The sequence below is a fragment of the Antechinus flavipes genome, chromosome 1 (assembly GCF_016432865.1).
Source record: "Antechinus flavipes isolate AdamAnt ecotype Samford, QLD, Australia chromosome 1, AdamAnt_v2, whole genome shotgun sequence".
In the NCBI taxonomy this organism is placed as follows: domain Eukaryota; kingdom Metazoa; phylum Chordata; class Mammalia; order Dasyuromorphia; family Dasyuridae; genus Antechinus; species Antechinus flavipes.
The window spans coordinates 234,881,153-235,025,331 of record NC_067398.1 but is presented as its reverse complement, the minus strand read 5'-3'; the positions used below and the strand labels follow the sequence as shown (position 1 = coordinate 235,025,331).

General features: G+C 32.7%; 1 protein-coding gene across 1 annotated transcript; it reads left to right on the top strand.

Annotated features, from left to right (window-relative positions):
- The first annotated feature begins 40,122 nt into the window (after window positions 1-40,122).
- CEP120 (centrosomal protein 120) lies at window positions 40,123-141,279 on the top strand. The gene is made up of 20 exons (XM_051998037.1): window positions 40,123-41,508; window positions 46,376-46,532; window positions 54,404-54,518; window positions 60,731-60,872; window positions 65,824-65,972; window positions 68,677-68,874; window positions 76,298-76,525; window positions 78,211-78,427; window positions 79,741-79,915; window positions 94,905-95,054; window positions 95,689-95,871; window positions 98,739-98,835; window positions 99,024-99,173; window positions 105,124-105,213; window positions 107,004-107,096; window positions 118,875-119,036; window positions 122,079-122,201; window positions 128,167-128,265; window positions 136,921-137,066; window positions 139,374-141,279. Exons 1-20 carry the CDS (start codon window positions 41,460-41,462, stop codon window positions 139,606-139,608), a joined length of 2,958 nt encoding a protein of 985 aa, XP_051853997.1. The 5' UTR covers window positions 40,123-41,459; the 3' UTR covers window positions 139,609-141,279.
- Window positions 141,280-144,179: the final 2,900 nt, after the last annotated feature.

Here is a 144,179-nt window from a genome sequence, read left to right as displayed (position 1 = left end):
TTGTCTTTTTACTTCTAATGGGTTAGACAACTAAAATTTTCCATATCATTGAGAAGTTCCTTATGTTCAGGCAAAAAAAAATACTTAAAATGAAAATTTCACTCTTTTTCTCTCAAAAATATTTTATTTGCATTTTCTGAAACAATTTCTTTTTTTTTCAAATTGAAGAGAAAAATAAGTGGAAAATAACTACAAATAAATAGATCTTTTGTAAACTAACGATAAAATGACTTTTTTCTTCTCTGCTTTTGGAAACACTGATAAGAAATTTTTATTATTGACTTCAGTTCTCTTATAGATGAAGCACTTTTTTTTTTTTTTGCTAAAGAAACATCAATCCAGACTCACATAAAAGACAAAGCAATATTTCTGTAGCTAGCAATCAAAACTCCATTGAGTGCTCAAGACTTCATAACTCTAAGCACAAAACAGATTCATAGATATTAAGCAAGCCACCAACAAATAGTGAGGAAAATACCACACATTACTTTTAGGTAGTTGGGAGAACCTGTGTAGTTTGTGGTTCTCAGAGTGACTGAAATTAAACTCCTACTCAAAGAATGGGTCACTAGTCTCAGGTAATATGCTAACCAGATATAATGTCCAAAGACTATACATATAGTAAGGAAGATTTAGCATATACATTGCATTACAAATAAAGGTGATTCTCAACACATAAAAAGTCATAAAAAGATAAATGAACAAATACCTCTGTCTTTGGTGCCTGGCCCATCGTAGATGCTTTTAAAATGCTTATTTATTGATTGCTCTTTGTGTGACAAACTTCATCTTTCTCTGAAATGGTTAGATTTTACCATCTACATAGGAGTAAACAAGCCTGGGCAGCTCTGCTCCAAAACACTTCCTATAAGTGTTCTAAAGGGCCCTCATTTCAATTTACTTGGCCATGGAAGTCTTTTATTATTATTTTTTTGCTGAGACAATTGGGGTTAAGTGACTTGCCCAGGATCACACAGCTAGGAAGTGTTAAGTGTCCGAGGCCAGAATTGAACCCAGGTCCTCTGACTTAAGGGCTGGTGCTCTAGCCACTGCACTACCTAGTTGCCTCCATGGAAGTCTTTTAAAGAAAATAGATCCTGGCCCTGGTTAAGTTGACCACTTATTTGTCAAAGAAAAACTATTAATACTGCCAGAAACAATTTTTTACAAGTTAAGATTAATCTAATATATAATTCTATATCTAGCTTAGAGTGAAATGTTTGAGGGCACAGGGGAAGCATGCCAATTTGGGCTTCTTTCTCTCTAAGCAAAATTGCTTGGATATTAGATTAATGTTAAATTAAATACAATTGTTTCTGGCAAAATTGTACCTAAACTAAACTCAAGAAAACAAATGGAAATTTGTTTCCTGATATATGCTTAAAATAATTAAAACAAATATATTTATGTATATATTTGTTTTAATGATTTTAGTTTTCATTTTTTATTATTTAATTTTGGAGAGGCAAAAATAAATGCTTATAAAAACAAACAAATATGTAAACAAGCTTTTAAAAATGGGGATAGCTAGATTGCTTAGTGGATAGAGCACTGGACATGAGTTAGGAAGACCTGAGTTCAATTTTGGTCTCAGACATTTACTAGCTATGTAACTTTGTACAAATCATTTAACTTCTGTTACCTTAATTTACTAGAAAGAATTGGCAAAACCATTCTAGTATCTTTGCCAAGAAAACCCCCATGGACGGTAAGGTCCATGGGATCACAAAGAATCAGACATGAATGAATAGCAACAACAAAAACAAAATTACTTTTACATATTTCACAGGATTGTGAGAAAAGAACTTTGCAAACCATATAACTATAGAAATTTGAATTGCTGAAAGTAATTCTACATGTGGTAGTGATAAAGGTGGTAATGCTCTTCATCTTACTATTAACTGTGTCCAGAGTTGGGTTTGGAAGTGAAGACAAGTTGCCATTATAAATTTTTCTTCTCCACTCTAGGAATTATCATTAAGGCATGTAATTCTTTTTATCTTTTTCTAAGTTTTGAACTCCCAGTCAAAGATAGATTACCTGGCAAAATACCTCAATGTTATATCTATCTAGCTTTTCTCTGGGAATATTTCTTTCCTTAATTGCTTCTTTCCAATTGCTTTCCAAATGAATACGTCTCCAAATAATAAATGCCAGCTGGTGACTACTGTTTATAAAGCCAAAGCAAACATTTAAAACAAAGTAAGGTAAACTCCCTCCCCATACTTATGACACATACAGAGGAAAAGATTTCAATCTCCCATGAAAGAGTTCAGTGGGATGAAGAAAACATAATTACTGGTTGGAATCTGTAGGCCAATAGGTTTTCTGCTTCTGTCTTAATCTATCTCATAGCCTCTCAATCTGTTCCTTTTTTTGGCAGATGCTTTTGATCTCTCAGCTCTGTGTGACTTCTCACTTTTTCCCCTTTTCCAGATCCATATTCCTGTTTGTCCAATCAAGAGCTGGGTTTCTCTCTCAGTATGTTCTGGATCTAATAAACTGATTTTAAAGGTCATCATAATTTGCGACTAATCATTTTCATCCTGTTACTTATTCATAAAGGGAGCACATAATTCCATTTTGTTGCTGTTCTTTCAGTTTTTCAGTCACATCTAACTCTTCATTTGGGGTTTTCTAGGCAGAGATACTGAAGAGATATTCTTCAGGTCATTTTACAAATGGCAAACAGGATTAAGTGACTTGCCAAGAGTCACACAACTAGTAAATGTGTGAGGCCAAATTTGAATGCAGGAAATATTTTACTATTAGTATAACAGTTCATTTTCCACTCATTATATAACAGTGCTTTGAATAATAGCAACATCATTTAAAACAGTGCTGATTTAAGATTGTGCTTTTGGGAAGGTCAAACATATTTCAATAAGTAGTTAACTCTGGGTCCAAGTATTTACTCTTGTATTCAGACACCAGGGTGTTAATGGAGTTTTTCTCCTTTGCAGATGAAAAAAATGTTCAATTATTTGTTATCTATAACTAAAAGGATATGACTAATTTAATATCTGAGCTATGGGGTGGGGAGAGCAAAACTCCAGATCAGTTGACAACAGGAGTTCTTAATATTTTCTGTATAATAGACCCCTTTAATAGTCTTGTAAAGCCCTTCTCAGAATATTTTTAAGGCATAAAATAAGAACAAAGGATTATAACGATACCACATAAATTGAATTACAGTTATCAAAATATTAGGAAACAAGTTCATGGACCCCCAAGTTAAGAACTTCTGCTCTAGAAAGATCACCTATTTGAGTGAGAGGATCTAATTTTGACACTTGGATTTTCTATTGACTATCTGTATGACTTTAGACAAATAATTTAACCTATCTGGAACCAAGCTTCCTCATGTATAAAATGAAGAGCTCAGAATAAATGATATCTAAAGTTCCTTCCAGCACTGAATCTATTATCCTACTATCCTATGAACTTTTCATATAAGCTCACCAGAGATGAAAGCACAATTCAGGTTTTAAAGTCAATTCATTCTTTTATATCTGGGAAACTGCCAGAAATACTGCCAATCCAATCCCTCCCCCAAATAATTTTAAACTCTCAGATTTAATATTTAAATTATATGATGTTCACTGTCAAATTATTTTTATTATTGTAGCTTTTCTTGACTTCTCCTATATTCCATTTTTGCAATAAAAGAACCAGCCAAAAACCTATTAAATTATGATTAACATTTAAAAATTATATCATCATTTGTAAATTATATGACTGTGTATAATATTCAGCTGAGAGCTTCAAAAATGTATCTGATTTAGACTGACTAGTATATTATTATCTAAGGAATACCAACAGATTGCTAAGACATATTTATGGAGGACCAATAACGATACAACATCTACATCTAGTTCTTTATTGTTTAACATAATTAAATTACCAACCAAAATCAATAGAAAGTTATTTATAAAAGAATACATTTCACTCTTTTAATTGTATGCTCATTGAGTATAAAGAGAACTGATTTAAGAATGTATTCTCAAAAATAAAATTTATTATTTATCTATATTCATCAATGAGTCTAAATTCCTGATTATTGTTTGTTTGAATTTTTAAGCCTAGTTGGTGACTAGAAGAACTTTCTATGTCTTTCTTTCTCTGTACCTCTTGATTGATAACTACTTTGGCCTTGACTTCCTGCTTTGAATGTATCCATTACACCCATGTTTGTTCATTCTCTGGAGTTCTCCCTTGCTCTCCCTTGAACGTTTGATATGAATAATGATCTAAACCCATTTCTTTGTCTGCCTCCCTTCTGGGGATCCTGGCTTTTTGTTTTGTCCTAGAGATCTTTTGCCTTCTAGGATTACAAGACAAAATGACATAATGGAGAGTGGATACCAGATATGGGTAGATCAGAGAACTTGGAAGAAGAGGGAATCATACATAAACCTAATAGGAATAACAGGAATGTGCAGGACTCAGGGTTGCTATAGACAGCAATAGCAACAGTCAAAAGATAGATGGCAACTAGGTGGCACAATGGATAGAATGCTGTGGCTTAGAGTCAAGGATCCTGATCTTCTTCTTGAGTCCAAATCTGACCTCAAATAATTACTATCTGTGTGAACCTGGGCAAGTCACATAACCTTGTTTGCCTTGGTTGGCTCATTTGTAAAATGATTTGAAGAAGAAAATAGCATCTACTCTAGTAACTCTGCCAAGAAAACTCCAAATGGGATCATAAAGAACCAGATTCAATTGAACAACAATAAATCACCAACCAGTACATTGCCTATAAAGTCAATAGTTAAGAGTACTTGGGATCCAACCATTCTGGAAAATGATATGGAACTTTGCCCAAAGGGTTAGCAAACTGTGTATACCCTTTGATCCAGCAGTGTCTTTAATGGGCCTGTATCCCAAAGAGATCTTAAAGGAGGGAAAAGGGACCCGCATGTGTAAAAATGTTTGTGGCAGCCCTCTTTGTAGTGGCAAGAAACTGGAAACTGAATGGATGCCCATCAATTGGATAATGGCTGAATAAGTTATGGTATATGAATACTAGGGAATATTGTTTTTCTATAAGAAAGGACCATAGGATGATTTCAGAAAGGCCTGGAGAGACTGACATGAACAGATGTTAAGTGAAATGAGCAGAACCAGGAGATCATTATACATGGCAACAACAAGACTCTATGATGATCAATTCTGATGAACTTAGCTCTCTTCAACAATGAGATGATTCAGGCAAGTTCCATTGGTTTCATGTTAAAGAGAGCTATTTACATCCAGAGAGAGGATTGTGGGAACTGAGTGTGGATCACAACAAAGTATTTTCACTCTTTTTGTTGTTGTTTGTTTGCATTTTGTTTACTTTCTCATTCTTTCCTTTTTGATCTGATTTTTCTTGTGCAGCAGATTTGTGGAAATATGTATAGAAGAATTGCACATGTTTAACATATATTGGATTATTTGCTGTCTAGGGAAGGGGGGAGGGGAGAAGTGAGGGAAAAAATTTAGAACACAAGCTTTTGTAATGGTGAATATTGAAAATTATCTGTGTGTGTGTGTGTATATATATATGTAAAGCTTTAATTTAAAAAAAAAGAATTGCACATGTTTAACATATATTGGATTACTTTCTGTCTAGGAGAGGGGATGAGGGAAAAAGAGGGAGAAAAAAAATTTGAAACACAAGGTTTTGACAACATTTTGACTGAATGTTGAAAATTATTTATGCCTATGTTCCAAAAATAAAAAAAAGCTTTAATAATAAAATAAAATAAAGAGTACTTGGGGGGAGGGGGGAGGGGAGGATTCTAAGAAGAGGGTAGAAAATTCTAAGCTCTCTAGATTTCTCCAAGAAAGCAAAATAAAATTGCATCTCAGGGTGAATATAGATCAGTAAAAAAAAAAAAAAAAAAAAAAAATCAAGAGTTGGGGCAGAACAATGGTCCCTCCTGGCTGAAAGAAAATCCCAAGAAAAACCCCAGGGCAGAAATGTGGCTGCTGTGAATTGTAAACACCTCCAGCGTAACTGCATTGAAACAGCAAGTGGGAAGCCCTGGAGCTAGTTGAGTTGGAATGTAGACTCAATCCCAGCTACAGGAACTTTTATCTCCTGGATGGTGTGCAGAAAGTCAAGAGTTTGAGTCCAGGAAGACTGAAGGAACCTCTGCTGACAAGAAACACTAGGTTCAGCTATGCTGTCAAGACTTGGCTCTGGGCAAGAAGGAACCATCACACACACACACACACACACACACACACACACACAGTGAATGCAGAACCAGTGGAGCAAGGAAACTTCTGGCTGTGGGCACTTATATGAAAGTAAAGTTCTTGGTTTGGGGTTATAGGCCAGCTAGGAAAACTGAAAGAAGACCTGAAGCCTCAGGTACCATTCTCCTACCCCAATACTAAAGATGATTACACAAATAAGCTTTCACTAATGAATGAATAAATCAACCAATAAATAAATGATCAGGCAAAGGAGAAAGAACTCAACTATAGAAAATTACTTTGAGAATAGAGAAAACTAGGGTTCATCTTCAGAGAAGGAAACTGAAGCAAAAAAAAAAAAAAAAGCCTCTCCTTTCCCAATGAGTAGTGTTAAATGGTTACCTGACCAAAAAAGAAATCATAGAAGAACCCAAATTGATTTAAAAATCAAATGAAAGTGATTGAGAACAAACTTTTTTAAAAAGAACAATTCAAGAAAAGCAAAACAGTGAAAAGAAAGTCAACTAATTAGAAAAGGAGATCCAGAATCTTAAGAAAATGATTCTTTAAAAATTAGAAATGGGCAAGGAGAATCAATGAAGTTATAAGAGACCAAGAAGTAATTTTAAAAATATAATGAATGAAAAAATAGATGAGAATATGAGATATAAGAATAACAAATCAAGAAGAGAAATCATAAGAATAATTGAACTACTTGAAAGCTATGGCCAAAAAAAAAGACCCTCGAGACAATAATGTCAGAAAGAATTCAAGAAAATTGTCTTGAAGTGATATAACTAGAGGGGAAAATAGAAGTAGAAAAAAAATCCACATATCATCCCCTGAAAAAATACAAGGAAAACATAGAGGAGGATCATTACGGACTTTAGAAACTCCTAGATCAAAGAGGAAATTTTACAAGCCATAACAACAACAACAACAACAACAACAAAACAATTCAAATATGTCAGAGCTACAAGTAGAATCACACAAAACTTATCACTATTTAAAATAAATAAATAAATAAACCCTGCAGGTCCAGGAATACCATACATTGGCAATCAAATAAACTAGACTTGTAGCCAAAAATATTATATCCAGCAAAATTAAGTATCATACTGATAAGGTTAGTGGCAGTCAGAGAGTTGTTAAAATCGCCTTATAGTTAGTGCAGCTTCTTCATGAAAGAATTCATGAAACCCAAAATATTAATTGGCAAAAATGAAAGTTTATTGTTGGGTAGGAAGCCAGTTTTGCTAAGAAACTGACTTCTTTAGTAGCAAGGTGCTATTAGGGAAATGAAGGCTGACACTGAGAAAAAGAATGCCTTCTCAGTGGGCAGAATCCTAGAAGCAGAGCAAGCTGCTCTGGACCTTTTGCAAGGTCCTGTTAGGGAAATGTGTGCTGACACGGAGAAAAGAATGCCAGGGTCCTAGCATGCTGTTCTGGACCTTCTGAAAAGTCCTATTAGGGAAATTGCCCTTAAAAAGGAGTCTTGAGATTTCAGATTTCAGAAAGCCAAAGTTCCCAGGCCTAGATGCTTATCAGTATCTGGCCCAAATCTCCTATTGTAATTAACCACACTTCAAAGGGGTGCTTTTGGACCAAGATTTTTAATTGAATCATAGGGTCTGGCATCCCTGAAAGATAACTTATCTGGGGGGGCGGGAGGGGGGGAGACTCCAAAAGGGATCACAGATCAAAAGGGAACACAATTTCAGACTGATAATCTTAAAGGGAACACAGTTTTAGTAAATAGAACAGTTTCACTCCCCCTTCAATACTGAATGAAAAAAAAATGACATTCAATGAACTGTCAGATATTTAAAATTTTGTTGCAAACAAACCCAAACTCAGAAAATTTGACATATAAGAGCCAACATTAAAGATTAATTTCAGTCTCAACAAGGACAGGCTGTTTATGTTTTATATAAGGAAATATAAACTATATAACTAAAATTGTCATTAGTAATTGGATAGTCCAAAAGAAAGATTGGGGTAGAGTTGAATATGACGTGCTTCTAAAAGTAAAATTGTGTAAGAAAAGGTAAAAAAACACAGTAATTATGCTATACAAATGAGGTATGTGAGCAAGAACAATCAACCCAGAGCAATTAGATGGGGAGAAGGGCTGATAGTTCTGAAATCCTATTCATGTCAGGAGTGGGTTAAAGAGAGAATAATACACACACACACACACACACACACACACACACACACACACACACATACACCTATAGAGTATATATCTTCACAATCTATAAAGAAATAACTAACAAGGGGAAGAAATAGGATAAGACTGAGTATAGAAAGGCATATAGAATAATGGAGGTGGGATAAGGTGTGCATATTTTTTTTTTTTTTTTTACCAATCTGTCAAAGAGTTTATTTATTTATTTTTTAATTTTTATTTAATAATTACTTTATATTGACACTCGTTTCTGTTCCAATTTTTTCCCCTCCCTCCCTGCACCCCCTCCCCTAGATGGCAAGCAGTCCTTTATATGTTGGATATGTTGCAGTATATCCTAGATACAATATATGTTTGCAGAACCGAACAGTTCTCTTGTTGCATAGGGAGAATTGGATTCAGAAGGTATAAATAACCCGGTGTGCATATTAATGGAAAAGGGATAAAAAGGGAGAAAAAAGGGGAGAAGATGGGAGGATACTTGAGAGGAGGCAAGACAAGTTAGTAGGTAGAAGTAATGTAGAATAGGTTAGCAGGGATAGGAAATGAGATAATATGTACATGTATGCATATATATGTGTATATGTGTGTATAAATATATAATATAAAATATGTAAATATAAAAATATCTGGGCTTGATTGTAGCTCATTTGGCAGAGGTGAGGGAGAGAGGAGGTGAAGAAAGGGGGAAAAAACAAAGTAAAAAGTACAGAGTAGAAAATTAAAGAAAACCTACAAGGAAACAAAGAAAAGATGAACAACTCTGCATACGTGTTCTATTATTATATATACTTTTTTGAAATGGAAATTGTGTCACATATTTTGAATCCTCTCATGTTTTGCTGTGCACATGATAATTTTTTCTATTTTTTTCTCTTCTATTTTGTTTTTTTTTCTATTTAAAATTTAAATTAAAAATTTTTAAGAGTACCTGAATACATCAGCAAGTAGAAGTGATGAAAAACAAAAGATATAAACTCCAGTTTATATTAATCTATCTCCTGTACTCCTAGATTCATAAAAGCTGAAAGGGAAAATTTTAAAATCAAAGAGATAAACAAAAAAAAAATAATCCATTGAATCAATAAATAGCATGAAAAACTTAAATGTAAAATGAAAAAATATTTACAACAAAAGAAGAAATAAAAAAAAATTATAAAGCATTTTGCCCAATTATATGCTACAAAACTGTTATATTAAATAAGATCAATTTATAATAAATATGTAAATTAAAAATAATATTAATACTTGAAAATTGTAAATACTCAGATTAAGAGACAGATAAAGATAATTTAAAATAATCTCAATAAATTAATTTCTAAGGGGAGTTGGAAGGAGGGAAGGAGACAGTACTTTTTGTTCCTGCAAAAAATTAATTCTGCCAAATATTTAAGGAACAATTAGTATTACATAAATATTTCACCAAAGTAGAATAATAAAATATTTTTACTAATTTTTTATTATATAAATATGGCCTTGATATCCCTAATGAATATTGATGCAAAAATGGTGAAAAAAATATTAATTCTTGGAAATGATACAGTTGGACCACATTGGGTTAAACATTAGAAAAACCATAAACAAAAGACCATAATGTTGGAAATGATACAGTTGGACCACATTGGGTTAAACATTAGAAAAACCATAAACAAAAGACCATAATGGACCATTTTAATAACACAATAAAAACTGCATAGTTATATCCATAAATACAGGAAACGCTTTGAACAATATACAATACCAATTTTATTTTTAAAATGCTAATAACCTACAAATAAATGTACATGTTTCCTTAACATGATGAAAAGTATTTGTAAAAGAAGAGCTACTATTATCTATCAAAAGGATTAAAACAAACTTCATTTTGTGAATGGCATACATTTTATGATTTAAAGTTCTGTAACTGTTCCAATGGTCTTGTGATGAAGAGAGCCATTTGCATCCAGAGAGAGGACTATGTGTACTGAGTATGGATCACAATATAGTATTTTCACTTTTTGTTGTTATTTGCTTGCATTTTATTTTATTTCTCATTTTTTCCTTTTTGATCTGATTTTCCTTGTGTAGCATGATGATTGTGGAAATATGTATAGAAGAATTGTACATGTTTATAATATACTGGATTATTTGCCATCTAAGGGAGAGGGTGGGAGAAAAGGAAAGAGAAATAATTTGGAACACAAGATTTTGCAACAGCAAATATTGAAAGTTATCCATGCATATGTTTTGAAAATAAGAAGCTTTAACCAAAAAATAATAATAATAATAATAAAGTTCTGTAACCATTCAGGGAAATATCACAAAATGTTCATACAAGTTGTAGCTGTATTCTTTGGTTTTTATCAAGCTCAGGCTGATTAAAAAGAAATGCTATTATTGCTCAAGATTATGTAACTTGATTTGTTCCTCATTATTGATTATAAGAAAGCTTTGATGACTACTTTCTAGAGTCCCTTGTGCCTACTAAGAGGCCTTGGATCCAATTTGTTATTCAACTGCATGTCTTGCTAATAAATCAATATGCTTGGAATATAATTCTCCAGTCTTTATCAATTTCAGTCCTGACAGTTTAATGAAGAAAAATACTAGAGGCCTTTCTAAAATGGAGTTAGGTAAAGCACTGTTATCACTGTTATCTGAAAAGATACTAGAAGTACTAGGTATAATAATAATAATAAAACAAGAAAAAGAAATGAAGGGAATAAACCTACGCAGATAAAAAAGATTATTTCTTTTTGCAGGTCATATGATAGCTTACTTAGGGAAGCTTAAAAATTCAATTAAAAATAATAACTTTAAGTAGCAGAATTATAAAATAAATCTACAGTATCTTCTGCCTTGCTATATTTGAGCAGTTCCTGCTTTCTCTAAGTTCAAATTTGACTTCCCTTTGGTCAGGCAGTAGTCTTCCTTATCTACCTTATTCTACCTCACCTGCATCCCCAGTCTCACTTCTAGTCATCCCACTCCTGTACGTAATGGCTGCAGCAGCAGCAATAGCAGTGGTAGTACAGTCCTTTTGCTCCTGGTATTGAAGCATCTGGGTCTATGTCTGGGAAGAGGGACAGAGATTAAAACCTTTGAATTTGGGGGAGTTAGGACCACTGAGGGAGTGAGACCACATCAAGTTCCTGAGAGTAAGGGGGGATTTGCACAACTCTGTAAATAAGAACTGTCTATCTGTGTTATCTACAAAAACTCAGAAGAAAGAAAAAAAAAGAAATTCAAAACTGCAGAATGTATAAAATAATTGGAGAGTCTACCTTGTAGGGCACATAGAGGAATTATTTTTTAAATGATTTTTTAAAATAATATTTTAATGTCATTCCCTCTCCTCTCTGAGCTGTGCTTATACATGCACAATCATGTAAAACATTTCCATATTAGTCATTTTGTACAAAAAGAGAGGAAGGGAAGGAAGGAAGGACAGAGAGAAAAAGAGGGAGGGATGGAGGGAGAGGGAAAGGCACAGGAAGAGGGAAAAGGAAAGGGGGAGGAAGAAGGGGAGAAGAGAGGGAGGGAAGATTAGTAGACATCAGTCTGTATTCAGACAATATCAATTTTTTCCCTGGAGGTGATAGTATGTTTCATCCTGAGTCCTTTGGATTGTTGACATAGCTAAGTCATTCACAATTCTTCATCATACAACATACAAATTGTTCTTCTAGTTCTGTTCACTTAATTTTGCATCAGTTCATGTATGTCTTTTCTAATTTTTCTAAAATCATAGTGCTTGTCATATCTAATAGCACAATAATATTCCATCATAATCATATATTACATTTTATTCAATAATTTCCCGATAGGTATTTTCTCAATTTCCAGTTTTTCACTGTTACAAAAAAAGAGCTGCTATAAATATTTTTGTACAAACAAGTCCTTTTCCCTTTTTTCATTTCTGTGGATTATAGACCTAGCAGCTCTTTTTTCTGGATCAAAGGGTATGCTCAGTTTTATAGTCCTTTGGGCATAATTCCAAATTGCTCTCCAGAATGACTGGATCAATTGTAAATTATAAATAAATCCACTAACAATGCATACACACATATATAGAAGTAATATGAATAAAACTTAAAACATGCTTAAGAGAGAAATAAATACTGACAAATAAATGGAGAGTAATTATATGTCTTTGGGCTATGCCAACATAATAAATCTAAATTAATTTACTTCTTTGATGCCATAATAATCAAATTACCGGCATGTTACTTTATGCAACTAGGAAAAAAAAAATCTTCAGGAACAATAAATAAAAAAGAAGCTCAAGGAAAAAAATTAAATGAGAAGGGGGCTTAGCAGTGTCAGACTTCAAACCATATTGTGAAGTAGTAATTGTCCAAATTATTTGGGTCTTGTTTAAAAAAATTTTTAAAGTTGATTTAAAAAAATAATCGTAACTCATTCTTTTGTAAAGTTTCATTTTGATACATAATTATGGTGAATGGGAACTCATTCAACTCAGCTAATGGATCCCTTTTCTTCTTGGTGAATTCTTGTTCACTATGATTATAAAAAGACAATTTTACAATAAAGACAGTAAATGTTTAATTCATCATTAAAAAGCAAAGTGCCTTTCAATAATTCCACTCTTTGGTTTCCTAAATCATTTCTAGGAATTATCTCCAGAGAAAGTAAAGCCTGCTAATTAAAAGGGACTTGAACTGCTTCCCCAGGTTCTATAGAAACCCTTGACAAAACAAAGACTTCAAGGCCTGGAAAATTCCACAAAGAGAATAGAATAAATTGGGGTTAACTAGGACTATTTCTAAAATTAGTTCATCTTTATCAAATGAGACTTCTTGAAGGTTAAATCCAAGATACAGCTGAACTACAAAGCTCTCCCTTTCTTGGGTAATGCTGATCTATCAAAGGCACAGCCTCTAGGAAGAAGAATATCCAACCTTGATTATCAGAGTAACAAAAACAAAACTACTGTTTTAAAAATCTATTTCAGCACTCAACAAGACCACATGCTTGAAAATGATGGTACACAAGATGGAAAAACCCAGGAAATGTGATGGTGATGATCCTAATCTCAGATCTTCTTAGCGATTAAAAATAGATACACTATAGGTGTTAAAATAGATACATTATAGGAGCCAATGTTACAGGGGAAACCATATGGAAATCAAATATGTTCTCTAAGAACTTTGATGGTGGCTGCTGGAATTGCAGACTCACCAGGCACAATTCCATATCCAGAATATGTCACCTGCAGTGAGGGCAAAACTCTTGCCCATCAGTAGATCATAAAATCATAGATTTTTAAAACTAAAAGGGACTTAGAGGCTATCAAGACTATTACAGATGAGAAAATTGAGACTAAGAAAGGTAAAAGGACTTTCCTATAGGCATACTGCTAAAGTGAGTCTCTTCTAGGAGGAGACCCCCTAGCTTATATATTTAGTTTCCCTCCTCCCACAAAATAAAGAAAGCTTTTTTTGCTTAGAACCACTGTCAGCTTTTTGGTTTTATTTCATTTCATTTTTTTTCAGAGTTCACAATTAGGGTATTATTTCTGGGAGCTAGCTTACTTTGGCTTTTTGTGGGTTTTTTTTTCTTCCCCAGAATTAACAGCAATTGCATAACCTCTATGATTCTTTGGTCATTTATTTTCAAAGTTAACAGTTGCCTAATAAAGATTGTTGAATTTAATTGAACAAGCTAGATTATTTGATAGCATAAATATAGAAATAACATTATTTAGTCAACTGTTGATTAAAAATATGAAGACAGGAATAAAATGTAAAGGTAAACTGTAATGTAGGATGTCCAAAGCAGAATCCAAATGTAAAAGGTATTCCCTAGAGATAAAGAGATTTTTTTGTTTTCCAATAATATCAAGATAATTTCATCAAAGTCCAAAATACAAGGCCTCTTTGTTGATTTATGATTATTCAAAAAAGATTGCCCCAATTATTCATAGGAAAACCAAGTAGATGAAGATAGTTTATTATTCAAATTGTGAAATGGCATGAAATGGACAGCTTACATAATTGCTAAATCAGTAGTATATTCTTAATAGACATGGAAGATTTACCTGTGATTGAATAGGTCCATGATTGAATAGGACTAGATTCCATTTTTAAAATTGAACATTTTTTCATTGATCTCAAGGTCCTCCCTAAGATATTGGTTCTTTTTAGAACCAATAGTTTCCCAATCACATGTAATGCCTGCAAATCATGGACCATCATATTCTCTAAAGAATTAAAAAGGCAGTTCACAATGGACATGCATGGGTAGGATATATATATATATATATGTGTGTGTGTGTGTGTGTGTGTGTGTGTGTGTGTGTGTATACATATATATATATATAGACTATTTTATATTTATCATTGATAACCAATGTACATAAAGTGACTTAAAAATTTTCATCCAAGAAATATTTTATTGAAAAAGGAGATCTGCTAGTCATGTAGTTATGTAGAAATTACATCACAAATGCTTTATTGGTATGCATGGAATATTAAAATATCTAGAAACACTCCCCCCACCTTTAATTCAAGTGGGGTGAATATGCTATTTCCTTAGGAAAAAATGAGGAAATTTATAATTGGTGAAGGGAACTTTCAGAGATTTTTAGATAAACAATTGCATTTCAAGAGTGAACTTAAATCTTTTTAGAACTTTAAATGAAAGAATATTGACCTAAGGTTCAAAATAATCATCAGAATTATAAATTTTAATGGCCTATGTTAAGAATAGTAATGCTGCTTTACTGATTACTCATATTTATTTGCAGAGGAAATTTAAACTAGAGACATCTAGTGGTAAATGTGAATACAATAAAGCAAAATGATAATGAAATTTGAGAATACAAGAGAATTCTAGGCAGTGAGATCTGAGTTGTAGACATTTAAAGTGCTGCTGACTTATTTTTCTATTTATCAAGTCACTGGATTTAAATGAAATGTTTTAAAAATGTTTTAATAAAAAATAAAATAATGAAAAATAAAAAATAGCATCAGATAATAAGAGATTAAAGACATAAATAGGGCTAGAGCAAGGGTTTTTAATATATTTTATATCTTTTGATAACTAAATATAACTGGTTTCCTTTATAATCCTAATATTCATATTTTTTGCATTTAAAAGTTTTATTCTGAGAAGAGGCTCACAGGCTTCACACCAGATTGCTAAATTGGTCTATGACCAAAAAAAAAAAAAATTAAGACCTTCTACTCTAGAGATTCTACTGCAATTGATTTCTCTCTCTCCCTTTCTGTAACTGTCTCTCTGTCTCCCTCCCTCTCTCTGTCTCCCTCCCTCTCTCTCTCCCACTTTCCCTCCCTCCCTCCCTCCTTCCCTTTCTTTTTTCCTTCCTTCCTTCCTTCCTTCCTTCCTTCCTTCCTTCCTTCCTTCCTTCCATTCTTCCTTTCTTCCTTCCTTTCCTTCAAATTGGGATTTCAGTTCCCTTTCCCTGACTAATCTTCAATCTTTGAAGGCAAAAGATGTTGTGAAGTAAAGCCTCCTATCAAGTTGAAGCAGGTTAGGGTCCCTTTAGGAAACTATATTTCCTATTGATCTGTGATTCGTTTTAGATTCCCAGCCCCTCTTGGCTGAGGCATATCCTCCCCAGACAAAGTTGTTTTTCCTGGATGCCAGAGCCTTTGATTCACAAATCCTGGTCAAAAAGCATCCCTTTGAATTCCAATAGGAGATCCGGGCTTATCCCAGCCTCCACTGGATCTGAGCCAACTTAGAATCTCCCAGCCCCCACTGGTTCTGATCTGCTTCAGTTGTCCCAGCTTCCATTCTAACTTGCTTGGGCTGTCCAGCTCAGGTTTCCCAATCCCCACTAAGATACCCAATATAATAAGCATCCATCAACTAAAGTCTTTGCAGATGGGCTTCAGAGGCTCACTCAGCTGCCAGGACTTTCTGTCCACTGAGAACTGCATTCTCAGTGCAAAACTCTATTTTCCATAGATCTGCCACTATAGAAGTCAGTCTCTGGGTTCTTAGAGGCCTTCTGTAGTCTTGATTCTGAGAGCTTGAGCTCTGGCTTCTGAATCTCCCCAACTGAATCCTGTTTGAGGCTCCTAGCTTATATATGCTCTCTTAAAGGTGTGAATCTTGTAGAACTGTATTTAGTACTAAGTACATGCACTGAACTGTTAAGTTCCATGCTAAATTGGATAACCATTGTCTCTATCAATTTCATTGACTTAGCACCTTGTTTCAAGTTCTGGCCCATAACATCTTCCACTTTCTTTTGTTTTTAGAATATAGGTGGTCATGACCTCCCTGACTTCTCAAGGTGGTGAGAATCCCAAAAAAGGAAGTGATCATGCCTTCCCTGAGTGCTCAAAAAAGGGGTGAAAACACCATAAAAAGGAGGTGGTCACAACCCTCCCTGACATCTCAGGGAGGGAGATGAAAACACCAAAGGAAATGGAAAATCAAATTAGATTAGCAGGTTTCTGAAGGGGCTCACTCTTAAAACAGGTATACATAAATCCATCAATATGGGAGGTATTACACATAATTACATAAATTACATAAGCATATAGTAACATAACACAGGCTAGTAGTGATATAACAAATAACATGAATCAAAATGAAGATTTATACATGTCCATAAGTCCTAGAAATAGTCCAAAAGGAATCTATTGTCCATTATTTCATGTGCCAGGAATCTAATAATTCCTGCAAGTTTTGAAGTCCTACAATAGTCTCCCAACAATTTTTCATCTCAAGGAATCCAATGATTCCTGCTGGTTTTCAAGAACTGCAACACTCTCATTATCAGCCATGCCCTTTCAGTGTCAGATTTTTTTTTTTTTTTTAGGTCTTCTCCTTTGTTTGAGGTTTCTCTCTCTCTCTCTCTCTCTCTCTCTCTCTCTCTCTCTCTTTTTTGGTCTCTCTCCAGGTGCTCATTATCACCCATCTGATTCCTTCTCAATCTGTAGAGATACAAGCAAACCCTCTTCCCCAAGCAGTAAACCTATCTAGTCCCTTCTATTTACCACTTTCTAATTCTCTTCTCAGCACCTGGCAATTATATTGGAGTTGCTAAATATATTAGAGCTACTCACACTGGACACTGCCTTTCTGTTGGGTTAAAAAAGCCTGTATTTTCTTCAATTGTAATTCCTTTCTGCTATCTGATTGCTTTTCTGCTGATTGATCATGTAATGCCTTCCTCCCATTTCATTGCTTTTTGACTGATAGATCACATCAGAGTCCTGACTTTCTAAAAGACTCTCTGGGTATAAATTCAGCTGCCATCATGCCCCACCTGTCTTTTGTATGATATCTTGGAGCTGGGCCCTGCCTCTCATTTCCCTGGATCAATATACATTCTGACGCCCAGTGGAAGCCCTTATGGCATTTTGGACATAGGGTTTTAGGTCTTCTCTCACCCTGCCTTCTCATTCTATCTCTATACTTACATTGGGCTCTCAGATGTCCTATTTTTCCACATTGAAAGCATTGATGACGCTCTCTAGAAGTCCCTTGCTGAGAGGGACCCTGTCTTCCCATGTTTACCATACTCTGGATATAATAAGCACTTGTGCCCACTGTGGCACAGCATCTTATGATCTTCTGTAAAGGAGCATCTTTGTGCATTCCTCATATAATTCTTCTGCAAACCTCATTAGCATTTTCCTTAGCCAGTTGTCTGATCATTATTTCTGTAGCTGCATTTTCTCCAATAGTTCTTGTGACGCTGTTTGCAAACATCCCACAAAATACGCAAAGAGTTCATTGGGACCTTGCTCTATTTTTGTGAAGGCTTTACCTCTATCTTTCCCTGGGAGAGAACCCCAAGCTTTTATTGCAGCAGTAGCAATTTGCTCATACACTGTTATGGGATAATTAGTCTGTGCTGAATTCTCTGCGTACTGACCTTCACCTGCTAGTTGGTCAAAGGTGATTTGTACTCCAGTTTGCTTATTGCATTGGGCTTGAATCCTACATAATTCATGATACTCTGAAAGCCACAACAAGTTTTGTCCAAGTTCTAAACATGTCCTTGCTATGGATTTCCAATCACTGGAGGTTAAAATTTCATAAGCCAAACTCTGTAGTAACATCTTAGCCCCACAAAGAGTGCAACCCTTTTTCAAATCCTTAATTTTTTCCAGATCAAAAGGAGTGCATCTCTTCCTTTTTTGACCTAAAGAATCAAGCTCTTCAATCAAAGGGTATTCATTTATTAAATCAGATATATCCCAGCCTCCATTTTTTGCTTTAACCAGTGCTTTTTGTAATCTTGTCATAAGCTGCTTCATAGGAGGTACTGATTGTGTTACTACCTCTCCTCCTCCTCCTTCTCTCCACTCATGAAGGGTTAATTGAAGTGGGAGGGTCATGAGATGGGGAATGCCCATCAGAATTATGCATAACTCCTTTCTTGTCTAATTCTTTATCCTTTTTACCTAGTTTATTTGGCTCTTCTCCCTCCTGCTCTTTCTTCTTTTTCCTTTTTCTATAACTTATATAATTTCCTAAAGCTAGTTGTATTAAATTGTATGTATAAAATGTATCTTTGGAAATTGAGTCAGGTCTATTTTCATTGTAGAATTGACATAGTTGCTTTCCTACTAATTACCACTCCTCTAGATCCAATTCTTTTCCCATAGATAACCAAGGAGATGTGTATTGTACAGTCTGTAAAAGTTCAGTAATCTGCTCCCAAATTATAATCAAAATTTTAAAAATTAAAAAGTTTATATCTCTATATGGGAAGATAATATGTTTAACTCTTGAGATATGTATCTCTGTTATGGGTATGCTTAGAGAATGCAGGTATAATTTGATTTTACTGTGATAATATAAAAAAAGAAACTAGAGGAGGAAAGTAATTCTGGAAGAAAAGGAAAATGGAATTAAAATGGGGTAAATTAAATCTCATAAAGAAGCAAAAAAGACCTATTACAATTAAGGGCAAGAAGGAAATAGATGAGCATTGTATGAATCTTACTCTCATCAGATTTGATTCAAAGAGAGAATATCAAACACATTTAGCTTTGTTGTGGCCATCTTTAAGAGCTCAAAGCATATGAGCCCTTTGATCTCAGAGGCGAGATGAATAAGGTAAGATACTCATAGAGTGTGAAAAGATCTCCATTTTATTATGCCATACAGCTTTGTTGATATACATTGTTGCAAGCATGATCAACATGTGAACAGTAGACAATCCCCAATCACCATTCAGAGAAGCAGCTCATAAGCTTTGTGTATGCATGGTGTCTGCCAATGGGAAGAGAGGCAATCCAACATTTCAGCAACTCGCTCACAGGTGAGAAGCATCAGTTCAGGCATCCCTGTTTATGTAGGCATTCGCTGGGATCTTCCGGCTTACCATTCACATGATCACAAATCATTGTTCCTTGCTCAACAAGAGCATTTCTGCAATGTGGTAGAAAACTTATTGTGCACCAGAGGTCAAGGTGGCCATAGCTTCATACAGAAGTTTATCTCACCCTATGGGGAAGTAGGATGGGAAAAGGGAAAAGAAAGGGGAAAGGCTGTAAAAGGGGAGGGCTGTTTGAGGGAGGAAGTGGTCAAAAGCAAAATACTGGGGAAAAAGAAAAGGGGGAAAGAAAAAACAAAAGTATAACAGGAAGAAAACAAGATGGAAGAAAGTACAGAGTTAGTAATTTTTACTATGAATGTGAATGGGATGAACTCTCCCATAAAATGAAAGCAGATAGCAGATTGGATTAAAAGCCAGAATTCTATAACTTGTTGTTTACAAGTATCACGCTTAAAACAGAATAATACCTTTAGAGAAAAGGTAAAAGGCTGGAGCAGAATATGTTTTCTTCAGCTGAAATAGAAAAAGCAGGAGTAGCAATCCTGATCTCAGATCAAACAAAAGCAAAAATATATCTAATTAAAAGTGATAAAGAAGGAAACTACATCCTACTAAAAGGTACTATAGATAATGAAGTAATATCAATACTAAACATATATACACCAAGTGGCATAGCATCCAAAGTGAAATTAAGAGAGATGCAAGAAGAATTAGACAGCAAAACTATACTAATGGGAGATCGCAACCTTGCTCTCTCAGAACTAGATAAATCAAACCACAAAATAATAAGAAAGAAGTTAAAGAGGTAAACAAAATGTTAGAAAAGTTAGGCATGATAAATTTTTGGAGAAAATTGAATGGAGACAGAAAGGAATATACTTTTTTCTCAACAATACATGGAACTTATACAAAAACTGACCTTGTATCGTGGCATTAAAAACCTTAAAATCAATGGTAAAAAGGCAGAAATAGTAAATGTATTTTTTTCAGATCATGATGCAATAAAAATTACATGCAATAAAAGGACAGGGAAAAATAGACAAAAAATTAATTGGAAACTAAATAATCTAATCTTAAAGACTGAGTGAAGGAAACAACAAATCATAGACACAATTGATAATTTCATCTAAGAGAATGACAATAATGACAACATACCAAAATTTCTGGGATGCAAAGATGCTTACTTGCATAAAATAGATAAAGAGAAGATCAATGAATTGGACTTGTAATTTTAAAAATTGGACTTGTAATTGAAAAGAACAAATTTAAAAACCTCAATTAAATACCAAATTTGAAATTCTAAAAATAAAAGAGAAGAATAATAAAATTGAAAGTAAGAAAACTATTGAATTTATTAACAAAATTAAGAGTTGATTTTATGAAAAAATCATAACTAATTTTCATCATTTCTGTTCTTAACTAAATAACTAAAGGTTAATTTGTTTTAGTTAATTTGATTAGAAAATGGAAAGAAGAAAATCAAATTGTTAATCTCAAAAATGAAAAGGGAGAATTTTCCACCAATGAAAAGGAAACTAGAGCAATAATTAGGAGTTAAAGAGATTAAAGGAATTAGAGTAGGTAACGAGAAAATTAAATTATCACTCTTTGCCGATGATATGATGGTATATTTAGAGAATCAACTAAAAAACTACTAAATATAATTCACAACTTTAGCAAAGTTTCAGAATACAAAATAAACCCACAGAAAGCATCAGCATTCTTATATATGATCAACAAAGTGCAGCAACAAGACTGGCTCAAACTGATTTGATTAACCTTTAATGATCACCTATAGGCAAAGCCAATCATGATTGTCCACATATTTTCTCCTTTCTGACTCAATAAAAAAAGATGTTCATATTTCCTAAAGGGATAACAGTATATCAACACATCTTGTGACTATCTCAGTTGAGCTGAGAAACACACAAAATCTCAACCCCTTAAATAAAATCAGAGATGTAAAAGAGACTTTAGAGGACATCTAATGAAGCCTCTTCATGTCACAGATGAAGAAACTAAAGTTAAAAGAAATTACATGCCCAAGGTCACATATCTAATAAGTAGATGAGCCAAAATTCAAACTAAGGTGCTCTAACTATACTTCAATACTAGTTCTAATGTATAATGCTATTTCTTACTGTCATTGAATATCGTTTCCTTCTTCATGGTACACCATAAATGCATCTGGAAAATAAAAAAAATATTTGTGTGTATGTATATGTGAATACGTAAATGTCTTTGAAATTATGAATTTAAGCATGTTGTTACTGTACAGTTTATCATAGTAAAAAACTGTCCATAGGTTATACCATATATATGGTATAATATTACCTTTAAAAAAGATAATTAATGGAATATTTTAAATAAGCAAGTGTTGGCAAGCAAAGACTACATAGCTAAAATGCCAGATTTAATGGTCCATGTTATTATTGTTTAGTCATTTTAGTTATGTCCAAAACTTCATGATCCCATTTGGGGTTTCCTGGGCTAAGATATTGGAGCAATTTGTAATTTTCTTCTCCAACTTATTTTACAGATGACAAAACTGAGACAAACAGGGTCAAGTAACTTCTACAGGGTCACACAGTAAGTATTTGAGGCCAGATTTGAATTAGAATCTTTTTTTTTTTTACTTTAGGTCCAGAGCTGAATCACCTGTTTGCTCTAATTATATATTTAAAAAAAAAAAAAAAAAACCAAAAACTATGTGGTTATATTCACAAGCAAGAATGACTTCAACATAATTTTGTGTTTCTGTTTTATCTTTGTTATACAACATAAAAGGAAAAAAAAATTAGACACATTGTTCATAAGTTGAGAGTTCCACCTTCTCAGACGATTAGGTCCAGTTGTCCTTAGTGAGCAATAAATGAATAATGAAATATATGATTGGCTGAGTGTCATACCTGATAAGGGAAGAACAGAAATGATGAAACATAGGATAGAGAATTCTGGGTATTCTTCTAATCAGATTTTTAGCAAGAAAATATTTCTTAAGGTATATATGTAAGCCTTCTAAATGATAATGGCTAAACTTCTGAAGTTAAAAATGATTTAAAATGCATAGGTACCTTTTATTATAATGTTTCATGAGAAAAATAAATGCTATATTTCCAGTATCCAGAATCAAGTTGTATTTTAACTTATAAAGCACTTTGCCTTTTGTATGAGACTTATTTAACCCACACTGAAATGTTAGTGCTTATGACTTAGAAACTAATAGCTGTTTTAGCAAATCATACTTCCTGGGAAGGCATTGTCAAAGACAACTTTAAGACTTTTATCCAGTTATGAACCAGCAGGATTCTCCCTGAATTGCTCTGCTTCTTATCTATTCAGTGAATAAAACCAGATCTGTTTTGTTCAAATATCTCAGATTTAAACTCTGTTTATATTTCCTACTATGGCAGAATATCTTTCTTATAATCCTAATGTGTTCTTGAAACCCTGCCTTCTCCACAGCTTTTCCCAAGCTAAGTAGAAGCAAAATAACAGAGCCATTTCTGCCTTTTCTGATAAGCAATTAAAACATGTTATCTCTATTACAGAAGGGAAAAAAAACATATTGTTCCATATATGCAATCTCTGTATTAGATAATAAAGACACTCTATTTTTTTCTTTTCTTTTTTCTTTTTTCTTTTTTTTTTTTTTTTTTTTTTTTTTAGTTTTTATTAGTATCTGACAAGTGAGTTCTTAATACATACTTTTGGGAATGATGGTGACTCATTCAATATTCATTCAGGAAAAAAATTCTAGAACATCTATTATGTACAATCATATAACTCTATTCATTAGAGGTTACAAAGGTGAAGAAAATACCATCCCTGCTCTTAAGTTTGAAAGAGGGAACAAAATATAATATTAGTTTACATGTGTATATAGCTCTTACAAAATTTAAAAGTTTTTTTCCTACCTAACCCCTGAGCAAGGTATTTAATAGAAGTGTTATCATATGAGATACTTGGAACAGTGAAAGTATTAGCATTATAGTTGAAAATCTAAATTTGAATTTTGGCAATGTCCCTTATTATCTTTATGTCTTTGGACAAGTCATATTGGAGACCTCATTGTTTCATTTGCAAAATAAACTTTACTCAATTACCTCTAGAGTTCCTTCCAGTTCAAAGCCTAGGGCCCCCATTTTTATAAATAGGGAAGTTAACATTAAATAACTTATTTGCCTTATGGTGGCAAATATCTGAATTAGAATTTAAAATCAGGTCACAGACTAGAATTTAAAGCCAGGTCATTTGATTAGACTTGATAAACTATGCTATATCACATTGCTTTTCAGATCAGCAAATAACTCTGATGTGCAATATGTATGTGATGAGTATAAGTGAATTTCTAGTTTCATAAATTGATCCAATTATTCTGAAAACTAGTTGGGAACTCTGCACAATAAGTCATTAAAATGCCAATATTCTCTTGACCCAAAAATACCATTGTAATTCAAAGACATCAAAATAAGGAAGAAATGACCCATATATACAAAAATTTAGCAGCTCTTTATATTGTGGCTACTAACTGAAAACGAAGAGGGTACCTATCAATTGGAGAATGGCTAAAAACATCTATAATATGCAAATGTAATGGAATAATATTTTTCGATAAGAGTGAATATATTTAATAAACATGTTTTCAATAGATATATTTTGCAGATATCTGAGGTTGGAAGAAGAGCAACAACAAAGATTTGAAGTCAAAAACAATAACAAAGATACAGAGGCAGAAAAGTGAAGAATTAGTCATCTGCCTGGATAGGGTATGCATTATGAAAATAGCAAAAGGTAATGTGGGAAAGAGTTTATGTCCAGATTATGAATGATCTTAAATATTGGACTCAGAAATTTAACTCGATAGAACAGGGGAAGACTGTAATTCCTCTGGCAAATTTTTAAAAAATCATAACATGATGTCATGAAAGAAGCATTAGATTAGGATATAGTACACAAAGAAACTTGTCTCACTTTAAAGGCAAATAGGAGAGAAAGGGGGAAAAGAAAGGGAAAGACTAATAAAAGGGAAAACAGAAGAATTAGGGGAAAGGTGTAAAAAAGGGGGAGGGGCTCTAAAGTGGGAGTATTATTTGAGGGAGGTGGTCATCAAAAGCAAAATACTGAGGAGGAGGGAAGGGGGATAGGAAAAAGAAAAGCATAATCTAGGGTAAATAAGATGGCAGGAAATACAGAATTATTTTAACTGTGAATGGGAATAGGATGAATTCCCCCATAAAATGGAAGTGGATAGCAGACTCGATTAAAAGCCAGAATCCTACAATATATTATTTACAAGAAACACATTTAAAATGTAATGATACATACAGAGTGAAGGTAAAGGGCTGGAGCAGAATATATAATGCTTCAGGTGAAGAAAAAAAAGCAGGGGTAGCAATCCTGATCTCAGATAAAGTAAAAGCAAAGATAGATTTAATTAAAAGAGATAAGATGGAAACTATATCTTACTAAAGGGTACCATAGATAATGAAGTAATATCAATACTAAACATATATATGCACCAAGTGACATAGCATGGAAATTCCTAGAGGAGAAGTTAACAGAGGCAAAAAGAAATAGACAGCAAAACTATACTAGTAGGGGATCTCAACCTTGCTCTCTCAGAAATAGATAAATCAAACTACAAAATAAATAAGAAAGAAGTTAAGAAGATAAACAAAACGTTAGAAAAGTTAGGTATGATAGATAGACTTTTGGAGAAAATTGAATGGGAACAGAAAGGAATATTCTTTTTTTCTCAGCAATACATGGAACCTATACAAAAACTGATCCTGTATTAGGGCATTAAAACATCAAAATCAGTTGCAGAAAAGACAGAAATTGTAAATGCATTTTTTTTCAGATCATTATGCAATAAAAACCAAATGCAATATAAAGCCAGAAAAAAAATAGACCAAAAAGTAATTGGAAAATAAATAATCTCATCCTAAAGAATGAATGGGTGAAACAGCAAATCATAGACATAATTAATAATTTCATCCAAGAGATTGACAATAATGAGACAACATACCAAAATTTGTGGGATACAGCCAAAGCGGTAATAAGGGGAAATTTTATATCTCTAGAGGCCTATTTGTATAAAATAGAGAAAGAGAAAATCAATGAATTAGGCTTGCAACTAAAAAAGCTAGAAAAAGAGCAAATTAAAAACCCCAAGTCAAGCACTAAATTTTAAATTCTAAAAATAAAAGGACAGATTAATAAAATTGAAAATAAAAAAATTATTGAATAAATCAATAAAACTAAGAGTTGGTTCTATGAAAAAAAACAACAAAATAGATAAACCCTTGGTAAATTTGATTAGAAAAAGGAAAGAGGAAAATCAAATTGTTAGTCTTAAAAATGAAAAGGGAGAACTTGCCACTAATGAAGAAGAAATTAGAGCAATAATTAGGAGTTACTTTGCCCAACTTTATGCCAATAAATTTGATAACAAATGAAATGGATGAATATCTTCAAAAATATAGCTTGCCCAGATTAACAGAGGAAGAAGTAAATTGGTTAAATAGTCCAATTTTAGAAAATGAAATAGAACAAGCTATTAATCAACTCCCTAAGAAAAAATCCCCAAGACTAGATGGATTTACATATGAATTCTACCAAACATTTAAAGAACAATTAACTCCAATACTATATATATTATATAAACTATTTGAAAAAATAGGGAATGAGGAGTCCTACCAAATTCCTTTTGTGACACAGACATGGTACTGATACGTAAGATACATGTGCAGTCATGATATTTCTGAATTGTCTCACCTCTAAAGTTAAAGTCGGACTAGAGCAGGGCTTCTTAAACTTTTTCTACTCACGATCTCTTTTCACCTGAGAAATTTCTATGCTACCCTGGGCATATATAATTATATAAAATAGGTTTATTTATTTATTTATTTTATTGATTTATTTATTTAACATTTATTGATAATAAGTCATAATTTCATGATCCCCACATTCAGTTACACAACTCTATATAGTTTTAAGAAGTTTAAGTTTAAGAAGCTTTGAACTAGATAATCTCAGGGTCCTTTCTAAATCTTAAAAGCCGTGATTAATTTTTTTAAGGGAAAATTTTTTTAATTCATGTTCTGCTTGGTTTGCAGTATAACTATGATAACCAAATGAAATATAACGTATAAAAGAAATCTTATACAAAATAATATTGTAACATTATTTGAACAGCTTTCATGAATATTTTGAGCTAGTATGAAGTATATCCCCAGCAATAAGACAAATTTGGTAGACTGTTTTTATTCCGAGCATTATTCACCAATACAATGATGTCCTTTCATACTTCTATTCACATATGAATGCAAGAAACTGCATAGTTTATTTTTCTTTTTGTCAAAGTATTCTGCATTGTGACATAATGGTGAAACATGACATACATTGGGTGTGGTACATAAAGGATGTGGTACACATTGGGTGCTGGCCACATTAGCTTGATATCGCAAAAGAAACTTCTATCCCCAAACCAGGTAAATAAAGCATAAAAGTGGTGTCAATCTTGAGATTACATGACCAGATCTCATAATATCATCAAGTGATGATTAATAATATTTGACAGTTGGACTCCCTGGAAAAGAAAAAAAAAATTGTTCTTTCTAAATCAAGTTGAGGGAAAACTTGCTACGTCTCTTTTCTTGGTCATATTTCTCTTCTTCCCTTCTAGACTCCAAATAAACAGATGAATAATAAGGCATATAAGTCCTGAAATCCTATGCAATGGGAGCTCTAGAAATACCTTATGGAATTGAAGAGGAAATATGCATAAAGTCCATACTTTGCATTAAGTCTGGCTCTCCACGATTTGATACCACTTGACCTTTCCAGACTTATCTCCTATCACCACACTCAGTGTTCTTGCCAAGCTAAACTACACTACACTTTGCCACCCAGACATAATTATGTACTTTATTTCAATGCATTTGCTCACATCATTACATATGCTTGGAATGTCCTTCCTCTCCCTCTTCATTTGTTTAATTTTTGCTCATTATTTAAAATCCAACTCAAAGGCCACTTAATCCACAAAGCTTTCCCTGAGTCCTGTGTTAGTAAGTCTTCTTATTTGAACTTTACATAGCTTCTTGCTATATCATAACTATGTAATTTTGCACACCATATTTACCTATTTGTTTTAGAAGTGTATTAAGGGTTGGATTGGGGTGTGTCCCATGGAGATGAATGAGAATGGGTCTTCAGAGACCAATTAATGGTTCTTTTAAAGGAAACTTAAATTGGCCTTGGGGCTTGTAGGACTTGTACTTTGAGAAGCAAAACCTGGGTTTGGAGTTCCTTCTTCCTACCTCCTCTCCCTTTTTCATAATAGTAACTAGGGAATAGGGTGCTAATTCAGTTTCTCTTTTTTACCTCAATTTCCCTTCTCCTCTACTTTCATTCTCCACTCTCTTTTCTTCTCTTTTCCTCTCCTTTCTCTTCAGAAGGTTGAAATATCTAAGATTCCTTACCTATGGAGTTTCCTTCCCTACGCAATGGCCCAGGACATGAATCCTAAGCTTGGGTTATATGCTACCTCCTCTATTTTTTCCTTTCCTGATTATAAGTGCTCCTAAAATAAACATTTTCAGAATAGGAGTCAATCATCTGAGTTGATGAAGTTGAGATGTCCAATGCTGGTATTTAGGGAAGAAAAGCACTACAGTGCTTTTAAGAGAAGATAATCATCAGAAAGATGAGAGAAATTCCTGACCGATCTCGGGAAAAGATATGAATCTGGAGAGAATTGGGCAGAACTGAGGCAACAATAAAAAATCAATTCAGTAGTCCTTTGTAATAGGCATGTTAGAGTGCTTCATTCAGGGAATATTCAGTCTTTATCATTAGCTCTAGATCTCACCACCTGTGTTCCCAAAATTTAAGAGTTCCCCTTTATAAAGGAATAAACCTTAACCTGTTCACAGGTCAGGCTAATCAGTGCAACCCATCTAACCCATCTCACATATGAGCACTCTCGTTCCAGTATTGTAAATTTTCTATACCACTCTTCTAACTGCTGAGAAAGGATTGTAAGACAAGTTTTCAGGTATTACATCTCATCTAGATTTTTGGCAAAAATAAGGTCACAAATCAATGACTGAATAGCAACAACAGCAACCTCACAGAGTGATGAGGATTAAATGAGATAATATTTATAAAGCACTTAGCTCAATTTCTGGCATAGCAAGTATTATATAAATACTTATTCCTTTCCTTTTTCTCCAATAACAGCAAGAGCAAAAATCAGCAGGTACATATACAGCTAAATAAGTATATCAATAATGATATTGCATTTATACATCAACAGCTAATTACATAACTATTCATTTTGGCATCATCAAATAAGCATTATTGTACAGATGCAATGTGTGGTAATAGATCAAGCTCAATGAAAACTCTTCTATGGAGAAAAGAAAGCAATATAATCCAAACAGATGTAAAAATAAAATAGCATTGAAAACAACATCATAACTTCAGAGAGAGAAGAATATAAAACAGAATAACAGAAAAAATGAATTATCCTTCAAAAAGAAATTTTATATATTTTAAATTCAAAATTTTAAAAATGCAATTTAGTACCCAATAATTTTTCTTAAAACTAGCTAATTTGGGGTTAAATTAAACTTTAAATTCAAGGTATAAAGAAAAAAATAATGAATTAAGATAAAATATTCAGAATTCACAAAAATATGAATCATAATTTAAGTAGGGATAGTAAATGAATTCATAAAAATATGAACAATAATACAACTAGGGATAGTAAATGAATGCACCATTTAAAAATGCTAAGAGATTATGATTAATAAGAAATAGGTTGAAGAAACTTAGTTTTTAAATCCTCAGAGAAAAAAATAAAAAACAATTATAAAATTTCCACTTTCAGCCACTAGATGGTGCCATCCATCAATGTTTGAAGGTTTAGATGTATGAGAGAAACCCAAATTCCCAGCTTTCAAACTTCAGAATTTAAGCAATCTGGAACCTGTTTACTCATAAAACTTGATAGTTTAATGATTAATGGTCCCGTGTCTCATTATTCATCTATTCTTGCCATTTAGAAGCTTATGAGCATTAATAAAAATGAATGAAGCCGTAATAAAATAAAAACCGTAAGGTTCTTTTTCATTGGATCAGCCCCCAATAAAAATTGGGGATTGAAGATGGGTAGGAGGATATGTAAAGAACGCCTGGCCCTACAGTCAGAGAGAAAAGGTCTACAGTTTCTGACTATTTCTATATCATAAACCTCTTACTGGTTATTCCTTTGCAATCCCTCTAGATGCAATTAATAATGTAAGATCTGGCCAATAGAGCTCCATCTTAAGGATACTAAAAATGTGCTTCCTATTGTCAGTCCTTAAGAAGGAGGATATGTCATGGAAAGACCCTACTTGGAAACATATGCAGAGATTCTATAATTGGTTCTGTTCTACTAACCATGTAGTAAAAAGACAGAACTGAGCTTGTTCAAAAGGAATTAAAGAGCCACAGAGAATCTCCTTCCTTTTGCAGGAGGTACTTTTCAGGGAAGACAGACATACTGTAAGCCTCTGAATAGAGAAGAATTTGCTTAAGTAATTGGGAAAAAACATTGTAATGTCTCTGTTGACTATAGTCAAAGGCAGGGAAGAATGGAAAGAGTTAAACCTTAATTATTCTTTTTGTTGGTCCCAAAGAGCAGCAATATCCCTCAGTCTCAGTCCAATCCAATTTCCAGATTCTGAATTTAAACTAAGAAATGAAATATTAATATTGCTTTGAAATTGAAAAATATTATAGAATATATGACTCACCCTCTATGTTGATATAACACAGGCAATCAACCTTCTGTGGCTACATAATTTATCAGCACTGAAAAAGTAAAGAATATTACTTAAGTGCTCCCTTCATAGAATGCTCAGCCTAAACTATCTCCAATAGCCCCATTTTATATGTAATCTCACCCTGGCTTTACCTCTCAGAGTATCAGAGAGATACGCCTGAATTATTCATTATAATCTTCCACAGATCATGAAAAAATCAAGGGGATGGAATTGCATGTGGGCCTGGGATAGTAATTATTTTGGAGGCATAAAGAAATAAGGGGAAGGGCAGCTAGGTGGTGCAGTGGATAGAGAACCAGGAGGACCTGAGTTGAAATCTGGCCTCAGACACTTAACACTTCCTAGCTGTGTGACTCTGGGCTTAACCCCACTTAACCCCAATTGCCTCAGTGAAAAAAAAAATAAAAAATAAGGGGAATAGAGGGATGTGGATGGTCTCTCATCTTTCTCCCTATCTGGTGACATTTTCAGAAGCTGCTTTTTCTCCCTTCTTGATTTAGACTTTCCTCTTCTGACTTTCCATTAGCTTCTCTGACTCCTAGTCACAATCTCACTCTTTTGGTCCTTTTCTAGATTATATTGGTTAGGGATGCAGGTCACAGCAATTGCTTGGTGGGCCAGGAGTTCCCAGATCTATTGCTACAGTTTTCCATTCCCATATGCCCAACTGACCAATAAGACTGTGACTATAGCAGAGGCTGTAGTCCAATAACCCCAGTTCTTAAAGTTGATGGCTACTAATCCTTCTGATAGTCACTTGTCTTGAATTCACCTGGCAGCAGTCCATTTCCAGCAAGCATGAGTGAAGAATTTAATCCTCAAAGGACTTGCCTGCTGTAAATACTTTTCTGGCAATCTAAAGGCAAAGGAGGGACAGACAGTCTGGAGCTTTCTGGTGTTAGAGGTCATTAGAAATGCTCCTTTGTCGCTTTCTGTGTTCCCAACAGCATAGTTTAGCTCTGGTCCTTGGGCAGATAACAACCCAGAACTGATAAAAGAGTTTGGTATGGCTAGTCCCACTTGGGCACTCCTTTACAGAGGGATTGAAAGTTAGATGAATAGCTTTAGAGTCCTCTCTTGAGTGTGTATGTGGGCATATCTTTGACAAACACTGAAAATGCAAAATGGACCTACAAATAAACACGAGAGCAGGGTAGCTTGCCTTCCAAAAATTGCAAAACCCTAGCGTTATTGCAATGGAAATATTAGAATGGAATATGTAGAATGGCAATCATAGAATACAATAGTACAATCTCTTAAGAATTAAAAACTAGTATAAGGTGTTTGTTAGACTAACATAAAAGGAACAAGAATGTGTGTGTGTGTGTGTGTGTGTGTGTGTGTGTGTGTGTGTATGTGTGTGTAAGTATTAAGGGATTGGGGATGAGTGGCAGACAAGAAGGAGAATGATTCTAAAGAGACTTCAGGGATGGGTGAGGTAGAACCTTCTGAGAAATTTTTAATAATTAGGGGAAGAGTTTTTAAAAGAACAAGGAGAGGGAAAGGTATAACAGTAAAGGGACAACCACATGGATGAGAGAAGGAAACAGGAGTTTGCTAGTAATATGACTTTATAGATAATTGCTGTTAAACTAATCTATTTATAATAAATAAATATTTTAGGAAATTATTTTAGTCATCTGAGAGATTTTTTTAGTTGTTGTTGGTTTTTTTTTTTTTTTACTGTGAGTATTCCCTTATCTGATACAAATACATCTTTACAACTTAGTAAATAGTGTTCAAAAGTTGCTCTGTCCCAAAAATTAATCATACTGTAGTCAAATTGGTGATGAACCTTTCTGAAGCACTCAGAAAATAGACATAGCTCATAATTGGGCCATATTAAGAGCCTTTCCAGCTTTGTATTTGCTGGCATATCATGATGAGGCATTCTGCAAAATATAAGGGAATTAGAAACTCAAAAAATTATTGGTAAAACAGAAATGTTTGACAACATTCCTAAGATATTGTCCCTTGTGGGAAAGGGCTATCTATTATAACCAGTGTTAAAGAAATATTTTTGAGAGAAACACAGAAACTTTTGATCACATAAATTGAAAATAAGAACCATTCCTCAATAAAGGTATGATCAAAAGATATGAATTATGAGTTCTTGAAGGAAAATAATCCAAGCTATCAACAACCACACAAAAAAGTTCCAAATCACAAATTAGAGAAATGCACATTAAAACATTTCTGCCATTTCATTTCACACACATTAGCATAGATGTAGAAAAAAAAGAAAACGACAATTTTAGAGGAGTCAATTGGAAAACATCACATTAATACACTATTAGAGGAGATAGAAATGTGTCCAGTCACTCTGGAAAGTAATTTGGAATTATATCCCCAAAGTCATTAACCATGCATATCTTTTCACTGTGTTACTATATTACTACATCTATCTCTGTACCAGAGATCAGAGAAAGAAGAAAAGTATCTGGGCAAACAAAACTATTCATAGCAGCAGTTTGTATTATAGCATGGAATTGTTATTTAATGTATCATTAAGTGAACATTTTTGGCTATAGAGAAAAAATGTAATCCTTATTTCTAAGGTCTAGATTATAGAGATTATGGAGACTGTTCCTATCTCTTTCAAGCTCTAGGTAAAGGCTCAAGTATTATTACTGTAGCCTTAAGAACTAAGATGGAATATTAGGAAAAAAAGACTAGAAAAGGAGCAAATTTCTATTAGCTAATTTGTGTGTCCTATTTGATTTGGCAGTTTTAAAAATGACAGTTGAACAACAGGTTAATATAAAATACTTTTTCCTATGGAGTTATGGAGAAGGATTGTCTGTGATCCATAGATATTTCAGAAGATTTTATGAAAGGGACAGGGAAAAGGTAAGGGGAAACCTCTTTTATTGTGGACTGTTTCTTAGTTTTGTTGAAGGGAAAAACTAATTCTGAAGAGAAATATGAAAAGAGAGTTTAAAAGATCTTAATTGTAATTTAAGAAGTTGAATGATTTGGAATTAATTTTTCACGAATATGTGTATATGTATAAATATGTATATATTAGATAATAACAGAATATATTATTTCTTTGTTATTGCTCTAATTTGTTAATAAATTATATATTTAGCAATTTCATTGAATAATTTATTTAATAGATTATATTGAAGGCTCACATAGATGAAAAGATCACAAATTTATTAATGAGAAATAAATCATCCAAAATACCTCTTGATAGCTATAGATATATAGAATTAATAAAATATTACAATGAATGAAGTAAAAGTCTAAGTTGGGTAAATATGGTCAGACTCAGATCCTTTTTATATTTGTTACATAGATATTATCCTATAACATTGCTACTAAAATTATTTATTCTCTAGACAACAAAATTCATGATCAATAGTTTTAATCTTGCTTAAGATCAACCAACCAACAGGTATAAGAGGCAATGTAGACTTTATTCCATAATAATTCACTGCCTCTTTGGAGTTTCTTGGTGGCTTTCCCCTTTGATAAGTCCTGAGATTTAGCTAAAGGAATTAAAAATAATAACAATATATTTTCCTTCATGCATAGTAAGGCACTTGATTAGTTCTCTAAAACACAAAGGGGATGCTTAATAATCGATAGAAAATTCTAAAAAGATGTCAATTGCCAAAGTTGTGCCAGTATTTTTAAGTCTGTGTATTCTTTCTTTCATTTACATTCCCCACTCCTATAATTCTTGAGACCTAATCACTAATAGTACTTCACCAGTATCACTAAGCTATGTCAATACTCAGGCTTTGCCATGCCTTCACATAGATCTATTCATATTTCTAAGATATTCACCATTGATGGTTATACCTTCTAATGGGTAGAGTGAAAGAGAGTTTTAATTTTCTTGGCATTGCTTTTAATTAGGGTGGAAAGTGGTTACCATTCTCAGAACACCTGCCTAACTTGTAGGCTTTATCATCAGATAGAAAAGATTCATACGAATTTACTTAAAATATATAATTGTGATGCTTAAATAAATCTCTTCAAAATTTTAAGGTAGTTAAGATTGCTATAATTTATAAAGGAAAGAAATGCTTTCTTTTAAAAGGAGTAATAAATCTCTAAATCTGTTCTAAAATAGCTGCTTGGTTTTATTTATCCTATTTGTAGAAAATTTAATTGATCTTTAAAAATTTATTACAAAAATTTAAAGTGACACTTTCAAGCTTTTCAAAAGTGCTTATAAACAATTTTCTGCTGCTGCTAAGAATAATAGTTATTAACCTTAAAAATACAGTTATTTACCTCAAAAAACCTAAAAAATACTTCTTTTAGGAAGTTTCAAATATTCTAAACACAATATTTATAATCTATTAATAACTGTTTCTTCTTCAGGGGTGAGCTGGTCAATGTTTAAAAACTCTATCAGAAAAAAAATTACCACTTGACATACCTTTAAATTTAATCTACATTAATAATTTTTAAAGTTTTAATCAATAAAACAATAAATCAAGCTTGAGTGTAGTTTCAGAAGAATTATCTTTTCCCACCTCATTGGAGTTAGCTCTAGAACATCCTTGGTCTTCTTCCATGTCTTTTTCATTATACTAATACCAATTATCATATTCCTCATTGCTTCTGTTCTTCCTAGAAATGGTATAATTAATCATCATTTGAATTTAAATGACATTTGAATCAAAATTTTTTTTTTCCTTGGGAATACATTTTTCAGGTTATGCATCTTCACTTTCTCTTCAACATTTTAGCTGACTCTTTTTAGTTTGACTTCCTGGAAATAATCCAAAAATCCAAAATTTTGACATGTAGAACATTTTCCACCTGGCTATATTCCTTTGAACTTTTCCATCATGCCCTCAGGAATCTCCTCATTGGGGCTCTCTTCATACTGCAAGATGAACCAGCCTTCCTACTCATCAGTACTTTCTGCACCTCTGAGTAGTAATCAGAACAAAGAACTCTTTCCATATTTATATCCCCAGCCCTTAGTATATTTTCTTCCTCAAGAAAATATTTGATAAATATTTATTGACTAACTCATATATGGTAGTATTGCTTATTTCTTATAGGATTTTTCAAACTACTCAGAGAGATAAGACACTTGATATGAAAAAAAATGATCTACCTCACTCAATTCCTCAAAACTATTCTTGGTATATTAAAAACAAAGCATATTGGGAATAGGCAGGGTACAATTACTACCTCACTTCTGTGATATATGCATACTATTGTTATTGATCAAGAAGGCTGTCTAGTCTTTTCAACAGTGAAAAAGCATATGACTTCAAATTTTCATTGTTAAGAAAATCAATACTTAGTGTAATTTAGGCAGTCCAACTCCATGTTCTTTTCAAATCTCAGTCTCATTGGGCATTGTAAGTTATATCCTGCATGAGATTATGACTCCAGTCAGTTTGCAGTTGAATAATATGTTTCTGTAATTAACCCACAACACTCAATTTATTAGTTGTTTCTATTTTTAAAATATTAACATTACCAGTTCCTGTGCTTTCACCTGAGGCAAGTATCTAACAAACCTCACTTTATCTGCTTGCAAACCCACTTGAGGCCGTTCATAAAAGCTTTCCACAAGGGCGTTGACTAGGGAGCACATGAAGTTTTGAACCTATTAATAATATTGACTTTTGAATATTCAATGATATTCAATGAAAATGTCCATTTCATTAGTCTAGAGGCTAATAAAATTGGTGCTGGGGTCTGTCAACATCTGAAAATAGAAGGAACATAATTTCTGGGGGTAACATTCTGAGTTACCTGATGAAATCAATGACACTATTTGAGCGCAGTACTATTATTGTTATCTTTATATCCATTAAAAGTATGATCAAACAGAGTCCCAACTGTTAGTGAGCAGTTACTCAAGATCCTAATTTCAGAAGAGTTGATGATAGTGGTATAATTTAGGTCCTTCTGATATGTATATAATTTTATGATTTCTTGAACATATATTTGATAGACATTCAATGACCACAAGAAACAGTTTAAGATGGTGATGCTGCTTTTTAAAAATAAGTCTGCTTAGTGACTTGTACCCTGCCAACAACTTGAACAGTATTACATATCATATGTAGATATACATATATGTCTCTATATGTGTATATTTGCCATAACATTAGTACTTTCATCCTTTTCATTTTCAAAGTTATCTTATGCTAACTTAATTCTGAAAAAGCTTGAAAGAATTTTTAGCTATTACCAAAGGATTTTAATGGGTGAGTATTCACTTTTCTATCAAAACTGCTTTTGTTGGCTTTGCTGCAAAATTATTTCCTTTAGAAATATGAGCATTTTGCCTAGTGTGAGCTTTACAATGCATCACTGATATTTTCAGGGGCAACTATGATGCTTTTAACAAAGAGATACTTAATAATCTAAGGAATACCTTAGTTTCCATATAGTTAAGAAAGCCTCCACTTTACTAAATTTGCCCAATATCAAGGCAAATCCCCCAAACATATTTGTTATCTGTATATATGTTTACTCTCCTTTTAAAATTTGTATTTATTTTATCCTGAATTTGGAAAATAAAATAAGCATTTCCATAACAAGAGCAGAACAGAAAAAAAAATGATTGTACATGAAATTGCAAATCTATTAGGTACAATTTGCTATTCCTTTTAAATATATAAAAGTTATCATTTAACTTTCTATTTTTTCTTTTTCCTCCCTCCCCTCTCCAGCCCTAGAGATAGCTACCATTAAAACATAAATAGGCTTATATATATAAAATCATTCTATACATGCTTCTATTCATTAGTTCTTTTTCTGGATGCAAATAGCATCTTCCTTCAGAGGTTCTTTGTAGTTAATTTGAATATTCATAATAATCAACATTGCTCTTGCTTTTATACAATGTTTTCATGGTTCTGGCTCACTTCATTCTTCATTATTTTGTGCAAATATATCTAGATCTATCTCTGATTAATATTAAATTATGGTACCATAAATGGACATCTGATAGATTGTCTAGGCTTTTCTTCCTCAATTATCATTATGCAATCATGGTGCGCCAAGTCCTTATTTTCTAAAAACAGAGTAGTGGATTTATTAGATTACATCACCCTAGAATGTTATTTACGTTGGACAACAGAGCTTGTACATAAGTAGTTTGATTTTTGCAGATATATTGTGGCTAATGGATGTGCAATATAGCCACCACTTAATGAGGAATATGCAGATAGGTCAAATGTTCCAGGGTTAAAACCTGTGCTTTCTCCATTATAATAATAGCTGTCATCACCATTCACAGACATCCTGGCACCCTCAGGACCCCAAGATAGAAATGAACTGAAAAGTATGCTAAGATTCATCATCTAGTCCTAATTTTTGAATGATGGCTATATTTGCCACCCCTTCTCTCTCATAGTAATATAAATGGAAAGATTATTAAAATTGAAGCTATCAATAACTAGAGAGGATGTAATAGCTTCTTTCAAGGTTAAAAAGTTCTGTTCAGATTATTCTTCCCATTCTAAGGGATTAAAGGAATTGTTGTGTAGCATCAAAGTTAAAGCCCTGGCAATTTTAACAAAGGCAAGAACCCAATCTTTGCAATAGCTTATCAAACTGAGAAATTAGTGTAACTATTTCTTAGTATGGGGAAGCCTCATTTTTAGAATTGGTTTGAGAGGGCACTTTGAGAGGGCAGTGTCTTCCTGTTGCAGAAAAGAGATCTATTTTACCTTTGACAGGCAATACTGCAGCTTGTCCAAAGATGTGTAGCTAAGAACTTAAACAAAGCAAGAGTATTGATTTGATTTTGGTCTTCGTTTTCAGAAGCTATGAACAAATGGCCTACATAGTGAATCAAGGAGAACTCTTTTGGAGAAACAAATAACTTTGAATTCTCCTACAAGTGTCTAGAAAAGATAGTAGATGAATCATGGAACCCTTAGGGAATTCTTTGACATATATTGAGATCCTCTATAATGAAAGGCAAATACAAATTTAGATTCTTCAGCTAATGGAATAGAAAAGAAAGTAGAACACAGGTTGATGACTGAAAAAAAAATCACATGGTCAGAAGTATAAAAGTTATAATAATATCATCCTAATAGGATGACATGGGAATTACAAACTTATTTGCAACTCTTAAATCTTGCTGGTAAGACAGGGATATTACATGGGAATTGACCCTTTTTGATACTATTTTATTTTTCTAAATCTTATGTTATTGTTCATATTCCCTCAATTTGAACTTTAGAGACAGAGTATTACTTAATGAATGGCCATAACTTATCTTTATAATAGCTAATGCACCTTACTAAATTTTTTTTTAAGTCAGTAACATTACAGGAATGAATCCCCAAGACAGAACCTATATCTTTCATTTTGGGTGTTTTTTCCACTTTAGGTGAAGTTACTACTTTCAGCACATAGCAAATCAGGGGACTTTTCTCTGGGGAGGTCCAAAAATAACCCATAATTACAAAGATCTCTTCCCAAAGACTGATAGGCAAATAAGATGAAAGTAAAAAAAAAATATATCATAATTTTCAAATGAAGCTTCTATTTGACTGGGCTTCAAGTTGAACTTGACCCATGAGGAACTGAAGAATACAGAGCTGGGGTAGAAGCAATATGTAAAAGGGCAGAAAATGGTTTGGAGAGAGTGCTTTTAATTTTGTTGTTCAGTCATTTTCAGTTGCATTTTTTTTAAAGTTTTTTTCTATTTATACAAATCATTCTTAAATTTGACTAAATTTACCACATATACCAGGTGCTTGGGGAGATCTCACTCAAGGCCCTGCTTAGCTCTTCGGCCTTGTTTGTTTACCTGAGCATAGGTGACTAAGCAGGGATAAGATGGTCATTATCAGCCATGGAGAAAAATTTATGAATTTGAGACAGTAGGGGCTCCTGAATCTCCCAGTTGGTAACCATTGCTCTATGGGAGATGTCTCCACAACTACTACAGTTTTACTTGAAGGAGATTATCCTTGACCAAAGGATGAGCACAATGCTTGGCTTACTAGAAGAAATGAACTTTGTAAGAGGTTTCACATCCGCTAAAATCTATGAAGGTGAAATGTCTACTCAACAATCCATGCTGAAGTGTCCATTTCCCAGGAGTGTAAGAGTTATAAATTTCTGCTTCAATTTAACGTTTAGTCAAAGGATGTTTGAGTCTTGCTGTGCTCTAAGCGCTTCTTTTGTGATGGAAATAGCCGTCCTAAAGATCTATATTGTAAATTAAGTACTTTCCAATTCTCCCTTTTTGAAGAGATCCTAGGGCGCTGCCTAACCTAACTTTTAAGTAATTATCTTTGGGGCACTGGGAAAGAGATTAAAACAACAAGAACAATAAACTGTAATTAAAGATGAGGGGGAAGAGGCTGACTTCCCCTTTGAAGACTATTGAGGGCTGAACCTGATACACGCCAGGGAGCAGAGCTAAGAGACCCTTTAGAGGGAAAGGGAGAGTGAACCGATCCTGCTGGGTCCAAGGGCAGTCTGTGTTGATAAAACTTATTTTTATTTGTTTTCTAAGGAGTTTAAAAGTTGTTAGTCATATGTAGTGAAGGATGAAGGAATTGCTGTCTTTTCAGTTTTTCCCTCAGTAGAGGCAACATGATATGTTATATAGAATAATGGACTTGAGTCAGGAAGCTTAATCAATCCATATTTATTAAGAACTTTCAGTGTGTCTAGCAATGTGCTAATTATTGGGGATATTACAAAAAAAAGGGGGAAGGCAGTCTCTTGCTCTCGATGATGTTACAATTTAAAGAAGGAGTCACACAAACATACAAAACAAACTATATACAGACAGGATATATAGGAAATAATCAACATAGGGAAGACACTAAAATTAAGAGCGGTTGGAGAAGGCTTCCAGTAAAAAATGGGATTTTAATTGGGATTTAAAGGAAACCCGGGAGGTTAGGAACCGGAGTGAGGGGGGAGTGACCCGAGCCCAGAGAGTACCCAGTTTGTGGTCAGAAGGCCAGTGTCTCTGGATCTAAGAGATCCGCTTAGCAGTGAAACCCTGGGCACGTCATTTTGCTTTTCGGTGCTTCCAATTTCCTATTTGTAAACCGAGGATTGTTGAACTCCACCGGCCCCGAAAGTCCTTCCGACCTTTACATTTAGGAACCTATTATCCTTATTAATAAAACAGTCTTAAGGATTGTGTGCAACGTTGGTTTGAGATTTCCGTTTTATTTCGTAGAACTTTTAAGTTAAATTAATAATTTCTTTTAAAGGGAGTTTTTTTCTCTCGTCCTGAAACGGATTGAGACTTATCAGTATTGAAGAAAACAAACTCCCAGGTCAGGAACTGAAACAGATCTTTAGGCTTAGATTTCCTCAGTACGCCTGCGCAAATAGGCAGCGGTCAAATCAGCCGCCTTTCCTCAGGCTCACGGCAAGGGGGAGCTGCGAAATAATTCACAACCCATTTTCTTCCTCGTTCCTCCTCCCCTCATTGTCCTAGACTACCGTCAAATGAAAAAAGCGGTCCGTAAGGCGGGATAGTGGCGCTCTAGCCCTCGCTGATCTCATCTCTATTGCCTTTTGTCCTCCAGCTTCTCCCTTGGGACGCTAGGCCTAGCGGCCCGGTTGCTAGGCGGAAGCAAGGCGGTTACTGCGGCTGCGACGGCGGGATAGACGGCGGGACTCCAGCCGGGAGGTTTGAAAAGCTGGTACTCCAGCGGCCGAAGGCCCCTGCCCGGCCCGGCCGGCACCGCTTCGTTTCCTTAACTGGCCTGGCTGGCGGAGGCCGCCGTCAATCCAGCATTCTTACAGGAGCAGAGGAGATGTGCGAAAGCGCCCGGGAGTAGGCGCCCCGGAGGGGGCTGAGGAGCCCGGGCTGAGGCAACTGCGGAGCCGGCGAGAGCTGTCGGCTGAGGGCCGGTGACTCTGGGAGCTGAGGAAGGGGTGGGGTTGTCCTCTGGGCTGGGGTCTTGGGTGTATCCGGGATCCTCCTGATAAGGGCCTATTCTCATTCAAGATCCTTTTCTCCTTCTTGGAACAAGCAGCAAAAATGGTCTCCAAGTCCGACCAGTTGTTGATCGTGGTCTCCATCCTGGAAGGTAAGCGAGCCTCCCCTACTCCCCTCCCCCCTGTCCTTTTGTTATTACGACAGCTGGCAGGGGGGTGGGGAGAGAGTGGCAGGGGTCCTTCCCGCACCCTCCCCTCTCCTCGGAGAGAGCCCCTTTGCCCCTAATGCTCTTTAAATTTTAAAGGAATAGTGTGGGACTCTGTGGATGCAGATGTGTTTTAAAGGTGAAGGTTATGTCTTCTTCAAAATTTAGGAACTTTGAAACCAGCAATTAGAACCTTGGCCCCAGGGGTCTAATAAACCCCACAAACCATAATTAATGAATGGTTCCATGTGAGAGGTAATCCCTAGGACATCTGGTGCTAATAATAAGAGCTAGACATTTATATAGTTTTTTAAAGTGTGCAGAGCTCTTTACAAATGTGCTCTCATTTGATTCTGACAAACAACGCTGGGAGGCAGGTGCTATTAAACTCATTAACTGATGAGGGAAACTGGCAAAAAGAGATAGTGTCTTGCATATAGCAAGTAAGTGTTCGTGGCTGGATTTGAACTCGGTAAACCTTTTTTGAGTACTTACAATGTGCCTGACAATTATATTAAAAGCTGGGAATACTAAGAAAGAAAAAAACGACAATCCCTGCTCTCAAAGTGACAACTGGTAAACATCTGTGCACAGACAGGATATATAGAAGATACATTCGAAAAATAATCAAGGAAGGCACTGGAATTAAGAGGGATGAGGCAAAGCTTTCTCAGGTGGTCCTGACTTCAGTGTCCCATCTAAAGAGCTTTTAATTAGTAGTATCCCATGTTTTATTATACAGGGACAGCATATTAGTGCCCTTTGGTTTATGATATCAATGGTCCCTCAAAAGTCCGTTTTCTTCAAGTTTTCTCCTGCACTATATGTGTTAGGTATTGCAAAATGAAGATTTTGCTGGGCAGTTTTAACAGTTAATGATGGGACTGCCCCTCTTTTCAAGACTGAATTGGTAGATTTAAAAATTCTATTCTTATGTATTTGATTTGGGGGGATATTTTGAAAATAAGTGCAAATATTGAAGCATCCATGTTTCTGGAGAAAAAACGGAAACAAGCATTTCAAATAAAAAATTTGAAGGAAAAAAAAACAATATTCAATTACAGAGGATTAAAAACATGGATAATCTTAACTATAAAAAAGAGTATATTGATTATTTAAAGTTATGAAATATATCTGCAATTTTTTGCAAATTATTTTTATCACTTGGACCAGCCAGCTAGTAAATATTTTCATTGCACATTGCTTTGTTAGGCACTGTAGGAGGTAGAGAGCTATAGATATGACTTCTAAACTTAAGAATATTAGTTGACAGAGATAGAATGTCATGTATAGTAAACAGCTAACAAACTAGTTTGGAGTAGAGTACATAATGGAGAGTTGCATATAAAATATGCAACAAGACTGAAAAAGTAGGTAGACTTTAAATGCCTGTTCGAAGATTTTGTGTTTTACAGTAATGATTATAGGAATCTGTTAAAGAATTTTGAATGTGTTGGGATGTGTATGACATGATGCAAATTACTTGAAAAATAGTTTGGTAACTCTGAAAGATGATTAGGGAAGGGAAGAACTGGTAAATAGGGAAACCAGTAATATTAATACAGTAGTGGAGGTGAGAGATGATGAGAGCCTAAATTGTGGTCAGTCTTATGTACATTAAAGGCTATTCAGATATATCAACAGTGATTGGATAAGGGGGTTGAAGAAATAAGAGTCCCAGATATCCGAGATATGGAAACCAACGAGACTGACAAGAAATGTTGTGATGCTGTCAACAGAAATGGGGAAGTTTTATTGATAAATTGTTTGGGGATATGAGGAATAATTTTTATTTTTGGCTTTTTTGAATTGATGATGATGATGATGATGTGCATATATCCAGTAGACTAGATATTGGGAATATGTATTGGAGTTCAAGAGAAAAATAGGGACTGGGTTGTCTGCATTTTTATCAGTAGAGAGATCCAACCATGAAATAGAAATCAAAGAGAAAATGGCCCAAGACAGAGTCTTAAGAGGACATAATATTTAGTGGATGGGACCAGGAGAATGTTTCAATTAAGGAGTAGTCAGAAGGAGAATGAAGAGTTGTGTAAGAAAGCTCAGTGCAAGAAAGAGTGTCCTTTTTGGACAGTGTTGAAAGCAGCAGAGAATTCATTAAAGATAAGAGGATTGAGAAAAAGGCATTGGATTTAGCAGTTTAAAGTTGATACATCAGAAGAGTATCAGACAAGTCAGAAAGCCTGATTGAATGAATGAATGAGAACAGGATTTATTGAGCTCTTAACCATATTTAAAATACTGTGCTAAGTATCAGAGATGCAAACTGAAAAATAAGACAATCCCTGATCTCAAGGATTTCATATTTTAATGGGAAGATGACACATGTGGAAGGTTTCAGCTGATGGTCAAATGAAGAGCTCTCATGATCCTTAGGATGCAGAGGCAAAAGAAGTCATAATTTAGACTAGAAACCTTAGGAGTTATCCTAGACTCTTCATGTAGGAATCATCCTAAACTCCTCACCTTTGTGTCTTTGTGAAAACCTTTTCATCTCTGATACTGCCACCACTTTATGATAGGCCCTCATCACCTTATGCTGGGATTAGGCAGTAATTTACTGTGGGTCATTCTGCTTCAAATCTTTTCCACCATTCCAATTCATCTTCTATTCATCCATTAAAGTTGTTTTCTTGATTATGTCTCTCTCTCTCTCTCTCTCTGTCTCGTTCTCTCTCTCTCTCTCTCTCACTTTCTCACACACGCGCGCGCGCACACACACACACACACACACACACACACACACACCCTTATACAAAAAACTCCTATTGACTCTAGGATCAAATAAAAAAATATTGTATTTGCATTCAGAGCCCTTGATAACATAGTCCCTCTTCTCTTTCTAGTCTTCTTACATCTTTGGCCCACTGTGACATGACCTCCCGACTGTTCCACGAGTAAAACACTGGACTTTGGTCATTTTCTTCGGCTTTTTCCCCATTCCTGAACTCCTTCACTTTCTATTACTGACTTCTGTGCCTTCCTTTAAGTCCAGTTAAAATTCACTTTCTGTAGGAAGATTCCCCAATTCTTCTTAATTTTAGTGCCTTCTCCCTGCTGATTATTTCCTATTTATCTTGCATATATCTTGCTTTGTCTCTTTTTATTAGAGCTTTTTATTTTAAAAACATACACATAAATAATTTTCAGCATTCATCCTTGCAAAATCTTGTGTTCCAAATTTTTCCCCCTCTTCTCCCCATCTCCTCCCCTACGTGATAAGTAATCCAATATGTTAAACATGTGTTTTATATATATATATATATATATATATATATATATATATATATATATATATATATACACACACACACACATATATATATATACACATACATACATACTTCTATACATGTTTCTATACTTACTATGCTGCACAAGAAAAATCAAATCAAAGAGGAAACAAGGTGAAAATGCATGCAAACAACAAAAAAAGTATAACTACTCTGTTGTGATCCACAGTTCCTCAGTTCCCACAGTCCTCTCTGAATACAGATGGCTCTCATCATCATACAACTATTGGAACTGGCCTGAATCATCTTACTATTTAAAAGTTGTCTTCCTTTATTTGCTTTCCCTATTAAACAACTCTTTTCAGAGAGATACTATCTTTTGCCTCAGTTTGTATCTCCATGCTTAGCATAGTCCCTGTCATATAATAAGTGCTTAATAAATATTGATTGATAATGGCTTTTTGAAAGGAACATGAAGAAATGGAGGCTTTTTTTTTTTTTTTCCTGTGAATTTGTTTTCAAAGAGTCCGAAGGGACTAAGCAGGTAGCAATATTTAGATGAGGGATCATTTTGATGATGTCTGGATTATTATACAAAGTTAGATTTGAGTTTGACTGTAAATAAGGTAGTATATGGCTAAGTAGATAGATGAGGGGGGAGGATCAGACAGCAAAGCTACATTATCAAAAGTTGCAATGACCATGGTATCCTCATGGAACAGTGAGGGGGGTCTACCTTGATTAGAGCAGAAGGTGTACATTTTTGAATAATAGGAAATATGTTGGAACCAGATTATGTAGGATACTGAAAAAGTTTTTGGAAAAATTAAATTTGTTACAGTGGGGAAATAGACCATTCTAAGTCCTCGAGCAAGGAAATGCTCAAATGAAAGTGATGTTTTAGAAAAAATTAACTAGGCTACAACTAGAAGGCTGGTGCAGTAATGCAGTAAGTATTGAGGTAATAAAAACTTATAATTTGAGTGCTAGCAATGAGAATGGAAAAAGAGGTGGTTTGAGAAAGGGATTGATGGCATTTAACTGATTTTTGATATTTTTTGTGTAATGGTCAGCTTTTTGTCCCTCATGAAATAAGAGATTATATATTGTCATTTCTCTTCTAATTTAGGGAAGGAAATGACTCTACCTGAATTATGAGGGAAAATTGAAGTAAAAGTAATTCTTATTGCCAGTTACTGTGGTAATTATCCAACCCTTTACTTAGCTTTTTGCTATATTACATATTGTTAGAAAAGAGTTATCTAATTTTTATGTAAAGTAGCCCTGTTTTTATTTTAAATTTTAACTAGAAAAGATTTTCCAAATTGTTTGCAAATTTAAATGAGAGCTTCCAGTTTATAGCATATACAGAAATCTGTTCATCCTTTTAGATGAAGAGCTATTTAAATGTAAACAAAATGCACATCTTTATGAAAATTTAATGCTGTCATCATTTTTCATGTATCTATATTTTTTGAGTTAAATTTTCAAATATAACATTAACTAGTATGTGGTTTTTAATACATATATAATTCATATGCAGGTCTATATTTTTGCAGGGCGTCATTTTCCTAAGCGTGCTAAACATATGCTTATAGTAGAAGCAAAGTTTGATGGAGAACAATTGGCTACTGATCCTGTGGACCACACCGACCAACCAGAATTCGCCACTGAATTAGCTTGGGAAATAGATAGAAAAGCACTTCATCAGCACAGGTGACTATTGATGCTCAGTGGCAATTAAAATTGCTTTCACATTTTAATAATTTTTCTCTTCAGCCCTGAAGCCCTTAATCATATTTGTAGTTAACTATGAGATATAAGATAACATTTTGATTTTGTTATGAAGATGTACCTCAGACAAAATTAGATTGTGGAAGCATAAATTTTAAGAACAAGGAGAAATTAGTGATATTATAATCCAAGCTTTTTTTTTTTTTTTAAATAAGAAAGTAAAGCTAAGGAAAGTTGTGACTTGTTTAATATTACCCAGATAGTGATTGAATAAGAGGTACCCAGATCTTCCAATTCTCTGTCACTATTTGATAACCATTTATTTTCTATTAATCAGCAAACCTTTAAGTATTTAAGTATTTAAACACTATGCTAAGATAAAACAATCTCTTATTAGAGGAGTTTATATTTCTAATTGAGCAGATGGCAAGTATATATATAGCTATATAGTATAGACTAATTTGGGAAGGAGAACACTAGCAAAAAGAAGTGGTGATCAAGAAAATTGTGCTTGATCTGTGACTTGAAAAGATGAGTTCTATGAGGAGGAGGTAAGGAAGGGAATCATTACAATATGGGTAAAGCCAATGCAAAAGCACAGAGACAGGAGGTGAAACTTCATTTATAAAGAATAAAGACAAGACTAGTTTTTCTGAATTGACAGTCCAGAAGATGGAATCTCATTCTGTGAAGTTGGGTTGAGGCCAGCTTATGAAGAGCTTTAAATCCAAATAGAGTTTATATTTTATACTAGAGCCATTGGAATTAATATAAGTAGGGAAGGGACTTTGTCAGATTATAATATATCCATCTTAGTCTAGATATATTATGTATAAGGGAATAGAATATTAAATAGATATGAATATTTTTTTATAAGCTTCCTTTTTTATAAGATGGGATTATAACAAAGTAAGACAAATTTTCTGTAGTGGAAGTGGGGGGTATGCAGCATTCCATCTATGAGAACAGGATATGAGATTGGACTGTTAAAAACAAAACCATCCTTATTTATCCTAATGAAAAAGAAAATCCAAAAAAGCAGGAATTTACAGTTTGTTTTTAGCTAAAAAGATATGAATTTGAAAAGAAAGCAGGAAAACTATAATTAAAGGCAACATAAATAAATATTTTATGGTATTAAATGGAGATGCTCTGAATGGCTCAACTACCATGTTTTTAAGGGAAAATGTTTTGAAATGGGAAAAAAACCCCAATTAATATTCTAAGTGACTAACAATATACATTGTTAAATCCCATCAAAAATTCATTTCATCAAGCATTGAGCATTTACTGTATACAAAGCACTTGTTAAATTTGAATTCTCTTGGGAGAAGGAAGGAACACTATATGCAAAAATAAACATTTAGAAATAAGGAAAAATGAGAAAGGAGAGATCCTTAATATTGAGGGGAATATCAGAGAACATTTATTGAGGATAAAACACTTTAAATTAAGCCTTGAAAGAAGACAAGAATTCTTAACAGGAAGAGAAGAGGAGAGGATACATTACAGGCATTAGGAACTGCTTATGCTAATACATGAAGATGGGAGACAGAGAATATAATTTCAGAAACAGCTACTAGTCTAGTTGGCAGGAAGAGAGAGTTTGTGAAGGAAAGTAATATGAAATCTGGCTGAAAAGTAGGAGGTTGCCGTAATATGGCTAATGAGTTTAAATGTTATCGTATAAGCATTGAAGAGCTACAGAGAGGAGAATGTGGGTAAATCTTTAAGAACCTCTTCTCCAGTCCAAAAAAAAAATTGAGTTTTATAGCTCATGATCAATTATAAATTATACTAAATTCACCATTGTGCAAGTTATAATCTTCTCTTTGAACTCAATGTGATATGTGTATAAGATACCATGTTAAATCAAATCAAATTGCTATAATTGTCTAGCTGCATGTCACAGAAAACCAATCCCCTTCTTAGTAGCTTGCTTGAGTTTATTTAACATGCATTGAAATACATGGATTTCTTTCTAATTCTTATTTATTGACTGTTCCACTGATCTCTTTTTTTAATATAATTTTTAATATACTACCCAAGAGATGCTCTTTTTTAAAAAATAAAAATCACTTGTGGGGCAGCTAGATGGCACAGTGTATAGAGTATCACCTCTGAAGTCAGGAGGACCTGAGTTCAAATCTGATCTCAAACACTTAACACTTTCTAGCTGAGTGACTCTGGGCAAAGTCACTTAACCCCAACTGTCTGAGCAAAACAAACAAACAAACAAACAAAAACAAAAAAACAAACAAAAAAAACCCCATATATATATGTATATATATATATATCACTTGCCTAGATAGTCTTGTAATGCCATATAAATATGGTTCTTATTTTGGTTTATTTTATAAAGTATTTTCTTGGAAATTTGACTAATAAAGCTTTTAACCAGTGCATTAATTTCAGTCATGAGATACTGGTCATGGGGAAGCATCAAACATTATGAATCGTGAAATTTTGTTATATTTTAACAGATAAAACAGCTAATTATCGATGTGAGGACTTTCCAAAACTGTATGCCTGGTGATACCAAACAGAATCATGCCAGTATGAAAAAAGGAACTTTCAAAATAAGACTATATAGGCATTAGTTGAGGCAAATCCAACCTAACTTCCTAAATAAGAAGAGGGAAAAAAATTTGAAGAAAGTAAAAACAGTAAAAGAATAAACATGGAAAAAAAGGTACCATTTAAGCAAGCAAGTCCTAATGGAACTTAGAACTCACTTCCATTTGTAAATTTGAGGTGTTTGAGAAGTAGTAAGGTATGGCAATAAAGGGCAAAATAAATTTAGAGCATAAATTCATTTATAAATCTTATGGAAAGTTGGTGAAAGTATAACCTCATGAAAAATCACAAAGCAGTGGAGGAAGCACAAATGTAGAGAAAACTTAGCAAGACACCCAACTGAACAAAATTCTCCCAAAGACATAAAAATGAGACTAGAAAAAGGAGGAATGTATATATAAACATTTCTAATAATTCCTTTTTGGAAATTCTAATAATTTCCTTCCTATATATGAATTCTGAAATCAGAACACCTGATATGCTGCATCAGGAAAGAAATTATGCTAAGGATAACAAACATAGGAAGTATACATAGCTAAACAACACAAAATATAGATGTTGACATAACAGAATTTTGTGTATGCTAAGGGACTCAAGATAGTTTCAAAATTAGGAAGGATATCGGATATCAAAGAATTAGAAGAATATTAGGTCCTATTATTAACAAAGAATGGTAACTAAGAAAGTAGTCATAACTACTAAACCAGGTGATTGCTTCCATTCTCTACTTTCTCCAGTTGATCAACGTGACAATATCTACAAGATGATCTTATGGGTCAAGTCATTCAAGCATTCAAAAACTATCCATAGCCCTTGATGTGTAGGAGTTAACTAGTTCCTAACAAAGCTGACTTAAATTTTCATTCAGAGAATTTATACCTCAGAAAACAGGGCTTAATTTATTGATAGTTGTCTAGATTTAAGAAAGTAATGGGGTAAAATGTTAATAATGCAGATTATTTAAAAGTGTAACATAAATTTTTTCCCCCAGGGCATCTGGTTGTTAAAGATTTACCTGCATACCCCTGTCTGTGGCTCTTGACTGTTTATAGGATAAAATACAAATTCATTAGCCTGGTATTTAATTTATTCTGCCTCTCATTTTCATCTATTAGGATAAGAAGTTAAAATATTTTTAACTAAGTAAAACTTCTTTTCCACAGTACTTTGGATTCTCAAAGATTAGACTGCTATGTACATTTTCTTTTGATTATTTATTATACTGCATTGATCAGCTTTTCTATTTTGTATTGTTTTGGATAATTTTGATAATTAAAGATTTATAATGTACCTCTAGAGCTAGTGATGCCAAATCACCTTTGTTTTTACTTTTTAAATTATTTTCCTACATATTCTTATTTGTTCTATTATTATATAAAACATTCTCCTTCCTGATTTAACATAACATAAGCTTTGTAGATTAATTTGGGCATTGTTGTTTTTGTTGTGTTGCCACGAACAAGAATATTTCTTTACATGTGCCTTCCTGGATTTCCCTGCAAGTAATTATATTTAAATGAACAAAAAATTATATTTAAACAAGCATTTGTTTGTATAAGTTAAATCTCAAGTATACAGTTAATTTTGTTGTTATTTTAGATGGAATTTTTCTTTCAATTCTTGGGTTTTGTTAGTAATATATTGATTTCTGTGAATTTGTTGTGTATCTTGCTACCTTGTTGCAGCAATTATCTTGTAATTTTTATTGTTAATTATCTAAGTTTATTTAAGCAAACTATTATATTGCCTGGAAACTCAAGACAATTATGCCTTCTTTTTCTAATACTGATTTTCTAACTTTTTTCCTTGACTTATTGCTATAACTAGTATTTCTAATATTAATATTATGTTAATTGATAATGGTTGTATGCTTACCTTTGCTTCACTTTCATTATCAACTTCCAGGATTTTCCATTCTAACAAAAGCTTGCTCACAATTTTAATCATTTAACCAACAATTAACACATGTTTATCATTTAAATTAGGGAAACATCTTTTTTATTCTTGTGCTTTTTAGAATGTGACAAACTTAATCTTAGCAAAAGCTTTTTTAATATCCATGTATATAATCACATGTTTTTAGTTGTTTTTGTTACTAACATGACTACATTAAGAATTTTATTGTTTAATCATCCTTGCTTTCTTTATATTAAAATTCAATAAATTGGTCAGTAATGAATAATTTTTTGGATATATTTCTTTAGTATGTGTAGTATTTTGTTGATTTTTTAAATTGGGATGCATTAATAATACCATTTTGGGATTATAAGATTTAAAGTTGGGAAAAGCCTTACAAGCCATCTGGGCAACTCCTCATTTTTACAAATAAGGAGACTGATTTCTAGAATGGTTATAAAAGATCTTCCTGAAGTCACATCGGCAGAAGTAACCCAGTACCTTCTCTGCTTTATACTTCCTTAGTTTAACTCTTAGAGCATACAAGGTTTTCTTTCTGCCTTTGAAAACAGTTTATGAAAAATAAGAGTTCTTAAACATTTGTGTAGTGTCTACTGTGTGACAAATTGAATAAAATTTGTCAACAGGAAAGTAAGTTGGTAGAAAATAGATGTTGATTATTATCTTGTACCCTTTCCCACAATAAATTCTAAATTAAAACTAGTAAAAATATAGAGATGTACAAGCAATTGGCATGTCCTTTGTTTTCTACATTATCTCTTGGATATATACCCCATTCTTTCCACTCACATCCCCTGATCTAATTACACTTTCCCTGTATCTTTTTTGGACTATTACAGTAATAGTCCCTACCCTCTACCTCAGTTCTCTATTCTTAGTCTCCAAAGAAGTTGTGAAAGTATTTTCCCAAAGCATGTCTGCTCATGTCTTCACTTCCTACTTCTTTCCTGATCAATGATTCCTTATTACTTCTAAGATCAAAAATAAGTTCCTCTGATTTGCAACCTGATTCTTTTCTATTTATAGACTTTTAAAAACAAAATCCATGGTCCAAACAACTGGATGTTTCTCTCACAAACAATGCGCCATCTCTCAACTTTGTGCTAGAATGGTCATCTCCACTTCTTAAAAACCCTGGATTGTTCCAGACTCAGCTCAAGGATTACCTTGTTTAGTGGCCATTCTCAGTCCTCTCCCTCCCCAACTGCTTGTGCTTTCCTTTTGGAGGCTATTTACTCTTTAAGTATCTTGGAGATACTTATTTATTTACAAATTGACTTGCTCATGAATTCCTTGAGGATAAAAACTGTTTTAGCTTTTTATTTGTTTCTACTTAGTACATAGTGCTTAATAAGTTTGTTTTGGTTAACTGATGTATGGTTGTTATTTCCTTCATGCTATTTCCAACAACAAAAAAAATATTGCTCTAATTGTCATATGTGACCATTTGTATGGTTTCAGGAATAAGGAGGTGATAGTTCTATTTTATTTTGCCCTTCTTCACATATGTGCAATTCTGGCTACCACATTTTGGGAAGGAAAAAATATCCAGATGAGGGCAGTCATAATAAGTAAAGGACCTTGAGTTGATACCATGTGAGGCTCATTTGAAGGAAGATGGTGTGTTTAACCTGGAAAAGAGCTTCAGTGATAATTAAATTTCTTTGAAGTATTTGAAATACTGTGTGTGGAAGAGAATTGTACTTCTTTTGTCCCAGAGGGCAGTACTAGGAGTATAAAATGATTGGACTAGTAGGCTACAGAGGTCCTTTCCTACTTAAAAGTTCTGGGAAGATATAATTAACATTAGATGGCAGAATAAGATTACCAGTAGTGTGATTTTAGAACATAGCTAATCTAAAAACATTGTAGTAATAATTCATTGCAAACTTAGTTCAACTGGACATGTTTGAAGAATGAATAGACAGCTGTTACCTGAAATAGAAAAATTATGATTGGCAAGAGTAGAAAATATCACTTAAGTAAATACTGAACCGCTGCTCCAAACTATATACCATATTAATGGAATGCTGAGATTTAGATACAGATCTAAATCAGATCCTTTAAGGACAGGACAGATCCTATAAGTAAAAAAGTGATAGATTATCCATGGAAATCTTGAGTTATCCATGGAGACTATGAGTTCTAATAGTAAGGGCTTCATACATAAGATCCATAAATTCATAGCAAAAATAACTTTATTAAAAGTCTTAAAAATTAAATGGAGAAGTTTATTGTTGTAGTTGCTATGAAAGTCTCAGATAGCTCCCTGAAATGGGATAGCCTTTACAGGAAACTTTTAGCATTGTTGGTTTAATTTGAATATAGGTTTTACTAGGCCAATTAGAGTATTCTCTACTCCCTTTTATTTAATCACCCACTAAAGAGTCATTTATGTAGGTCAGTTGCTCAAAAGCTTAGGGGTTGATCATTGGGCTTTCTCAATAACTTGACACTTTCAGTATTATGAGAAAGTTCATTTTTCAGGCAGTGATTACTACTAGCCAAACAGTTATTGTATGTGGTTCTTGGTGGCTGTGGTTCACACTGTGTTTTCTGAGATTGGTGGGGAGGGTTAGGGATATACTAATTTCACTGTTGATGGGTTGTAAACTTGTCAGCCATCTTGGGAATGCATTTTTACTTATGTAAAAAAAGTTTAAAAATGTTGTGTACTTCTTGACTCAGAGATTCCAGTGTCAAGTTTAGTAATACCCAATAATAATGGTGACAAAAATAAAGACTTTATTTATATGAAAATATTCATGGAAACACTTTGTAATAGCAAAAATTTGGAAATAAACTAACAAACAATTGAGGAATGGTTGAACAAATTGTGATAGCTATTACAGATAGCTATTGCTCTGATGGAATGATAAAAAGAATTGAAAGAACTATGCAAAGATCTGTGGAAAATGATTTAGAGTAAACCAAAACAATAATATAAAAGTGAGTACAGTTTTAAATGAAGACTTTTCTTAAGTGGCAACAAAATCTAGATTAAAAAATTTATGCAATATTCAAAATACCTACTTGTCCTTTCTTTTATGAATTCTAAACTACAAAACTATAAAGTTGCAATTATTCTTTTATACTTTTTCCCTTAGATTTTATATTTTGAGGCATTCATTGTGAATTTCAGATAATATATTGAAACAAAATTTATCATCCTTATCTGCATAAAGTTTATAGACAGTAAAGAATGAGAATTTTATTTATTTGTTATAGGAAATAAGAAATGCTAACTTATTTGGTGAATGAATATTTAGATATTAATAGCCTTTTATGTTGTGGAAGCATAATGACTGTTACTAACAATTTAACTTAAAGTTTTTTATATAAATCTGTTATATTTGTAGGTTGCAGCGTACACCTATCAAGCTCCAGTGTTTTGCTTTGGATTCTTTATCTACAGCTAAAGAATCCATTGGGTACATTGTTCTAGACTTAAGAACTGCCCAAGAAACAAAGCAGGTATTGCTCTTTAAATTTTTTTAAAAAAATAAACTTAAAACATCAGCAAACATGAGTGTTTTATGTATGCATCAGACCGAAAACAGGACTGTATTTAAAACATAATATAATGTATAATTTGCTTTTTTTTTTAAGTATATGTAAACTATAACATGAGAGTATCAATATTTCCCTGCTTGTCTACTTCTGAACTTTCCTTTGTTAGGTATAATTCTTTATGAAGTAATTACAATGATTGCTTTATCTATAGAAAATGTCATTGTCGCTTTAAAGATGGGAATACATATGAAAATAGGTTGGATTATGGATCTTATTCAAGACAGATGCCATGTCCTGAATATATCACCTTCATTTCTGAATATATTCCTCTATCCTATGCAATAATCCATCCCTTCTATCAACAATTTAGAGAGAGAAGAAAAAGGAATCTAACAAAACAAATCAACACATAAATAATATTGAATAATGTTTTACACTGTACAAAGTGATTCTTAACTCTTCTTTGGAGCCAGATACGGTCATGATAATTACTCAGCAATGAGTTTCTTATTCTTTTTCTTCTCATATACATCCTTGTCATCATTGTGTGGTATTTATGCCCTTGTAGTCAATGTGTATCAGTTATCTATCTATTATTTTCCTAGTACTGCTTATTTCATTCCATGTCTGTTCACATTTGTCTTTTCATGCTTCTTTGAATTTTTCATATTTGTTGCTTCTTATAACCTAATCATATTCCATTAAATTTATGTAACTTGTTTAGGCATTTGCCAATCAATGAGTATGTTTACATTGTTTCCAATTTTTCTTTCACATAAAGCACTGCTTTATATTGGTGATTATATAAGGAAATCTGACTTCTTTAGAGTATGTGACCTGATGAGATTTTTTTTATTGTTTTATTCCCTTTTTATCCATAGACTTGTCATGTCAACTAAAAATATCATTGCTTTTCCTTTATACCTTTAAAAAAAATCTTATTTTGTTAAAGCACACAAAAAATACTTATGTTCTCAGTTGTTATAATAAGATGCTTCTTTTCTGCACTGAAGCTTGTTTTCCTTTTATGGAAGTCATTTTTAGTCTGCCAGAAAAGTTTTATTTCTAAGGTTTTTCATCCTGGATATATTTTCTTTCTAGACTTAGACTCTTGGTCTTTTAAATCTAGAAGAATCTTTAGACATCGCTAATCCAACATTCATGACTTTACAAATAATTTGAAGTGAAGGCTTTTGAAAGTCACAGAACTATGTAGTGGCAGAGCTGTGATGAAAACTCAGGTGCCCTGAAGTTCAATCATAGGATTTTTTATGGTGCACCATGTTGCTATTAGTAAGGTATTTTAAAATACTCCATTTATAGAGAATTTTTAAGAAAGTGTTTTTCCCATAACACCTCTGAGAGGTTTATAGTATCAATATTGTTATCCCAGTATTACAAATGAGAAAACTGAGACACTAAGAGGTGAAGTGACTTGCTAATGGCATACAGCAAGGAAACATCAGAGGTAGGATTTTAACTGAAGACTTTCTGACTCCAAGTCTAGTATTCTTTATGTTGTACCTTGTTGCCTTCCATTTAGTTTTTCCTAACAATTTTGTCATAGTACCCTTTTCGAAAAGTGAAAAGTTACTAGATATTTTCTGTTTTCCTTCTTTTACTCTGACCTGTAAAAAAGAATTGTAAAAATTAATTTAATTTTTTTTTAGATTGCTTCTTTTGATGATAGTTCTGGGAATAAAATGTCCAGTTGCCTAAACTGAACATGCTCAATATAGAATTTATCATTTCTTCTAAATACATTCCATATTTTTCTGTTTTACCAATAACCCAAGTTCTCAGTGTTGGATTATTCAACCTTTTATTTTATCAAGTTAGTTGGCTAACGTGTTTTTTAATGCCCCATAATATTTCTTGATACCAATCCTTTCCTTTCATTTATATACCTAAAACCCTATTTTAGGCCCTCATCATTTCTCACCTGGACTGTTCTGTTTTTTAATTGGTCATCTTGCTTCTACTCCATCTTCCTCTTTTTTTTTTTTTTTCTTTAAATGAGACATTTGGGGTTAATTGATTTTCCCAGGATCACACAGCTAGTAAATGTTAAGTGTCCGAAGTCAAATTTGAACCCAGGTCCTCCTAACTTCAAGACTGTTGCTCCTATCCACTGTGACATCTAGCTGACTCATTCATCCTCCTTCTAATCCATCTTTTGCTTACATGCAATAATAATCCTGTAAAGCACAAGTCTGATTATTCAATCAGACAATTCAAATGCCTGAGTAATTCCCTGCTACCTTTAAGATAAAATATAGGCTCTTCAGCCTTAACATTTAAAGCTTTTTTCAGTCTAGCCTAAATTTATATTCTTAAGGCTATTTTACGTCACATCTTTTTCTTCACTGTACATTCAGCCAAAGCTACCAGTTCCTCAAATATTTTCTCATTTAATCATTCCTTGACTCATTTCTGTGCTTTTTCCTTCCAGATTTGGGATTCGTTTCCTTTTCACTTTTAAGCATCTTACAATACTAAGATTTTTTTCAAGGTTTAGCCTAGCTTTTATTCAAACTTTTTCTTATTTTACTATTTGTTCAAACTTTTTTTGTGTACAATATGTATGGATTGGACTAGATGATCCTTATTATCCCTAATCGGTCTAGACCTTGATCCTAGGATCTTTATATTATTTTTATTTCTTTGTATACAGTGTCTGCTCATTAGAAAATAAACTTGAGGGCTAGGACTGTTTCATGTTGTCTTTGTATCATCTATGCCTAGCACAATGTCTTTTATGTAATAAACATTTGAGAGCCTTTTGAAACAATTTAATTTTTCATATATTGAGGACAATGATGGATACAAATGGGAAATTACAGTAACAAGTGAAACCCACAAGAAGTTATTTGTGGGATATTCAGATTTTGGTTACTTTTATTAGTTAGAAAAGTACAAAAAAATTTAGCAGAATTTGTATCCAGCTGCAAGGGATTTGAGGTTTGCTGGAGCATAGTACTATGTGTTGATATTTTATTACTTCTATAAAATATATGAAATCAATCAGAAAACATTTATTCAGTATTTATTATGTACTAGCCCATTCATAGCTTTTCATCCTTTGAGGCTCTTGTCCATATCTCCTTTAATAGGAAATCTTTACAATAAATAGTACAGCAGTCTTCTAGCTTGATGTTCATGGGTACCAGTTTGGCTTATAGGCTATCTTTTATCTCTGTGACCATCCCGACTCTTTTTGTAATTATACTTCTCTTGAGTATTAGATTTTATACCACTTCATGTACTACAAGCCTTCCATATGCCTCTCCATTTTTCTTTAGGTTATGTTCTCTTTAGGTTTATGTGAAGGATCTTCTATGATTCACAGCTAGATTACAACAAAACCAAAATCCTTTTAAAAAAATGAAGTTTTCTTTTATGGGGAAACTTAGGGAGGGGTACTTTTTCAGCTTATCAAATGCAATGCAGCTCACTGTTATCCTTTTAATCAGTTCTGGCCCCAACTTATTATTCATCTATTATTGTTGACCTAGAATAGGTCTATGAGTTGTCCATCTCTCTACATTTTAGTCTGACAACCAAAAATCTTCATTGACTTGATTTTTATTGATGAAGAGCTGAAATTTGTAAATAGTCACTGAATTTTTGAGTGCAATTATAGATCTCATTTAAGAGGAAATGTAGTATTTGAAGGCAGAGAAAAAAAATAGCACTGTGTTATCCACAAATATGGGACTATCTGGAGGATTTCACTACCTATTCAGAATCCCTTTTCCTTTAATAATGGCAAGCATCTTTTGTGAGCTCCATTTTATGCCTTATTTGATGTCAATAATCGGGATTGTCTACCTGTTTTTGTATCAAAGACTATTTTATGATATTAGTAATAAGTAATAAGCTATCAATTATATAGCATTACTACATGCTAAGCTTTATGTGAAGACTACAGTTTTTATTGCATTTGATTCTTACTGAGGCATAGAGGTTAAGTGACTTGGCCATGATTACACGAGTAAGTGTCTGAATCTGGATTTGAATTTAGACCTTCCTTACAAGGGGCTCTTCTATTCCCCTGTACCACCTCGTGGCTCCTAAGAGAAATGTTATTGGAAGACAACATTCAGGCTTCTTTTAGTTCTTATGAGTTTTTTTTTTTTTTTAATAATTGGCAATCAATAAACACTTTAGCATCTGTTATGGTGCACAGTTTTAACAATGTATTTTGCTGTCAGATATCATTTGCAAAAGCCTTCTTGTCTATTTTTTAAGATTTTTATGGAAAATGCTTTTGATATATGTATAAATTATTTTAAGTAATCCTGTAGAGATCAGAAAGTTGTTACTTTTATGCTTATGAATTTTCTGCTCTTCCTCCCAGTTCCCCTCTCTCTCTCCATTTTTTTCCTCCAATTGTTAGGTGGTTTTCTCTCATGAAGATAACTCTTCATGTCTTAAACCTTTAAACCCTTAATATTTTAAAAATTGTATTGTTTTTAGCATGTACTTTTAAAACAATTCTTCCTGTTTTTTGAACACTGCTTCTCACTAATTTTTTTTTTTTTTTTTTGCTGAGGCAATTGGGGTTAAATCACTTGCCCAGGGTCACATAGCTAGGAAGTATTAAATATCTGAGGGCGGATTTGAACTCAGGTCCTCCTGACTTCAAGGCTGGTGCTCTATCCACTGTGCCATCTAGCTACCCCCTGCTTCTCACTATTTTATAAGGTGACGTCATCCTCTTTAAGATTCTGCAAATATATTTAAAAATTGCTACTGTCTTTGGCTGCCATAATGTCTTCTCTTGACAAAAAAGTCACTTTTTTGCTATTTGAGACAATATCCAGTAAAGCATAAGCTCTTTGAGGTAAGGGCTGTTTTTAATCTTGTTTCTGTATCTTCACTACCCCCCTAGAACAGTGTCTTGAATATAATAGGTGCTTAGTAAAGAAATTGTTGAATTTCTAGGCTTTTTAAGGTTCTTTATGCTCCTTTTTTATTGATTGTTTTATATTGATTAAACATTGATTTACATTGATTAAATTAAATCATTGTGGAAGTAAAAGAAGTCTCAGGATAAATGGGCATTTTGTATTTATCTTTGTTTAATGGCTAGCCTATTGCTGATAAGCTTTCTATAAATAGCTACTGTGGTTGTTGGAAATATTTGGTCTCAGAATCTTTCTTGCAGGGTAGAATCTGCCAAAGTTTATATTTCTCTAGCTTAGCTTTTAAGAACTTTGCTTTTAAAGACTGCATGTCTTGAATGAAACATTATGTACAGTAACATGTTTATGGAAGTTTTATATTTTACATATATGTATATATATATTCATACAAGCATATATACATATATATGTATGGAAAAAAGATATAGAAAAATTAAACATTCATAGTACATTATAATCCTTAGAGTCTAGCTACCTGAAGATATATACAATTTATGAAACTCCTGAATAAATCTTGCCACCTGTTCTGTCCAAGTGACTTAAAGGAATTTCATGGCTTGCTGCCAATCACCTAGCCCTTTATGGTATGGCATTAGTTTTTTACTTAAGTAGAGTCCTCTGGTGAAAATCCTTTTCATTCTCCAAATTGTAAACTGTTATAGTAATTGCTCTCTAGGAGGTTGAATGCAGAACCCATATGATTTCAGGAGTCCTCAGACGCAAAGATTACTCTTTGAGTAGGTAACTCTCAAAGCTAGAAATATCTATTCTAAGAATTGTTAATGTCTTATTTACATCAGAAGGAAACATCCAGAAGGCCACAGTTTAAAGTGGAAAATCCAGAAAATTTCCCTTCTTTACTACCTTGATTAAGTAGAAATCACTTGCTATGTATTTTTCTAGCAATTGTTTTTGCTCCTAGAAGTGGAGAGGATAGAGGGGAAAGGGAGAAGTTCTCTACTTCTTTTTTTCTGCACTCCATTCTGGAAGTCTTAAGGGAGAAGAGAACTCTAGATAAAAATAGGGGGAAAGACTACTGCTAAGCAATTTAAAAAAATGTAAAAAGAACCAAGGTAGACTTTAGAATGTTTACATTAATGGGAAATGTAATTGATGACTTTCTAAGCATGATTAATTCCATACAAGGAAAATATATGAAAGTTATAACATTTTTACTTGCAGACAATGCTGATGTTGCTATTGTATACTAACTGCAGTATATTATGTTTATTTGGCATTCTCAAGGCACCAAAGTGGTATGCACTGCTGAGTAATAAATACACAAAATTCAAATCTGAGATACAGATAAGCATTGCTTTGGAAACAGATACAAAAGCACCAGTGGATGGTTTTAAAGCAAAGGAGGCACCACCTCGAGAAGGAAAAGGTTGGTATTGATGGACTGTTCAGAGAATTTGCAATTGCCCAACATCTGGTGGTTGGAGATTGATATTGGTTAGAAGACTGTCTTTTAGTGTTGTATGAAATAATTGTGATGCCATTTGTTGCCTTTGGAGCCACACATCTTCGACTTACTTCTCAACTCTCTTGCTTCGCCAGCAAGTATTTATTAAGTGTCTGCTATGTATCGGGAATATACTAGTGGGTGCAAAATACAGAGGTGAGATTGTCTCTGTCTTCAAGAAGCTTATATAGTAAGTAGATACAGGATGCATATAGGATATATGCAAATGTATATTTAATGATTTTACTTGGGGGAGGGAGGACTTTCAGTTAATGAATTGGAAATGTCCCCTAAAAGAAGACTCTCCTTCAGCATTAAAGGTAACTAGGCATTTCAAGAGATAAAGATAAGGAAGGAGGAAATTCCAGGTATGGGGGATAGCATATGAAATGCCTTTACATACAATACTATCATAGATGTATGGATAGAGTGTTATATGTAGTAGATGTTTAATAAATGTTTATTGATTGTTTAGCTGCAAGGTGAAGGGAAATAACATCTACACAGGCTGAAAAGATAGGCTAGAGTAAAGGGTTTTAAATACTGTTTAGAGGAATACATATTTTATTATTTTACATGGTATTTTATTTTTTCCCAATTACTTGTCAAGACAATTTTTAGCATTCATATTTACAATATTTTGAATTCCAAATTTTTCTTTTTTTTTCCCTTTTCTTCATTCTTCTAAAAATGGTAGGCAATTTATATAGGTATTGCTAGATCACTTTCCTTTGTATTTTTTTCATTAGTTCCCTAAATATTTTTGGTTTTTTGTTCTTCCAGATGAATTTTGTTATTTTTTCTAACTCTATAAAATAATTTTTTGGTAGTTTGATTGGTATGGATGAATATATATTGTGAAAGCAATGGGGAGCCACTGAAGCTCTTTGAACAAGGAAAGTGACTTGCTTTTGGAATATTAGTGCAGCATTTAGAGCTTCTATTTCAATTGGTGAAGCAATTTATAGTGAATTCTAGTAGCACAGTTATTTGAATAGAATGTAAGAAAGGATAGAGAAGGGAAAAGATTAGGATATGGAAAAGATTGAATAATAATAGGACAATGGGGCAAGGGAATCAAGGATTAATTTGAACTCTAATTAACTTTTAAAAAGTTAAGATTTTAAAGTGAGGAAAATGAGACCAGAGGAGTGCTGATGGCTAGGGAAGAAGTAGGTTAGGATTAAGTAATTTTCAAGACACAGAATGAGTTTAAAAGGTATGAGATATTGGGAGAAGTAGAAGTACAGATTATGGTCAGAAAGATGAATTTCAAAATTAGGGCTTGTGAAAGTAAAACTTGTGGATCATAATGAGAGTAAATCCACAAAAATGGATGTCCATCCATTTCTAGCTGAGGTGCAGGAAATAATGCAGGTGCAGAAAAGGTATAGAAGTTAAAGAGAGTAATAAATTGAGCACAAGGATATCTGATGAGACATCATTCTCTATATCATAAGAATAAAGCCCAGAAATGGGGTGGGATGTACAATATAGTAAGCTAGTACTATACTTCTTTTGAAAGGAGGGAGAATGACTAGGATAGCAAAAGATAACTACCATGAGGATCTGGATCTGGTGATATATCTAAGTGGCATGAATCTCAAAAGATGAAAGGTATACTGTATGACAGTGGAAGGTGAAGGAGTTAGAAGCATACCTATTATCTCACTATTCCACTTTGGTCATAGGGAACACAAAAGAATATATGTCTAGTAGTAGAGAGGGTAGCAAGGGATGCGCTGCTTTCAATTGGAAGCCAAGTTTCTGTGACTGCAAGATAAAAGAGGTTTGAGAGGAAGATATCCAGTATATTAAGACAGTTTGAAAAACAATAGAATGAGTATTTTCAAGAAACAGTGGAAGGAAGAATGTTGAGTTGGATAGATTATCTTGATAAGACAGGCCATATATGGATCTAAATTTATGTTTCCATGATTTTATGCTACATAAAACAAAAACAAAAAGCAAGCAAATTTTTAAACAAGCAAATTTTGATACTGAGCAGTTACAGAGTTTATTTAATAATGTCCAAAATTGCCTTTTAGGAAAGTAACCTTCTACACTGATATAGAAGGTGCTTATAAATCAATCAAGCCAATCAGTCAAAAATATTAAACAGCTGTTATGTTTTAGATACTATGCTAGACATTAAAGGAATTTTTATCCTAGTGGGGCAACTATATATAAAATATGCAACATTAATGTAAAATTAATATATAGAAATATATGCAAAGTAGAGTGTATATAATAATTAAGCTTTATTTTATTTCTCTATTTTATGTTTATTTTATGCCTGGAACATGCTAAGAAATATTGGTTGGTTGATTGTAGCCTAATGTATAGTGGAAAGAGCCTTGTCTCTAGAATCTGAAGAACTGGGTTCAGAACCTCCCTCTTATATTTATTGCTTGTAAAATTTAACCTTCTGGGCTTCAATTTTCTTAACTTTTAAAATGAAGGAATTGGGCTTCATGGCCTTGAAAGGGTTCTTCCAACTCAATTTCTGTGGAATCAAGCCAGAATCATACTGTTTATACCACTCTTTTAATTAACTTAATTAGTTTAACAGAAGGGCTATTTTTTTCCACAAAAAAGTAATGCTTAAAAGAAAATAATAGTTTTGGCTTATACTAGAAATGTATTAAAGTATTTTCTGAGATATGCTAAATTGACTGTTTTTCATAACAATTTTGAGTGGTGAAATAGATAAAACTTATTGATATTGATTAGTATTATAGAATATAACATCGATAAAATTGGGTTTACACACATGTTTAAGTATAAAGAATATTTAACGTGATTTGATGATTAAGTTAAATGAAAGAACTACAGTTTCAGGAGAAATGAAAATTAATTTCTTCCAGAGGTCATGTGAGAGTTATGAGTTGCTGAAACACATGAAAACAAAATTATCAAGAATTGGAGTAAAAGACTTTATCAAGGGAATATGAATGAAAGAAGATTGGGAGGATTGTCACATGTCAGGAACGAGAGATAATTTACTAGTTAGACTTTGAGCTCTGTTGTTAACTTCTTGAAATAGAGAAAGCCCCTAGCACATTGGGAGAATCCTCTGTAGCAAAATGTTAACAGGAAATGGAAAAAATCAGGCCCAAAATGGGAGAGAATGACTGATCTGTGCATCTCTAAAAGGGATACCTGTATCACAGTTCCCAGTGTGGGATTGTACCTCTAATGTCTGATTGAAGGTTTCATTCTACCAGATTACACTTTCTCTACCATGTAAAGATTTAGCTAGAGCACTGAGAGATTAAATAATGTGCCTAGATTTGTATCTCAAAGAGATCATAAAGGAGGAAAAGGGACCTACATGTGCAAAAATGTTTGTGGCAGCCCTCTTTGTATGGTAAGAAACTGGAAACTAAGTGGATGCTCATCAATTGGAGAATGACTAAATAAGTTATAGTATGTGAATGTTCTGGAATATTATTCTTCTGTAAGAAATGATCAGCTGGATGATTTCAGAGAGTCCTGGAGAGACTTACATGAATTGCTGCTAAGTGAAATGAACAGAACCAGGAGATACATGACAACAACAACATTATACGATAATCAATTATGATGGATGTGGCTCTCTTCAATGAGATGATTCAGGCCAATTTCAATGGTTTTGTGAAGAAGAGAGCCATCTGCACTAAGAGAGAGGACTGTGGGAACTGAATGTAGATCACAACAAAGTATTTTCACTCTTTTTGTTGTTGTTTGCTTAAATTTTGTTTTCTTTCTCATTTTTTTCCTTTTTGATCTGATTTTTCTTGTGCAGCATGATATTTGTGGAAATATGTATAGAAGAATTGTACGTGTTTAACATGTATTGGATTACTTGCTATTTAGGGGAGAAGTGGGAGGAAGAGAGGGGAAAAAAGAGTAAATGTTGAAAAGTTTCCATGTATATATGTAGAAAATAAAAAGTTTTAATTAAAAAAAAATTTTTTTAATGATATGCCCAGGGTCATATAATCAGAAGTTACTTTAAGACTACTTCTCTATTCACTGTATTTGCTCCCTCTGGAAACATTGTTCTAATTATATAATGAAAAGAATACTTTTTGCACTACACTGGAGGTACCTTATAGTTTAAATAGATTTTTTTTTTTAATATTCTGGCTTAGGATGTGAATTTCCATTATGGTATTGTTTCTTTGAAAGGATAACAGTTTTTGGAATGTTTGGAATATAACACATTTGTATGGTGGGGACAGGTTATTATAAGGATTTTAGAAATTACCCAGTTTTCTAGAAGGGCTCAATATAATTTTATTCATTTTAACAAGTATTTTTGAAACTCACTGTGTAAAGGGCTTTTTTGATTATGTAAGTATGACTACATCTTGTCTTTCATATAAAGATGAATGATCCTAACCTTTAAAGAATTTTAATATTATTAGACAGGTGAGACCATTTAGACAGAATAACTCAAATACAGTGTAAAAAGATGTTTCATAAGAGAAGTATAAACAGTGTTATAGGAGATGAGAAGGGAAAGTGCTTCTGACTGAGGGAAACAAAATTTGATGAGTTAGCATTTGAGTTGGGTCTTAAAAGATGTGTTTAACTTTAGTATTCTGGTTTGAGTCAGGAGGGAAAGGAGTCAGCTCTTGTATGTGTATCACCAGAGTGACTGAACCAGGAGAAGTCTTGATATAATGTCTTCATAATAAAGTGGTTTGGTAAAAGCAACAGAATATAGTTTTTTCTTTAAATAAATATTTGGTGTTAGGGAAGGGAAAATAGGTAAAAAAAAGTTTAAAATATGGTCACAATGCTATAAAAATTTGAAAAATAAAAGTTTGAGAAATCTTTTGGCTGTGCTCTAATGAATTAAATCAATTATTTTCTCCATGTAAAGGGCCTGTTGTGTTATCTGGAATTGATCCCAAAAAAATTGTAGCAGTCTTGAATGAAGAAGAAGGCTACCATCAGATTGGACCGGCAGAATATTGCAGAGACTTCTTTGTTATGTCAGTGACTATAGCATTTGCTACACAGTTGGAGCAGGTAAGATTTTTTTGCTCTATGTGATTAAGGAACCTTTTGTAAATTACTTGAAATTACAAACTTAATTCAGATAGTTATTTATGCTACTACAAAATTAGCTTTGAAAGTTTCTTCTGTCACAAGGCATCTTTTAAAAGACACTATTGTATAATATACATAATCATAATATAATACAATATATCAACATGTTATTATACATTACTACATTATATAATAATATTGCTAATATAATGACATATAACATTTTAGAGATCCATATTTTATTGTATATCAGTAGATCTGTAATATATCATATATTTATATCTACATATAGAAATAAATATACACCTTTAATCCAAATTCTTTCTGTTATAACAAAGAGGTTATCTATCAATTAGGGAATTGCAAAATTTGTAGTATGTGAATGCAATGGAGTATAGTACTGTAAGAAATGAGAAAAGGGATGCATCCAGAGAAACCTGGGTAGACTTGTGGGCAGAACAACTGATACAACATTGGGAAGAAAAACAAATTTGGAAGATTCAAAAAAGATCAGTGCAGTGACTGACCATGATTCCAGAGATCCATTTATGCCTCTTGCTACCCATTCCTTGACAGAGAAGTGGGAAAGCAGATTTGTTGATTGAGATATATCTTTCCAGATATGGGCAGTTTATGGAGTTCTCTTGTTTTACTATGCTTATATGTTACTGTCCAAAGGTTATTTGCCTTTATTTATTTTTCAAAATATTTTATTTTATTTTATTTAATAATAACTTTATATTGACAGAATCCATGCCAGGGTACTTTTTTTTATCCCTTGCACTCGTTTCTGTTCCGATTTTTCCCCTCCCTCCCTCCTCTCCCCTAGATGGCAAGCAGTCCTATATATGTTAGATATGTTGCAGTATATTCTAGATACAATATATGTTTGCAGAACTGAACAGTTCTCTTGTTGCACAGGGAGAATTGGATTCAGAAGGTAAAAATAACCTGGGAAGAAAAACAAAAGTGCAGATAGTTTGCATTCGTTTGGGTTTAGCTGCTTCTGTCTATCATTTATCAATTGAAGTTCAGTTAAGTCTCTTTGTCAAAGAAATCCACTTCCATCAGAATACATCCTCATACAATATTGTTGTCAAAGTGTATAATGATCTCCTGGTTCTGCTCATTTCACTTAGCATCAGTTCATGTAATTCTCCCCAATGTAATCATTCTCCCCAAGACTCTCTGTATTTATCCTGCTGGTCATTTCTTACAGAACAATAATATTCCATAACATTCATATACCACAACTTACCCAGCCATTCTCCAATTGATGGGCATCCATTCAATTTCCAGTTTCTAGCCACTACAAACAGATTTGCCTTTATTTTTAATGAAGGGGTAGAATTACAGACTGAGAAGGGAACTAACTGTAGTAATGTCTACTTTCACTCCAGAGAAAGTATAGAGAAAGCCTCTAGTCTTCCTGTCCTTGGTGTTAGAACCTCAGGCTTATTTTATCCTGAATATATCTTATTTGTACATAGTTTTGTCTGTCCCATTATACTGTACTTTTTGAGAGCAGGTACTACTTTTTGCCTTTCTTTGATTTGTTTGTGCTTAGATGTCTGGCTCATAGTAGGTACTTAGTAAATGCTAGTTGGCAAACTGACTTCTCCCGTTCTGGCCAGGCCTTTTTTGTATTGTGATAAAATTTCAGACATGCGCGTATACACACACACACACACACACACACACACACACACACACACACATATTTGGCTGAGTACAGGCACTGTTTCTCTTTGAATTTTATGATCATTATTTGGTCATGCTATTTTTAGGTATTTGATAGAATTCTTGTGTGAAAATTTCATCTGTCTGTTACTGTTCACTTAGTCATCTTAGAACTGTTTATTTAATTTTTTAAAAATGCATTATATAACTATGTTCTGCCAAAATCCAAGTTTTATTATTTTTTGATAATTATGTCCAAATTTTATAAGTCATGGCTCCATGTTGTTTTAAAATTAATAAAGTGCTTTTTTCATACAATATTAAGCATTCCATTTTATAGAGATTAGTTAATGATTTGCCCATGCTTATGTCACTAGTAAGAATTAACTTTAGGCTTTAAACTTAAGATTTCTGACTAGGTTGGCACTCTTTCTACATACAATCCTTATTTGTATTGTCTCTTAAAGATCTTGGATAAAATGATATAGTTGTACTTTAAAATTTAATATTAAAAATAATATTAAAAAAAAGGTAGGAATCCTATCATATTCTTAGGATGTGATGTGGCAATAAGGATGAAAACTATCATCTATAATTTAAAGAAAATATCTTAGGAGAGAGAGGAGGGTTTAATTTGCAACTTTTAGTACTTCATTTTCTTCCCTAAGGTTTTGAGAATTAGTTATGTTTCCTTTAATGACCAGGATTTGGATCAGTAATTTATATTTGACTTTGTATCTAATTTCAAGAATAGCATCAAAAGAATTTTGTTTATAAATGTCAGTGAAGAATTATTTGAATGACTTTAATTAAAAGAAAATTTTTGTGCTTTTGACATAGAGATCAGAGAGACTTGGTTTTCAGAACAAATTTAAAATATATTATATTAGAAATTTGAAAGTGGTTAGAGATTTTATTTGGGGGATTATATGAATTTTTAGTACAAAAACAGATTAGATTATTTAAACATTGATTTACATTCTTTTTTTTCATTAATTTATAGTTAATTCCATGTACAATGAAACTTCCAGAGAGACAACCTGAGTTTTTCTTTTATTATTCACTATTGGGAAATGATGTTACAAATGAACCCTTCAATGACTTGATAAACCCGGATTTTGAGCCAGAGAGAGCATCTGTTCGAATACGTAGCAGTATTGAAGTACTTCGTATTTATCTTTCTTTACACTCTAAACTACAGGTAAGTGTTTCAGATTCATCTTATAAAGGATGTTTAACATATAGAGATGCTTGAATCTTTTATTTTTTTCCTACTGTTTTAATTCCAGCAACCTTTACTCACAGCAAGACTGTCAGGATTTTGTAGCATTTATAGATGAATAGGTTCTATTTTATATAGATTAGATTGCTACTTTGACTTGGTCTTCAAAGGTAGGGCAAATAATTTTGTGTCCGCATTATCCTGTTGTTCTTGTTATTTTCCTTCTGTTGTTAGCTGTTACTGAGGAATACTTAAGTTTTGGAAATGATTAAAGGGATTATTTTTCTTAAAAAAAATAAGACAGACAAAACTTGTTTTAGAAATTTTTAAATTTTCTCAATATTTAGTCATAATTATTTTTGTTAACCATTTTATTTTGCTCATAATATCTTTTCAGACCATTTATTGATTTATGGTAAGTAAATTATTATTCTTTTATAACAAAGAAACTAAATGGTAATAGAACCAAAAACAGAACCCATAGGTTACTTTCTTGTAAATTTATTCTCATTGAACTGTCAATATTTTAATTCACTGAAATAAGTATTTATTGCATCTCTTTTCTGTGTATGGTACTTTACACATGCAATGGAGATTACAGAAGAATATCAGATAGTCTCAGACATCAGTTTTCAGTATTATTGAAAAGATCAGGTACATCAGATAGTTTAAAGAATACAGTTAATTCTTTGTGATAAGTGATTGAGAAAAATCTTTTGGTACTATATGCCTACAAGATAAGAGAAATAGACATTATTTCCAGTTCTCAAAATCTCTAAAACTTCTTCAAAATTGAAATTATGTGCCAGAGCATAAACACTTTTATCTGTCTTCATGGTTAGGAACTCTTAAGAACCCAAAGTAGAAACATGAACTAGCAACAAAAAAGGATAAACCCTTTAGCACAATATATTTACTTAGAAGCCTCTTCCCACTTCTCACATTGTTATGACAAGCCCAACTCTATTGACCTTTCTCACCCACGCTAGCTTCTAATCTTTCCCTAGTGTCACTTAGATCTAAATGAGAGAAATGTTCTCAGGCTGCTCTGGCAGTGGAGAATGATGGTACTCCACGCCACAACAGAACTCTGCCAGAGAACAGAGCGATAGAGAGAACTGGAGTAGCACTTGTACATAGCTATGTGACATTTCATTAAACCTAAAAGAAAAGAGCACACTATCCAGATGAGGCCATTTCTTTTCTCCTAGAAGTCACTAAGGACAAATGCCTAAGTTGGCGAATCATATCTGAATTCCCCAGCATGGGAAGAGGCTGAGACATCATTGAGATCTATCTCCCAAATAATTTTCCATCAAAGAGGAGAGAGTTAGAAAGTAAACAGTAGGGGAAAATGAGAGGTTTCTGAAGTTAGAAAAGATTTAAGAAGAAAACCTAGAGATCTTGAGCATTAGAGATAAAAATAAACCAATAAAAAAGATAATTGTAATAGATAGAAAAATAGCTTCCATATCCTGAAAATTCCTTGATTTTCAGACTAGTGAAATGTCTTCATGCATCTATGAATAATTGCGAGATAAAGGAAAGTAAATCAACATTTGATAAGGCAGAGGACCTTTTAGATTAAGAAGAGTATAGAACTGCAACATACTGTTTCTGGATGGTTTAAAAGAGAAGAGTTTTTGAAAAGAAAAATTTATGTCCAGAGATAGTTTGCTGAATAGAAAAATTTGAATCCCTGGTGGCAAGTCTTAACTATAGAAACAAAAGAGAAAATAATTGATTAAAAATGCAAATACACAGAACTAATGGACACTCTGGAAAAAAAAGGAGAAACAAAAGCAATAACATTAAAAGAAAACATGATTTCCATAAAGGAAATTGAAGAAAGGAGATGTAGTAACAATTTAAATATTATAGGGTTCTCAGAAGAACATAGCAAGTTAAAAAATCTTACTACCATAATGTAGTATTGCTCAAATCTTTTGAACGTGGAACGTGGAACGTGGAACGTGGAAAACAAAAGTGCTAGTCACTTTTAACTTAGTCCACTCTTCCTTCAGAAAAAGATAAACCAATTCTGTTAGCTCCAAGATACATAGCAGTTGAATTATCTGATTTCATTGACAAAAATAAATTCTGCAAGCAACTAAGAAAAAAGACCTTCAAAAATAAAATAAAACAAAACTATTCTTGTTACCTACCAAAAACTGTAGGAAGCAATTTAATAATTTATTTCAGTGCATCAAACCAGGATGAAACATGTTGCAAACCTGAGCCTATCATTCATGAAAAAATATGGGTATTTTTAAAGAATGTGCTAAATATTCCTAGACAAGAGAAACAAAAGAATGATAAACAAATATAAAAATAACAAAATAACAAGAGACTTTTTTTAAAAATAGCTTTTTATTGACAGAATATATGTATGGGTAATTTTTCAACATTGTCCATTGCAATCACTTCTGTTCCAATTTTTCCCTTCCCTTCCTCCACCCTCTCTCCTAGATGGCAGTCAGTCTTATACATGTTAAACATGTTAAAGTATATCGTAAATACAATGTATGTGTACACATCCGTACAGTTTTCTTGTTGTACAAGAAAAATCTGATTCAGAAAGGTAAAAATAACCTGGGAAGAAAAACAAAAATGCAAGTAGTCCACATTCATTTCCTGTTATGGGCCAGAACTTTGAACTTGAAACAAGGATGCTTACACAGTACTAACTAAGTGGAATTGATGAGACAATGGTTATATAGTTTAGCATGGTGCTTAATAGTTCTCTAAGGTCAGTATGATTGATTTAATCTTACAACAAATAATGATTTCCTAGTGATATAATGATTATATACTCAGTATAGAGCATATAAGCTAGAAGCCTCAGCTAGCTTGATTTAGAGACAGAAAAGACAAAAGAACTGGAAGCAGGAGCTTAAGCTCTTGGAGTGAAGGCGAGAAAGATTCAATTTCACTTTCGGTCAGGCTCATGGTGGCAGCTTCTCTTTCATTTCTTCACTGAAACCAAGACTCTGGAAGACCTTTAAGAATGCTAACTAGGTCCCAGGAAAGGAGACAAGACTTTGAAAGAGACAATAAAGGATTTGGACTTTAACATCTGGCTGTTCTTGTGGTGATTATTTGGCTGAAAGGAAGGCTGCTCCCAGAGACCCCAAGAAAACTGAACCAGAGATCATTACAATTTCCCAGTATAACAAGAGATTCTTAAGAGATTTAATAATAAAAAAAATGATAAGTAGCACTTAACATATCTATTGTGTGCCTGGCACTGTATAAATTCTTAATACATATTAGCTTATTTGAACCTCACAGCAAATCTGGAGAATTAGGTTTTACAGTTGAAATTGAGATAGAGATAAGAAATTTTCTGTATTGGTGTCTGAGGCTAGACTTGAACTAAAATCTTAACTGATTACTGTGAAAAACTATCCACTACACCACCTAGCTCTCTAGTGCACACAAGGTATATGACAAGGATGAATGCAGAAGTGCTAGGTGCTATACTTGTGGGCAGCTGGGCCTTACCTCCTTCTCTCGAGCATCAATGCCCATCTGGACACAAACCAGCCATATTCCCCAAAGAGAGTCACAAGCCAGAAGAGATGAAATCAAGATGCTCTTTATTAGAAGCACTTTTCTCTGCCTTCCTCCCTCTACAATCTTGGTCCCTCCTTATATCCCCCTTTTCACTCCAAGGAAGTAAGCTTATGCTGCCCCGGGTCTCATATTAGTCAGGGGAACTACAATGTATACTTCCCTGTCTCCAAGCCAGCACAGATTTCCTGCCTGGGCCCAGGACCCCTGAGCCCTGTGTCAGAACAAACTTCTTGCCCAGGCCCTCTGGGCCCCGATACAGAAGTCAGAAGTAATGATGGAAAAACAGATGTGAAACATCATCCATTAAATCTAGTAGTGAATCAAGGTGTTTTGTTTTGGTTTGTCTTTTTTTTTTTTTTTTTTTTTTTTTTGGTTTTTTAATGTCACTAAATTTCATAATGGGAGGATGCATTAAAAATGAGAGGAGAGGAATAATAGAAAGGGAATTATGTAATATACCTTAATCAAGTCAGAGACTCATGATGAAGGGGAAATTGTATCTAAGGAAGAATATACTGTTAGAGATGAGACAAAGGGTCTAAGGGAGAGGTTGAAAAAGGGAAAGAAATCTTCCTTTGCTAGTGAGAGGAAGGATCCTGAAGAATCTCTAATAGGAAAAGAGAGATATATTCTATATAGGGAAATTGGGAATTTACAGTGGGTATAATTTACAGGGATTTGATTTGAGAGATTACTTGCCTTTTTTCAGGAAGGGGAATCAGAACTCTTGGGGATAAATGATACCCAGAGGACTAGAGACACCCCATGGGCCCAGGGAAGAGATTTTCAAATACATAGAGGGATATAGGGACATAGGAAGAGTCTTACCATGGGACAAAATATAATTTGCAAAAACTGGTATTTCTAAGAATGAGACACAACAAGAAAGGAACCAAAAGACAAGAAACAGTTGTCAATTTTACTTGTTTTACAGACTTTTTTGGTTTGGGATTTTTTCTCCTCTAATTTTTAATGTATTTTTATATATTTATAGATTTGTAAATTTTTTAAAAATGTATTTTGATTCTATTAATTCTTTAAGTATTTTAAGATATATTGATAGGAATAATTACCCCCCAAGAGCTATTTTGGTTGCATCCCCCAAATTTTATTGTGTTGTTTCTACAATTTGTCTATAAAAACAAGTAAAACTGAAAAGTATTTCTTTGAGAAGACCAATAAACTGATAACTCTTTAGCCAACCTGATTGAAAAGAAAAGAAAACCAAATCAATAAAGTAGCAAATGAAAAAGGTTTTGTTGTGAATTACAATAAAATCAGAAGAAATGAATAATCAGAACCTGTTATATAGTTATATGTTAATTAAACAGAACACAAAAAGTTAATTACTTTAAAAATCTAAAATGCCTAACCATTACCAAAGACTAAATAGATTTCTTGAGTAAATCCTATCTCAGCAAATGAAATAAAACTAGCTCTGAAGGGGCTACTGAAGTAGGAACATAGGGGATTCCTGTTTCTGATGAATTCAGTGGAATAATTCTATCAGACTTCAGGAATAATTAGTATACCAGAATAATTCTGTCAGATTTAAGAAACAATTAGTAACCATACTACATAAATTATTCTCAGATATTGAAGGGAAAAGGAACAAGCATTTATAAAGTGCTAATATGTTAGTGTGATAAGTCCTTTACAAGTTTATATCATTTGATTCTCACACAACCCTGTAAGGAAAGTGCTATTTTGAGATCCCTATTTTACAGTTGAGGGACTATAAGGTAGACAGAAATTAAGAGACTTGACTAGAGTTATACAGTGAGTTAGTGTCTAAGACAAGATTTGAACTTGTCTTGAACAAGTGCAGCATTATATATTATATCCACTGTGCCATCTCACACCTTACCAAATTCATTTTTTGAGAAAACTATTTTTCTAATATCTAACCCAGGGAAGGAAAAGATACAGTTCTATTTTTTGTACTATAGATCAATAGTATTAATGATTCATAGATTTTTAATAAAATTTATGGTAGACTACAGTAATTTTTCCAATAAACCACGAATCATGAATTTAGGAAAAAAGAGAATCTTCTGAGGGGAAGAGGAATCTTTGTATCAAATGTATCTCATCAGGTTTTGGGTCTTAAGATCTACAGACAGTGAACATATACACATATATATGCACGTACCAGAATGTCAAAAGGCATTGTCAATAGCTTGTGAATAATTCTCCACAGAAAATTTGCAAACTAAAGTGACTATCCTCTTTGACCAAGATCGCATTTGTAAGCTTATACCACAAAGAGGCCACTGTTAAGAAGTCAATCCCTATATTCACTGAAATAATGTATAGCATCACTTTTTTTTTTTTCCTGGTAGTAAAGAGTTGGAAATAAAGCAGATACTTATCAATTGAGGAATGATTAAATAAGTTATTGTACCATGAATGTGATGGAACATTCATAGAAGAAATGATGAATATTTTAAAGCGTAGCAAGATCTATGTGAACTGATACAGAGTGAAGTAAACAGACCAAATAAAACAGTATTACAATAATTACAACAATGTAAATGAGAAGCATAATAAAAAAGTGAATGATGCAAAATTATAAAGAACAAAGTTGTCTTAAGAGATATGAGATGACACCCCATAAGTGGTATATTATACATATTTTTGGATTTTTTTGGTCATGCTGATTTTTTTTCTTTTTTTTAAATTTATCTCTTAAAATGTACTATTTGTTTTAATGGGATGGTCCCCTGGAAAGGAGGAGAAAGGGATGCTGGAGGAAACTGATGGCATAAAAAAAATCAGTCAAACTTTAAAAAGAGGTGAATGAGACATTTCCCATATTATAAAATCTTTCTCGTTATTTCATAGTTAAGCTTCTATAATAAAATGGTAAATTTAATCATGCCAAAATATAGTACAAACAACAAACTTTTTAAAAAATTGAATATGTAATAAGTCTTTTTCTTCTCCTTCCCTTCTCCCCCAAAATATTTGTTTTATGTATACCATTGACTTGTGGTTTCTAAATTTGAATCAGAAATCTATTTAATCTGTTTTTATAATCTGACATTTTTTATTTTTTTCTGTTTGAAGAGAATGTTGCGTATTTTATTTTAGTTTTTGAACATTTATAATCCTGTAACATTTTTCATGTCAGTAGTACTTATTAATCAATGATTTTCACATATTGTATCAATAATATTTCTTATTTTTGTTCTAAAGATAAGTGCTTTAATTTTAGACTTTTTTGTGTATTCATTCAGTCATTTTTTTATAAGTCACAGTTGGTTATCTTTAAGATAGAACATTTAATTTTTAAAAAGATGTTACTTGTATCATAATATAGCTAGATTAGACCTATTCATTATAGTTATTTTGATTTTATTTTACTATTCTGTTTTCTTACAGTGGTAAGTCAAAGGCTGTATTTTAAGGAAAATTGCTGAACAGTTTATATTAGTGAAAAAACAGTTTAGCAAATCAGTACCTGAGACTTGATTTTTTTTAATGTGGGTGGAAAACTTTTTCTAAAAAGATAATATAAAATAAAATAATGAATTTGTTAATAATTTTATATGATTGCTAGTTTTTTCAAAATCACATGTATAGATCACTTTAAATTTAGTTATTTTTTGTTGCATGGCTCAGGAATTTATTACATTATATACCTGTTTTGAGGGAGTCCAACATTACTTTATGTTATACTTTATTTTTATGTTGTGTTTTACTTTTTTATATGTTATACTTTAATTTTTCTATTAAATGTAATATATTTTTAAGTGAGTTGTGGGGGGCAGGAAGGGAGAAGCGTTTTAAAGATTTATTTTAGAGAATTTTTCTTACATAAAAGATTCATCTTTGCTGTGGAGACCAATCACTTGGAAGCACAGAAATTCCACTTACTGGACTGTTGAAGAAAGGAAGTACAGACATCAACCAACGCCCTGTAGCAGTTGAAGGTGCTTTTACTCTTGATCCACCAAACAGGGCCAAACAAAAACTTCCACCTATTCCGTTAGAATTGGCACCTACTGTAGGAGTATCTGTGGCTTTACAAAGAGAAGGCATAAATACACAGGCTAGTATATTTATCTTTTTCTCTCTCATAATTTCACTTCCTCTTTCCCCATGCTTATAATGGACTTTTTTTATCACCTCCACCTCATAAAATTCCTTTTCCATCTGTGTGTACTTTAAGCACCATCTTCTATGTGAAATCTTTCCTTATTTCTCCCTCTTCCCCAACAGTTGCTCCTGCCCCCGCCTCCCAGACTATCTTGTAAGACTGTATTTATTATCTTCTTATTTATATTTTATACTTAGGTATGTATTTAATGTGTTTTCCATTTAGAATGTAAGTTCCTTTCAGAGATTATTTTATTCTTTCTGATTGTATTCTTAATGCCTAGAATAGTACCTAGTACATAGTAGATACTTTAAATCAATGCTTATTAATTTATTGATGCCTTCAATTATTTTGCTTAAAATATTTTTTATATATAAAAATTTAAATCAATTTGCTTTACCTTGCAATATAAACATGAGCCTGAAACTGTTCTAAGATGACTCTGATTGTGTTATTTCCTTTAAAATAATAATATATAACTTGAATTCTTGAAAAGATTGCATGATTCCTAACCCCAGATGACACCAGTTTATTTTGATAGGAGTTTTTCCCTCTGGGAATTCTCTTAATAAAATTGTCCTTTATTGGTTCCTCATTTTCAGTGATTTTGGCAGAAAAGAAAGCTTTCTCAGAAGAGAATATACTATATAAATTCTGGAAGCTTGGTTCATGGGAGTGAGTCTAGAATTAAGAAAAATTGAATCCACTTTAACACACATTCTTATAAAAAGGGCACAATTAGTGTTTTACAGTTACTAATACTGACCTATTAACAGACACTATATAAGCTATTATAGAATCCTAAATACATTGATAGGGGAGCTTGGTGGCTCAGTGGGTAGAGTACTGGGTTTGAAATCAAGAAAATTGATCTTTTGGAATTTAAATCCTGCTCCAGATGCTTATTAGCTGTGTGATCCTGGATAAAACATTTAACCCTATTTGCCTCAGTTTCTTTATCTGTAAAATGAGCTAGAGAAGTAAGCAGCAAACTTCCATATATCTGCCAAGAAAACTCCAAGTGAGGTTACAGAAAATTGGACAAGAATGAAAAATAACTCAATAACAACAAACAACAATATACACACACACACACACACACACACTAGCTGCATTGGCAGCTATCTTCCTTTAGCTGTTGGTTTTTTGCAGACTGATTAGTAAAGGCAGGAAAAGTAATATAAGAACTTGAGAAGATTGTGGGGGAAATAATAGAAAGAGAAGAGAAATAGAATTCAAGGAAAGAAAGTATAACTCTTTGAGCATTTTTTCCTTCTCTCACTTGATACCATTACAAAGATAATAACTCATTAATTCATGACCAAGGGTAATCTCCTTCCCAGAAGATCCCCTATGCGGTTCTATTAATTAAAGTATACAATTCTCATAAGTTATTTTTTCTTTCCCACTAGAAATCTTTGATCCTCTAGATATTAGAATCCTTTTTGTTTACAGTGTCCTGATGCCAGAGTTTCTAATAAATCACGAACAAAAATAATTTAGGAAGATCTAAAATGGGAAAAATAATTTAGGAAGAATCAGATTTTTAAAAGTAACATTTTAAAAAGTAATCTTAGATTTGCATGGATTTAAAGAAAAATAATTTTCAAATTATGCTTTCTCTATAAATTATTTAGCCTTTAGTTGAATTCAAAACCCAGTGTGAACAAGAGCACTCGAAGAAGAGAGTTTTAACTCCTATACAGGAGAAGCCGTTGGCTGAAGAGAAATCACCAACTCCTCAACCATCTATTCAGCTTCAGAATCGCCAATCACCACCTACTAAAGATGATGCAACAGAAAGTGAAGTAGAAAGTTTACAATATGACAAGGACATAAAAGGAAACCAAAAGGGTAACCTTTTTTTTTTTATTTATTAACTTTTCATTACATTTTCAAGTAATGTAACTTCTTTAGTAATTTCAGAAGCTTTTTATATGTCCAAAGTAAAAACTGCTTTTCATTTTAAAATAATTGAGAAATGAAAATAATAGCTGATTTAATCAATCTTCTAGGTGAAAAAAATTAATTCAACAGTATGAGCAAGGTGCTATATAGTATGAGCAACTTGTACATAAAAAGTGAATTTTTTCATTTGTTAAATAAAATTTGATTCGAGCCAAAAAAAAATATTTTGTGAATTATGAAGTAAGTCATTTTTGGAATCCCTATCTTCATACAGTTTTATGATGATAAAGGATCCTTCATGCCAAAATATTATCTTTTAAATAGCTTACATATTCCTATACTCTGATCATTAAATTGAGAGAAAGTGACTGAAACCCTAAGCCTGCATCTGATTTTGTAACCTTTTTCATTTGTTGGGATTCACTTTGAATCAAAAAATGTTTAAGCAATTAGTAAGTTTCAAATTGAGAGGCAGAATGAAGTCATCCTTGAAAACGAGAAGAGCTGACTTCAACTCCTATCCCTGACACTAACTGGTTGTGGCCTCAAACAAGAAACTATTGATGTTACAGGTAACTCTCTAAGACTTTTAAGTTGTAGAATTGCTTTTTTTCACCAGTAATTTTCTACACTGATGGATGTGGGCCAACATTTAAAAAAAAATTAGAATAATGCCTAACAACTTTCAAGAACTAAAGAAATTGTTTTGAAAGAATTATTTCCTACCTGTCCCCAGATGAGCCAAGCAATATGTTTTCATGGTATTTTTTAATATCTATAATGCATTCTAAAGATTTAAAAAAATTTTTTTTTAAACTTAATGTATAAAATCTACTTCTTACCATTGCTAGATACCTTTAAAGATTCAGACTGAATTAAAATATTTGTTAATGTGATATAAAGTAAATTATACTTTTTGTACATTGTAGCTTATAAAATATTTTCTTTGGTAATGGCAGACTGGATTAAGGTTAAACTTCTTTCTCTTCTTTTGGCAGGTGGGATAGTCAATTAAAATACTGAAGTAGGAGGTTAGAGATCTAGATTATTATTCAACTGAATCTTGACTAACCTTGCAACTGTCAACTTTGATTAAGTCTCTCAAATATTTTGGGATTTCTCTATCTTTTTTTTTGAAACTAGAATAGGAATATTCCTATTCCCTACTTAAGGATAAAGGAAGTGATTGTTTTGAAATGAATTGAACACCTTTGTGAGGCTTTTATTGAAATTTAAACTTTTGTTTTTGTGTTCGTCAGCCTTGAATTCTCCTCCATCAGTTTCTCAAGCTCATCTGGTGACATCTGGTGCTTCCGAGATTACTTCAGGACAAAAGATTGCTGTTCCAGCATCATCACATCATTTTTGCTTTTCAATAGATTTAAGGAGTATTCATGACCTAGACGTTGATTTTCCAGTCAATTGTATGTTAAGGTATGGTTTAATCTTGCGTTAGACACTTTTAAAAGGAGATGTGCCTCTTATTTTCTTTGGAGGGTTTGAGAAAGTAAAAAAGCATGAAATTTTTACTTTTAAAAATTTCTTTGTTTGAAAAAGGAGAACTCAAGATAATATTTTCTCTTCCATTTTTGGTATTAAATTGTTTAATTGATCAGAATTCTCTCTCTCTTTTTAATTAAACCTTTTCATTTTCAAACATATGCAAATATAATTTTCAACATTCACTCTTGCAAAACTTTGTGTTCCAAAATTTTTTCTCCCTCCTTTTTCCTGCATCCCCTCCCTTGGTGCAAGCGTCCAATATATGTTAAATTTGTATAGTTCTTCTATACATATTTCTACAATTATCATGCTGCACAAGAAGAATCAGATCAAAAAGGAAAAAATTGAGAAAGAAAACAAAATGCAAGCAAACAAAAAAAAAGTGAAAATACTATGTTGTGATCCTTACTCAGTTCCCACAGTTCTCATTCTGTGCTTAGATGGCCCTCTTCCAGAACAGAATTCTCAATATATTCTTCATAGAGCAGAAAAAAAATTACAAAACTAAGTAAATATGCAGGAAGCTTTCCTGTCATTGAATATTTCTTTTGTTCTATGATTAAGATATTATGGATCCAGCTGATTCTTCTTCAAATTTCAGCAGCATTTGGTTTCTAAAACCTTGCCTTGTTCTATGCAACTAGCAACTACTCCTGCTGCCTGAACAAGAACTTTTTGTCAGAGAGGAAATAAGAGTATTCAATTCAATTAAATAAGTATTTGTCAGATGCCTGTCAAATACAAAAGCATTTTGATAGGCACTGAAGATACAAAAGTGAGGAAACACAAAGAGTTGGTGTTTATTCTGGTATAGAAATGAACATAAATTTGATTCATTGCTGAAAGTGACCTGGACATGGTAGAGATCCTGAGAAAAGTCAGTTTAGAAACTAGGTACAGCATCATGAAAGAGGTAGCTCTTGAACTGGGATGTGAAGTTTCTGAAAAGGAAGATCACAGCAGGTGTGGATGTGGAGGGAGCATGTTTTAGGAAGAGATGATGGCCTGCATGGCTGCAGAAGTGGGGAGGCAATAGTCAGGCTGGGGAGCATGTGTGATCATCCTATGTGTCTGGAGCAGGAACTTAGTGAACTGAAGTAGAGTCGAAAGAAAAATCTGTCAGGCTCTGAGGATTTCAACTCAATCTTTTCTTCTATAGATGAAGAAACTGAAGCTCAGAAAGATAAAATGATTTGCCCAAAGTCATACATTGAGTGACAGAGTAGGAATTCTGTCCTTAAGTCTGTTGACTCCAAAATGTAGTCTTTCCATACATTATCCTTGCTATTCATGTTACCCACCTCCCTTGTTTGTAGCTTTGTAAATGATAACGCAATGGGCAGAGTAATGGGTATTTTTATACTATGGATAATGACAGAAGATTTTTGAGAGGGGGAATCTTCCTCAGAACTTTGCAATTAGAAGATTATTTTAGCAACTACAGTATGTAAAAGGATGGTTTGGTGGAGAAAAATAAAGTGTTTATATTGGACTAAATATTCACTGTGATTTCTTCCAGTTCTGCAATTCTATTACTGATTCTATTGATGATCTTGCTTTTTAAAATATGTTAATTCCATAGAGGCTAGATGTTAGGATTTTATCAGATATCTTTAATAGAAAATATTTGTAGATGGAATGCTAGATCTGGAGTCAGGAAGAGACTTAAGGACTCTGATCAGTATAATAACCTGCCAGGATTCCAGGGGACCAGTAATGAAGTAGTAGCTTATAGTAATAATTAATGTTTATAGAGCACCAACTATGTACTAAGCATTGTGCTAATCCCTCTACAAATATGATTTTTTATCTTCATAACAATCCTGTAAGGTAGGTGGTATTCTCTTTTTTGCAGATGAAGAAAATTGAGGTGGATATTTTAAATGACTTACCCAGGATCACATAACTAGAAAACATTTGAGGCCAAATTTAAACTTGGGTTTTCCTGATTTTGGGCCCACTGTTCTCTCTATTGGGCCACCTAGCTGTTTTACATTATATCCTCTCCCAGAAGAAGAGAGAGATTCGAGGCATCCCTGCTTAGAGAATGGTACAAATTAGATGAATTAATGAATGAAACTAAGAAATAGCAGCAGGAATGTAGGAGCATAACCAAGGAGAATGCTCTATAAGAAACTTGAGACTTCATGGGGGAAAGGAGGCAGGATAGTTAAGGGAAGAAGGCGACTTAGTGTCATATATTATAAAAGGATTAGGTATATCCTTTACCTTGAGAAATTATTTTTTGATAGAGTAGTGAGTACGGAAGCTAGAATAGATGTTAAAAATGGTGTGGATTTTTTAAATTTTGTAGGAATTTAGCCATGAAGTAAAGCTTGCAGGGAGAATCAAGGAAGGCTTTTGAGTGAGGAAGTCTGGTGTGATGGAAAGGGTGCAGGTTTAGTTGTTAGAAGATCTATTTTTAATTTTAGTTCTAACTAACAGTGTGACTGTCAATTAAAAGTAAATTCAATAGTGTGTAGTAATCACACAGAGATGAAACAAAATACAGCTGCCCTTCTTTACCAAGTAAAATACAAACTGCTTGGCTTGCCATTTAAGAACCTCCAAAATCTTTTAGCATTTTCCAAGCTTATTGCATGTTCTCCTTCAGTTATTTTCTATTCCAGCCAAACAAATATTTACTATAACTGGATTTTGTCCTACCCTTTCCTGCCTCCTTTGTGCAGGCTTGAATTTCTCTGACATTGGTGTGAAGGATATATTGGAGAGGGAAGAGGAAGAAGAACTGGTGAAGGAGACAGAAAAGGAGCAATTTGAGAGGTAGGAAGAGAGGGCAGTGTCAAGGAGACTAAGGGGAGGAGAGTATTAAGAAGTGGGATATGTTCTACAGTGTTATCTTCTGTGGAGAAATTAAGGAAGATGAAGACTGGAAGAAAAGGCCATTCAATTTGTCAGTAAGGTCATCAGTGATTTTGAAGGGAATAGTGTCAGTCTAGTTTTTGTCCTCAGCAATCTACTGATGGGACTTTGAGGATTGTATGGGTGGTGGAAAAGTATGGACAGAGTATACATAATATAGATTATTCTTTTACTTAATTTTTCTTGGCCTTATCTTTCAGATGAGTGAGTTGGGATATAAGATCTCCAAGGTCCCTTCCAGCTCTAGCATTCTATGATTTATGGCTTATGTTACTTGGTGAGCTAATCACCTGAAAGTGGTAAGCATGTTCATTAATTGACTTGGAATTAAAATTAGGATATTATCTAGTATTCTTCACTCCATAAGAGTGTGTACTGCCTGTAGAAGTTAATTCATTCAAAAGCATTTGCTAAATGCCCATTATGTTATGGAATGCTCTGCTGGGTTCTGGGGAAGATTACCTTCAATTGAAGAAAAATCACAGGCACAGATTTTATTTATAATATATAATATTATATGATTAGGGAATATATTTCCCTAATACATTATAATTTGTTTTTTCAAAACAAAGTGTGTCTCAGGTACAAAGATGAAGTTTGTCACATACTGATGGTATTGGAAAAGAATACATGAAGCAAGTGGCATTATTACATTAAATAATAGAAAGAAATTCTTCAGGTAAAGAAAGGAGGGAAGACATTTTAGACAAAAATATTGTGATCTTATCTGTTTAGGCATAGTATATTTGGGGAAGAAAGCATTAAATTTGGTTGTAAAACACATGGTGTATGGCAGTTTAGCAATATGAAATTAAATTTAAAAGGCTGTATGGTAGAAGGTTAGTGCCTTGAACACAAATAGGATTATTGGTAGGGAATGTTGTTTAGAGGAAGTAGGTGCTTTAAATTGAAGTTATGAAATGAGATCTAATTTTTCCATGAAAATTATGTTATAATACAATGCTATATAATTTCTTTCTTTCTTTTTTTTTTTTTTTTTTGGAGGGACTATTTTCCTATTGGAAATTTGGTGGTTCAGCATTTTATAAAAATGGCAATAAATTCCCTTCCACAAATATATCAGAATTTATATGTCATCAGAGTTCTATTTTCAGAGAAACTACTTTGCTCAAAATGCTTTAAAAGAACCAATTTGCCAGCCACACTAGAAAACACTCTCATCACATTACAGTTATACCACCAAATCCCCTTCCATACTCTCATTCCTTTATTCTATTTAAGTGTCCTCATTTTTCTTATTTTTGTCAGAGCCTTTGGGTTTCTTTTTAGTATTGTCCTGGAGTTGAAAGATCATGGGCCAGACTGAGTCTTTGGTTATGATATAGAGGGAAAAGAGACATGGATCCTATTAATGTGGGCTCCAGAAAGAGGCTGATATTTTAAAAGCGTTATTCTATTGCATGCCTTTTCTAAGTGTCAGAAGAGAATATAAAAGACTTGAGGGCTATAAATGTACACGGTCAAAAGTAGACTTTTTAAAGCTATGAGTTGGTCTCTTAATATTAAAAAATAAAGCCTTTTGGTCTAACTACCCTTTAAGCTATCCTTTTCTTTTCTCCCTTTCAAACTTGTGGAAAGGTATAAACTTACTGCTTCTTCTTTATTACATTAATTTTCAATCTCTTATATTTTAGTTTCCAGTTCTACTATTTGCTAAAGCCATTCTTTTCAGAATCACTTAATAACAACCTATTATCCTCTTCATCGTCCTAGACTTCCACTGATTCCCATATCTTGTATTGTTATCTGTGCTCTTTCTAACAGTTACTTGTTAAGTAGCTTCTCTGACACACTTTTCCTGCTGCTTGTATAATTGTTCCCTCTTGGTTTTCTTCATTGTATTCTCTTTTCCTACCTTCAAGTGGAAACATTTATCAACTTTTGTCCTTTTTTTTTTTTTTTTTAAAACAAATTACCCTTATCTATATTCCATGTAAAACCTCTTACAAGTTCCAGGCTTGTGAAGGGTCTCAACTTCTTTATCTGAATCATAGATTTAGAACTGGAAGGGAATTTAGAAGCCATTTCTTACCTCAGTATTTTTAGTCCTATCGTGCTATTCTAGATTTTTTTTTTTTAATCATGATTAATTCTTTCTTTGCCGTATCCTCCACATCCAATTTGTTTCTGGGTCCATTTTTTTCTACCGCTGTAGTATAATTCCCCAAGCCTCTCTGTGTTTTTATTCTTTCTGCCCTGACTTTAAAAATTCGCATATTCCAATATCCCTCTCTTAGACCATTGTAATTGCCTTCTAGCTGGTTTTCTCATAACCAGTCTTTTTACTTATTTGCAAAGTCAAAAGATTGAACTAGACCTACTTAGGTCTCTTCTATAGTTTTAAATAAAAACTTAAAACTTATTTATGATTATATTGAAAAAATGCATTTTGGGGTTTTTGGAGAGGGATACTGCATTCGGTACAATGGGAATGCAGAATATTCTCGTTATATGTAATTATGTAATTACATTTTTTTCTTGGTTTCTGTAAAATTAAGCAAAGTACCATTTATCAACAAGCGGGTTAAAGACCACTAAGAAAAGATTGTGCTTTTATGAAATATTTGAATCAAAATGGTTGTGAAGTATATGTTTATTGACATTTTAAGACAGAGAATGTTTAGTAAGCAGAGTGATACAGTAGAAAGAGCTCTGGATTTGGAATCAAAGTAACTGGGCTCAAATCCTTAAAATGCTGTGTTAAGATACTTGAATATTTTACAAGATCTTAGCAAAGATTTTTTAGCTCTTTTTTAAACCAAGGATTTGGAGTGATTTTTCTTTTAACAACTTGTCTCTAGGACAGGGATTCTTAATCTTGAGCCTATGAACTTGTTTTTAAAAATATTTTCATATCTTTTAAAAATGTAATTAGTTGGTTTTAAAAATTCTATATATTTTATTTTATGCATCAAAAAACCATTATTCTGAGAAGGCTTCATCATGATTCCCAAGGAGATAATGATAAGGGGGAAAAAAGGTTAACCTCAGCTTTAGGATACAAATAACTAATATATCACTACCACCACCCCTTTTTTTTTTTTTTTTTTTTTTTTTTTGGTAAAACTTTTTATTGATATGTTCTGTTTTTTTAAAATCACTGTTCTTATTCTAAGTATTCCTTCCTCAGCCTCTCCCAAAGAACTATTCCATTTGACAAACATTTTTTAGAGAGACTAAAAAAAGATTAACACAACTGATTGATACATTGGAAAAGTCTGAAAACATGGCTCTTCTCCTTTGTGGAGTAGGTTTGGGAGTATCTTTTTATCTCTATACTAGTCTTTGACTTTTTAAGTTTTTGTTCTGTTAATTTGCTTTTTTGGCATACTGTTCTTTCATTTACATTGCTGTAGTTAATATGTATGTTTTTTACCTTGGCTCTGTGTACTTTACTCTCATCAATTTATGTAGCTCTTTCCATGATTCTCTGTATTCACGATATAACACAATAATATTCCATTACATTGATTTACTACCATTTGTTTAGTCACATCACAATAGATTGGCATCTACTCTGTTTCTAATTCTTACAATAACATTCCATTACATTGATTTACTACCATTTGTTTAGTCACATCACAATAGATTGGCATCTACTCTGTTTCTAATTCTTAGCTATCATAAAAAGTGCTGCTATGAATATTTTGGAGTTTTTGAAGAGCTCTCTTCTTATTGATGTCTTCTTTGTAATGGAGTCTCTAGTTGAAAGGATATCCACATTATAGTCACTTAATTTGCATAATTCCTAATTGTTTTCCAAATTGGTTGTATGTCTCACATCTACATCAACAATTTATTAGTGTGCTGCTTCTTTACCATCCCATCCTCATGTAGTCTATTACCATTTTTTGGTCATTTTCGTTGATTTACAAGATATAGGATAAAACCTCAATACTTTCTTTTAATTGCATTTCTCTTATTACCAATGATTTTGAGCATTTTTTGTGTGTGATTTTGAATGTGTTGTGGTCCTCTTGAGATATATTTGTATCCTTTGACTGTTAACTTTTGGGGAGTGGCTATTTTACACGTACATATGCACACTTTTTATATATCTTAGATAACAAATCCTTATCAGAACAGTTTGTAACAGAAAATCTTTTCTCATTTGACTACTTCCTTTATCTTAGATGCATTAATTTTATTTATGCAAAAGCAAAATCTCAGAGATTTTGTCATTTGTGATTGCTTTTGTCTTTTGTTTAGTTAAGAATGTACTCTTCATAGCTGTGAAAGCATATTATGTTTTTCTTCTAATTCTTTTTATAGCATGCTCTTTAATATTATGTTAACTAATATTAATATTAATCCCATACTTTTAACTGTATTGTAAAAAATGTCATAAGTTGCTCGAGCCTAATTTTTGCAAGACTGCTTTCCAGTTTTTCTACCAGGTTTTATGAAATAGAGAATTTTTTCCTAGCAAAGTTATGTTTTCCTTTTTATCAAAAACTGTTAATTGAGTTCTATTGTTAATGAATCTCTCTTGTTTATTCTATTCCATTTATCTGTTTCTCTATTTTATAAACAAATATACTGTTGATGATTTCTTTTTTTATAATATCATCCGAGACATAGAAATGCTATACCCCCCTTCATAACCTACTTTTTATCATTTCTATTGATATTCTAGGTCTTTTGTTTTTTCAAATGAATTTTGTTATTTTTATCATGTTCTGTAAAGAATTCCCTTGCTAATTTCATTGGTATAGCATTAAGAGAATAAATTAATTTTGGTAGTGTTGTCATTTTTATTTTACTGGCACAGGCTAATCATGAGAAATGAATATTCCTCCAACTATTTGAATTGTTTTTTATTTCGTTAAAGAGTACTTTTTAATTGAATCTATACAAATCTTTTGTATACTTTAGGAGGTTGATCCCCAAATATTTTATGCATTTTACAAGTATTTGTAATGGGATTTCTTAAAAAAAAATTTTTTTTTTGTATTTTGTTATGTTGAAATGCGGTTGATTTTTTTCAAGATTTATTTTATAACCCACAATTTTGCTGAAGCCATTAGTTATCTCAATATTTTTGCTGATTGCCTGGAGTTTTCCAAGTACAGGCTTATCTCCTCTTTATTTGTATTTTTTCCCCTTTAATTCCTTTCGCTTGTTTTATTGCTATTGCCAGCATTTCCAGAAATATATCAAACGATAATGAGGAGAGTAATCCTTGCTTTATTTCTGTATTTATTGGAAAAGTTTCTAGTGTATCCCTAGTTGAGAAGAATTGCTTGCTTTTGGTTTTAGAAAGATGGTTTTTATGATTTTTTTAAAGTTTCAAAATACCCACAATTGGTATTTGTTTTTTTTGTTTTTTTTTTTTAGCATAAAGCAGTATTGTATTTTTCCAAAGGCAATTTTTCTGCATTTGTTGAGATGATTTTGTGGTTTGATATGGTTTGGGGTTTTTTATGCTTAATTTTGTTTGTTATTTTCTTAATGTTGAACTATCCTTTCATACCTGTTAAAAATCCCACATGATCATATGAATGCATCCTTTGATATCTGTTAAAAAATCCCACCTAATCATAATGAATGATTATGATAAATTTCTGTGGTCTGTTTTCTAGGCTTCCCCCTTTCTCCCCATCCCCCTCCCCCGAGACAATTGGGTTAAGTGACTTGCCCAGGGTCACACAACTAGAAATATTAAGTCTCTGAGACAAGATTTGAACTTAGGTCCTTCTGACTTTAGGACTGGTGCTCTATTGACTGTGCCACCTAGCTGCCCTAGGCTTTTTAATAAAGTTTTAAAACCAATATTTATCAATGATATTGACTATAGTTTTCTTTCTTTTTTCTTCCCATGGCTTAAGTATTGGAGACTGTATTTGTCTCATAAAAAGATTCTGGTAGATTGCTTTCTTTATTCGTTTTTAAGAATAATTTGTGAAATGTGAATTTTTTTTTTTTGCATGGTCTAGATTTCTTTTTAAGAATAATAAAAGCTTTTTATTTTTCAAAATACATGCAAAGAACGTTTCCAACATTCACCCTTGCACAGCCTTGTGTTCTAAATTTTTCTCCCTCCCAACCATCTCCCTAGACTGCAAATAATCCAATATAAGTTAAACATATGCAATTCTTCTAAACATATTTCCACTTTTATCATGCTGCACAAGAAAAATCAGATCAAAAAGGGAAAAAAGTGAGAAAAAAAAGCAAGCAAGCATGCAATAACAACAACAAAACAAAATACAATTTGTAATCCACATTCAATTCTGACAGCCTTTCTCTGGGTGCAGATGGCTCTCTTCATCATAAGTCTATTGGAATTGGCCTGAATCACCTTATTGATGAAAAGAGCCATGTTCATCACAGTTGAACATCATGTTATCTTCTTGTTGCTATGTACAGTGTTCTTTTGGTTCTACTCACTTCACTTAGCATCAGTTCATGTAAGTCTCTCCAGGTTTTTCTGAAATCATCCTGCTGATCATTTCTTATAGAATAATAATATTTCATAACATTCATATACCATAATTAATTCAGCTATTCCTTTTTTTTTTTTTTTTTGCTTTATCTTATTTTTGCTTTGTCAGCTATCATGTATTTACTATTATATGCATGGTAAAGTTTTCCCATCTCAATTTTATTTTGTGTATGTTTTTGTTTTTTAAATGTGTTTCTTATAAGAAAGAAGCAGGGTGTTTTTTGTTTTTGTTTTTTGGTGAGGTAATGGGGGTTGAGTGACTTGTCAAGGGTCCCACTATTAGTAAGTGTCAAGTGTCTATGACCAGATTTGAATTCACATTCTCCTGACTCCAGGGTCTGTTCTCTATCCACTGAGCTATTTAGCTGTCCCAGGGCTTTGTTTTCTTATCTAGTTTGTCCTCTTTGATATTATTGGATTTGTTAATCCATTCATATATAAAGTTCCTCCCTCTGTCTCTATAATGTTTTTATTCAAGTTGTGGTGCTCCTCCCTCCCCCCATTTGCTGTAAGCATAGTAATAAGATCTTTCAGTTACCATCTTTCTTTAAATTGATTCTGTTGCCACTGTCACTTTCTCTTCCTCTCTTTTGTTATCCCTTTCTCTCTAGAGTTTTGCTTCTTAGTTTCTTTTTCTTTCTTGCTTGTATATAGTTATGATTGACCTCAATTAAACAAGTAGATTTCTCTTTCCCCTCCTTCCCTTCAGCTAGTCTTACTCATTTTTTAAAATTCATTTTTGTGCCTCTTTCCAAAAATGATTTTTCTCATTCTCTTTAATAATAGTCCTCCTTTTTGTCTACTTTATAGCCTCATTCTCTAATCCTTGACTCCAATAATTATATGATTTTCCTTTTCCCTATATTCTTTATTCATTCAAAGGTATCAGTTCTAGAATCTTCACTATGGTGGTTTCTTCCACTATATCCTAGAATTTGTTCTGAGGATTCCCTGATTCCTCTTTTTCATAGTGTCTGAGAAAACACTATCTCAGGGTAAGAGTCTCTGTATTTATTCAAAGATGTTTGAACTAATTTATGGGATCTGGATGCTATATTTCCTTTTGTTATTGCTTTTTGTGTTGATTTATCTTCAACATTTTTGACTTTTCTTTTTCCTAAAATCTTTGATAATTTAATTTTTCTCTCTTTTTTTTCTCTATCAGTCACATGCTGACTCCCTCTTTAATTGTGAGATGGTCTCAGAATATCTCAACATCTTCTTATTATGGGTAATGCACAGTTTACTAGCGTAGGTCTTTGCCCTAACTGGGACACTTTCAAGTGGTCAAAAGCAGCTTCCCCACTGGAAATTTTTTTTTCAGTCTTAGTTGAATGCTGCACACTGCCTTTCCTCCCTGCAACACATACACTGTTTCTTTTCTAGGTGTCCTGACCGAATCCCTCTGTTCCTTGGTTCTTTGACCTAATGAGGGCAGTTTAGAGCTATGTAATGCTGTTTTCCCATCTACTTTTCTATCCCCACCCCATCACTGGCTCTGATGATATTACATTGTTGATGCTTTCAATTTACTAGTGCTAGGGGGTTGTCCTCCCTGGACCAGCAGTTTAGAATTCTGCAGCAATGTTGTTGAATTTCTGAATAGTGGGTGTGATTGAGAGAGAGACTGAAGAATTGATAAAAATTATTCCCTGGGCCATCTACACCAGAGAGAGGACTTTGGGAACTGAGTGTGGATCACAATATAGCAAATAACATTCTTTGTTGTGGTTTGCTTGCATTTTGTTTTCTTTCTCACTTTTTTTCCTTTTTGATCTGATTTTTCTTGTGTAGCAAGATAATTGTATAACTATGTATACATATGTTGGATATAACATATATTTTAACATATTTAATATATATTGGATTACTTGCCATCTAGGGGAGAAAAGATGGGGGGGAAAGAGGGAAAAATTTGGGACACAGGGTTTTGCAAGGGTCAATGTTGAAAAATTATCCATGCATATGTTTTGAAAATAAAAAGCTTTAATTAAAAAAAAAAAATTATTTCCTGGGGCAGGCTGAAAGAAGGCTCTGATAATCCAGATCAGTTTAGTTCTGTGATACTACCACCTTCCAGAGGGTAATCCAATCAGAAATCCAAGCTATATTAAGTTAATTGAAATCCAAGTTAATTGAAGTTACATTTTTGCTATAAAATAACTTATAGAGGCAGGTAGGTGGCGCAGTGGGTGTAGTACCTTGTTTCCCTGATAATAAGACACTGTCTTATTAAATTTTTTAGACAGAAAAACACCAGAGGGCTTATTTTCAGGGGAGGACTTATTTTAATGAACATTGACAGCAATTTTAATAAACAGGTAAATGTGAACAAAAAAAAGTACCTTTATTCAATAATGATCATGTCATCTTCTTCAACAACATCATCATAAGTGTCCATACCCTGAATTCCGTCCTGGATGTCTTGCGCCTCTATTTCTTTCAGAAGAAGTGGACCCAATTTGTCATGTCCAGCAATATAGCTCTTTTTAAATGAACCTGTCTTGTCCAGGTAATCTGCTCATAGTGCCTTGGCGACACAGCTGTCAGTAATTTTATCCCATGACTTCTTCACCCAAGTCACGACTTCTTGCAGACAGGGCTTCACAAAGTTTCCATGCTGATTTCTTTCCATTCTATTTTCAATGTAGTCATTGACTTCCATGCGCAAATGGTCCTTGAATGACTTGTTTATTGCAATATCAAGGGTCTGGAGATAGGCAGTCATTCTTGCAGGAATCATTACTTGATCTATTCTTCTCTCTGCAATGAAAGTCCTTCATTTCTTTAGCATGGTGAGAGCTGGCTGAGTTCTTCTTTTATCCTCCATCATGCCCCCTCACTCCCACTTACATACTGGGTTTTTATGTTGTCCTGCCTCAGCTCTCCTCCATGGCACTGATCTCAATGGCGCCAGCAAGCAAATCACTGGGGAAGAACAGGATGACGCACTCACTGCTGCAGCTCTGATTGGATGCAGCTCGGAGCGTGGCGTGCTTTTCACCCGGGGGGGGAGTTGGGGGGGGAAGGAAGAGGGGGATGATGCATACAGAGGGTACCGTAATGTAGTGTGTAGTGCAGGGGATCATCTTCACTACAGTCGCAATCTCAATAGGGCTTATTTTCGGGGGAGGGGCTTATTTTAGAGAAGTCTTACACAGTAAGGGGAGGGCTTATTTTCGGGATAGGTCTTATTATCGGGAAAACACAGTACCAGCCCTGAAGTCAGGAGGACCTGAGTTCAAATTTGGCCTCAGATACTTAATACTTTGCTGGCTGTGTAACCCTGGGCAAGTCACTTAACCCTAATTGCCTCAGGGGAAAAAAAAAAAAAAAAGATTTAAAATAACTTATGGCCCATGGCTTCTCTACTGGCCTCCTTTGGGTCATTCAACCATGGCACACCTCATGGTCTCTTTCCCTTACCTCCCATCCCCCAATGCTACATGCTATGTCTCCTAACAACCCCACTATGTTCCTGGCCTCACTTCTTCTCCTTATAGCTAGCTAACTCTTTGGGACTGCTAAGTCCCTTTTAGGATTTGGCTTGACAGCTAAGGATATGGCCCAATCTCATGAGGTATTTCCTTTCTTCTGGTAAATGGCAAGTGCCACTAGGGAATTTGCCCTTTCCATTATTAATTATTAAAACCCCTTTCTATACTCTCCCTAACCTATTTCATATTTACCATTCCTGGTGTCTACTATACCTCTGATTTTATCTGTAACCTATTCCCCTAAATGAACCTACCTTTTGCCAGAGAGAATGGCCATTATGAATTTTTCACATGACCTGACCTCATCATTTGGTGTCTGTCATCTGGGTGTCTACATCAGCTATATCAGCTACATCACTGATACTATGAGATTATAGCCCATTACTTTTTTTTATTATTACTATTTTTAAAAAATAATTTTTTATTTTCAAAACATATGCAAAGATAGTTTTCAACATTCACCCTTGCAAAGCCTTGTGTTTCGACTTTTTTTTCCTTCTCTTCCCTTCATCCCTTCCCCTAGACAGCAGGCAATCTAATATATGTTAAACACATACAATTCTTCTATACATATTTCCACAATTATTTTGTTGCACAAGAAAAATCAGATCAAAAAGGAAACAAAAATGAGAAAGAAAACAAAAATCAAGCAAACAACAACAAAAAAGGTGAAAATACTGTGTTGTGAAAACACTCAGTCCCCACAACCCTCTCTCTGGATGTAGAAGGCTCTCTTCATCACAAGTCTATTAGAATTGGCCTGAATCACCTCATTGTTGAAAAGAGCCACGTCAATCAGAGTTGATCATCACAGAATCTTATTATTGTGTACAATGCTCTCTTGTTCTACTCACTTCACTCAGCATCAGTTCATGTAAGTTTCTCCAGGTCTTTCTGAAATCATCTTGCTCATTGTTTCTTATAGAACAATAATATTCCATTACATTCATCTACCATAACTTATTTAGCCATTTCCCAACTTATGGATATTCACAAACTTTCTAGTTCTATGCCACTACAAAAAGAACTGCTATAAACATTTTTGTACATGTGGATCCTTTTCCTTTTTTTATAATTTTTTGTAATAGAGGCCCAGTAGAGACACTGCTGCATCAAAAGATATGTACAGTTTGATAATCTTTTGGGCATAGTTCCAAATTGCTCTCTAAAATGGTTGCATCAGTTCATGACTCCATCAACAATGCGTCAATGTCCCTGTTTTCCCATATCCTCTCCAACATTTAGCATTATCTTTTCCTGTCATCTTAGTACGGCCCATTATTGCTCCTGAGCAGCTGGAGTCTCCTGGTTGTTCATGTGACCTGAAAATGAATGATTAGAATTACCTAAGGATCTTTATTCTAAAGGCAAATGGGCATTTAGTCTGCTAAAGAGAAGACAAATGTAGAAATTACAGCTTTATCTAAGATAATTAGAAAATATGAGTTCTTACACGATTTTTTCTATATGGTATAATCAAAGAAGCATAGGAGTCATCATCCCAAAGTTTTCTGGTCATTAACAAGTAAACCTCTTTAAGCCTAATTTTTTTTTAAATCTTTAATTTGCAAATTCAAGATAATACTTAGGATCATAGTATCAAAAGAAGAAGGGATTTTAGAAGTCACATAGTCTAATTTCATGTTCTTAAAAAATGAGAAAACTAAGGCCCAACAGATTAGGGCACTTAATCCACAGTCAAAATCAATTGCAGTGCTGAGACTTAGGTCCTCAGGTGCCAGTATACTTTCTTTGGAATTTTTTTGAACACTAAAGCAAAAGTGACTAATGGTTGTTTTCCTGTTCAATAAACATCATTTATTGATGCATTTACATAATTTCAGCTATTTTGTAAGGAAATTTTAAAATGTTTTTCTTATCAACATTGAATAAATTAGTGTAATTTTATCTAGAAGATTGGTGAGAACATATAAATACATCATAAGCTTGATTAATTTTATCCTTTTGGGGAGTTCATTTTTACTTCTATTTTATTATTTCCAATTAGATTCTTAGAATTTACATCTTATAATCATATCTTTTAACCATTTGTATAATTTTTATATGGTACTAGGTATTCCTATCCATTCTTTGGAAGTGCTGCTCCTATCATGACTAATCCACCTGTAGAAGTTCGAAAAAATATGGAGGTTTTTCTTCCCCAGTCTTACTGTGCATTTGATTTTGCTACTTTGCCTCATCAACTCCAAGATACCTTCTTGAGGTATGTTTATGTGTATAAAGGATTTTAAAAAATTTTTGTTATTTAATTTGTCTGGATTTGGTTTGGTCAATTAGGAGAAAATAGAAAATTTGAATGAGGAAGAATTATTTTAAAAAAGGAAACTGTTGCTTACTCCTAATTTTATATATATATAGTTGAAAAGTTGAAGAAAAACTGGCTCTGTCATTGTTAAAGATCATGTATGCCCTTGGCATGATATCTAACATGTCTATGTCTCAAGATTTTTATCTGGACTGTAGAAGGAGATGCTTTATGTCTAGTTAACAGAAAATTTGAAAGCATTCTCTACTCAAGATAACGCCATTCAAATTTGCACACTTTGAAAAGAAGAATGAGAGAAATTAAAAATTAAAACCTTTAATCAGAAATTAGAAAAAACAAATTGTAAATAATTTTTTCCTTTAAGATATGTAGATCCAGATATTAATAATTATTTATATTTGCTACATGTGCTTTTACTCAAAATGATGATTAGGAAGACATTAAAGAGTTGCGTCATCTCAAGTTGAACTTAGAAAATACAAAACATTTAATTCAGTGAAGTTAAATTTTTATCTTCTTTGATTTTCAACTATGTTCTTGTAAAAAAAATTTTTTTTTCTTTTATCTATAGGTTGCCACTGCTTGTTGAACTATGGCATAAGGACAAAATGGCCAAAGATTTACTTCTAGGAATCGCAAGAATTCAGCTTTCAAATGTCTTAACTTTAGAAAAAACCCGATTTTTAGGTGCTCATGGTGAACAATGTTGGCGTCAAACTTTCAGTGAAAAGATTCCTGTCACAGCAGCACAAGGGTAATATCGTTATTAAACATTCTTCTATTTGGACCAATTACATTTTATTATATTTCTATTTTAATGTAACTTTCCAGTTTGTATATTCAATTTATACCCTTAGAAAACTGTCTAGAGCACCAAGAAGTTAAGTTACCCAGCAGCCTACAGTCAGTATATATTAAGAGGAGGAATTGAACATAGGCTCTGTTTTTGGCTCTGAGGTCAGCTTTTCTATCTTCAGAGTTTAATTTGAAGAGTACATTTTTACATTATAGAATGATAAGATAGGAGACCATTTATTCTCATACAGCACACATTCTACATTAATTAAATTTTTATTGAAGTATAATTTGTCCTACTACTTTCAGAACATGAATGTTAAAAAGTCATAGAAGATACTTTTTATCCCAGCATGCTGCTTCTTAGGAATAAATACACTGTTCTTAAATGTGGCAAATAATTGTCTATCTAATATTAGCTGTAAAGAAAAACAGTTTTGAAAGCTTTAAAAACTATGTTCAATGTAATGACCAGATATTTCTCCAAAGGACCCATGATAAATCAAATTAGTCATCTTCTAATAGAAAAGTAGTAGACACAAGAAACAGAAAGATACATATATTTCTGAATAGGGACACTGGATATATCCATTTTGTTTGATTGCGCTAATGACAAAATGATCAGCAAGATGAGTTGTTGATCTATAATAGTAAAGGGAGTTCTCTGGCATCATTGCCAATTTCCCCATGTCATGTCATCATGGGACAAAAAAAAATCAAGTCGTTCATGTTTTTAGTTGAGAGACTTTACTACCATGAGCTTATTTAAATCTGCTTTATACAATATCCCTAGCCATCGTTCCTATGGTCTTTTACTGACAGAATTTGGCAGGGGCATTGGGGAAGGGATTGCATATATTGTGAAAATGTAACAAAAATCTAGTTTAAACAGGAAAGAAAATTTAATAAATATTTTGTATCTAAAGTTCATGAAGCATGAATTACATTATTCACTGTTTCAAAATTATAATTAAGAACAAGTCAGTTACATATAATTTATACAGAATATAAATTGCAGAGAAGATGGTGATTTCCTTTGGTAGAGTGAATTTCCTTACCTTGAGTTCGCTGTATTGATGAAATCAGAGGTCTATTTTCTGACCATTTCCATTTATTCCTATGCTTCTTAACATTTTGTTTTTAAAATAAAGGGGTGTTGTATTTTCTCAAAAGCTTTTCCCCCAGAGGCAGCTAGGTGGCGTAGTGGATAGAGCACCAGGAAGTCAGGAGGACCTGAGTTTAAATCTGGCCTCAGACACTCAATACTTCCTAGCTGTGTAACCCTGGGCAAGTCAACTTAAACCCCATTGCCTCAGCAAAACAAAACAAAAAACTACAAAAAACAAAACAAAAAAAGCTTTTCTCTCCTACATCTTTCAATATAATTAGATGGTTTTTGTTGTTTTTATTTTTATATTGGTTTATTATGTTTATACTTTTCCTAATACTGTTGTGTTGTTGTTGTTGTTTTTTTAAATTTTGTTAAACATTTCCTAGTTACATTTTAATCTGATTCCTGTTATACTGGGCAGCTTGGAGTCCATGTACAAAGTACTTATCTTTGACCTAGAGCACTAAGAGAGTGTGACTTGCCCACTGACCATACTACCCAGAAACATCAAGAGTGGATCTTCTTGGCTGTTAGGGCTATTCTCTTTCCAGTGCCATGCTGCTTTTCTTCTCCAAGCTGATAGGGGCAGATTAATGATTGTTTCACAGTTCTGAATCTACCAAAGCCATATCTTTCCATTTTGGTTATAGAATGGTGAGATTGAGAATCTCAAATTTGTAAGTGATTCAAATAGAAAGATATATGATAAGGATAAATAAGCCAAAGCATATTACCAGTGATGATAAGGGAACATGGAAACCAAAGAAGAAGGTAAGGTGATTTTCTATCAAGAGCAGACTAAAACAAATGGGCAGCTCATATCTTGTGCTGCTATACCTTAAAGTATTAAAAGAACCATAGTTGAGGCCTTCATGAAAAAATTAAATAAGACTCTATTTTTATTCTCCCAGAGTTTAGTCTAGTTAAAAATCTCTAATTCATTGGGTAGGTCTTCTGCAGAAAGACATGGACAAGAATTATACAGATTAAGAAAGCATGGAGGGCTTTCTGTGGCTGAGGAAATATTCACAGGGACAAGATAATAATTGATCTAAGTAGGTTAAGTAGTTGCTAATGGCTCAATTTTTATTTTTTATCTTTAAGTATTCTATTGTCTCCCATCATTCATTGTGACAATAATAATAATAAATTATATCTCATGGACTCATAAGACTTTTCAAAGATTTATATGTTATAAAAACTTGAGAATCTGGGAAAAATTGACCTAGTTATCTATTCAGTTCTCCTCTCTATTTCCATTTTTTTTCTTATAACTTCTGGAGTCTCTTAAACAGAAATAGCTCAAATTCAGCAATTGTAGAGATTGCCATATGGTGCTAGGTAATATTTGACATATAGGATTTGAATAAAATGTTCATAGAACTTCTTTTGGGAAATCTATAATAGGATTGTATGTCTGTATTTGTCTTTGAATCCAAAATGTCCTGAGGTCTGTCATTCAAGGAAATTGAAATAGGAATGGAAAAGCTGAGGCACAGGTGAAAAGCCAGGGTACTAAATTGGCATTATAATCGCTGAGCCCACTAAAAGGCTACTATAATTTCAACAGCAGTGGTACCAGGACAGTTTCCTCTCTTTGTTTCCTCTCAAACCTCTGCTTCCAAGTAATAGAAAAATTGCAAATAAAAGGGGAAATTGTGTTAAGAATTTTATATTGTGAATTGTAATTTTTTTTTTTAAATTTTGATTTATAGGACAAATAACAAGATAGCAGATCTTTCTTACACATTGACCTTAGAAGATCACGGACTTGTGAAAATACGTGAAATATTAATACCTGAATCATCCCAGGTATATATATACACACATATATGGATATTTACATATATATGAATACATATATATACACATGAATATATACATGTATAAAATATATACACATATAATATGATATTTTTAATTTTATACTGGTCCTTTTAAAGATTCCTATTGTCAATATTTCTTTTTGGTTAAAATATTTTCTCACTATTTCTCCCTAGGGTTTAGCTGCAATTCAACAGAAGCCACTTTCTCCTCAAGCACTTTGTGGTACAGAAACACAGGCAGAGCCTCGAGAAACGCTAGAATACAAAGCAGCCCTGGAGTTAGAGATGTGGAAAGAAATGCAAGAAGATCTTTTTGAAAATCAGGTTATTTGTTTTATGTTGTGTTAAAAACATGTCCTACTTTTATGATGTTTTAGTGCTATCCTTTTGAATAGCACTTTGAATATCCAGTCTCATTTCTGTTCTGGTAGGAGAGAATATTGAGATGCTTTCCACATTTGTTTGATAAAAGAACTGATGTTCAGAAAGGATCAATGAATTGCCCAGGGTCACACAACTAGGATTATGACTTTATGTCCATGTTCCTTCTACTTCATCCCCCACAAAGAAAACCAAGCTATTGCTCTATTTTATGATTGGCCAAACTATTTATATAGCTTACTCTGTAATTGAAAACTGTATGTAGTATTCCTTGTCTTCCTGTACACTTAATTGCCTTGAAATACAGAGCCACAGTGACCAATAGACCAATAGGCCGACCCTTGGCTATGTAGAGATTTTTTGTTGTTTTTGTTGCCTGGCTCTGTGATTTCACTGGTAGAGGGAGCTCCCAGTGAGAAAGCTCCCCTACATTAGTTCTGCCTCTTAGTCTTACAGTTGCCTAAGACCCTGAGGGTTTAAGTGACTTTACTTGTATATGTGTAAAGAATCAGTTAATATGTATCTATATACATACTATGTATGAATGAATTGACTGTTCATTTTGTAAAATGATTATTTGTTTATTATGCAAATGCCACTTAATTAGTCAACTTTAATTTGGTTTTTAAATAGTCTGATAATTTTAATTTTATGATTAAATAAAAACTTCTCCGTATTTTTTCTTTCCAGAATACTTACTATTATTTAAGGAAGTGACCATAGACCATATAGACTATAGACATATGATTATTTAAGGAAGACCATAGTCTTTTGTTAATGTTGGCCTTATTTACTGGGATAGATATATTACTTTACTCAACTAACAAGCAGAGTTACCTTTAGAGAGAATGGTAAAGTAAGAGAAAGTATAATAGATTTAGAGCTGGAAAGAAACTCAGAAGTCATATAGTCTAATCTATTCATTTTTCACATGAGGCAACTGAGTCCAGAGATGTTGTTTAGGGTCATATAGGTTGTAAGTGGCATGTCTAGAATTAGAACCCAGGTCCTTCCCACTCCACCAGAAACTTGCTTTTACTATTTTCAGTAGTTTTTTTCACTTGGTGGCAAATCTCTCCATTCCTTTCTTTATCCATCAAATCCATTTTCCTTGAGCTCTCTTCTTTTCTGCTTTTACATATTTCATTCTTACTAAAGTGGAAACAACTGCTAATTCACTAATGGTATAATGGAAAGCTTTTTTGGGTATTTGTATTTTCATAGGTAGTAAAGCATTTACTCCCATGCCCATCCCCAAAATCTATGCCACCCCCCCAAAATAATTTTGTTCATGTGTAAGCCAGACTTGTCATGTTGGTGATTTGCATTTATATTAATATTGATAATGTTATAATATGTTATATATATTATATACATAGTATATAATATAATAACATAATAATATATTAAGGTTTTATAACTATATGATACATAGTGCTGTCTCCAAAATGAGACTGGTGTTGTAGACTAGGATTTAGGCCAGATATATAGTTTGGGTTTTAGATCAGAACAGTAGATTATCTTAACAGTTAAGAAAAGGAAATGAACTTTGCTTAGGCTGGAAAGAAATCCAGTAAGAATTTAGCTTTGATTAAGTGTGGTGCAGTGTTTTGCTTTTTCTTTTATCATTATGTGATTAAAGGAAGGCAGGATTCCTAACTCTTCATGCCTTGGCTGTTGTATTTAGTCCTCAAAAAGCTATACCAATAGTTCAAGCCTATTTTGAACCAATTAAATCTCTAGTTCCAATACGTTTGACTTGCTAGCCTATTATGCTTGGGTTAGGGTCTTAAGAAAGGCCAGATCAATCCACTTGACAGGAGACGCTTGTAAAAATTGTTCTAGCATAGAAAGCATTATATAATGCAAGGGTATATACCCCTGCCTATTTCTTTTTTGATGGGGTGAACAGTCTTATGATTTTTTAAAAAGTAGTACTTCTCCACTGATAAAGATCTGTGCAGCTATTTTATGACTTAGAGTCTTAGAAAATTATCTAATTCGAGAAGTGAAATGGTTTGTCTGGGATCACATGCCCAGTGTGTGGTCAAGCTAGTGTAGGAAGCTATGCCACTCAGGTGTGCAGTTAATTGCTTTGTTTTTGACCATATAGCTAATAATTGTCACAGCTAACTTTTCAACCTTTGTATTCCAACTTAGCATCATCAAATATTTTAAACTGGAAAGAACTCTTGAGATCACTTAGTCTAGTCTTCTTATTTTATAAATGAGGAGACGACTACAGGAAGGGGAAGTGTCTTGAACAAAGTCATATAGCTAGTACATGGTAAAGCTAGAACTTACTCCAAGCTTAGTGTTCCTTCAGTTAATCCATGCTAACTATATTGTGTCCTGGCATTCTTCTTAAGTTCCATAAAAGGAAACAAAAATAGAAGATAAGGTACCTTATGGAGTACTTTTATGTAAGTGAATACTAGAGAATTCTATTGATTCCTATTATAATTTCAGGTAGACATGTCAAGAGTTTGATTTCATATTCTGGCCTCTCCTAATTCCAGGTCCAGCACCTTTTCTGCTGAGACATTGGAGAGTATTGAATTTAGAATTGGTAAAGATTTGAGTTCAAGTTCAATAATTTGTTATTTATGAATTCTCTGATCATGACAAAATTAGTTAATTTTTCCAAGCTTTAATTGCACATCAGTAAAATGGCAATAAATACTACCGATAGTAGTTGTTGTAGTAGTTCAAATGAAAAAAATGTTTGTAAAGCATTTTGTAAATCTTACAATTATAATGGATTGTCAGGGATAAAAAATTGGATAATCAAACTGACACCTTTCAACTTCATCTAGACCAACTTCATCTAGAAGTTTAATCGATGTAAATTAATTGCCATAACAAGTCATATGACTTACTTGCCAAATGGAGAAAGATAGCTGCTAAAATCAATACAAATTACAAAATAATCTGTAAAATTTTAAGAATGAGCTTCATTAGAATTAGCAAAATATTGTAACAAATATTGCAAGATAATCAGCTGTGAATGACTTGGCTATTTTCATCAATACAATTATTTTAAACAATTTTGAAGATCAAAGGTGCTATCAGCTTCTAGAGAAAGAACTGATATAGTCTGAATACAGATTGAAACATACTTTTTTTTTTAAACTTCCTTTATTTTTCTTGTTTTTTGGGGATGGGAGAGGGAGAGGGGAGAAATGTTCTTTTACAACATTTCTAATTTAAAAATATGTATTGCTGAGTGCACACATATAACCTATATCTAATAGCTTGTCTTTTCTGTAAAGGGGAAATATACTGAGGGAGGAAGAGAAATAGGATTTCAATTTTTTTTTAAAAGAATATTGGGACAGCTAATTGGATTGTACAGTGGATTGAGCACCAGTGTTGAAGACAGGAGGACCTGAGTTCAAATCTGGCTTCAGACACTTAATATTTACTAGCTGTTTGACACTCTGGCTAAGTCATTTAAACCCAGTTGCCTCCCTCTTCCCCCCCCCCCCAAGAAAAAAGAATGTTAATTTTTACATGTCATTGGGGAAAAAAAATTAAAATGGAAAAAAAATTAATTTAAGAAAAGGGTGCTCATTCAGTAGTATCAGCTTATAGAACAAAATATAGGAAGTATAAAGAAAGCATTCTAAAGAAAATGTGGAAAAATATTCAACTAGATAAGGTCCTACCAGAGTCATTCAGGATTGAAAAGAAAAAGAAGGGCTTACAAAATGTAAAAGATTTACAAAATCCATTTTAATAAATGTTTTCTCCATTAAGGATTGTGGAACTTAGACCGTAAAATCAGTCTTTAAGGTGCCATTAAAAGAGGTAGAAATAGCGCTAAAGTTAACAAAGATGGCAAAAGCAGCTGTTCATCTTGTCAGTTATTGATAGAGCAACAATAAGTTGTTGATCAGTGATGTTTTGCCCCATCCCCTACCCCCAAATAAAATATTGAAAGGTTTGAGATTTTTCTTCTACACCTTTAAAATCTTCCTCCTGAGTATTTTTTTTTTTTAATTAATTCTTCAGCGAACTCATAATTGAATTACTTCCATCTATAGATGATAGAAGTGACTCAATTGTGAGTGCATTCAATTGGAGAAATTAGGTAACTTTGCTATGAATAGAGCTAATCATAAGTGCTAATATAAAGTGTCTGGAGAAGGAAGGCACAAAAGATGTGGGGAAACAAATTTCAGATTTTATCAATATCAGCAGGGAGGGTATTGGGTATCAAGGGTGTTGATCAATCAATAACTTAATAACTACTGATTTATGTGCCTCCTTTGGCTTCCGCACAGAATCTTTTATAATCAGTTCTATATGAATTGTAGGGGAATGAGCAGCAATTCTTCAGCGATATTCAATAATGTACCACATCTTTACCATTTCAAAATAAACTAAAAAATGTAGAGAATATAAAATCCCATTGTGATTGTTGTTTGTTGATTATTTTAAAAGTACTTAAAGCAGTAGACCAGAACACCATTTACAAGACTCTTTTACAGCAAGATGTGTGTATGTATGTCTGTGTATAGACATAATACACATATGGATATATATTAAGTGCTCTCTCTCTCTCTCTCTCTCTCTCTGTATGTATATATATATATAGAGAGAGATATGTGTATATATATATACACATACACACACACACACACACACACACACACACACACATGCTTGTAGATAAATAGATTTGTGAGGTCCATGTAGGGCAAGAGCAGGCTGTAATTTAAGAAACTGTTTAAAACAGGAGTAAAGAATATTATCTAGAAATTGAATGAAATAAAAAGAAAATTGACAGGTTATCTGGCAAGATTTGGGAATGACAAGTGGACAGCAAGAATATCCCACTGGTTGGTAGAAGAAAGCAAGGAAGTCTTCCAACATATAAGCTATACTGTTTTATGATGAATCTTTAGGAGAACATGGTCTTGAGTTCTAGGATGAATGGGAATGGATGGCATTCTATATCCAACACAATGAGGTCACAGATTTGAATGTGCTATTTAATAACTAACACTTATGTATTAAGTGTTTTTTCCTCCCTATGCTACTTCTGCCTCTTAAATACACAAGATAGTTAGACTTCATTTCTCTGGCAGTTCTTACTGTTTCCACAAGATCTGAATATTTGTGCACTTGTATTGATTATATTACTTTGTCGTTCTTTATTTTATTTAACCAGCATATATATAGCATTATATAATTTTCTTTCCTTTTAACAGAATGTTTTATCACTTTTCAAATGACAATGAAGGGCAGCTAAGTGGTACAGTAGATAGAGCATCAGCCCTGGTGTTAGGAGTCCCAGAGTTCAGATATGACCTCAGATGCTTGACGTTTGTTACCTTTGTGATCCCTGGCAAGTCACTTAACCTCTATTGCCTTACCCAAAAAAAAAAAAAAAAAAAAAAAAAAGGATAATAAAAAATGTTGGTGAATCAGCTCAGCAAATGTCTGTTTAATTCCTACTTTGTACACAGAATGAGCTAGGATCTGGGGACATAAAAACCAAAGTGAAAAATTGTTTTTCTGTTTACAAGGAACATAAATCCCACACACTCCATCTCAAGATTTCTAGGGCTACTTCAGGGATTACAAAAATAGGACCAAGGAAATTGGGCTAGGATTAATTTCCTTTTTCCTCTAGGTCTGTTTCAGAGGACTGCTAAGAATTTAGGATTACTTGCTCAAAATAAGTTTCTCTATAATACTAATGTTATATATTTAAAAATGAAAGACTTTATGCTCTGCTGAATGATGCTTACGAAAATTCTTACACTATTTTTTAAAAGTTTGAGTTAGAATGCTTAAGAAAATCTTTGGGAGATAAGTGTTTAACATTTAGCTTCAATAGAGCTACTTGATTTTATTCAATATTGTTTTTATTTCTTTTTAATAGCTGAAAAAGAAGGAACTAGCTCACATGCAGGCTCTTGCAGAGGAGTGGAAGAAAAGGGATAGAGAAAGAGAATCATTAGTAAAGAAAAAGGTAATTAAAATATTTATGAACTGTTCTGTAGTAAGCATATTTGGAACTGTACATCTTTTCTCATCATTTTTGAGTCTTTTTTGTCTGAAAAAGTGAATTAGATTATTCTGTTATCTGATTATTTCTCTGAATTGTAAAGTGTTTAGTTGTCTGTAATAAATTATATATAACCTTTCTTGCACAAATAAGTTAATCTCTAGATAACCTTGAAATGGATTTAATGACATTCATTTGAAATGTATGACTAGATAAAAAACAAAGTCTTCTACCAATCAAGTCCATTTTTCAAAAACAAAATTTTATTCTGGTAATTTTTTTTTTTTCCTTTTCACAGTATTGGGTATATGTTTGCATTTTGAATTAAATTTTTGGCTTAATTTGTATATATTTCTCAACTTGTATACACTTGTATAAAATAAACTGTTTTTACTTATACATCTTTGATTTCCTACATTAGTAAGGTTGTTAAACTGAGGGAATGTTATAGACATCACATATTCATTTCACAAAGAATTTGATCTGTCTTCTTTGATTTCCTTATGAATAAAATGTTGAAATATAGGTTGAATGATATAACTGTTAGGGGAATTCACAGCTTGGTTAAATAGTTTTACCAAACTGGTATTTATTAATAGCTTTATTTCAAACTTGGGTTTGAGTTTATTTCAGCTATTTATTTAGTAGCTTTAACTCAGTGCAATGGGGATCTATCCTTGACTTTTAATATATAGAATTGGTGTCTTATAAAATCTTAGATTTAGAACTAACCTTAGAAGCCATCAAATCCAGCCTCCTTTTTATGAAGAATCCCCTTTGACATCTCTAGCATATTGTTCAAGTACTTCAGTAGACCCAATGACAATATTTAGATGAAAAATCCATTCCATTTTTTTGATGATAATCTGATTGTTAGAAATTGTTTATCATACGCTTTAAAACTTTCTTTGTTTTTCTTGGGTTTTTATGGATGTTTTCTTTTGTAACATGTCTAATGTGGAAATTGTGTTTTGTATGACTTCATGTACATGATATTATATTGTTTGCTTTCTTAAGGATTAAGGAATGAGTGGGGAAAAAAAAGGAAGATTTGAAACACAAAATTTTTAAATTAATTAAAATTTTTAAATGTAATTGGGAAATATTTGATGAAATAAAAATGTGGCAAAAGTTATGCTTTATATTAAGCTGAGATAAGTCTTTCATATATTGATGGTTTTCTATATTTTGGTTAACACATTTTAAAGCAACAGTTAAAAATTAATTTTTAATGCCAAGGGATCTAGAAATTGTGTTATATGGACACAATGGTTAAGAAAACAATTGTATTTAGGCTGAAAAGAAGATTAAACTAGATTCATAATAATAATTAACCATGATACCATAATGTGTGTGAAAATCTTAAATATTTAAAAATATGAACTCATAAATGTTTAAGAATGGGATCTAAGTTTGTTTGGAGCTTCAAATGAATCTTATAAATAGTGAACATTTTAGCTCCAACTTAAGAAAGAAATTGCCAATTAGAACGGTTCATCATTTTAATGAATTTGCTTCATGGAGTGTTGGAGTCTCCATCACCAGAGATCTAATTGGACAGTGTATGATCAACTATTTGTCAGATATGCTTTAGGAATAATTATTTAATTGAATAACTTCCAATATTTCTCTTCTAGATCTGAATTTCTGTGTTTCTAAGATTTATATAAAGCTTATTAATATATATACATATATATATATATCTTTAAAATTTCTTAGGAAAATAACATTAATTTTTAAAATATAATTTTCAGGTAACAGAATACACTATTTTGGAAGGAAAACTTCAGAAAACTTTAAATGACCTAGAAAAGCGTGAACAACAGCTTTCCAATGCAGAATCAGAGGTATATTATCCATATACTTAATTTCAAAAGAGCACGTATCAGTGTATATGTAGCATGCTTTATTGTAATCTGGATTTCTAACAGTATATCAGTCTTTGAGATTTCCCCATGGACATATTGTCCTCGTCTGAGTTGCTATTTTGGTCTTCACTGTTAACATGGTAACTTTCCATGGTTGGCTTCTTTTCTGTTTCTTGTTCATTTTCTTTTCTTCTCTTTTTGTATTTCCTTTTTTGTGCCTTTTATGATCACTTTCTGCTCCTGGGATAAAGGGGATGTTGTCCCAAGCTTTCCAGCTCTGATCCTTGGCTTTGAGCACAGGGGCTCCTTATGTTTGGTGTCTTGCTCACAGTAGGCAGTGGCACTTTCTGCCCTCCAGGAAACTGCCTGGTTTCCTAGTTTGGCATTTTGTTTTCTGAGTTGGGACTAGAGGCTGCCCCGCTGGTCTGCTTCACTATTGAGCCAGGACTGAGGGTCTCAGTTGTTGATCTGCTGTGATTAAGATCCCCTCACTGGTTTTCCTGGAAACTGTCTGAGCTGGATTGAACACCCTTTTCAACCCAGTGAAATTTTTCTTAAAATTCTTCTAATCTCTCTTGAGCTGGAGAGTGGTTTCATGCCATCAAATTCTGTTCAGAGGCTTGGTTTCATGTAGTTTTCTAGGGAAACTCAGATTACTAACAGTATAAACAAAATTATTGTGTTAGCATTCAAAATATATTTTCTGTTTGGTGATAAGAAATAAGTGAAATAGTTATTTTTAATACGAATAACTAATCTTTCCTTTACAATTCAATAGAAGCACTGTGGGCTTTTATTTTTTTGGAATAAGGAAGAATTAACAAATGAGAGAGGTTGAAAAAGAGGAAATTACAGGTTAAATATGAAGTAATTTATATTTCTAGTTCTTTTACAAATTATCTTTTACTAAACAAGAAAATTCATGAAAAAGTTGGCCAAATGAGCCACCATCTTTAGAGAAAGTTGAAGAGAGCAAAGTTTAAAGTAGTCTTATAGACCTATTTTGTTCTTATGGTAAATAAAAAATATTTTCTTCTCTTATTAAAGAGAAGCAGCAGCCTCCTGATAATTATAGTTTCTAGTACAAAAAGCAGACAGAAGATTGTAATATCATTACAAATTATCTGATAAGATAGTGTAACTGTGAACTGTGAAGGTGGCTTCTGGAAGATGAGTATATTTTGCAGTGTCTGGACTAGCTCTCTGGAGGATCTTGGTACCAGCCTGAGTCCTTGATCTTAGGAGAGGAGTGAAGAAGCGGAACTCACATGGATAATCAACTATGGAATCCATTTATTTCTAGTTCTCTCACCCTTAAATATCCTAAATACCCTTACATAACTACAGCACACTGCGCATGTGCCAACTATACTAGGCATGTGCCAACTATAGGATGCTGAACATACAGGGGCACATAAACACCTTGCTATTATTATATAGATGCATCCTTGATGCATGTATCTCTACTTCAATTATAACACAGATTGTCACACCCCCTGACTTCTCAGTAAGGTTGAGAAGTCCCCAAGGAAAGATGAGAGCCAAATCAAATGTTTTCGGCAGGTTCCTTCTGGGCTGAAAGGTCACCCAGAGTTCCTCCACTATCTGTGGTCCTCTACAATATTTAACATGTAAAACCCCTAAAATTGACAAAATTGTTAACAAATGTTGACAAAGTAACAATTGAGGAAAAAATAAGAAAAATATAAACTGAGTATGATATTTACTGTAGCTAGGTTTAGAGTTTTGCTTTAGTTCCTTTCAAAATAATTTTGAAAGAGTTGTGTGTTCTGTCTCTCAGAAAGAAAAAAATAGATTACTGCTGTCAAAGCAATAGATGTATAGTCTCAGAATGCAGGCACATTCCCTAAAATCCACATAATTATTTTATACAGGGCAGTTCAAAGTATGCTAAATGCTTTTTTTTTTTTTTTTAACTAGAAGGTTTTAAGAAATATGATATATTGTTTTAGAAAAAACTTTATTTTCATCTTCAAATAATCCTTATGATTGGGTTGAAATGATTTTTTTCCTCAGATGAATAGTAATAAGATGACCCACTTTCCCTAAAATTAGGCAGATAATCTAGTTAATTTTCCTGTTCTACTTTCCTCTCTGATCATATTAGCAACATGAGATAATTTCAAAAGGATATATGTAGGTTTCAGTGTTTATATGTTATTTTTAAATATTACCATATATACTTTTTATAAATGCTAATTCAGTTGATAGAGTAACTGTATTCAAAATGGGTGAATATGTGTTTGTTTTCATGTATGTTTTACAGAAAGGATTAAAACATAGTGTGAAAGGATAAATATTTGAGATAGAAAAAGTGGCAGATAACAAAGTTTTGAAGAGTGGCTAAATAAATCCAATGTCCTTTAATTTGTGATAAAATAATGAGCCAGGAAATAATAGAGATGATTTCTGAAGTAATGATTAGTAGTTTTTAATTTTTCAGGCAATTAAAATCCTTTAGTTCTGAAAGAGGAAGTGACAGGATGAAAACCACTATAGTAGGATGAAAATTTTTCCTAAATGACTTTCCAGGAATAGAATGTGTTTTGGGCAGAGATAATAATACTGCTGATAGCAAAGACAGTGTGATTCCTATCCTATTCTCAGCTCTTCATGAGTAAGAGAGGCCAACTACTCATTCAAGGGAGAATAGAACATAAAGTCTAAATGGAAATCACATCTAATCTCATGTCTCCCTATTCATTTCTGCTGCAAGTCTACATTTCTACCCTTCTAAGCGTGAATTTTATCAAAGGATATTACTTTGGTAGGTTTTTGTTCTTTCTGTGATAAATGGGAGAAGATGCCATAGTTGATAGTTTTGTTTTGTTTTGTTTTTTATCCCCAAGTTGTTTCTAGGCTAAGCTGTTTGAGATCAATGTTGAGTAGATTGTTATTTATCCCTTATTTATCAATCTTTCAATAAGTATTTATTATATACCAGCCATTATATTTGGATACAGAAAGGGGCAAGAAATAGTCTTTACCCTTGAGATGCTTAACACTATATAATTAAATTTAGCTTATAAATGTTAGTCAAATGACATATTTTAAACCTCTAGCTTTTGGAAACCTGATAGATGTTTTGATTCTGAGAAGTTGCCTCATATGTTTACTATTTTATTTATTTTATTGGGCTCTTGTTTTTATCCAAAAAGATTTCAGGAATCGCTTCTTTAGATCCATCTGTTGAATAAATAAATGCTTATTAAAAAAAAAAAATCCTCTGCGGTTATCACAGATCCTAATATTCATTCAGCCTTGGTTTTACTTTATTTTTTCAGAAGGGATTTTTTAGGGGTTACAGTAAGCTTGTCCAAAAGTCAAGCATTTTCCAGTCCAAGGAGGAGAATATTCTTTGTCAAATAGATTTTACATTCTTTTATGCCACAGTGGACTTTTATAATAAGAACATTGTTTTTTTTTTTTTAATTTTATTATAGCTTTTCATTTACAAGACATATGCATAGGTGTTGCATTGGCCCTTACAAAACCTTCTGTTCCAACTTTTCCCCTCCTTCCCCCTACTCCTTCCCCTAGATGGCAGATAGTCCAATACATGTTAAATATGTTAAAGTATATGTTAAATACAATATATAGATACATATTTATAGTTATTAACAAGAACATTGCTGAAGAGGATTAATTTCTTCATCATTAAGGACTTTTTTTTTTTTTTTTACAATTTTTTATATATGTCATGTAAAGGTTTATGCAATATTATATAGAATAAAGTGGAATGTATTTGAATTTATGTTCATAAAGCTTTTATTGGAAGTTTTATTGCTGTTTATTTCAGAGAACAAAAAAAGTTTCCTGAGATTAGTGATATTTCCCAGTTAAGGGAGGGTGACAAATGTGGTTTCGTAATAGAAGTATTCTCTTAACTATGGGAAGATGGGTTATGTATTATGTCCCAGGGGAAACTGGATTCTTTAGAAACACCCAAAGACAAACATACCAGAAGAAACAGTGTTAAAACCAAAGAGTATCAACTATAGACTCCTCCTTTCTAGTCCAAGAGTATAAAAAATTTTTTTTAATTAAAAAAAAAAAAAATCAGAATCCTGTGGAGGTTCTGAACAGAGTAGGCTCAGATAGGTGGAAGGCTAAACATGTAAACACTTAGGTCCTTTAGTAGAAGCAAGTTTCAGACTAGTAACCATTGCAAGCCCAGCCCTGAAGCTTCAGTCTCAACAAGAGACAGAACCAAAGTTCATGATAATGAGAAACAGTATACTAAAAATCCTAAGATGCAACTAATGGCAACACTTTGGCAAACGATTAAATCCTTAAACACATACTACAAAATAGAAAAGAGAATTAATGCATTTTTTTTTAAACTTAAAAGCCAGCAAAAGCAAATCCAAATTAAACACAAAAGGAGATGCAGAAAATTAGAAGAGTAAAAGTAGTTAAACAAAAAGACTATAATAATGATGAAAATAGCAGTTGTTTCTCTGTAAAACTAACAAAATTCATAAGCTTTTAGTTAACAAGATTGAAAAGGAGAGGGCAGAAAAAATCACATTAACAAAATAGCAAGGGAACAAGATGAAATCACAACACTAAAAAAAAATAAAAAGAAATATCAGAACTTATATATAGTTATATACTAATACAACTTTAGAATATACATATAAAAATAGAAGAGTTACTTTCAAAAATTTAAAATACTCAGTCTCAGAAAAGGAAATAAAAATTACTACAGAGGGGGAAAATCCTTATTCTGATGGATTTACAAAATACTATAAAATTTTTAAAGAAAAATTAATACCAGCACTATATAGTACACTACTCTATTTTCAAAAGCTGAAGAAAAATTTTTACTAGAGTCCTTTTATTAGATCAGTATAGTGTCAATATTTAATTCAGAGAAGGATAAAGTACAGAACTATGGATCAATATAACTAAAGATTGTTGAAAAAAATTAATATAAAATCCTCTCAAATGGATTGTAGAAATTTATCCTAGATTCATTCATTATGACAAAGTTGGATTTATTCTAGCCATGTAAAGGAAAATGTTCATTATTGGAAAATCAACATAATTTGTGCAGAATGCCTTTGACAAAGTAAACTTTCATTTATATTAAAAATCCTGCAAAGTATAGTCAAAGGAAGAACTTTTTTTTTTAAGTATCAAAAATCAAAAGCAAACATCATATGAAATAGAAGATCCCTAAAAGCTTTTCCAGTAAATAACAGAAATAAAGGAAGGTTACCTACTCTCCCTATTATTAATGGATATAATTCTATAAGCTCTAGCAATAACAAAATAAGGGAGAAACTAAAGGCCTAATGATAGGCAAGAGAGTTAAGTTTATACCTATTGACTAATGACATGAAAGTTGACTTTTAAAAATTCATTGAAATCTGCAAAGATACTAATTGAGACAGTTGCTTTAATAAAGTTGTAATCTACAAAATAAGCTCATAAAAAGCAGCAGAATTACTGTGAATTTTGACAAAATCCAAGAGTCAGTAATTTGAGAAATTCCATCCTAAATAAATGTGAAATTCATAAATCATCTACCAAAACACACAAAATTACATCTATAGAGTCATTTACAAAGTGTCTTTTATACCTAGAAAACAACTTAGCTAGAGGAATCATCAAGTGCTAATGGGTGATCCATAGCAATGTAATTAAAAAAGATAATATTACCAAAGTTAGTTTTTACTTTTAATGCAATCCCAGTCAAACTAATACTTTAAAAAACTCATTAATATATAACAAAATTCATTTAAAGATACAGAAGATCTAGAAAATAAAGGGAAATAATAAAAAGGAGATAGGAATGAAGGAAAAATAACACTTCAGTTATAAAGCAGTAATCATCAAAAATCACTTGGTATTAGTTTAAAAATAATAGAAAAATAGATCATTTAAACACAGTACACAAGGGAGAATCCAAAAAAAAAAAAATGAATTTTATAACCCAGTATCTGATAAACCTTGAATACAAGTTAACCTAATTCCCTATTTGATGAAAACGTCTGAAAAGCAATCTGATAGAAATTTTAGACTAACAGCTAAAACAATATTCCATAATGAATTTAAAATTACCTATTGTTGAATGTTTTTAAAAAGAGAAGCAAACCATATACCTTTTATAAACAAGAGATGAAAGAAAATAGAAATGAAAAAAGATAACCCTTTATCTCAAGAATCTGACAGTCTACTGAAGTAGACAACATGCAAATAAAATAAATATACAAACAAAGCAAATTATATGCATGATAGATAGGAAATAATTAACAGAGGGAAGGCAACAGAATTAAGCCTTGTGGGGAAAATTTCCTATAGAAGTTGGGATTTTGTTTAAGACTTAAAGGAAGTCAGGGAGATCACTCAGCAAAAATGAGGAAGGAGAACACTCCAGAATGGGGTAACAAAGAAAATATCCAGAGCTAGGAGATATAGAGTGTCTTGTTCATGTAGCAGTTAAAAGACCAGTGTCACTGGATTGAGGAGTATATGTCAGGGAATAAAGATTAAGAAAACTGGAGGTTGGAAGTAGAGTAGGTCATAAAAGATTTTCAATGCCAAACAGAGCATTTTGTATTTGATCCTACAGGCAATGGGGAGCCACCAGAATTAATTGAGTACGGGCGTGACTTAGTCAGATCTGTGTTTTAGGAAACCTTGGTAGCTGAATGGAGAATGAGTGGTAGAGAGAGATTTTGTTATTCAGTCATTTCAGTCATGTCTAATTCTTTATGACTTTATTTGGGGTTTTCTTGGCAAAGATACCAGAGTGGTTTGCTATTTCCTTTTCCATTTCATTTTATACATGAGAAAACTGAAGCAAACAGTCACACAAATATCTGAGGCCAGATTTGAATTCAGGATGATGAATCTTTCTGACTCTAGGTCCAGCACTAGCCACTGTACTACTTAAGTGTGGTCAGACTTAAGCACAGGTTATCACAGTTATCCAGGCATGATGTAATGAGGGCCTACACTAGAGTACAGTCAGAGGAGGAAGAAGCTGTGTTTGAGGACTGCTGTAAAGACTTTAGCAGCGGATTAGATTTGGGAGGGAAAGGGAGGGGTAAGAAATGGTAAGAAGTCCAAGATAACCCCTAGATTGTGAGCCTGGGGAACTAGGAGGATGATAATAGGAAAGGTGGGAGCAGGGAGGATTTAGGAGGAAAGATAGTGAATTCTGTTTTAGATATGTTTATTTAGAATGACTAATGGGCAAAAAATCCAAGATGTTAGAAAGACAATTGGAAGTATGAGTTTGGAGATCAGCAGAGGAATTGGGCCAGTATATATGTAGATGTGAGATAATAGTTAAAATCATAGGAACATATGAAATCACCAAGTAAAGTAGCATAGAGGGAAAAGAGAAGAGGACTCAGGGGAACACATGGTTAGAGAATGTGAGCTGGAGGAGGATCCAGCAAAGGAGAGTGAAAGGAATGTGAAAAGAAATAATCAGAGAGATATGAAGAGTACCTGAAAAGGGATGTGTGTGTGTGTGTGTGTGTGTGTGTGTGTGTGTGTGTGTGTGTGCATGTACTCAACATTTAGTGTCTGTCACATAGTAGATAATAAATGTTTATTAGATTAGAACATCAGATTATAAACATACATATGACTAAAAACTATTTCCTAATAAGTATTCAAAGGATATGAACAAAGAATTTTCAGAAAACAATTGGAAACTATTATTAACCACATGAATGAATGCTGCAGTTCATTAATGATAAGAAAAATGTAGTTCTGAACAACAGAGGTTTTATCTCTCAGCAAATTGGCAAAGATGACAAAAGTTGAAAAAAGTAAATGTTGGAGGATTGTGGGAAGATAGACACATTAGTGCATTGTTGGTGGAGTTGTGAATTAATATAAGCAATTTGGAATTATGCAAAAAAAGTGACTAAAATATCTGTTCTCTTTGACTCAGAGATTCCACAAGTTGGCATATACTTAAAGCAAGTTATTGTTAGAGAGAAATCCTCTTTTAAACAGAAATATTTATTATGATAATAATAAAAATGACAGTTAACATTTATATAACATTTTTGATCTTGCCAACAAACTTATTTAGGTGGCTGCTAGAATCATCCCCATTTTATAGATGAAAAATCTGAACCTGGCAAGTTAACATATTCAACCCACACAACAAAATGTCTGAGGCATGATTTGAACTCAGGTCTTCCTGACTTCAATTCTAGCATTCCTACCACTGCATCAACTAGCAATATTTTTTGTAGAATTGCAAACAAAGTAGATGCTCTAAATGTGGTAATTGCCAAACAAACTGTAGTACATGAATGTTATAAAATATCATTGTACTGTAAAAATTACAAATTTGATAAATGAAAAGATTTATATGTACTGATAAATAGTGAAGTAAACAAACCACAGAAAATAATACACACAATAACTACAAATGGAAAAACAGTTACAAAACAATTGAAAGTGAGCATTGAAGATTTACAGAGAATGATTCTGGTTCCAGAAGAGATATGAGAATGCATCCTTCTTTCACCCAATTCCTTTGCAGAGATGAGAGGGGCAAGATGTGAAACAATGTGCATATATTTTCAGCCTTTTTCAAAGTATGGATTGGTTTTGCTGTTTGCTTTTTCTCTTCTTCCTATATCTTGTTTTTTTTTTCCTTTAAAAATTATTCTTTCTAATGACATATCTTTCTGGGAGGAGTTAAGAGCTTGAATATTGAAAATTTTTGTTTTTACAGCTTCAGCTTTTCAGAAGTTTTCATCAAATAGGGAGTTAGGTTAGCTTGTATTCAAGGTTTATCAGATACTGGGTTATGAAATTTATTGTTTTTTTATTTTTATTTTGGATTCTCCCTTGTGTACTGTGTTTAAATGATCTGTTTTTCTATTATTTTTAAACTAATGCCAAGTGATTTTTGATGATTACTGCTTTATAACTGAAGTGTTATTTTTCCTTTATTCCTATCTCCTTTTCATTATTTCCCTTTATTTTCTAGATCTTCTGTATCTTTAAATGAATTTTGTTATATATTAATGAGTTTTTTAAAGTATTAGTTTGACTGGGATTGCATTAAAAGTAAAAACTAACTTTGGTAATATTATCTTTTTTAATTACATTGCTATGGATCACCCATTAGCACTTGATGATTCCTCTAGCTAAGTTGTTTTCTAGGTATAAAGAACACTTTGTAAATGACTCTATAGATGTAATTTTGTGTGTTTGGGTAGATGATTCCCACGTAATTTATGAATTTCACATTTATTTAGGATGGAATTTCTCAAATTACTGACTCTTGGATTTTGTCAAAATTCACTCAACATATGTAGTAGAAAAGTTTTCAGGTAGCTTATAGATTCTAATCTATCCCGTTATTCTTCATTCATAAATAGAACTGAATATATCATTTTATAATCTAATATGTTGCTAGAATAACTGCATATTCTGTGATTCTTTGAATGTGATGTGAAAATAATGTGAAGTTCTTTGAACTTCTGTTGATTTGGAACTTAGGATATCACGTGATAATAGTAGTAGGTCCTTCCCTTACTGTTAAGGGAAAGTAAGAGTAATTTAATTTCTTACCGTTTAAGTAAGCTCAGGGGAACACATGGTTAGAGAATGTGAGCTCCTGAAAAGAAATTCAAATAATCTTAGTTGTCTATTTATACACAGTATGAATATAAATTTCAGAGAGGCAAAATTAGGACTGCTTCACCTGATAGTAAGTTCTCTACTAAAGGTCTTCATATTTAAATTTATGGTCATTTATCAGGTAGATTGTATAAGGGATTTTTACTCGTTTTTTTTTTTTCCCCCCGGATTAAATGGCCTTTTCATTCCACTAGAATTGAAACATTTTAGTCTATTTTTTAGTAATCTATATGATGCAAAATGGGGGTTTCGGATCAGTCAGGCTGAAAAGGGGAATTTGAGTTACATTTCACCCTTCTGTGATAGGAAATCAAAAAATTATTCTTTAGTATATTCAGTGTAATTCTATCTTCCATTATGTTCCAGCATTTGCCTGATTGTACTCATTCTATTTCTGTGCAAAGTCCCAACCTTCCCTCCTTTGAACTCTGCAAGTCAGCCCTTCAGGCTTAGATTACTTATAACCTAGTCTCTGTCCGAGAAGATACAATGGCAGCTGCACAGCCGTTATTAAGAATCCGTGAGCTGGCTTAGATTAGCTATGGTCTAGAATAGTTGAGATGAGTAGGCAGGATGGATTACAACCTTTGTGGCAGATTTTTTTCCCCTACCCATCATACCTCCCTCCCTCAACTCTCAACCCACCCTTCTTACTCATGCAGCCATCACCCTAGTACAGACTTTCTTCACTCTCCCCTGGATTATTACAATGACAAGACTGTTCCCCATCCTCTCCATCCTTTCACATTGCTTCCAAAGAGATTATTGTGAAATTCAGTGTCCAAACATGTTATATACCCTTTCTCAGGAAGCTCTAATACCTTCTTATTGACTCTAGGATCAAATCTAAACGGTCGCTGAGAGCTCTTCCCAAATTTGCTTCAAACTACATTAACAACTTTTATTGTAAATTACTCCTCTTCCTTGGGAATGATGGTAAACCCAAGAACAGAGGACATATTAGACATTGAAGACAGCCACTGGAAAGCTTGCAGAGACAGTGAGACATTGGGATATATAAGACAGAAAAAGCCAATTTGGTGGAATCATAATGTGAAGGAAAGAGGATGAAAGGAGGGGAAAGCAATATGCAGTGAGGCTGGAAAGATAGGGTGAGACAAGATTGTGATGCTGTCCAGAGGACTTTCTCTTCTATGCTAAAGGCAATAGGGAGCCACTAGAGCTGATTGAACAGCTCAGTGGTTTGATCAAGTTTTCACTTAAGGAAAATCATTTTGGAAGTTCTATGGAGGATAGATTTCAGTAGAGAAGTTTGAGGTAGGGTGACCAGTTGGGAGACTTGTGTAAATAAGAGAAGGTTCCATATGACATGTCACAGCATAGAAATGACATGATTTGATTGAACATGTGAGGTGAGAATGAAGAGTCCAGGTTAGCAACGAACTTATAAATCTAGTACACTGGAAGAGTGCTGGTACTGGAGACTAGGGCTGGATATATAGATCTGTGAATAATTTGTGGAAATGATAATTAAATTAATGGAAGTTGATGGTCTCACTAAGAGAGTGAGTGTAGAAAGAGAAGGCCTAGGGCAGAGATTGTTTAATCCTTACAGTTAGAGATAATAACATGAATGATGTTCTAGAACTGAGAAGGAAGACATGTAGAAAGAGAAAAGTGATGAGGTTGGAAACCAAAATGCAAAAGGATTAAGGGAAGTCAGGTAATGAGTGTAGAGAGCATTTTCTAGGACCTCTTTGCCAATTTGATGGGTGTCTGAATTGATATCCACAATGATTCTTTTAATTTGCATTTCTCTGATAGTGATTTTGAGCAATTTTTATGTGACTAGTTAGCCATTTCTTTTGAAAATAATTTTCATGTTCTTTGACCATTTATTTTAATATGTATTTCTTTTCTTCTCATTCTAGTACTTATTTAATCTTTTATTATCATAGTTGCATTTTACCTCTTGCATTTATAATATAGTTGCATTTTATTCCATGTTTGATCATTATATTTTTATCAATATTTATAAAAATATAACCTTTGGTTCTCATTTTTTTAATAATATAACTTTTAGTATTTAGGTTGCTTATTCATTCAATATTTGCCAGTTCTTCATAAAGATATATTTCTTTTAAGCTACAAAGAAAAAAGAAAGAGCTGCATTTAGACCATGAAAGAAACCTTCAGGAACTTCAGGATTCTGTCCGAAGAATCAAAGAGGATTGTGCTCATCAGGTAGAGCTGGAGACTTCAAAGATGAAGCAATTGGAAGGAGAGAAGCAGCGACTTCAGCAGCAGGTAAAAGAACATTGGCAAATTGTGCCTATTAAATGTAATTGGGAATGTTCAACAAAATAAACAGGCATATAGTAGAACATAGATAATGTTAACATGTGATTTTCTAAGTCAATATATGATCAGCAGGGTGCATTTCCATTATTACCACTAGTTCAATAGTATTAAACTTGTGGTAGTAACCCAGTAATTAAGTAACCATTTAATCTTCCTGAATTTCAGTTTCCTCATCTTCAAAATGAGAATAATGATAGTGCCTCTTATATTTATTTCAAAATATTGTGAAGCTCAAGTATAATAATATTTGTAATGTCCATTATTATTATTGCTATATTTTATTTGTTGAAAGGGTATATTTTCTTTTTTTGGGACAGTAATGAATGGATGGGAGGAAAATTCAATTAAAAGTGATTTTGTTTTATAGTATTCATTCATCATTATGATTCATAATGTTACTCTTTTAATTTACACTTGCTTTTTGAAGTTAGGAGATAAAGATGGTTTGCATATGGTAGGTTTTATTTTTCATTGTTTCATAACTCTTTGTATGAAACTTAGTCTGACCAATTCCATATGTAGGAAAAACATCTAATGCTTTTAATTTGAAAAGTATTCCAGCATAGCACATAATTTAATAGATAACTCTTTGAATTTTTGAAACAATATAATTCTAAAAAAATATTAGTAAAAGCAAGTGAGACATGAATTTTGTTTTGAATTTGGATTGTTGTTAGCATATATTTATATTCTTTAAAAGCTTTTTTCTAAAATATTAAATCTTCAATATTGTGTTTTGTATTCTTAAATAGTAGAGAGATTTTCTTTATTTGACCATTAAAAATTTCTTTTAAATAACAAGTCAACTAACTGTGATTTTCTTTAGGTAAATTAAAGCTGAAGTACAGTACAACTATTGCTGTTATGAATATTTTACCACTTTATGTTTTAATTTTATTTTCTTGTAAGACTAGATATACTAAGATTATGTCCCCCATCTTCCCATATTCTAAATCCATAATGAAATGTTTTGGCTCTTTAGTGGAAAATTCATTTCAGGAACATTTCCTTTTGTTTGAAATATCACACTTGTGGCAATTTTTTGTCATGTAACAAAGAATATAGAAATAAGCAAAAAGGACTTTGGAAAAGCCAAAATATCAAAGCCCATCTACTTTATTTGTAATTGAAGATTTCACTTGACGTGTTCATTTTTTATTTTATATACAGTTTAGAGAGGCTTTGTTGTTGGAAAAGAGACTTTTTTAAAGCTAAGTCAATAAATAGCAATAGCAGTTTGAAAGTAAGTAGACACATAAAAAGTATACTCAAATACTCAGGCCTTTTGGGGTTATTTTGTGAAACCCCTCTGATATATCTCAGTAGTCTCAGGAGATCTGAAGACCATTATAAAATACTAAGTAGTCTAACAATACAGTATAATAATTGATCATTGTAATGATATACTTGAGCTTTAATCATTAATAAAAGATTAAATCATGTTTGTTTCATTCAATTTAAAACAGTACTTAATATAAGATATGGATTTTCACAAAAATGTTTAAATTTATTTTACAGTATGAAGGGAATAAGGCTGTAACATTATTAATAGGAAAAGAAATGCTATAAAAGACATTATCATCATCTATGTATTCAACTGGAAAAGAAAGTTGGCCAGTCATAGTCATAGATTGAGAAGATAACCATCTGAATACTGTTCTGGTATCTAAAAAGTATAGAGTGAATTAAAAGATGCTTTCCAGTAATTGTCTTAAGAGAATTTATGGAAAAGATCTGTAAAAGATTAGGAGATGTGGAAGGGTTGTGACTTGCATTTTAGGAGGGTGTATTTAGACTGAAAAAATCAAAAGTATATCAAAATATCAAAGATATTATAGCTAGGAAATTCATCTTGTTCATCAGTGAAATTACATGAAGGATTTATTAGTACACTATCCAGTTGCAGGTGTTTCTGACTTGGGCATAAAATAAAAATCTAATTTTCTCAATCTTTCTTTAGTTATTATATAGGTTCCATGTTGGTTAGGTGTCTTCTGTTTCAAACACAATGGAGTGTAAAGACTTAGAGATTTGACTATTGCTAATAATTAAGGATCTATTTGGTATAGCCATAAATCAAGAATATATCTTTTCTACTTCCTATTAGTGCTTACCCAAAAAAATCTTAAATTGCAAATTTTCTTTTTTAAACTTTATATCATGTGTATTTTGAGAAACACTATTAATATATACAGTGCTTTAGATCTTTATTGTTTTTTCCACTAACAAAAATCAGTGGCATTTTATAGCATTCACTTTTAGGTTTACAAAATATCTTATAACTATAGTTTCATCTGTTTCTTAGAACTGCTGCATAAGATACACAGCTACATTTATTACTCTCATTTTACAAAAGAAAAATTTTACTTCAAAAAGAGCCTTGCCCCTGTGGTCACTCAGCTCATTAAATATTAGAGACAAGAAACAAGTCAGAGCTTTCTGTCTCTAAATCTATCACTCTCTTCACCTTGTCTTGCCTATTTTCATAATTAAAAGATTTATATCGTTTTTGATTGTGTTATTCAATTATCCTTGTCATAAAATTCATGAAAGTAACACCACAGGATTTTCTGTTTATGTCCATGAAGAAGTCTAGTATTAAGAAACTTTTTTTTTTAATTTAATTTTATTTTATTTAATAATAACTTTATATTGACAGAATCAATGCCAGGGTAATTTTTTTACAACATTATCCCTTGCACTCGTTTCTGTTCCTAAATTAAGAAACTTAAAGAAGGTGAGGTATCAATGGTAGGTCTTATTAAGAGTGACTTTTTAAAACTATGACGTTTAACTGAAAATAATCTTAAAAGTTTCTCTAAGAAACATTTGAAAAAGATTCTTTTGTGTCCACATTTAAAAGAAGTTCATTTACCAAATTAAAATAAGGTGTGGTTGATCTGAGTTTCATAACATTTTACTTATGTATTATTATTAAATTAAATGGATTTTATTCTTTAAAGTTTTTTTGTTATCTTTTTGCTTTAGCTTTATGATGCTGAAATTAAGTATAAAACTTTGGAAAAAGAATTCCAGCATTTCAAGGAACAACAAAACAGCAAGCCAGAAATCCGTCTGCAGTCAGAAATAAATCTTCTCACATTGGAAAAGGTACCTTATTAACTTACTGCTAAATCACTGGGAATAGTTAAGCTATTTGAAGAACACTAATCAGATAATTAATTTATACAAGCTAATGACAGGAACATAGATTTAGAAAGGTGACAAGGACATTACAAGTCATCTAGTATAAACCCTTTCATTTTACAAATTTTTCAGTCCCATTGCAGATGGGACACTAAACCCAGTCAAGGACTTAAACTTCCATCCTTTGACTCCAATGCAGCACACTTTCTACTGTACCACATGATGCTATTTCAGTGGAATACTGTGTAACAAGATTGCTTTTGAAGTTACACATTCAGCACTTTAAGACTTTTAAAATTTGAGTGGTTTAAATATTAGACCCTGAATGACCTCTATTCTGCTACAAATTAAACTTGCTTGTTTGAGTTATGGTTTAATAATTTTAGATATTTTAAGTGTCTTATTTACCCTTGTAACAGGAGGAAAGGAGGAATGGATAGATCAAGAGATCTGTTTTGAGGTAATGATGACAATATAATGATATATTTTGAAGTGGGAAGGAAGGAAGTTGAAGGGAATTTATGACTGATAGTCTTGATTTACATAGTGTATTAAGAGGTCAGTTGTATGCTGAAATCAAGGAATATTAGAGGCTTGTGGAGTAAGGAAGAGGTTTGGAATGGTTACTGTGATTAGTTTACTAGAAATTTAAGGCATTTTAGAGCTAGAGTGAGGGCCCAGTAGAAATTAAATAGTACAGATTTGTAGTAGATTTTATTTTAGTGAATATTTATGATTTTTGTAGTTAATTTAAATAGTCCAGTAGTAAGAGCAGAATTTACAGACATGGTGGGAATCATAATTTGGGGATTAGCAATGTGATTACAGCAGAATATCAAAAGGTTAAGGAGCCATAAAAAGTTTTGGTGTGCTGAAAGATCGAAATTGAAAATAGTATTGGACCAACCTAGATAACCAAAAAAGAACCAAAAGGGGATTGATTGATAGACTGGAAAATTGGGGTGTGGTTGAAGGAACAAAGGTGTTAGTAATGTCAAAGTGCAGGTTCATGTCATCTAAAATAGTGGAGGAGACAGAAGGTTGAACTGGTAATCAGTGTTTGGTAGTATAGCGTATTTGAGTGGTGATAGAAAAGTGTCCAAGTGTGCTAAAAGTAAATTGGAGATAGAAGTCTTTAAATTTGAAAAGATTAAGAAACTTTGAGTTCTCAATGTTAGATTATCAGGGCAGTTAAAGCTGCTGAACATGATGACAAGATTCCAGGTGAAAGAGCAAATTGTAAGCTGGTTGTCACAGAAGTAAATGAAGGTGATTGATTGTCCTAAAAGACATTGATAGAGATGTAGAGAAGATGGCATATGTAGATGGAATGAGTGAGTTGACTAAGTGTTCCAGTAGAAGAAGAGGAGAAAGTAGATCAGGCCCACACCTTCTCTTCTAGTAATTCCTGGGAAATGGGAGAAGGAGTGGCTTTCAATGCTGAAGATATGAGAAAGTTGTATTTAAGGAAGCTGGATTTCAGTTAGAATGATAGATAAAATGAGGGATTAAATTTGGAAAAACTTGAGAATGTAAGGGAATCTGAGCAGCATAAAATAGGGCATAACTTAATGATTTTAATAATAACAGCTAATAATGATGATAATAATAATAATAACTGACATAGACTGAGCTTTTGAAGGTTTGCAGAATGATTTACATATATTATCTTGTTTGTTCTTTAGAATAACCCTCTGAAATAGATAGTATTATCCTATTTTACAGAGGTTGAAATCGAGACTTAGAAGTTTCAGTGATTTTGCTAAATCACAGTTAGTAAACATTTAAGACAAGTTTTGAACTGAGGTCTTCTTAAGTAAGAGAATCAGTTGGGTAGAAAGTGAGAACTGAACTACAAAAAGGAATGAGAATAGAGAAAAAAATTGTCACTAGAAAGGAGCTAAGAAAATTTGAGATGTGACAAGACAATGAAAGCAAGAGTTTAAATTTAGGGAAGAGACATAAGTTATTAGTAGCGAAAGAGACATGTTATTAGTAGGGTTATATTAGATAAGCTTATAACTTTTGTCTTATGAGAAATTCCATAAAGGGATTCATGGATTAAGAATTTATTCTTGTTAAAAAAAAATACATGTATACCTACCTACCTACATACATGTATGTATATATTCACAACAAATTGAACTTTGACTCTTCCCCCATCCAAAGATGATTGGGTCTATATAAATATCATGTTTAATTTTTAAAGTTACTTATTTTGAAAAATTTGCCATCTTCAGACTTAATGTTAAAGTAATAGATTCCTTTAAAGTATTAGAAGATATAAGCAGATATAAATTCCTTCCTACTTGTAAATGCTACATTACCAGGCCTTTCACAAAATATTCCGAAATTGAGTCGCAGGTATCATGATCTGATGCTAGACATTGAATTATTTAGGGGTATTTAGTTTCATCTTGTAACTTTGATGGTATTGTCACTTATATAAACCTTATTATATTGTAAATTTATGGCAGAGAACATCAGTCTGCTATGTTTTCTAAGTCTAAGATCTGCTATAGCAGTCTATACATAGATTAAATACTCAACAAATGTCAATTACTCTAGAAATAAGGGAGCTGGACTATTTGGATCTATTATCAAGATCTAAAATTTTGTTACTCCTAACAAATGAAAATTTTCTTTTGGTTGATTAGTCTATTATGCCCTTTACCACTGTTTTCTTTTTAAGATTTTTTTGCCTCTAGGTGGTGCTATAGGTTATATAACTAAGTTATTGGTCAGATTATATCAAGATTTGATATTAAGATTTTATGTGATCTGTACTTCATTTTCCTTATCAAATATATAATCCTTTATCAATTAAAAAACTAAGAATAATAATAATGTAAAAAGCTAGAGTTCATATGGAAAACATGAAACCCCATTAAGGTATGGGACTTTTCTGTTATTGATTTTCTCCCTCAGATTTAAACCTCTAATTCTAATTAATTGGCAGAATCAGTAATAATGATTGTATTTGCTCTTGCAAGGATTTAAAACACATGCAAAGTAATTTGGGATGAGGAGGCTCATTTTAATGGAATGTTGAATATATGATTAAGAATAATGTACAAAAAGATACCAGATTAATGTGCAAAAAGAAGCTCAAATTTTGAAGGGCTATAAGACAGGAGGAATTTCTCTTATCCCAGATGCAAGAGGTAGCTTTTTTATTTATTATAAACTGGAAACAAGTTAGGAGGCTATTGTAGTTATGCAGGTAAGAGGTGATAAGGACCTGAATTGTTTTGTGTTAAAAAGAATTAGACTGATGGAATAAATTTTTGGAGAACAATACCAGGCAATCGAGTGGAAGTAAACAAGAATGAGGTAAGGAAGAATTTGAGGGATGTGAACCTGAGTAACTAGAAAAAAGAATCATGGTACCCTCAATATAAGCAAAGAAATTATAAAGAGAAGAAGGTTTAGAGCAGGAAAGGTAATGACTGACCTCTTTTTGGATGTTGAACTTGGGATACTATTTATCATAATGGGATAATCATTTGGATGTGTTGAATAAGCAGGTGGTGATATGAAACTAGAGAGCAGAAGAGAATCAGAGAAAGAAAATAATAACATTAAGTGCCTTGGAGATATAGACAGAAAATCAGTATAGTCCCTATTCTCAAAGATAATACATATAGGAGGACAGAACACATAGGTGGGTTCAGCTGCAGGATGGATAGAGAGGTCAATGTGCCCATGAGGGCACACAGCAGCAAGGCAGTTGATAATTTCTTTATTTTTGTTGAAAGAACCACTCACTATTCTTCTGATTACTCTAAAATTACCTGACTAGAAACTATTTTTGACTCTTCTTTCTCACTTAATCCTCATTTCCCTCACATTCATTTATATTCAATTGTCACCAGTTCTATCTTCTCTGAATCTTTTACATCTATCCCCTTTTTTCAGTTCATATAGGTACCACCTTATTTCAGACTCTCATCTTTTCTTTTCTGGACTATTAGACTCACTCCTGATTGAGCTTTCCCAGCTTTCATTCCTTACCCACTCCAATCTGTCCTTCACATAACTGTCAGTTGATAGTCCTAAAAAACAGCTGTGACAATCACCCTCCTATTCAATGAGCTCTAATGATTTCTATTACTTCTCAGATAAAATACAGACTCCTTGTTTGACATTTCCAAACCCTTTATAATCTGAAGGCCTACATTTTTGATAACTATACATTATTCTTATTCATGCACTGTATATTTAGGCTTTTCCTGGTACATGATGTGTTCTCTCTTTCATCCCTGCTTTTGAATGCCTTTTCCCCTCTGCCCCTTGTAATCTTATGTACCACCTTTTTCAAGAGGTTTGTTCCAGATGTGAGTGACCTCAACTATTTATTTATTTTGTATCTCTTCTCCAGTTTTCTGTGGACATATATTTCCCTGGTAAAATCATAAATTCCTTGAGGGTAGGAACTCTCTTGTCTTTGTATTTATATTTTCCAAAACCTGGTACAGTGTCTAACAAATGTTAGGTGTTTAATAAATGCTTGTTTGATTAATAGCATATGTAGAACTGTGTAGTTGTTTAAAAGGCTAGAAAAAAAGAACCAATCATTGAACTGTATTATTACAGTTACAGTGAACTCATATATTAATTTACCATTCTTGTTAAAATGCAGGATAAAGAAGTCAGTGAACATTAAAAGTTTCATTATAAACCCCTTAGAAACCTAAAGAGAGGCTAATCTTAATCTGCAGATTTTAAAGAAAGAACCAAAAACAAAAACCCAGTCTGAATAAATTTTAATGTGAAATATAAAGTACTACAAATCCATAAAAACCCATAACAAAATAGTGAACCTATTACTTTTGATGAGTGTGTGCGTGCGTGCGTATGTATGTGTATATGTTTGTGTACAGGTGATAAAATAGTTAATATTAACTGGAATTTGACATTAAGCTTTTTCCCATCACATTATTTCCTCATGAATTTTCTGAAGATTGATTTTTTTGGATGGTGAAGAGTCTTCATTCTGTAAAAATGTTGGGAGTGGTGTGGGAAAGATTGGATTATTTTGCATTAAAAAGCTGGCTTATTAAATCACTATTTTACTCTAACAGGCACATTTTTACATTATCACTTAAATAGTAAAACTGTCTGTTGGCTTCATTAATTGCTTGGTACGTGGTTTGAAACTTTGAGAAAGTACATTCCAAAAGCATAGCCAAGTTGGCTCCAGTTCATGCACAACAGATTGCCTGCTGCAAGTAAAAATAATCATTTTATTAAACAATTTTAGTGTTTTTCTTTATATATTTAAGAAACAATTGAAAATAAAATACATATTGTTAAAGACATTTTTCCCTTTTAGTTTTTGTTGACTTTAGAGCATTCTTCAAGTACCTTTGTTTCTACACTTTTCCTTAGTAATCTGATTTTTATTGTTTTCTCTAATTTAGGATTTTACAAAATATAATTATAAAAATAATATATACCAGTCCTCTTAATTTTCTTTTATATTATAGGACCAAATTCCACATAAAGGCTTTTTTTCCACAGAAATAATTCATTTCTAAGAATCCAAAGTGCTGGCTAAATTGGAATGCTAACAAAACTGCTTTTTTTAAAAAAACAGAAAAAAAGGAATTTTTTTTTTTTTACCACGCAGAAGATCTTTATATAATATACATATATTAAACACATTTATAGTAACTGTCTGGAGGCTTATTCTAATCTAGGCCCTTTGTGTATAGACTGTTAGACCATAAAAATAAGGCTATATTTTAAACAAGAAAATGTTCGTGTGCCATAATATTTACACTAAATTATATAACAGTTTTAGATTATGTCATTTGTTACACTACATAAACTCTTTTCTTTAGGCAGACTCTTTGTGTATCTTTTCTTTCAGTGATTGTATATTGTAGCATAGCATTTCATTTGATATGATTTTAATTACTATTAGGTTGAACTTGAAAGAAAGTTGGAATCAGCAACTAAGTCTAAACTACATTACAAGCAGCAATGGAGTCGAGCTCTGAAAGAACTTGCAAGATTAAAGCAGGTATGTAATTCATTGAACTTTGTTTTTAATTTAATATATGACTTTCCTTTTTAGTTTTTTTAGACTCATACATTTAATATTATATTAGTTCTTGTCAGACTTCTAAAATTTGAGATATTTTATTAAATATAGAAACTTTCTTTTTTAAAATATAGAGTACAAATTGTAACCACTTTGCACTTATGTTTTTAACTGTAGCCATCTTTTTCTACTCTCACTGGGATGTTGGGAATATGTCTTTATAGGCATTCTTCAGGTCATTTTTTCTTCTTCCACTTTTACCTATAACCAATTGCTATTCATTTTCCCTTTTGTGGTGAGTTTCTTTTCCAATGAAAGTATTGGAATCCTTTTTTTTTTTTTTTTAATGTGAGAAAAAAAAATGAGGGTTATCCTATTCCTCTACCCCACATGCCATCAGAAGTTTTAAGAATGTAACGTGTTTAATTCATCAGGACATATGTCAATTCACTAGGCTAGAATACATGACTTGAACAGGATTGTTCTGTAGATGGGAAAACGTAAAGTGTGAAAACTTTATAGTTTTTCTTGTGTTTTTTTTTTTTTTTTTGATTTGTTTGTTTGTTCTACTACTGAAAAGCAGTGACATGAGTCAAAAAGCCTATGAGCAGGGACATCTGTTAGAGGGATAATTGTGGGCTATTTATAATTATGAGACAAAATATCCAAACACAGATACTGATGGAAAGTTTTCAAAGAAATAGATAGGTAAAGTGGACCCACTAGATATTAAGGTCAAGTAAGGTACAAACATGGTTCTTTATTTTGAAACTAATTTAGGTGATGTAAACATTTTAACATCATAAAAGTTAATCATGATTCATTTTTACCTTAAACTTGGCTTTTGTCCAATACCTTCATTTTTATTCTGGCATATAAGTAATCTTGATTTTTTTTTCTTTAATCTTTCTTCATGATCATTAAATGGTATTTAATATGTACATATAAGGCTGTATTTAGTACAATTATAGGCTTTGTCAACTATCATTTACAAAGTACAGCAATGAGAAATTGTTTTAAAAAAAAAAAGCCAAACTGCCTTCAGGAACCTACTATTTAAATGGGAGAACTTAACAAAATAGTACCAACTGACTATATAAGTGCTGAAGGGATTAATAGCACAAGAAAGAAGAGTTAATCACCAATCAGCCTATGTTGCAATAATTGAGAAATGAAATTAAAGAAGCATTATCTCATGGTTTCAGATGCTATATTGAGAAATGTATTTTTGATATAATAGAAAACCATGACGAGTTCTTTGTCTGACTTAATATAATGTGTGTGTATGTATTAATAGGTACTTAATAAATGATTATAAGTGATTTAAGACTTATGGCATTCAAGGTAATACATTGGGGTAGCATTCTTTTTTTAAAAGTTTTAAATGCTTTTTTAAAATTTTTTTTTTAATGTTTATTTTTAGTTTCAAATTCTTTTCCTCCTTTTCCTTTAACCTTTTTACCTCTCCCCTTAAGAAGGGAAGAAATATGATATTTGTTATGGCATTCATAAGTGTATATTTATAAATTGTTCAAAAAATATTAGTACAATCCTATAGCCTTATAATTGTGAATTGTGAGAAATGAGTAGCTACAAGGTGACCAGCTTTAAAGCTGTTGAATTGTTCCAGACAAAAAATGCTGAAGGCCTTTATCCTAGGTTATTACTTGTCAGAGTTATAGAAATCAAGAAGCACCTATGAAAAGTTACAGTTAAAAAAATCAACATTAATAGATGTTTAGGGTAAATGAGAAAAGTTTATTTGGAAGGCTAAGAAACCAAGAGAATTTTATTACAATAATAATAGGAAATTGGGAAATGTATGGTTTGGGAGTTAAAAGATCAGTTTTCATTGAGATATACTAATTTCAAGAAATATCCTATATTCAACTGCAGCTAAGAAACTGGAAAGTATAAAGTTGTAGATGAGAAAACTATCAATAAATAGCTTGAAAAGTGAGAAGTTGAGTAAAATATGTTAATTATAAGGTAATATGCCTAGAATGGTGAGCCAGAAAAAGAATGGTTGGAAGGATAAGAGGAAACTTGGAGAGCTGTAATGTCAAAGAAACCAAGGGAATGGAAATCTAGAAAAGGAAAGAGGAATAGAAGAGATGTTTCCGATGCAACTATAATAAGGAGGAGAAAACTGAGAAAAGACCCATTATTGCATTTGTGTAAGAGGAAGTCATGGTAATAATGTCAAGAAAATACAGACATGAAAGCCAGATTGCGTTTTTAAGAAAAAAATAGTAGGTGATAATGAAATGGAGGCAGCTAGAATAGACCACCCATTCAAAAAGTTATACAGATTACTTTAGATTACTAATCTCTTAATAGGGTAATTCATAGAAGTAAATTGTGCTCTTGTGGTACCAATAATGATAATGAGAGTAAAAGATGGCTGTTAATATAGAGAGTGAGTTTTGATCAGTTTGATTAGTATAGACATTATAGTCACCTTAGTCTAACCAACCCCTTTCTTTTATAAATGAAACTGAAGTCCAAGGAAGGTAGATGTCTTGCCTGAATTCACACATAAAGGCCCAGATTATTTTACCCTAAATCAGGCATTCATTCTGCTATATTGCCTCTCTTGTTAATATACTTTGAAGAAATGTGAAATAGTATCAGTTTATGTGCAGTAAGTTAGTGGCAATTAAAATAATGACATGTTTTCAAGTAATATCCATGGAAAAATTTTCACCTTTTGAGTAGCATTCATAACTCTATGAGTATAAATTGCTATAATTGTTTTTACTAATCTTCTAGCTTTAGAATTTAAGACATGAGAAAGTAGAATAATTATGCTATTTTTAAAAATCTGAAAAATTAATGATTTAACAGTCTTTTCTCTGCCATTTTATACTGAAACATTAGTGTTAGATCACAACTTGAGAAGTACTACTTTAGGAAAAGGGCAAAGAAACTCAGGGAATTGCCATAATGCATAACAAATTGTGATGTTGTATAGATGAAAGTTTAAATTTGAACTTGGACAGGCTGTCACTTTTCATTGGTGTGAAAATCACTTCAGAATTTTTCCAAAAACTCTTGATTAAAAACACATTTATTGTGGATTGAATATAAAATTGGAATTCTTGATCTGTTTTTGTTCAGAGGATAGTTTGTACAATTTCTTGTTTAAATTGGATTAGTACCATGTTAATTTTGCATTGCCTCTGGTGAATAGCCACGGGGATGTAATCCATGCCAGTAATTTGTCACACCAAAGCCCTCTGGAGGACCATACAAAACATTTGTATCGTGTGGATTAGACGTTGAAAGCCCTATCGTAGATGGTTAATAAATGTTAATGACAAAACCCAGCTGGCAAGTTGTAGAAATGAGATCTAATGCTTTATGCCCATTGCCAAAGAAATGTTTAAACAGAGCTTTCCATTACTCAAAGGTGACCTAGTACAGTCAATTTGTGAATTAAAAAAGCATAATCTGCTAGCTAAGTATTTAGAAAAATTCTCTTTTCTTCTGCTTTGCCACCATAAAAGTCACTTTCCAAATAATAAGATTTCTTTGTTCTTTGTTAACTTGTTAATTTAAACTGTAGCTATGACAGTATAAAAAAGTGAAACACAAAATATGTTTCTAACTTTGAAATTAAGTAAATGATACCCAGATATTCTGTTTGTTATGGTGGGGTGACAATGATTATAAAATGACATACATTGTTGGAAACATCAGAAGCAATTTAATTTTCTCTTTTTAAAACCTCCCCTCAATGTTTTTAATGTATTTTTAATGTTTAATTTTTTTAATCAAAAACTATCTCAATTAATCTATTAAGAAAATAAACAAGGAATGTTTCCCCTCTTCTTCCTCTTCAGTGATGGGGCATGTAGTTATTTTAGTGCACTGAACATTATTTTAGGTATCTAAAAGAGTTATGGGTGCCCTTTAGAGTCTTATTAACTTAATTACATATGAAGAAGAGGCAACCACTTTTTTAAAAAAGTAAGTCACTTTTGAAAAAAAAAATGATTTTCCTTTTCTAATGTAGAAAATTCAATATTTTCATTCCATATATTAAAACAAAGTATAGTTTTCTGAGAAAGGAAACAGTCCTGAAATGTTTGCATGTAACTTCTTTGCCATGTATGTTCACTATAGATCTGTTTAAAAATAAGCTGATTTATTAAGTTTTAAAAAACCCACAGACTTCATTGGCTGACATGGGTGCTATCTTGTCCAGTCTCTTGCTGATCCACTGAGAGTAATTAATTTGATTAATTTGTAAGTAATTTAGCCAAGGATGGGATATAAATCTTTGTTTAAAAAAAATACAGTTGGAAGGCCAAGTCTTGGTTAAAAACTGTGTCTTGAAACCATCCAGGCCCTCCTACTGACTTGTCAGCTCTGGGTTATTTTCAGAAAACTTGACTTGAGTTCCTTAGCTTCAGTTATAAGTTTTTCCCACAGATTTCTTGGTATCTGTGAGTAGGAGAGTGAGTAGTGACCACTTTTTAGCTATTGTTTAGTCTAGTATATATGTATGTTTACATCTTCCCTTCAGATTTATAGGCAGCAATGGCAAAATAAAGATTGTGCTGCCTTGATGGAAGAGCTTTTTATTCAGAGCACCTGGCAGCAAGGCGGGTTTCTTTTACTAGTTCTTAATTTTATTTTCTTTTTAAATGTTATATTGGTAAGAGCTTTAAATCATTCCCAATAAGTTTTGGAGAAAGGTAAAAATTCTTTAATTTTTAGGGAGTTATTTACAAATTAAGTAATTCAGTTTTGGTTAGGTAGAATTCTCTACCAATGACAAAATATATTTCTCAAACATTAATAGAATTTATAACTAAGAACCAAACCAGTGGTTCAATTCAATACGCATTTCTTGATTATCTTCATTCACATATTACCAGTAAAATGAATTTAGGAAGTGGCCAGTACAATAGAAAATATCTAATTTCACTGTGGTTTCTTTGTTTTCAATTATGGATCTGTAAGAAAAAAGAGCAATTTTACTTGTAATTTTTTTTTTATAATTGAAAAGTACAACTATTGGTGAGGTCTCTTCTCTTCCCCATGTAACTATCTTCTTGCATTAGTATGATATGCATTTTATGTTATATCATTATGAAAAACATGATTTATGAATATTGCTAAGTCTACTTTTCATAACTCATTTAAAGAATAATTTTACTTTCAACAAACTTATTAACTTGTGAATTTCTAAAAGAAAGAAAGAACAATGATTTTGCTTTTGACATAGGTCATTTCCATACCAGTAAAATGAAGCTTGTTACAAGAAAGTTGTATTGAAATTAAAATAGGAACATGATAGTGTAGGAAGAACACCGACTTACACATCAGATGTCAGACACAATTGCAGCTCTGATACTTGTTAATTGTGTGTTGTGGAAAAGCCCCTTAGCCCCTCTGAGACATTGTCTTAATTCTATAAAATGGGATAAAAATATTTTATCAACTTAACAGATGGTGAAGAAAGTAAACTACCAAGTAATTTAGAAAATGTGAGGTTTTAATATAGAAGACATACATTGACTCATTTTCCTTTTATGCACACATCCAGAATTGTATTCCCAAAATAAAAATATAAAAATACAAAATAACATGTTAAAAATTTTTCATTTTTTTCATTGGTTTTTAAGTTTAATTTTGATTTTTAATTTACTTAAGGAAGATGTTAAAAATATGGTTTCATAGTCAACTTAAGTGAACCATTATGCTGCTGTAAAACTTGAATTCAGAAATCTGATTTTCATAGGTATCCTTTCACTATTTTAATTATTTCTTTAGTAAGTGGTCTTGGTCACTTATTTTAAGCTTAGAATTTCATATCATATTGTCATGTAGTTGTGCATTTTATAGTCTTCCTGTCTAATAGAAAAGCTAGTAAAGGAATTTTAAAAAAATTTACAACAAAAATGGCAAATCAGTTAACAGGAAGCAGGAATCTAATCCCATAGTCCAATATTTTCCAGTTGCAATGTTTTAAATACTGAAATAGAAAAATATTAAAGAACAATATTAATCATGTAACAGAAAGTATTGTTTACTCTTTTTAGAAATATCATATTCTTTTTCCAGTAGCTATCAGAGTAAAAAGGAAATTAATTAACTTTTTAAAAGAAATCTATCAATAGACCCCAATTAGCATTTATAAGAGTTTTCTCTGTTTTAGACTCTAGGCTAAGCACGGGGGGATATGTTGAAAAGCAAAAACTGCTCTACCCTTTGAAGAGGAATCCTGAGATCATATTCTGGGGGAGACAGTGTGTAAATATTTCTAAAAATAAGACCTATTCAAATAAATTGGAGGTAATCTCATAAGGAAGGTATTATCTTAAAGGGCACCAGAACAAGCATCTTAAGGAATTTTAACTGATACTTGAAAAAAGCAAGGAAGTGGAAGTAAGAATGGAGATAATTCTAGGCATACGGGAAAGCCAGGGGAAAAAAGTATGAAACAGAGAAACACAAAGGAAGGTAATATTGGATCACAGAGTATATATGGAGGGGAATAAATTATTTTAAAAAACTGAAAGGTAAGAAGAGTCCAGATTATAAACATCTTTAAAAGCCAAACAAAGGATTTTAGGTTTATATCTCAAAGAGATCATTGATACTCAAGCAAAAAAAGCATTTAATTGCCAGGCACTATGCTAAGCTTTAAGGGATACACAGAACAGCATTGATGACTAATTGGAAAGAGAACATATGAACACATATGTACAAATAAGATATAAAAAGGATAAAATAGAACCAGAAAAAGTGTCAAGATAATTATGAGAAGGGAAAGAATTATAGGCATGAAGGACAGCCAGTGAAAATATAATGAGTTGAGAGATGGACTTGTCTAAGGACCAGCAAAGAAGACACTGTCTTTGGGTAGCAGAGAACATGGTGGGGGTAAGGGGAGGGGATCAGGTTCTGAGAAGACTAGAAAAATAAGGAGGAGCCAGGCTGTGAAGGCTTAAAAGGCCCAAATGGGCTTTTTTATTTGATCCTGAAGTTAACAAGAAGCCTGTGGAGTGTATGGACTGGAGAGGGAGAAAAGGAAAGGGAAGTGACCTGCTCTACCTAGGTGCTTTAAAAAATCACTTTGATAGATGAGTTAATGTAACATGTGGTGAGAGACTTGAAGCCGAAAGCTATTGCAGTAGTCCAGGTTGGAGGTGATGGCGGACTGAACAAGAGTGATGGAAAGAAGGAAAAATAGAAGAGAGATATGATGATAGAAATGAGAAGACTTAGCACCAAATTGGATAAGTGATATGAGAGGGTGGAGTTGAAAATGATCCTGAGATTCTGCATTTAGGTACACATCACCATCACCTGAGAGTATCTTGACAGTAACTGGTAAATTTGGAGGGAAATCTGAGTTTTTTTAAACATTGAATTTGAAATGCCTATTGAATTTGATATACATTGAGTTTGAAATGCCTATTGAATTTAATATCTAAAAAAGATACTTTTTGATGCAGCATGAACTCAGCAGAAAGATTAAGTCTAGATATATGGGTCAAGGAATTCCATGCATAAAGATAATAATGAAACCTGAAATAACTGATGAGATCACCAAGTGAGACAGTATAGCATGAAAAGAGAAAACAGGAATTCTTCAAAAGAGGGATAAAAAGTGCTTAAAACCAAAATTTTTGATACTTATTCTGTGAGTGAACTATCAAGTAATTTCAGGCTTTGTAGTACTGAAGAAGGATAACATCTATAGATAAATGTAGAATTATGAGATTTGTTAAAATTAAACTCTTAGAAATCATTCTTTGATCAAGGATTTTTGAGTACCAATTGAGAAAATTTGCTTTTTTTTTTTTTATTAGATAATGTAGATATGATGATGCTGATTTTTATTGTTTATTATATTGTATTGTGTTTACTGTATGTTGTTTATCAAAGTCTAATAGTCATTTCATAGACTTATATTTATGAAGACTATAATGAAAACATATAAATGTGTAATGTCTGGGCTAGCTCTCTGGAGGATCTCAGGACCAGCCTTGATCTTAGTGGAGATGTGCAGGAGGCAGAAGAACCACCAGGAGGATGGTCAAAGATAGAAGGTCTCATTTCCAGTCCTTCTCAGCCCTTATATACCTAAGAACAATTACATCATTACAGCACACTGAATATGTGTGAACTAGGGAACCATTATATCACCATACTAAGTACTAAGTATATATATGAACTAGAGAACCATCATCTCATCAATTCCACTGAGCTAACACCTTGTTTCAAGTATACTTCTCCAGAGTTCCAGTCCTCTATATAAATGGGCCTGATATTACTCCAGTTCACTTGAGTAAATACTCAAATAGATATGTGATTTGATCATCTCTGGAGTTTATGCCAATGGCACAGCCGTGGCTGCTCTTCTATGCAGTTCCCATAAATGTTCTACCAAAAATTTGCCAGAGTTGGTCTACCCAATGTGCTTGAAACCTTCCAATTGCCAGTGGAATACTTTAGCTCTTGGTTTTCTGTTTAAAGAAATGATATTACAGGTGCTTTGAACTTGAAATTTGAGGGATATATTACTATGTGGATTGCCATATATATATGTAATTCCAACTCAAAGACTTAAATGTGCTTGTTTTTCAGTATTAAATATTTTAATAATTTTTTTAGCGTGAGCAAGAATCTCAAATGGCTCGTCTTAAAAAACAACAGGAAGAACTAGAACACATGAGATTGCGTTATCTGGCAGCAGAAGAGAAAGATACAATGAAAACTGAGCGACAAGAACTATTAGATATAAGAAATGAACTTAACAGGTATAGTATAACTATTAGCTCTTGAAATGAGAGAAACTGCTAATAAGTGATGCTTTATGCTAAAATAATTTTGAATTTTATCAATTATAAACAGTTTAATTTATAAATTAATATACTCTATATTAATAAATATAATATAAAATAAGTATAATTTTAAAAATGCCATATATGTCTCAATATTTAATTATTCCTTACTTTGTGAGTTACCAAAGAAAGAAAAAATAATAGTAATCATGAATTCACTAATACATGTCAAACTAACTTTATTTCCTTTCTTAATATGGTTACTAACTAGGTATCTAGGGGAAAACTTTGAATATGATTTATCTTACTTTTATGTAATAAAGTATCTGGTTATATTATAATAGACCAAGCTAAATAAACATGCTTTAGATTAGGGCTTCTTAAACTTTTTTCCATTTGTGACCCCTCTTCACCCCAGAAATTTTTATGTTAACCCAGGTATATAGGTATATATATTAGGTACATAAATCAAATGTTTCCTGATAATAAGTCATAATTTTGTGACATTTCCCCCACACATACATTCAGTTATGAGACCCATATATGATCACAACCCAGTTTAAGAAGCTGGGCTTTAGATGATAGCATAGTTAGGTATATTCAAAACTGATTAGACTAGACACCCAAACCCAAGAACTATTCAGTAACAGGTAGGCAGATGTCAATTTGAGTGAAAGTTCATGTGATGGTCAAAGTATGCTAGGTTACATAGCTTCTTGAACCTTGTGCTGTGAAATATTTTTAATTGTAACTTGGAAGAAAAGATAGAAGACTTACTTATCAAATTTTTAGCTAAGACAATTGAAAATGACAGCCAAACAAAGATTTTTTAGAAGATCTCAATGCAGAATGTTGGATGAAACCAGCAACATATATTTTAATAGGATATGATAGGATCAATATAAAAATTACTTAAATCCAGGAGAAGGAAGGCCTGATATGATAGCATTTCATGTGAATAGTAATTACAAAATGAAATACTACACAGTATAGCTTTTTGTTTCTTTAAAAAAAAAAAACAACAACCTAATTCATTTTGTATTTCATTTATAATAATATAATGTCCTTATCAAAGGAGGATAACGGATTCTGCCATAGACAGACCACCTTCAGATGAGAGCTACCAGTATAGTGAAGGTCCTGGAAAGCATGCATTATTTGAGGGACCCAGAGTTTTTTGCCTAAGAAAAAATGGGTGGTGATGATAACTATCCTAAAATAACTGAGACAGAAGAATAGTATAATAGTAATAGTAGCTAATATTTATATAGCTCTTATTGTATGCCATGCATTGAGCTAAGCTCTTTACAATTAGTGTCTCTTAATCCTCACAACAATCCTGTGAGGTAGTTGCTATTTTTATGCCTATTTTACAGATGAGGAAACTGAGGCAACCAAAGACTAAATGACTTGACCATGGTCATTCAGCTGGCAAGTTTTGAACTCAATTTCTTCCTGACTCCAGGTCCAGTGCTCTACCCACTGTACCACTCAACTGCTTGTAAAAAGAATGCTGTATTTTATAGTCAGAGGACCTCTAGAATCAGAGAATCCAGATCTTTTACTATCTGCATGATCTTGGGCAAGTCACTTTTCATTAGGGTTTCATTTCTTTGTCCATAAAATAACGGGGTTGAATTAAATAAGCTCCAAGTTTCTTTGTGTCTCAAAATCTTTATGTCAGTCAAAATCTGAAGGGTTATCATGTGGAAAATATGATACAGGTTTGAAATGGTCTTCTATTGGGCTGATTTATGATTAATATGTAGAGCTGTCCAAAAAGGAAATGGATTGAAGCACTGAAATCTTTGTCATTAGAAGTATTCAAGCAGAGTGTATGTAATTTTGATACTATCTTCTAGGTCCCTTCCAACTTGTAAGAATTAATGGATGTAACAAAGTTTGAATTACAAAAATAATTTAGTAGTGAGGTACTCTGTTAATTCAGTTGATATTACCAAAGATAATATTAAGTACCTTGTGTGTACACAATACTGTGCTAGATGTTGGGAATAAAAAATATGAAACGGCTTACTCTCAGGAGGAAAGACAGGTATACATGGTACAGGAAAAATCAAAATACAGGTAAAGAATATCCTCCAAAAATTAGATCCCCCAAAGAGAGACACTGACATTTCTTAACCTTTCCTTTTTTTCAGCCTTTGTTGACAACTTGTTTAACATGACTTATTTTACTATCAAATGATTTGGAATGTGGGTTAATAGATACAAAAATAGAGAAGTGGTTTCCTTTCAAAGTGGAATTTGTTTCTGTTTTATCAGGTTAAGGAAACAAGACTCAGAACAGTTCCAGAATTCCAGAGAGATTGCAAGTGGAAAAATGGAGAGCCTGGGTGGAAAAGCTTTTGAAGAAGATTTGGATGATTATCTGACTCGTCTAATAGAAGAAAGAGATACTTTGATGAGAACGGGTGTGTATAATCACGAGGATCGGATAATAAGTGAACTTGACCGTCAGATCAGAGAAGCTTTGGCCAAAAGCAGTACCAGTAACTAATAACATTTGGAAAATTTTTACTAAGACTTTGAATCTGAGTTCTAATTTCATTGTAAAACTCTGAAAACAGGAAGATGTTAAAAAAAACTTTTCTTTTTTCTCATCCCTAAAGAGGTTTTTTTTGTTTTTGTTTTTTTTTTTTTTTGGTCATTATATAGTATTTATTTGTTTTTTTATTTACTTTATATCTATTCTACCTCTTCTACACTGGTTTTATTTGTAATTGTTTTTTTTATATACTTACTAAGCAACTTTTCAGTGTTTCTCATAATCTTTTATTTGATAGCTAACTTTCAAAATAGCTTTTCACTAAATTTTTCTAGAGAAAGGTGACTGCAGTAATTCCCAGTGACATAATTTTATACACTGAGCCAAAAAATTATATGTTGCACTTTATAAATGCTGTGTTCTATTACATGTATGTAAATATTTTAAAGTTGAGACCAGTTGTAAATGCAATGTTTTATTTTAATTCTTTTTTAGACAGTATGTCTTTTATTTCTGCAGATGTGTAACAGTTGTAGAGAATATCTTTAAGCAGGAAGCAGTATGTTCAATACAGAGAAGTCATGTTCTATTCAGTAGGCAGCAAAATGATGAATACCCAATCAGCCTATTTGTTTTAATACAACTTAAATGGTTTTAGTTCCTTACTAGTTTCAAGATACATGGAACCCATATTCACATTTTCAAAGTATTTTACTCTTAACTTTTTAGAAAAACATCTTGGTACTTGGCTTTTGTTTTTTCTTCTAGTCCTACAAACAAGATAGAGTTATTTTCTCTTAAAATTAGAGATACTCCTTTATTTCAGTAATGGTGACTTAATAGTACAAAGCAAATCCTTTGTTCCTCAATGGGGAAACAGACATTTTAAAGGCTTCAGCTGAGAAAATAAATGAATGAAAGTTGATGCTAATTTTTTCCCTTCCATTTTGGCCTTTTTTGAAAAAAAAATGAAAATAATTCATTGGACTTCTCTATAGTGCCAAGTCTGTAAAACTCCAAGTGTTTGTTTTTTTCAGAGCCAGGCATTGTACTTATTCAGAACTCTTTCCCAGAGCAATATTTTTTTATCTCCTTTTTACAATATTTTTTAATCACTGTACTCAAAATTTTTATAACAAGTTAATTATTAAGGTCAGTTTTATGAATTCCAAAATGGGATAATCTAAAAATTTGACCATTTGGGAAGGATATTCTACTTACCAATAATTCCCTTAAAGTCATTATAGAGCATTTTAAAGAGCAACTTAAATTTCTTTTTTTTTTGGGTAGAGGTAGTTAATTTCGTTAAAAATTAATTTATTTTTTTGACAAAATGCTAGTCAACTAAAAGCAACATGACAGTTAAGTAAATAAAAAGGTGTGAAAATAATGAATAAGAGGATGGTGAATATATGGATCAGGATTCTAAAATATTAATTATGATTGCATATTTTCTCTGATTTTGTGCCACTTGAATGGAATTTCAATTTTTTTGTGTGTTTGAGGAAAAATTGTTGAAAATATTCTGGGTACTGAATGTGAGTTTTCAAACACTGGATGGGGCCTAAGGGGAAAAAAAAAGGATCTAAAATGAGTGTGTGGTTTACTTTGCCTGTTGGAAAGTGATGGCTTTTTTTTCTATGATATTTAACAAATAAAATAAAAATGTTATGCACTTCTGAATTTTTAAGTAATATGCTTATATAATTATATGCCTTTTGCTTCTAGATAGTGTGGATGAAATGTTCTTAGGAAGTTTAGTTTTATGTCATCTTTGTGTAGTTATTTTTGTGTTTCTCTCAAGTGCTGAGATTACATGTCCTTTTACTTATATTAGTGAGGGTATTTTAATTCTTTTTCTGTCCCTTTCAGCATTAGCTATTTCATATGGAAGTAAGTATTCTCTGGAATTGTGGATTATGCCTTTAATTGTAAGAAAACAAAATAATAACATTGTCTTTATATATACTATTCATGGCAAATAAGATTCATCTTTTTAAAAAAAATTTCAACTGAGAATTAAAAATTCTTTTTTTGTTTTTTATAATAGTTTTCCATTATCAAGAGGATTTATTGCTTATTCATCTTTATGTTTAATTTGTGAATTAATTATATGTGAATAACAGTAATTCATCTTATATATAAAATACCAAAATATGGTTGATGTTTATTATGTTTTATCTCCTGAAAGCAGTGATCACAGATGATTTAAATGAAAAGCAGATAATTCCAGGATGACATTTCTTAGTGGTCTAAGCCTTCAAGATTCTTTTCTGAAAGATCCTTCTCTAAAGTAAATTTATGATTAAAAAAAAAATAAATGTCATACTGTTGATGTTTTATCACAATAACACTTTTCCAGCTGTTTATCCTAAACTATTTTAAAAGTAGGTAGAATAGGTGGTTCAGCAGTGCCTTGCCAAAATGGCCTAATCACTGCTATAAATCATTGTTTTATAATACTGAAATTATAGGCTGAATCTGTCTTGTTGATATCATGTATAATTGTAGCATCCTTTTCTAGACATTATGATGTCTCTTACATAAGTATTCCAACAACATTGAAATGTGTTGGTTCTTGACATGTGGTTTTCAAGAAAATAATGTGCTTCAAGTTACAAGCAAACTCAAGCTGAAATCTTATTGTATTGATAACTGTTTCTAAAGTTTTTACATCCCTTCTTTCCTGGATTTAAACTTCATTTGAATACCAGTTCAAATGAATTCTAATAACAAAAAGTGAATTGAAAATTCTTGAATGTTAGTATTTGTCTCTTAGTAAACTTTTAAATAAGTGCTCTAATTTTAAACATGAGAATGGTCAGCTGTGTCCCAGGGAATATTTATTCATTGACTCAATTCAAAACTCGAATAAAATAGTGTATATATAAAGAGAGATTTGTACAGTGTTTGTAAATCATTTCCACAAGACTTCAATTAAGCTCACTATCTAATACATCACAGTCATTTCTTTAAGGAGCTTAGATTCTAACTAATCAACACTGAAAGATCTGGCTATTGCTGAGGTCCTTTCCTCTAATTGGTCAGCCTGCCCAGAACCTCTATTTAAGAAAAGTATTTGCCATATTCACATATGAATTTTAGTTTTGGGCTTCACTTCTTAGTATTTCTCTATCCTAACTCAGTAACCTTCTCATCTTAAATCACTCTCCTTACCCCTGCAATCTCTTCTCTAAAATGGAGAACGGATTGACTATTAATGTGTGAAATGGAATAATTATGTATCTATTTTAGAAGAATCTACTGCCTTTTGATGTGTGAGGTTATCACTACAATAACATCTGAAAATAGTAATCATCTTTAACACAATGCTGTGACTAAAATTGTTGTCTCACATAGAAAATCATTTGCAATCAGCCTTCTCAATCAATAAGTATTAAGCTCTTAATACGTATGTTTCAAGCATAGTGTTAGGCAATGGGGGTAAAAAAATAAAAATTAAATATTTCCAAGCCTTCAAAGAGTTTACATTTTTACTGTGAAGAAACTATTTGTACACAGATAAATATTTACAAAATAATATGGAAAAGATAGGAGAGTACCAACAAATGGGGAAGATTGTAAAAGTTTATATGATGCAGCATTTGAATTGGTCCTTGAAGTCAGCTGGGATTTTAGTCAACAAGTATTTATTAAGCACTTATCCTGTGTTAAAGCAGCTAAGGGATTAAGTAGAGTGCTAAGTCTGGAGTGTGGAAGACCTGAGTTGAAATCTGTCTTCAGATACTTAACTGGATGGTGACCTTGGACAAATTACTTTACCTGTTTGCCTTCATTCTACTAGGGTAGGAAGTAGCAAATCTTTTCTGATATTGTTGCCAAGAAAACCTTATGTTCAGTATGGTCTGAAGAGTCACAAAGATTGTGACTGAATAACATGTACCAGGCACTGTGCTAAGAGTTTAGGATTCACAGAAAAGCAAAAAACATTAGTCCCTGCCCTCAAGAAATTTATATTCTAATGGGAAGGTAACATAATTTGATTGGATACAAGATAGGCAGTGCGTAGATGGATGATGAAAGGGGAAGTCTTTAACAGCTGAAAGAAGATATTGCGGAACATAAATATATTAGCTGACTTGAAAAAGATTCTGAGAGACAGAAGTTAAGAACATTTCAGAAATGGGAGAGAGCAAAGGCATGGTAATGGCTGAATTAAAGTGTTAATGTAAAAGGAACAGCAAACAGGCCAATGTACTTGTTTCATAGAGTACATAGAAGGGCGAGTAAGAATGTTAAACTTGAAAAGGTTGAAAGTGCCAAATGGTGGTGAGATTTTAGTAACAAGCATAGGTCTTTATATATTTGATATTGGAGGTAATAGGTAGTGGAGTTTATTGATTGTGGAGGGAAGGTATGTAACATGGTTGGATCTACTCTTTAGAAAAACTTTTTACAGGTATGTAAGGATTAGATTGTTTTTGGAAAGGGTAAACCACTCAGGTATAAAAGTGTCTATAAACAATTGTAGTTGGAAAGGGGGCTAGTTGAGATCGTTACTATGGAAACAGCTATAATTCACTATAATTAAATGTAGCTGTTGATCAAGTGAGAAGCAAAGA

Excerpts from the sequence above, each read along its gene's own strand:
- CEP120 (XM_051998037.1), top strand. The coding sequence starts at position 41,460 with ATGGTCTCCAAGTCCGACCAGTTGTTGATCGTGGTCTCCATCCTGGAA. Across the intron at positions 54,519-60,730 it reads CTGCCCAAGAAACAAAGCAG|GCACCAAAGTGGTATGCACT; the intron begins GTATTGCTCTTT and ends GGCATTCTCAAG. Across the intron at positions 137,067-139,373 it reads ATAAGAAATGAACTTAACAG|GTTAAGGAAACAAGACTCAG; the intron begins GTATAGTATAAC and ends CTGTTTTATCAG.